The following is a 141010-nucleotide window of genomic DNA, read 5'->3' as shown; positions in this document are numbered from 1 at the left end:
ACGTCACTAACTGATCCCAGAAACAAACTCTGACATTACACACACTGAGAAACTTAGAATCCTCCTCAATGCAGCTCCTCATGCGCCCTCCATCCACTGGCAGAAGAAGGCCACCCAGTATGGAACCCCTGCTCTGTCCAGTATGGATCCTGGGCTAGGAGTCTGACTGTGGACAGGCAGGTCCCAGCCCTGGTCTTTCAGTTCTTGGTAGCTTCATTTCCCTGATCCTCAGATTTCTTGCCTGAACACACTGTTAATGACAGCCTCTGCCGTCTACCGTGGTGAGAATTAGTGAGAGTGAAGAGCTTAACTCTCTGACTGCCCCCCAGCAAGCAGGCACCAGCCAGCCCATGCCCTCGTCTCTCCACATGCCCTCCTTCCAACCTTGAGCACTGCCAGGCCGCAGGAGAACCACCTGCCTGTGGGAGGGCACTGCCACCCAGCCTGAACTCATTAGCGCCTGCTGCTGGCATCTGCACCCCACCTCCATTCTCCCACAGGCACCTCTCCCTCAGGAGTCTCACTGCACCAGGTACAACTGCCTCTGGCTTTAGAAGCAAAATCCTTGTGGCCGCAGCGTGGCCATGTCACCTTGTCCTAGCCAATCAGACATCTCCCAGGCAGCTTTTGCAGTCAGATGAGGGACAGAGGGGCCATGGGCAAAGGTATAGTGTTGCTACACTTAGGGTTGCTATTGCTATGATGAAACACCATGACCAAAGCAACTTGGGTTGGAGAGGGTTTATTTGGCTTATATGTCCACACTGTAGTTCATCACTGAAGGAAGTCAGGATGGGAGCCCAAATGGCAGGAACCTGGAGGCAGGAACTGATGCAGAGGCCATGGAAGAGTGCTGCCCCCTGACTTGCTCAGCCTGCTTTGCTACAGAACCCAGGACCACCAGCCCAGGGGTGGCACCACCTAGAATGGACTGGGCCCTCCCCCATCAATCACTGATTAAGAAAATGCCCTACAGGCTTGCCTGCAGCCTGATCTTACAGAGGCATTTTCTCAACTGAGGCTCCCTCCGCCCTGATGACTCTAGCTTGTGTCAAATTGACATAAAACTAGCCAGCACACGTGGTCTCTAATTGACTCTTGAGTGATGGTAGTAATTCTGAGGTAGGGCCTAGTAGGAGATCCTTAGGTCATTGAGTATATGTCCTTGATGGGGGTGTAGGACTTTGGAGTCTCTCACTCCCTGACTATGAGGTGAGTGGTTTTGCCTTCTTATGTGCTCCTGCCAGGAGGTGCCTGCTTCACCAAAGCAAGGGGGCCAACCAGTCACAGACTGAAACCTCTAAAATTATGAGCCAGGACAGACCTTTTCTTGTCCTAAGATGATTCCCTCAGGCATTTGGTATAGTAACAGAAAGCTAACTGATACACACTGAATAGCTCGGCATCAGCTCATGTCAAGGTTTTCCATGAAATAAATTTTGGGGATGCTGTATAGCAGTGTCCTCCACAGTGAAAGCCTTCCATCCTGGAGGGAAATGTCTTCAGACACAGGATGTCGCCAGAATGTGAAACGATGGGATACAGCAGGCTGTTTGAAGGAAAGGGGAAGTGCTCTACCCTGCAGGGGAGCTCTATTTTAAACACCAAATAGACAACTCAGAATAGCTTCAGGAAGTCCCTGAGGCTGACCAGATTCACTAGGGCCTCCCTCCTCCAGAGTACATACGCAGTGGGGACTGTGAGAGCCAATCTCCGAGGAGCTGAGCTGCCAAGAAGACTCCTACCAGCCAAGCAGGAAGAAGCAGGAACCAGCTGAGCTGACTTGTCAAAGAAGCAAAGACCAACTGAGGCACCTGGAAAGGACACTCCAAGCTGTGGAGCTGCCTGCAGGCTGTGCCGTGTGCTCCAGGTTCCAGCGTTGTGAGCTGTCAGCCATGCTGGGGGGGGGGGCTTGGTGATGCAGCTGTCTTGGGTCATTTCTGTTCCTGTAAGTGACCCCTCACCCATATTCCTGTAAAACTCATTGGCTCACCAAGTTGGACTTTGGTGTTATCCACACTTTGGTCTGTTGTGAGCTCCCTGGGTGAGTAGGGGTGTGTGTGTGTGTGTGTGTGTGTGTGTGTGTGTGTGTGTATGTGTATGTGTGTGTGTGTGTGTAATGTCTCCCTGTAGATGTAACCAACCGTTTTATTAAAAAAAGAAACAGAACCAACGCAAAGAAGAAAGCCAAGAGATCAGAGCTAAGAGCCTTACCCGCCTGCTGCAGCTAGCCTCTTCAGCCAAGAGAGACCCAGTTCCTGTGTGTTTGTCTTTATATAGACTTTCTGTTCTGCCTTCTCATTGGTTGTAAACCCAACCACATGACCACCTCGTCACTGCCTGTTTGTACAGACCTCCAGATTTTCTATGGTTGGTATTGAGATTAAAGGTGTGTGTCTCCAATGCTGGCTGTATCCTTGACCACACAGAGATCTACCTAGCTCTGCCTACCAAGTGCTGGGATTAAAGGTGTGCGCCACGAACGCCCAGCTCTGCTATGGCTTGCTATTAGCTCTGACCCCCAGGCAACTTTATTTATTAACATACAAATAAAATCACATTTCAGTACAAATAAAATATCACCATATTTCCCCAGGAAAAGTCTGTCACGCAATAGAAGCAAATAAATCACTTTCATTTTTAGAGTCTTCCTGAAGTGACTCTGACCAGCTCAAGTGTGGCAGACATGGCTCTGGCAGCCTTGCCCTTCTCCCCCTCTCCCTCTGCCTTGTTAAAAACCGTTAGATGACATCCCTAAAGCTAGCCACCAAGGTCTCTTCCCTTATTTGGCCACTTCCTCCTCCTGAGGCTGACCACCAATGTCCAGCTATTAAAGTATTGTAGTCCAGCAATCAAAAGCCCCCTGTGGCTGCCCTAATTAACCTGTCCAATCAAAATTAAACACCTCATCCTGACACAAGATCCCCCTTTACCTTTCTAAACCGCCATTTTCCTATGGACCACTCTGTCTCCTCTCTATCCAGAGGCGGTCCTTTGTCCCTTGGGACAAATACTCCTGCCCCTTCTCCTTTGTTCCCTTCTCCTTCTCCCTGGTCCTCTGTCTCCTGTCTTTGTCTCTTATCCCTGCTCTTTGTCCCTCTGGGGCAAATACATCTCCTTTGTGCTGAGGACTGGGTCTTGGGGGTCCTGAGCCCATACTTTTCCTTACACTTCTGAGTTTTATATTGTAGGTAAGGGATTGTAATACTGTAATAAAAAACTAATGGACAGATATTGGCTAGTGTTTACTAAGTGCTTACTGTGTGCCAGGAATTTTTGATGTTAAACCTTGTTTCCATACCATGAGAAAAATGAGGATTTTTATGCCCATTTTCTAGCGGAGGAAACTGAACCTTGACCTTGAGCCTGTGAACTGTAGACAATCCAAAGAGATGGCCATTTTAACAGAAGAGAAAAAGCAAGACTCAGAGAGGTAAAGTGACTTAACTTGGGTCACACAGCAAGTAAGTGGCCAGGTAAGATTCTGAGCCATCTTGGAGTCTCTCTTTGAAAGAGATGAATCAGGTGCTGATGAGACGGCTCTGTGGATAAAGGTGACTGCTGCCAGATCTGAAGACCTGAGTTTGATCCCCAGGACCCGCATAGTAGAAGGACAGGCAACTGACTCCTGACAGTTGTCATTTTATCACCAAGTGTACCATGGCATGCATACACACACACACACACACACACACACACACACACACACACACGCACGCACACACACACGCACACACGCACACTCACACACATACATACACACTCATACACACACTCACACATACATACACACTCATACACACACTCTGCACACACACTCACACAACACACACACACACACACACATACACACGATGAACAAAAATGAAACTAAAACAGAAAAGGACCAGCCCAGCCCAGTGTCCTCTAACTCTAAGGGTCCCCACACATCTGTCCTTTTCTGTCCTAAGTCTGTGTTGGAGAGCAGACCAGTGGAGGAAGGGAAATGCCATTTCATTGTTCTACAAATGAGCAGGTAAGGCAGACTTCCTCTCTGGAGCCATCCACAGGCAAATGTCACACCTGTGCTGACCCTATAAACACAGACAAATGCCCTGAGGTCTCAACGGACTGGGTCCTGGCTTTGGCACTCGCCTGCTCTGGCCTCTCTGGTGTCTTTGGAGTCACTGCTTCCTGAGCTCAGGGTTTTACAAACCATACTGGTTTTGGGAAAAGACCTGGGGACTGATGTGAAACTGTCACATGAAGACCCTGAAGAGCCACCACTCCAGTGGCTCCAAAGAGCATCTTAACACCAGTGTAGGGGACTCCTAATTTTTTTCCACTGTTTTTTAAATTTATTTTTCTATTATTAGCTTGATACAGTATAAATTCTTATCCTAATTGTGTGAAATGTTTCACTGATGCTTGCCCAGTGAATGAGTAAAACCAAAACTTATTATAAGCCACAGTCATCCTAGGGTCCCCCCTGCCATATAGCCTCCCTGGTTCTGTGGGTTGCAGTCTGATTGTTCTTTGCTTTATATCTAGTATCCACTTATGAGTGAGTACATACCATGTTTGTCCTTCTGAGTCTGGGTTACCTCACTCAGGATGATATTTTCTAGTTCCATCCATTTGCCTGCAAATTTCATGCTGTCATTGTTTTTCTCTGCTGAGTAGTACTCCATTGTGTATATGTATCACATTTTCTTAATCCATTCTTCAGTTGACGGGCATTGTTTCCAGGTTCTGGCTATTATGAATAATGCTGCTGTGAAAATAGTTGAGCATGTATCTTTGTGGTATGATTGAGCATTCCTTGGGTATCTGCCCAAGAGTGGTATGGCTGGGTCTTGAGGTAGATCGATTCCCAGTTTTCTGAGAAACTGCCATACTGATTTCCACAGTGGTTGTACAAGTTTGCACTCCCACCAACAGTGGAGGAGTGTTCCCTTTGCTCTGCATCCTCTCCAACATAGACTGTCATTAGTGTTTTTGATCATAGCCATTCTGACAGGTGTAAGGTGGTATCTCAGAGTCATTTTGATTTGCATTTCTCTGATGACTAAGGATGTTGAGCATTTCTTTAAATGTCTTTCAGCCATTTTATTAAATAATCACAACATGGAGGCTGAGGGATGGGGATGGCTGAAGCCCTTGCCATGCAAGCGTGTGGACCAAGTTTGGCTCACCAGGACCCACATGAATACTGTGTCTTAGTTAGGGCTTCTACTGCTGAGACAAAACACCATGACCTACAAGCAAGTTGGGGTAAAAAGGGTTTATTCAGCTTACACTTCCATATTACTGTTCATTATTGAAGGAAGTCAGGACAGGAACTCAAACAGTAGGAACCTGGAGGCAGGAGCTGATGCAGAGGCCATGGAGGAGTGCTGCTTACAGGCTTGCTCCTCAGGGCTTGCTCAGCCTACTTCCCTCTAGAATCAAGACCACCACACCAGGGATGGCCCCACCCATATGGGCTGTGCCCTCCCCATGGATCACTAGTTGAGAAAATGCCTTACAGCTGGATCTCATGGAGGCATTTCCTCACCTGAGGCTCCTTCCTCTCTGATGACTCTAGCTTGTGTCAAGTTGACACATAACCAGCCAGTACAGAGTGGGCAAGGTGGTCATCTGCAATCCCAGCCTTCAGAATCCCTGGTATGAGCTGAGTCACAGGGCTCTGGGCTCCGGTGAGAGACTCTGCGTCAGTATATAAAGTGGGGAGAAAAAAAAAGACACCTAGAGTCAACCTCTGGCCTCCCTGTGAAACTGCACATATGTATACACGCACCTGCACACACAGGAACATGCATATACAGAACACACACACACATACACATACACACACACAGACACAGACACACAGACACAGACACACACAGACACACACACACACACACACACACACACAGAAAAAAATAGTCCCAGCCATTCTTGTTGTTGTGGCTGCTGACAAAGCAAGCCCTGGACTAGCAGCGTGGTCACCAGGGTCCCCAGCAGATGGAGGACCTTAGTTTAGACAGGGGACTTCTCAAGGTAAGAAGCTAGAATAGTTCACTCCAGTCTGTCTGTCTGTCTACACCCTGGAGCCCATCCTTGGCTCCCGTTATGAGCACCTGCTCTGCAGGGCCAGTGAGGTGGCTCAGCTTGTAACAGGGCTCCCCACCCACCCTGACCCATCTCTGGGTTCCATCCCTGGAACCCACATGGTGGAGAAAGAGAAACGAGTCCCGCAGTTGTCCTCTGACTTCCACACGTGCACTGTGGCCCCTCAAAAACAAAGAAACACATGTAAAAAACAAAAGTCATTTGCTTTGTGCTAAGAGCCTTCTCAAACCCCAGAGACAGTCTCCCCTTCTCAGCTTTTTGTTTTTAAACAAGTGTGTGGTTCAGGAGCGCTAAGTTACGAAATACAAAGAGACACTTCTTAAAAAGTACAGAGTGAGCCGGGCAGCAGTGGCGCACGCCTTTAATCCCAGCACTCGGGAGGCAGAGACAGGCGGATCTCTGTGAGTTCGAGGCCAGTCTGGGCTACAGAGCGAGATCCAGGACAGGCACCAAAGCTAAACAGAGAAACCCTGTCTCAGAAAAAAAAAAAAAAAAGTACAGAGCAAACATCGAAACACAAAACTTTAACTCCATAATCCCTACCCAGTCATGTCTCTCCCTGGATACAAAGAACACCCTGTATTCTACATGTAACTCACCTGAGAGACAAGGTCCTGGAAACAGGAGGGCTGAACAGGTGGAAGAGACTGGTAGACAGCAGTCTGGAAGTTTCCAAAGCACTTGGACTCTCCCGGTGCGTGAGGAACTTCCTGAAGACGCGTCCTTTGCCGCCCGCCATCTTCACATCTGCTCTCTCTGCCTGTGTGAGCGCTGGCCTCTCCAGCGTTCTGTATGAGAGAGGTGCTTTACACCTGCATGGCCCAGGCTCTGCCCACTGGCCCCAGGTGGCTGTGGGCACTTAAAATGTGGCTACTAATGGGGGAACAGGATCTTTAGTGGCATTCATTTTTAATTAATTTAAATTTATGCATAAATCACTACCTGTGGCTAGTAGCTTGGTGTTAGACAGTAAAGCTGTGTGACTTGGGGGTTTTTAAACCACATGAAAAGAAGGTGCAGACAGATGCCTGACACATCACTCCCAAATGCTTGGGTTTCTGTAGTTAGAAGAAGGGCACTTTGCTGCATTTGCTACTGTTACCACACTCAAGAATTTTATCCCTAAAGATCTTTGCATAACTTAAAAAAAAATCTTTATTTTTATTGTATGAATGTTTTGTCTTCATATATGTCTGTATGCCACATGTGTGCCAGGTTCCTGTGGAGGTCAGAGAGGGCATCAGATCCCCTGGAACAGGAGTTACAGGGGGCTGGCTGTGAACCACTTTGTATGTGCTTGAAATCGAACCCAGGACCTCTGAAAGAGCAGCCAGTGCTCTTAACCACTGAGTCATCTCTCCAGCCACCAATCTTTGCATAATTTACACCTCCAGTGTTGGGAGAAATGTGACAAAGAAAGACTTCCTTATAACATGTCTATCAAGAGAATTTGCAAGCCATGGATCTCACCCATTTAAAGAATATAATTCTTGGGGCTGGTGAGACAGCTTAGTGGTTAAGAATATTTGCTGCTCTCACAGAGGACATCAGTTTGGTTCCCAACACCCATGTTGGGTGGCTCAAAATTACTTACAACTCTGGCTCCAGAGGATATGGTGCCCTCTTCTGTTCTCCACAGGTACTGCATTCAAGTGCAAATACCCACACACAGATACACACACATATACATAATTAAGGATAAAAATAAGTCTTTAAAAAGAGGTGGGGGGGGCATAAAATTCTAGGTCAGGTGTGGTGGCACATGTCTGTAACCTCAGCATTTGTGAGGTGGATTCAGGAGGATCAGGAGTTCAAGGTTGTTCTTGGCTGCGTAGTGAATTCAAGGCCAGCCTGGACTACATGAGACCCTGTCTCAAGAAACCAACCAAACGAACAAAAAGAATAGAGTTCTAAATGCTTTTGTTATTTTTACAGAGTTCTGAAAACAACCCACTCAACTTATAGACATTTTTATCCCCATAAAAAGAAGCCCATGGCACTGGTGGTTGTCTCATTGTTTCCCCCCAGCCCTCTCCTCCTGTCCCCAGCTCACCCCTACCCCAGCAAACATCATGGATCTGCATACTCTAAACAGTTTCATTTGAATGGACTTTTCATGTGGTCCTCAGAGTCACTCCTCCTGTTTTGCAAGGTTTTAAGGTCCATGCTTTTTATAGCATGCATCAGTACTTTTCTTTTTATTTAAACTTGAGGTAATGGCCTAAGAATGTGGTCAAGTTGGCAGAGTCCTTGTCTAGTGTGCACAAAGCCCCAGCTTTCATCCCCAGCAGGGCACAAACCTGGAATGGTGGCAGAGGAGATGGAGGTTCACAGGTTTAAATCCGCCAGGCTAGGTGCCACATTCCTTTCATCCAGGACTTGAGGCAGAGGCAGGCAGATCTACATAGCCACTTCCAGGCCAGCCAGGGCTGCACAGTGAGGAAAAAGAACTCCAAAGTCCTCACAGAGAACTGGAAGCCAGCTGGGGTGTAACTTACATACATTGGTAAATTGTGGTGTGCTGTATGAGAAGCTGGGCTGCTCCTGCCCCGTTTCAGACCTAAGCATGTTTGTCTCTGGGTCCTCCAAGGCTCCTTATTTGGGGCTGTGCTCCCCAGCTCTGTGACAGGGAGGGCAAAACAGTCTGAGAGTGAGAACACTGTGCTGAGAACAGTGAAAGGTGAAAGCCATTCCTGCAGAGGTGAGTATTGATTATCCGTGGTATGAGAGTTCTAGCAGGGGCTGGAGAGATGGCTCAGCGGTTAGGAGCACTGGCTGTTCTTCCAGAGGTCCTGAGTTCAATTCCCAGCAACCACATGGTGGCTCACAACCATCTGTAGTGAGATCTGGTGCCCTCTTCTGGTGTTCACGTATATATGTACAGGTAGAATACTGTATACATAATAAATAAATCTTTTAAAAAAAGAGTTCTAAGCTGGGCGGTGGTGGCGCACGCCTTTAATCCCAGCACTCGGGAGGCAGAGCCAGGCGGATCTCTGTGAGTTCAAGGCCAGCCTGGGCTACCAAGTGAGTTCCAGGAAAGGCACAAAGCTACACAGAGAAACCCTGTCCGAAAAACCAAAAAAAAAAAAAAAAAAAAAAAAAAAGAGTTCTAGCAAAGGGAAAGAGAATTCAGAATCTTCATCATGGATAGAAAGCTCACTTGGGGGCTCCAGTTACTTGCCTCAGTTTCCCCAGTTAGTTTCTGCTGGATGCCTTGAGTTCCGAACTTGATCGTATTTTGTTCACTCCCTCTCCACCTCCTCTCTCTTTTGCTCCTTATTCTTTTACTTTGGCTTGCTGTATACTTAATAACCCACTCATCCAAAGCTGAAATATGGGTGTCATAGATCATCCTCCAGGCTCTTCAGAACCCTGGGCTACATGAGACCCTGTCTGAAATAAAACAACAGACTCCATTTTGGGGGGTAAAACGTACCTAGCATAAAATTTGCCTTTTAAACTGCTTTAGAGTTTACAGCCCAGTGCCTCCAGGACACTTACATTGGTGGGTAACTGTCTTAGGCAATCCCTGCTGCTATAACAAAATACCTTGGACAGGGTAATTTATAAACCATAGAAGTCTTAGACCAGGCACAAAAATCATTTTGGTGTTTGGTGAGGGCCTGTTTCTTGCTGGTGGTATTTTCTCTGTGTCTACAATGGCAAAATGGAGTCAATGTCTCCTTGAGGCCAGTTATAAGGATGCTGTTGCATTTGTCCCTGAACGTTTTCATCTCTCCCAAAGGCTCCCTGTTCCCATTAAACATCATACTCCCCACCTCCCACCCCCACTCTCTGCAACCACGAACCTACTTTCTCTCTTTGGGCCCAAGGTCCTTTCTAGCAACGCATACAAATAAACGTAGTATGGGGGTTTTGTTTTGTTTTGTTTTGTTTTATGTTTGGCTTCCTTCCTTCAGCACAGTTTTCAAGAACTTTCTAGTCAGAAGTTCTGGTGCACATTTGTAATCCCAACATCTGGGAGGCAGAGGCAGGAGAACCAGAAGTTCAAGGTTGTCCTCAGTTACAGAGCAAATCTGAGGCCAGCTTGGGCTACCTGAGACCCTGTCTCAGAACAAATAAACAGAAATGTGTTGTAGTGCATGCTGTACTTTATTCTGAATAGCACACTGTTGTGTGTGTGTGTGTGTGTGTGTGTGTGTGTGTACACATGTGCATGTGTGCGTGCATACCAGCTTCACTGTTTCATGAATTGATGGACATTTGAGCTGTTTCTACCCCTTGGCCACTATGAGCAGTGCTATTCTGAATGCCAGAGGAAAACCTTTTAACCTTTTGTTTTGTCTTGTGTTTGTATTTTCGAAACAGCCTCACTACGTAACCCAGGCTGGCCTTGAACTTGTGATCCTACTGCCTCAAGCTTCTGAATGCTGGGATCACAAGTGTGCACCACCACCATGCCTGGCGGTATGACATTATTGTTTAAACACTCTATGAACTCTTGATTGTCCATCCAGGAGTGACGTCACTGGGTCACATGGGAACCAGATCTTTTATATGCTGAGGAACTGTAGCCCAGCTGTTCCAGGCTCTGGGTTACTCGTCCACAAGCAGCAGGTGGGCTTCCATAATCTGTGACATCAGGTATAGCCATTCCACAGTGGGACTATAACACAGTGGGAACGTACTTCATCCCACCTTGGTCTTCATCTGTATCTCCCAGGGGCTTTTTATTAGCTTTGTTTTGTCTTATTTTGGTCACTGTAACAAATGGTGTTTATGGGCCATTTGTGAGTCTTTGGAGAAATGTTGATTTAGTCTTTTCTTTTTTATTATCATTATGATGTTGTTGTTGTGTTGGGACCAGGAGTCATGTAGCCCGGGTTGCCATCAGACTTCCCATATAGCTAAGGATGACCTTGACCCTCTGGCCTTCCTGCCTCTACTTCCCAAGCACTAGCATTGTAGGAAGTATCACCTCACCCATCTTGAGATTTCTTCACACATTTTGGATGCTAGACCCTTATGGATGTCCTTTGTCATTTTTCCCCTCCATGCTGCTGGACCACATCCCCAGTCCTTAGACTGTGTCAGACATATGCTCTGCAAACCTTTACTCTGTGGGCCTTCTTAATTTCTCGTGTCCTTTGATACATGAGAATTTTTAATGTCAAAGAAATTCCCTTTGTTTTCTCTTTTGTAGTCTGTGCATCTGGAGTCAGACTTAAGAACTTGTTTCTAAATCAGAGTTCATGACCAGCGGGCCTTTGGTTTTCTTCCGAAAACTTTACAGTTTGACATTGTACATTTCGGCCTCTGATCTGATTTCAGTTAATTTTTGCATGTTGTGTTAGTTACACTTTTTGTCACTGTGACAAACTCCTGAGGGAAACGACATAAGGGGAGGATTTACGTCAGTTTCTGAGCTTCCCCTCCACGGCCGGCTGGATTCTTGCTTTAGGAAAGCAGGTGGGAAAGCTTTTAGGAAACCGTGGCCAGGCAGGACTCCAGGGCAGAGGCTGTAGGCATAAAGAGCTTGGTGGTCACCAGAAAGCAGAGACGGGTCACCTGGAACAAGATCTAACTTCTAGACTGGGTGGTAGTGGTGCATGCCTTTAATCCCAGCTTGGGCTACACAGAAAAAAACTGTCTCGAAAATCAAAATCCAAAGAGAGAGAGAGAGAGAGAGAGAGAGAGAGAGAGAGAGAGAGAGAGAGAGAGTCCAACCAGGCCCCACCTCCAAAAGTCCAAAAGTTTCCATTCTCTACACAGCCCTGGCTGTCCTGGATCTCACTATGTAGACTAGGCTGGCCTTGACCTCACAGAGATCTACCTGCCTCTGTCTCTCGAGTGCTGGGATTAAAGGCTTGAGTTACCATGCTTGGCAAAGATTTATTATCTTTATTTTATGTACATGAGAGTTTTGCCTGAATGCATGTTTGTGCACTGCGTGCATGCCTGGTGCCCATGGAGGTCAGAAAAAGGAACTGGATCCCCTGGAACTGGAATTACAGACAGTTGTGAGCCGCTATATAAGTGCTGGGAATTGAACCTGGATCTTCTGCACTTAGCAAGCGTTCTTGACTGCTGAGCTCTCTCTCCAGCCCCAGATTCTGACCCAAACACCTCCCAGTGACTAGATTCCCCGCAGCTGGGGATCAAGCCTTTAACACATCAGGTGTGTGTGTGTGTGTGTGTGTGTGTGTGTGTATGTGTGTGTGCGTGCGTGCGCGTGTGATGTCTAAACAATAGTGCACACGATGTGAGGTAAGGCTTCTACTTCATTCTTTACCTGCTGAGCCATCTCACTAGCCCCAGAAGGAAATCCTAACTGAACTTCTTATCTAACTACAATGGAGGTTTGCAGGAACCAGTTGATGCAAAGCTCTTTTCCAGAGAAGTCTCCAGGCAGGCATTGACCTGAGACACCAGGCCAGTGCAAAAATAAAATTATGTTAAACCTTACCTTCCATCTAGGGAAGCCTTAAATGACCCTTCTCCCACACCTTTGTCCAGGGCAGCCGGAAATTCGGTAGCATTTATGCAGCGGGCTGTCACTAAGTGGCACCCTGGACAGATGCAAATAAACCTGCTCTGCTCCCGTGAATTTGCCTGTGGGCAGTTAATTTGTAGATGGCAACTGCTGGGTTCAAGTCAGAAGAACCATTTACCTCCATAAACCTTCTTCCTCCTCCTGCCCTCTTCTCCCTCCTCCCTCCTGCTTCTCCTCCTTCCAGTCCTCCTCCTGGCCCTCCTCCTGATTCTCCTGCCTCCCCTTCCTGAGCGGTAGCATTATAGATCATGCAGCAGGGGTGGAGCCCAGTGCCTTGTGAACAATGGGTAAGCATTCTATCATCTCTGCTACATCCTCAGGCTCTTCAGAATTTGTTTTTTTAGAGCAACTTTAGGCTCACAGCAAGGGTAAGTGGAAGGGACAGATTTCCCACATACTCCCCACTCCACACACACGAAGCCTTCTCTGTTATGGACCTTCCTAACCAGAGTGACACATCTCTTCCAAAGGACAAATCTCCCAGTGTCCAAAGCGCGCAGAGGGCTCGCTGTCACTGTGGGGTGCACTGTGGGTCTGGATAGGCATCTACCATCATGACGATACATGGAGCCGTTTCTTTGCCCTGTAGTCCTCCACATTCTACTTCCTGTCCAATCACTGCTTCCACCCGCGGCCCCACCAACCACTGCCCTTTCTTACTCTCTATGTAGTTTTTCTTTTTTTTTCCTTGAACGTCACAATTGGAACTCTGCACAAGGTGACATTGGCACATCAACATCTTCCTTGGTAAGAGACAGTAGAGGCTCTTGCTGTGGCATAACGGATCATTGCCCTTCAGCACTGAATAATATTCCACTGTCTGTAGGCAGTACGGCATGGTGACTTGTCGCCCGCTGAAGGACACTGTCACTTGCAGTTCAGACAGCCGTGAACAAAGCTCTGTAGACACCTGTGCAGGCTTTCGTGTGGACTCCTTTTCAGCTCCTTTAGGTCACTCACTGCCAAGGAGGAAGCCTGTTGGGTTGGACCTCAAAAGTATGTTTAGTTTTGTAAGAAATTCCAAGTGGTCTTTATTACACATCCTTGTCAGAGTTTATGTGTGTGTGTGTGTGTGTGTGTGTGTGTGTGTGTGTGTGTGTACATATCATATGTTTGTATGTATGTACATATTCGAGTGTATACATACATGTGGAGGCCAAAGGTCAACTTCAAGTATCTTCGTTACTCTCTATTTTATTAAAAAATAATTTATTTATTTTTATTTTATGTGCATTGGCATTTTGCCTGCATGTACATCTATGTGAGGATGTCAGATTTTGGAGTTATAGACAGTTGTTAGCTGCCATGTGGGTGCTGGGAATTGAACCCGAGTCCTCCAGAAGAGCAGTAGGTGCTCTTAAACACTGAGCCATCTCTCCAGCCCCTCTATTTTATTTTTTGACACAGGGTCTCATTGCTGACTTGGAGCTCTCTGATTGGCTGGAATGGCTAGCCATCAAGCCTGGGATCCTCTTGATTGCTTCCATAGCCCTGGTATTACAGGGCTCACCACCAAGCTTGGTTTTTGTGGGTAGGTGCTGGGGGTCCAGATTCAATCTTCATACTTAGATAGCAAGCCTTTTACTGACTGAACCATCTTCTTGGTCCCCTCTTGTCAACATTTGATGGTGTTTAGATATGAGCCCTTTGATATGAATGTACTGTAATCTCTGTGCTGGAATCTGCCTTTCTCTGAGAAGATGCCATGTGGGGATCAGTTTCCACACACTTACCTGCCATATCTGTGTGACTGTGAGGTCGTTGACCCATTTTTTTAATCATCATTTTATTCTTTTTCTTTCTTTCAGGCATTTCAGATGAATGCCACCATTGCTTGCCTCTCTCTCTCTCTCTCTCTCTCTCTCTCTCTCTCTCTCTCTCTCTCTCTGTGCATGTGAATATACATGTTCACATGTACGTATGTGGAGTACACATGAGTGTGCATGCATGTGGAGGCCACAACCTTGGCTGTCTTCTCTGATTGCTTTCCACTGTATTTACTGAGGTAGGTCTCTTGCTGAACTCATCTTGTTGAATTTGTTAGTCTAGCTAGCCAAATAGCCTCAGGGATCCCTGTCTCTGATATCCAAGTGCTGGGATGACAAGTGTCTTAGTTACTTTTCTATTGCTGTGACAAAACACCTTGATGAAGACAACTCATGAAAGGAAGCATTTAATTTGGGCCTCACAGTTCCAGAGGGTTAGAGTTCATGGCTATTATGGCAAGGAGCATGGCAGCAGGCAGACAGGTGTGGTTCAGGAGCAATAGCTGAGAGCTGACATCTTGATCCATAAGCACAAGGGAGAAAGAGAGACAGACAGAGAGACAGAGAGAAACAGAGACATAGACAGAGTGCTAACTGAGAATGGTGTGGGTGTTTGAAACTTTAAAAGTTTCACCCACCCCCCAGTGACACACCTCCTCCAACAAGGCCACATCTTCTAATCCTTCTCAAACAGTTCCACCAACTGGCCACCAAGTATTCAAATATACAAGCATATGGGGGTCATCCTCATTCAAATCACCTCCCAAGGCTTTCGTTCACGGGTATTGGAGATCTGAATTCCGGTCCTCAGGCTTGCATGAGTAGCTCTTTAGCCATTGAGCCATCTTACTTTAATGAGTGACCATCAATACATCTGCATCCCACAACCCCATGAGATCCAGAACATCCCCATTGCCCCCAAAAGTGCCCCTTCTCAGAGACATTCCATCATCCCAGCATCAGTCTGATGATGACTGTCTTAGGCTTTCTATTGCTGTGAAGAGACACCATGACTATGTCAACTCTTATAAGAAAAACATTTAATTGGGGCTCCCTTACAATTTCAGAGGTTCAGTCCATTATCATCATGGCAGGGAGCATGACAGCATGCAGGCAGACATGGTGCTAGCTACATCTTGATCAGAAGGCAACAGGAAGTGGGCTGTAGCACTGGGTGTGGCTTGGGCATATATGAGCCCTCAAAGCCCACCCCCACAGTGACATGTTTCCTCCAACAAGGCCACACCTCCTAATAGTGCCACTCCCTATGAGCTTATGGGGGCCAATTACATTCAAACTACCACAATGACCATAAAGAACTAATATTTATCTGCAAGTTTGTAATTGCAAAACACAGACTTGCTGCGAGCTGGAGAAATATGAAGTAGGAATTCAGCTGACTGTGGCAAAGCTATTACCTAGAAGAGTCAAGGACTTTTCCAGAGGAAGCCAAGACTCAAGGAGTGTTGTTGATACTGGCTTTTGAATGTATTAGCTATTTCATGCAGCAAATCTCTTGTGTGCTATTGTAGCTTTCCCCGTTTGATTCTTTTTTCCCAAGAACTTCTAACAATGTGGTTGATCATTCATTGGGCACAATTTCCCCTATACATTTGAGGTATTTGGATAACATCCCCCAACTGTGTGCCTTTCTGTAATCATCTCCACTAGCAAGTATCTGGCCAGGGCCATCTTTGGACAAAAGCATTCTATCTGAGATACTTCTCAAACATCCAAGGACAGACTGCAGATAGATAAGCATTCAGACCTCCTGCTAGCCTCCTGAAATAAGGTAAATATCCATACTGAGACACCTGCCAAGGCCAGGCAAGTGTTAGGTACAAAGCTTTGTTCTTGTGCAAATTAAGTTTAAACCCTCCTTTCTCCCACAGCCCAAGTCTGCCTTTAACAATTAACTCAGAACAAAAGGATTCTTACATACTAGGTACATCAAGCTGTGACACAGGCTATCTAGCTAGGAGTTCACTTCCCCCACCCTGCCAGAAAATGGCGAAGCCAAGATAAACTGAGACAGATAAGGCTCCAAAGGAAAAAGAGGCAGTTTTAGTTTACGCATGACTTATAGTGACATAAAATTCCTAATGTTTTACCTAACTGCTTCTAAGAATATAGTCTGAGCACATAAATTCCCTTTTCAGATCCCTTAACTTGATTTTAGCTCTTTGTTGATCTCACCTCCTTTAATCACTCCCCTTTTGGGTTGTAAATGAAGCTGACAATCACTGCTCTTTGTGTGGATCTTATCACCTCTCTTTATGACACTGAAAGCCTGGCATTGCATTGTCAAAGTATTACTGCTTGTAAGTGTGTATATACCGGCACCCCCACAGCACTGGGGGGATTTGACTTAAAGGATGAAGATGGAAAGAACTTAGATAGAAAAAGGAGAGGACAGTAGAAGAAGGGACAGAGAGGAGCTAAGTGTGAGAACAGAAATGAAGCTGTGTAGAGAGATTTTGACTTAGAAGAATAAAGAGGATGGACTCAGTGTACTTAGATTCATTCAGCATCCCTCAGATTAATTAATTCGCCACTGGTAGCATCTCTTCTGGAACTCTGGGAAAAGAGTATAAGGGGCTCAGCCTCTAAAGTCTTTGATACACTCTTTGCCATTTCACGGAGGGGTAAATTGAGGAAGGAGATGGTGGTATTGCAGACACAGATGCAGCCTTCCACCCAACTATTACTATACCGGTAACAGGCTACCTAATTTCTCTGTTCATCACTTTTCTCAGATGAAAGCTAGTTAGAAGAACTTGCCTGAGCCAGCATACATCCTGACATACCTCCAGCCTGTGAACCTCCCACCCACATGTGATCAAGCACATCTGGTACAGATGTTTACTTGTTTAGGGGAATGAAAAACATGTGACTTCTTATCTCCATAAACAATAGCCTCCAGCATTTCATGAACTATCTGTCCTTGAGTAAGGGGCTTGCAGATCAGAGACATTTTTGTTTCATGGATCTCTTAGGCATAGTAATTAAAACTTAAAATGTAACTTTGGTTCTCACAATAACTACTGATATTCTCTCAATTGATATTATTTTACGTGATAAACCAAGCAAAGAAAACACAAATATTTGCACAAACACAGTCTTGACAAAATATGACAGAAACATTTATGTCAATTTTAATTCTCGATTCTGCAACTGGTCATGTGGCCTTAGCTAGTACTTATAACTGCCTTCCTCTGCTACCCATTCTGTATTTCCTCCACCCTCTGCAAGTGCCACAGCAGGTCTTGGCTCCTCTTGTGAAGGAGTGACCCACACCTTCATTCCTGATGGGTCTGTGCCCTTTGTCATCCTGCCTGGATTAGATTGTTGTCATTTCCCATTAACTTTAATCACAGGACATGGTAGCCCCAAGAGACACCCTAAAGGATCTCCTGCACTCCAGACATAGTCCTTCTTACCTCCATTGTGGAGAAGCAATCTAATCTCCCCACGGTAATCTGGATCGATCACTCCTCTTAACACTGTTATTCCTTTCTTGGCCTGAAGTCCCAGCTGACCAGTCTGAACTTCAAGTTCAACAGAATGTTTGTTGTGGCTCCTGGCAGGAGTGCTCCCTCCTCTGGAACCAAAACTTCTAGGCCAGCAGATCTTAAATTCTCAGAAACAAGAAGCAAAAATGTTCCTAGTGGGTCATTAGGGATAATAGTGAGTGGAACTATTCCCTTTTCCACTCCTTAATTCCTGGACCTATGGATCCTGGCTATGGAAGAAACTGTACCACACATTGGACATTGATTCAAAGCATGTACCACCCTCTGGAGAACCCTGCCCCAGCCCTCCAGGCTGCTGACATCTAATTGATATTGTAACTGCGTCTTCAAAAGACCATTCCAGCATTCTATCAGGCCAGGAGCTTCAGTATGGTGAGGAATGTGGTAAGATCAGTTGTGGTTGGTTTTTTCACTCTTTGGGGGCCCATCACCCAGCTCCCAAATAAATACACAGAGACTTTTTCTTCTTTATGAACGCCTAGCCTTAGCTTGGCTTGTTTCTAGCCAGCTTTTCTAACTTTAGTTATCCTGTTCCTCTTTAACTATGTTTTGCCTCTGGGCTTTTTGTCTTTCTTTATTCTATATATCTTTCTTTCCTTCTTACTCTTTGGCTGGCTGTGTGGCTGGCCCCTGGTGTCCTCCTCTCCTCCTTTTCTTGCTCCTTGCTCTCTTCCCTCTCTTCCCTAGATTTCTCCTCCTACTTATTCTCTCTGTCCTCCAGCCCCACCTATCTATCCCTTCTGCCTTGCTATTGGCTATTTAGCTCTTTATTAGACCAATCAGATATTTTAGGCAGGCAAAATAACACAGCTTTACAGAGTTAAACAAATGCAACATGAAAGAATACAACTCATCTTTTCATCATTAAATGCTCCACAGCATAAACAAATCTAACACATCTTAAACTAATATTCCACAGCAGCCAGTGGATTCATGATTATGGGCACACTGTAGCACTTCACTGGCTACGAAGTGAGTTCCTTGGTCAGAAGCAATACTGTGTGGAATACCACATTGGTGGATAAGGCGTTCTGTAAGTCTATGGGTGGTGATTTTGGTAGAATTAGGTGCAGGAAAGACAAATCCATAATCACCATAAATATCTACTCCTGTAAGGACAAAGCATTGTCCTTTCCATGGAGGAAGTGGTCCAATGTAGCCAACCTGCCACCAGGTCACTGACTGGTCATCCCAGGGAATGGTGTCATACTGGGGGTTAAGTTTTGGTTTCTGCTGTTGGCAGATCTGGCACTCAGCAGCAGCTGTAGTCAGGTCAGCTTTGGTGAGTTGAAGTCCATGTTGTTGTGCCCAGGCACAACCCCCATCTCTGCCACCATGGCCACTTTGTTCAAGGGCCCATTGGGCAATGACAGGGATGGCTGGGGAAAGAGGCTGACTGCCCACAGAGTGGGTCATCCTATCTGTTTGATTTCAACTCTTTCTCTGCTGAAGTCACATTGTTTAAAAAAATAATGTACTTATTTTTATTTTATGTGCATTGATGTTTTATTGGCATATATGTCTGTGTGAAGGTGCCTAGAACTGAACTAACAGACAGTTGTGAGCTACTATGTGGGTGCTGGGAATTGAACCCAGGTCCTCTGGAAGAGCAGTCAGTGCTCTTAACCACCGAGTCATCTCTCCAGCAACCCCTGAAGTCATCTTTGATGAGCATTTACATGGGATACAAGTACCTTCACAATCTTTGCCCATTTGGAGAGATCTAGCCACAAACTTCTTCAGATGTCTTTCTTACCAATTTTCCAATTATGCTCCTTCTAAGTCCATGACTATCCAGCCAGTCCATTGGCTACAGGCCATCAATCAGTGAACAATCACACATCTGGCCATTTCTTCTTCCAAACAAAGTATGACCCCACTCCTGATACCAATTTCTGTCTTGGTTAGGGTTACAGTTGCTACGATGAAACACCATGACCAAAGCAACTTGTGGAAGAAAGGGCTTATTTGGCTTACACTTTCACATTACTGTTCATCATTGAAAAAAGTCAGGTCAGGAACTCAAGCAGGGAAAGGAACCAAAGGCAGGAGCTGGTGCAGAAGTCATGGATGAGCGCTGTTTCCTGGTTTGCTCCTTTTGGCTTGTTCAGTTTGTTTTATTGTACCCTAGTACCACCTACCCAGAGGTGACATCACTCACAATGGGCTGGATGCTCCTACATCAACCACTAATTAAGAAAATGCCCTATGCGGGGCGGTGGTGGCGCACGCCTTTAATCCCAGCACTTGGGAGGCAGAGCCAGGCGGATCTCTGTGAGTTCGAGGTCAGCCTGGACTACCAAGTGAGTCCCAGGAAAGGCGCAAAGCTACACAGAGAAACCCTGTCTCGAAAAACAAAAAACAAAAAACAAAAAACAAAAAACAAAAAAAAAAAAAAAGAAAGAAAGAAAATGCCCTATAAGTCAGGCATAGTGGCTCACATCTTTAATCCCAGCAGAGGATTAAATCTCAGGAAGACAGAGGCAGGTGGAACCCCTGTGAGTTTGAGATCAGCATACATAATAAGTTTTAGGACAGCCAGTTCTACATAGAGAGAACCTGTCAGGGAGAGAGAGAGAATGTCCTATTGGCCTACCTACAGTCTTGTCTTATGGAGACATCTTTTATTTTCTTTCTTTTAAAAAAATAATAATTTATTTAGCTTTGTTTTATGTGCATTGGTGTGATGATGTCAGATCCTCCAGAACTGGAGTTACAGATAGTTATGAGCTGTCATGTGGGTGCTGGGAATTGAACTTGGGTCCTCTGGAAGAGCAGTCAATGCTCTTAACCTCTGAGCCATCTCTCCAGCCCCAGAGGCATCTTTTCAGTTGCGGTTTCTTACTCTCAAATGACTTTAGCTGTGTTCAGTCGGCACAGGAGACTTTAGTCCACGGCCGCTTTTCCTGTTGTTTTTAGGTCTGTGGCAAAGCAAAGTCCAGGAGAGAAGGAGAAGGGCTGGGCTCCTAATGCCCCACTGGGTTCTGCCTCCTGAGGTTTCTACCCCCTCAGTGGTGTCACAGGATGGGGACCTTCATTCAACATGTGGACTTAGGGGAATATTCAAAAGTCTGACCTAGAGCAGTGGCATCTCAGATGTGTCCTGAAGGGACAACAGGGCCCTCTAGAGGCAACGGGAAACACTGCAACCATTCTGGTGAGGAACTGGCTGCCTGGACCTGGGGCAGTGATGGAGGTGGAAGAGACGGCAGGATTCCGACCTTTTAAGCAATTTTCAGTAAGATCACCAGGAGATGGGGGTGATCATGGACCTGGGGAGGGTGGGATGAGGAGGATGCCCAGGTGTGGGTCTGATCTATGGATTGAAAGGACTCTGTCCAAGTGGGGGCAGGATTGAAGGGCAGGACGGCAAGCTTTAGAACAGTGGTTTTCAACCTCCCTATTGCTGTGAACTTTTAATACCATTCCTCATGTGGTGACCCCCAACCATAAAATTATTTCGTTGCTACTTCGTAACTGTAATTTTGCTGCTGTAGTGAATTGTAATGTAAGTATCTGATATGCAGGCTATCTGATGTGTTACTATTGTAAAAGAGTCATCTGACAACCCCCGAGGGGTCGAGACTCACAGGTTGAGAAGTACTGCATTGGAGCCTTATTTTGAACTAAGAAGCCGCGTTTCCTCATGGAGAAGGCACATGGTGGCTTACACTGCTCAGAACACCTACACTTCCGGTGAGGGAGGCACAGAGGAGGAAACCCTCCCTTGCCGAAAACCCTGCCCATCTCACATGGAAGACCGAGCCAACAAGACTCAAGTAGAGACACAGCTCCAGAGACCTCAGAAAGGCAGTGCCCTGGGGTATCAATTCCAATCTTGGGGTGACGGAGACAGACGGGTTCCTGGAGCTCATTGGCCAATGAGCCTAGCCTGGGGAGAGTTCTGGGCCAATAGCAGACACTGTCTTAAAAAAACAAAACAAAAAAAATAGATGGCACCTGAAGACACCTTAGGATGTCCTTTGGTATCTACATACATGTGCACACATATGTATGCATGCCACACATAGGCAGGATGGTAACCTGTTTCTCAGGAAACAAAAGTGTCAGAAGGTGAGAGTCCTATACCTATGGTGAGGAATTCATTTCCAGAGTGATCTGAAAGGCAAGTAAATCCTCGGTCTTATAAGAAGGAGACCGAGGTGCAGGCATGGGAGTTGCTCAAGGACACAGTAGGACACGTCGCTGACTCCAGTGTGAGGTTCCAGCTCCACTCCCTTGGGCGACACACAGGACGTGGGAACCCAGAGAAGGAAGTTCCTGAAGTTGTCCTGAAGCTCCTGGGGGGGGGGGGGGTAAGGGATTCCAGAGAGGGTCTTGGTAAAGCTAGATTTCAACTTGGTCCTAAGCATTCAACACCCCCTCCCCCTCCACACACACACACTTGGGGTAAAACTCCCCAGCTAGGGAAACAGCGGCCCCCTCCTGCCTAGACTTGGCAGCCTGCTGAGTGATCAGCCCTGAGGGGTCACAGAAGTCTGAAGAAAGCCTGGGAGAAGTGGCCACAGAGGTGTGTTCTTAAGAACTGTCAGTATTGATGCTGTGAGTCTCATGGGACTTAGTGCTCCCAGGGCAGGGATGGATTACCCATCCTCCCCACAGGGCTCAGAGTCAGGGGAGGGTGAGGTAAGGAGACCCTTCACCCCCATATCCCTGAGTAGGAGACCCTAAAAGCCAGCAGCAGGCACTGGCACGCAGCACACAGGCTACAGCTCTACTCTGTCAGAGGTCTCAGGGTTGGCCTGTCACAGCCCTCTTAGGCTGCCCTCATGTTCATGCCCAAGCCCCACCCCCACCCCACCCCCACCTGGCCATGCAGGGAGCATTCACCTAGCACTCTGAATTTACAAGATTCTGGGAGACACTTTGCAGGGTGCTCACAATCTTGCTGCCCAGCACAAGACCCAAAGGTGTTCTTAATGACCCCAATTCACAAGCCAAGGAGGCTTTTCAGTTTTCAATTTTCTCCCCTTCTACCCGAGTCAATACACCATCAGCCCTCCCTACTATTTGCTAAGGTCCATGGTAGGCAACAGATTGGAGCTAGAATTTACCAATGCATTTTGTATTCATGGAAACCTAAGCTCACGCTTGCCTTCTATTTATAGCAAGTGAGATTGGCTTTCCAGTTCTTATTTAATTCTAAAATAAATCTATTGGTGTTAAAAAAAAAAAAAAAAAAAGCCACCAGAAGCAACATAGCAACCAAGCATCAGTTCAGGCAGTGGGGCGAAGGAAAGCGTGTCAGCCTCAGAGACAGGAAAAACAGCTGTCTAGAATTGGAGAGAAATTTCTGGAAGAGGAAGTGCATTGCCTCCCACCCAGTGTCAAGGGCTGGAATTCACCCTGTTGGAGTCCCTGTCCAGCTTCTTTCCAAAACTCCCGAAGATCAGAGAACTTTCCTTTTGGCCCAGGATCAACTGGCGGAGACCTGGTGGGACGAGGGAGCAATTAACAACGTGGTATTGTTTTCAGGGACTGTTTCCTGCCCGCCCCCTCAAGCCCTGGGAAAAAAGACATACAAACAAATCACCAGGACGCAGTCAACACTGGCAGGTCGAACATTCACAGCTCAGGTTTCATGATGTTGCAAGGGACAGTAGATAAAGTAGACAGGCTCTAGAGAGAGGGAGAGGGAGGATGGGGAGGAGGGGGAGGAGGGGGAGGAGGGGTGAGAAGACAGAACACCGGCTAGGACCAGTTGTTCCAATGTTGGGGACCAGACTCCTGGCTCCAGGGCCCACTCTGGATCTCAGGTGGCCTGTTCTAGGCCATGCCTCTTACCACCCTTGTCCTAGGTAATTCTTAACACAAATATTGTTAAGTCACAAATGCATACCTAATGAGTGTGCCAAAATTCTTATGCCTACGTAAGCTTACGGATTGCAAAATACTAGATAAGACTGCGTGAGTCAACTTTGTTCACACCACTTTTGTTTGGTCTTTTCAGACTCTGGCAATCTTCCTGGTACTCTAGAGATTTTTTAAATTTTTAAATGTGTGTATGTGTGTGTGTTTGTATGTATGTATGTGTGTATGTATGTATATGTGTGTATGTGTATGAGTTTGTATGTATGTGAGTGTGTTTGTATGTGTGTGTATTTATATGTGTGTATATGTATATGTGTGTTTGTATGTATGTATGTATATATATGTGTCTATGTGTGTGTTTATATGTATATGTGTGTGTGTGTGTGTGTGTGTGCCTCAGTGTGAGTGTGGAGATCAGAGGACACTTACAGGTGTCTGTTTTCTCCTTCCATCATGTGGGTCCTGGGTATTGAATACAGGTCCTCAAGCTTGGCAGCAAGTGCACCTGAGCCATCTTGCTGGCCCTGGACACATTTTTTAGAGTGACCATTAGTAGCTAAGGGAGGGTAAGGTGAGAGCAGGATAGGGATGGGACTGGGCAGCCCAGGGATTGCTGCTGTTTCTGCCCAGGATTAAAATGTGGAAATGTGTGGCGAGCCGTGCAGCCTCGTCTCGGATCAGCATGGGACTACCTGTCCAGTGGGTTTCCTCAAGGCAAGGCACCCGTGGAAATGGACTCTTATTTGGCAAGAACCAGTAGTCCACTGGACAGCCTAAGAATTTGAAAAAACAAAACAAAACAAAACAAAAAAAAACAACCAAACAAAACCAAAAAACTCGTGCAGCTTACAGGCTCTTTTCTCTCTCATTATATTGGTGATTCTTTGGGCAGATTTTAGTTTTACTTTGTCAGTCACACATGCAGCAGCTGTAATTTTCCCTGGAAATTCTGTTCCTTTTCAAATATTTTCCCCTAAAACTCAACAGGGGGCTAATGCTTCTCAAATTTCTTATCCGGAATTACTAACTACAACTCCCAATCCTGGGAACTTTTCTGACTCAATAGAGACAGTTAGGTGTTGTAGAATTTTTTTTTTTCTGAGACAGGGTTTCTCTGTGTAGTTTTGTGCCTTTCCTGGAACTCACTTTGTAGACCAGGCTGGCCTCGAACTCACAGAGATCCTCCTGCCTCAGCCTCCCAAGTGCTGGGATTAAAGGTGTATGCCACCATTGCCTGGTATAGAATATTATTTTAAGGTATGTTACTTTTATTTATGTTGCATTTTCATTTAATTCTGTGATACTTTGCCTGTCTAGAACACTTAACGATCTAATAAAGAGCTGAACGGCCAATAGCAAGGCAGGAGAGAGAATAAATAGGAGCGAAATCTGGGAGGAGGGAAAAGAAAAGAGATGGGGGAGTGAATAAGAGGATGCAGAGAAGGAGGAGGACCTCAGGCCCAGCCACCCAGCCACCCAGCCACCCAGCCACCCAGCCACCCAGCCACCCAGCAAGCCACGGAGTAAAGCAATAACAACAACAAAAAGTATAGGGAAAAAACAAAAAAAAAACAAAACAAAAAAAAAAAAAGGAAAAGCCCAGAGGCAAAAGATAGAAGGGATAATTTAAATTAAAAAAAGCTGGCTAGAACTAAGCCAAGCTAAGGCCGGGCATTCAGAATTAAGAACAAGCCTCTGTGTATGATTTATTTGGGAGCTAGGTGGCAGGCCCTCCAAAAGAGTAAAATACCAACAGCAACAGGTACATTGCAGAAAACAACACTTGGAACCTCATTAACCATATCTCACACTTCTGGAAAGGAGAGTAGGGCATGAACATGCAGAATAGGGGAAAGTCTCAGGAACACACATAGTGCCAGCTGTTGAGAGTAAGTTCCCTGGACACCAAGCATAGAATCATTGGTAGGATCTGGTATGCTCCGAGAGGGGAACATACAATGCAAAATGTGGGATGGATAGATCCATCTTTACCATACACAGGAGCTTATATTGGTGGAAGAAGTATGGTACAGTGAGATGGGAAAAGAGTACTTTGTCAAAGTCTGCCTTTTACAGAGAGATTGAGACATGGGACCCTCTTATAGAAAAGGGAACTGTATAAAAATGTATCTTACAGACACAAAAGAATTGTCTGGGTTTGAACATTGTTGTCCTTAAAGCATTGTGTCCATGTCTATTACTTTTTAACTTTGTAACCACGAGTAGCTGCCAGCTCACGTTAAGTGCTGTGTGAGCAGGATGTTTAGTTCAGCCTGCAAAAATGCTGAACTCTGTGTCTAGAATAAGGTTATGCAGGGGGTGGGAAGGTGTACTTGGGGAAGCATAAAGGGGAACAATGGGGACTTTCATGATGATTACAATGTATTCCTTAAATTGTGATGCATTTCTTTTTTTTTTTTTTCCCATTTTTTTCGAGACAGGGTTTCTCTGTGTAGTTTTGGTGCCTGTCCTGGATCTCTCTGTGTAGACCAGGCTGGCCTTGAACTCACAGAGATCTGCCTGGCTCTGCCTCCCAAGTGCTAGGATTAAAGGAATGTGCCATCACCGCCCAGCATGATGCATTTCTTAAAGTAAAAAATAGAAGCCAATAATAAAGCTGTTCATATAACCCTGGTAAGAAAAACCTTGTTTAAGTATAAATAAAGACGGCCTGAGCTATTCAGGGCCACTTGAGTGCCATCCACTTGGTGGTCAGAAGTTTTCCTTGTGCTGACACCCCCTCCCTGCCTCAGAACCTGAACCCTAGCCAAGGCTGGACCTGGCAGAAATGTCTGTCACCTGTCAGGGTCTTTGCAATCAGACTTCCTTCAGGCCAGTGAGTCAGGGACCTCTCCTTCTCCCCATCTCCAGCTGATTGTCAGGCTAGCAATTATTCTAGTTTATGCCACACAAGTCCCCTGCAGTACTACACAGAGGTATGGGAAGATCTGCATACAGAAAATGCTCTTTTACAAGTAGAGAATATGATTAAAGAACAAAGAATGGGCTGAGTGGTGGTGGCACACACCACCACTAGGGAGGCAGAGACAGATGGATCTCTGGGAGTTCGAGGCCAACCTGGTCTACTGAGAGAGTTCCATACAGCCAGGGCTACATAGAGAAACCCTGTCTCGAAAAACAAAACAAACAACAACAGCAACAGAAAGAATAAAGAATAAAAAGACTGGAGAGATGGCTCAGCGGTTAGAACACTGGCTGCTCTTCTAGAAGACTTGGGTTCAGTTCCCAGCTCACAACTGTCCAGTTCCAGGGGATCCGACACTCTCATACAGACGTACATGCAGGCAAACACCAATAAGCATAAAAATAAAAAAAGAGAATGGGGTGGGGAGACTAGAGGGATGGCTCAGTTTAAGAGCACTTGCTGCCCTTGTAGAGAACCTGGGTTCCGTTCCCAGCACCCACATGGCAGCTCACAATTGTCTGTGAACTGTAACTCCAGTTCAAAGGGATCTGTCACCCCCTCCTGACCTCAGCAGGCATTGCATACACATTGCAGGCAAAACATTCATATACATAAAATTAAAACAAATAAAGTCTTTAAAAACTGACTAGGAAACGGGAGCTAAGGGGTATATCTCAGTCGGTAGGAAGCCTTGGGTTCCGGCCCCAGCACTACAGAAGATCAGATATGGTGGTACGTGTCTGTAATCCCAACACTCAAGAGGCAGAAGCAGGAGAATCAGAAGTTCAAGGTCATCCTTGGCTACATAGTGAGTTTGAGAGCAGACTGGAATATGCGAGACCTGATTAAAAGGGTTGAGGGACCAGGATGGTCTGCCATTCACTGTCTTAACACGCACATGTGGCGGCAGGACACATTCTAGACCAGCAGCAAGCAGGGCAAGGCCGCATACCTGTTCAACCTTGTCCTTTGAGAAGTTTCCTATTACCTGAGGCTCCTATAAAGGATGGAGTGAGTGTGTGATTTAATTATGAACTTGACAGAGCAGGTGGCCAAGAAAATTGTCATCGATTCGGAAGACTCTTTGTTGACTGTAAGAGGAGAGGCAAAGCTGCAGCCAGGTCTTAGGGCACCTGCTTGGGCACAGGAGGCACACAGCAAAATGGTAACAGAGACGAGAGACTGGGTTCTCACATCGTAGTCCTTAAGGCCTGTCAATCACCCAGTTGGTCCCTTTCCTTGTGAACACTGGATGGACTGAGTCTGTCGCTCATCCCCTCCCCATTTCACAAGGAAAGAGACAGTGGGTGCAGGAGAATGCTGGTCTGTCTCCAGGGACAAACTGGGGCCCCATGTGTTTCATATGGGAAATCCTCTCAAGCCATGAGAACAAAATCTCTAAACAAAAGAAAATATACTATCCTCCTGGTTAACCAACCCCAGACTCCTTCAAGAACTGCCCTGACTGCATTGACTTTCCTGTTCATGGCAGCCTGCATCTCCCCATGGGGTTGCCATTTTCTTTCCAGCTAAAACCTTCAGTTCTTTCCTCCTCCTCCTCCTCCTCCTCCTCCTCCTCCTCCTCCTCCTCCTCCTCCTCTCCTTTTCCTTCAGTAAGTCAGGTTGTCATATACTCCAAGATGTCCTGGAACTCACTATATAGCTGAGAGTGACTAGGCTAGCCTTGAACTCCTGATAGTCCTGCCTCCTCCTCCTCCTCCTCCCAAATGCTGAGGTTGAGGGGATGCACTGTCACACTTAGCCTCAGCTTTTACTTCCCTAGTCACTTAGACAACTTCTAGTCTGGTGTCAGTGATATGAGGCAACTCACTGTCTCAAAGTCTGGTCTGTAAGCAGCTTTCTGTATCCAACCAAGATTGGTATTTGGGGCTAATGCTTTCCAGAAAGCCCCACTCAGGCTCTACCTTGACATGTTTTAACCAGCCAGGCTCTGAGGCCTGGAGAGTCCTCCTTTGCTTCTGCCCTCAGGATACAGTGCCCAGGCTCTGAAGGTGGTGGCCATGCTATTGTTTCTACCGACCTTTTAGGGCAGGTTAACACCTGCCTGCTCTGTCCTGGCAGAGGTCAGGTGATGCCAGGACAAGGATAGTATTATGGTGTGGACCAACAACCAGAGTGTCCTTAAATGGCTCTGAACATGCTCCTGCGCCTGTGTCTGTGTCTACGGGGTCTCCCTCAGGAGGAATACAGGGGCAAGTGGAATGTGGCTTCTCCCCCAACCCCTAAAGAGAAAGAAATGGTATTGTTTGTGGCTCGTTTGAGGAAGGAATGAGATAGTGAGTTTTGAAATTAGCGTACAAAGTAACTGGTTTCCTTATGGCATTTTCACATGTGCTTAGTTTTTTTCTGTTCCTCCCATCTCTCTCTATACCTGTCTACCCAAAGTAACCCCCTTACACTACAATATCACATATACTCTATTACCTTCCCCACCCCTCTCTCTGAGAGATGATTTTCCGGTCCTATGGACTCCTTTTTAACTACATACACTCACTCACACATAAATGCTCTCTCTCTCTCTCTCTCTCTCTCTCTCTCTTTCTCTCTCTCTCACACACACACACACACACACACACACACACACACACACACACTCACACATTAGCAGCTAGCAGCCAGGTGTGGTGGCACATCCCTTTAATCTCAGAAACCAGGAGGTAGATCTGTTAGTCTGAGGCCAGCCTGGTCTACATAGTGAGTTCCAGGACAGCCAGCACTATCTAGAGAGCCCTTGTCTCAAACAAACAAATGGAAAGAAAAATTAACAACAAAATTACCAGGTGGGATCCGCGGATGAGAACATGTAGCATTTGTCTACCTAACTCTGGGCCACCTCACTGACTTTCAAATCCCATCCATTTTCCTGAAAATGTCATAACTTGATTTTTTTTTCTGTACTACTGCAAAAGATTCCATTGTGTGTATGACCACATTTTTATTATCTGTTCTTCAACTGATGGACATCCAGGCTGATTCCATTTCCTGGTTATTGTACAGCAGCATTGACCATGGATGTGCAAATGTCTCTGTGATGAGATACAGGGTCACTCATTTGAGTGTATTCTCAAGAATGAGACAGCTGGGTCATGACAGTTTCATACTTAGGGTTTTTTTGTTGTTTTTTTTTTAAAGAAAATTCCCCTCTGATTTCCATAGTGTCCACACCAGTTTATCCTTTTACCAGCAGTGAGTAAAGATTCATCTTTCCCCATGTCCCTGTCAGCATTTATGATCATGTTTTCCTGATGTTAGCTATTCAAATCAGGTTTAATTTGCATTTCTCTCATGGCTAAGGATGTCACACACTTTTTAAAAAAATCTCCTGGCCATTTGTGCTCCTTCTTCTGAGACCTTCTAGTTCGTTCATCGACCCACTTACTGACTGGTCAGCTAGCGTTTTTTTTTTTGGTGTTTGATTTTTGCAGCTTTTAGCAAGTGGCTTTTGCTGGTCAAGACCCTTTTTGGTCATATGAAGCACGGTGTGGAGGAATTTGAAGATGTAACTGAAACACTAAAGAAGTTCAATTCAGCCAGCCTGTTCAGGTCCTAGACGCAGGAACCGGAAAGGCGAAGATGGAGCCGGGGTAGAGCTGCCTTAGTTCCCCCTGTGCTCCCATCCCCCATCCCAGCAGTGGACTCTTCTTCCTCAGGTTCCCTGGTCCAGCACACAGGAGAATTTGACCTTTCAACCCTTGTGGACAGTTTCTTAGTTCAGGCTCTGATTGTGAACTTGGTTCGTACAATGTCACTTTGTATCTGGGGACAAGTCCAGCGAGTGGCTGGACCTGGGACAGTTGGCTGTGTGGTAGCCTGACAATGAGGGCACTTCTTCTCCATTAGAGAATGAAACAGGAGGCATCGTTTGTGACCTCAAGAATTTGGATGATCCAATCTAGTCTGGGGCGTCTTGTCCCAGGCTTAGGCCAGTGCCTTCATCTCTGGAGGATGCCAGGTTGGCATTGCCCGGCCCCATCCCAATCCATGGTTGACTGTACAAGGAGTGGCCATGTGACCTAACTGGCTCAATCCAGTTCTCTCTCCTGGGCCCTGTCATGGTGATGCATTGATCGGGTCCCAGGGAGATCCCTGGGGAGGCCTTGTCACGCTACAAAAGCCAAAGAGGGGGAAACACTGCTCTGGTGACGGACCAAATCCTGGCTTGCTGTCTTCCACGGGGCTCGGGATGTCCTGAGCACATCACCAGGAGATCTTTTCGGTTGCCTCTCACTTAACCCTCATTAGTATTGATAGGTACTAAAATACCAGGAGTACCGGCTGCCAATCGAAGCCTATGCCCTGGATTCTTGCAAGGGATGCAGAAGCACAGAGCAACCCACTTGCTCGAAATTGTACAGCCATTGGTGTCTCATTTGAATCCAGATGGTCCTTCAGATGTGAACTGTGGCCTGTCATTGTAGCCTTTCAGTGAGAATGCTAGAAGCTCAGGCCTTCCAGCCCAGCCTGGCTTACTCCAAGCCAGCTGAGAATGGAGGGGTAGCTGAGGAGGGGCTACCCAGTCTCTTTCCCCTGTTTTCCCAGACCATTCCCACTTCCTAGAGATGGAGGGAGAGTCCCTTAATCTCTGGGCTTCAATGATTCATTACTTGGGGCAATACACCCTAAGCCTACAGGTTTCCTTCACTTGGACTACAGAGGCCTCTGGGACCACCTTGGAAGAGAACAAAAAGGACCATGGGCTAGCTGGAGGAGTGTCATTTGAGAACTTGACTTTTTACTCCTTGTGGACATCAAAGTTTGGGGTCATTTACTGACACTACTTGGGTAAGGTGTGTGTGGTGGGGGATGTCTTGTGTCTTTTTTTGGTGGGGGGAGTGTCTCATGTATCCTAGACTGACCTCAAGCTCCGCAGCAGAGGATTATCTCAAATCCCTGATCCTCCTGCCTCTACTTCCTGAGTGCAGAGTTTACAGGCATGTAATATAAGCTCAGTTTATGCAATGGCTAGGGCTCATCCAAAACTTTGTATATGCTAGGGGAGCACTCAACTAGGTAGCCTGTCGTAGACACTGTGAAGAGACACCATAACCAAGGCAACTCTTATAAAGAAAGCTTTTCCAACACGTGGGAGGCAGAGGCAGGAGGATCTTTGTGAGTTTGAGGCCAGCCTGGTCTACTGAGTGAGTTCAAGGACAGCCAATGCTGCACAAAGAGACCCTGTCTTGAAAACAAAACAAAAAAAAGTTGTTTTTGTTTTTGTTTTTGTTTTTTTTATGGAACGCTTCACGAATTTGCGTGTCATCCTTGCGCAGGGGCCATGCTAATCTTCTCTGTATCGTTCCAATTTTAGTATATGTGCTGCCGAAGCGAGCACCAAAAATAAAGGTTTTAATTGGGGGAGTTAGTCCATGATCATCATAGTAGGAAGCAGGCAGGCATGGCACTGGAGCAGTAGCTGGGAGCTTTATATCCTGATCTGCAGGCAGTAGCCAGAGGGAGAGAGAGAGAGAGAAAGAGAGAGAGAGAGAAAGAGAGAGAGAGAGAAAGAGAGAGAGAGAGAGAGGGAGAGAGAGAGAGAGAGAGAGAGAGAACCTGGTATGGGCTTTTGAAACCTCAAAGTCCACCCCCAGTCACACACCTACTTCAACAAGGCCACACCTCCTAATCCTTCCCAAACAGTTCCACCAACTGTGGACCAAGCATTCAAATATATGAACCTTTGGAGGCCAGTCTCACTCAAACCAAAACATAGCTCTTATTTGAGTCTCATGAGTATGTCCTTTCCCTTGGAACTAGGGCACCAAGGTCAGGGGCCTGCTAGGAACTGCTGCTGGCAGACCTTGGCGTGGCCTTCAAGCCTTCATTTCATTATCTCTACAATGGGGAACTTGATGACTACCAAAGGAATAAATGGGATACAGAGTCTGGGCGGAACTCTGCACAAGACTAGGAAATGGTGTGTGCGTCCCACGACCTAATTCTTTTAAAGTTTTTCTTTAGTGTATAAATTAACTTTGGAAAGGTATTGTCAAGGTATTCAGTGGGATACCTGTGTGTGATGGGGTTGCAGGCATTTTAACTTAATCTTTCTTTAAAATAATGGTTTTGTGGGTATCAGTGTTTTGGATGTATAAGTACCATATGTGTGCAGAGGTTAGAAGGGGGGGTCAAATCCCTTGAAACTAGAGTTACTTATGGTTGTGAGACACTGAGTGGGTGCTGGGAACTGAACCTGGATGACCTACAACAAATGCTCTTAATGCTGAGCCCCCTCCCCAGGCCCAACCCAATCTTTCTTTCAGCTTTCTTGCCTGAGCAGGAATGATTCACATATTATCTTAGTTGGGTTTCTTTTTTGTTTTTGTTTTTTTTTTTCAAGACAAGGTTTCTCTGTGTAGTTTTGGAGCCTGTCTTGGATCTTGCTCTGTAGACCAGGCTGGCCATGAACTCTGCCTCCCAAGTGCTGGGATTAAAGGTGTGCACCACCACTGCCCTGTGCTTAGTTGGGTTTTCTATTGTTGTGATTGATAAGACACCATGATCAAAAGCAACTTGGGGAGGGAAGGGTTTATTCCAGACCATGTCCCAATCACAGTACGTCATGAAGGGAAGTCAGGGCAGGAACTCCATGCAGGAACCTAGAAGTAGGAACTGAGGCAGAGGCCGGGCGACAGTGCTGTTTCGCTAACTTGCTTATCATGGCTTGCTCACCGTGCTTTCTCATAGCACCCAGGCCGCCTGCCCAGGGTGGTACCACCCACAGTGAACAGGGTCCTCCCACATCAGTCATCAATCAAGAAAAATGTGTCACACACCGGCCTGCAGGCCAGTCTTACAGAGGCATTTTCTCAATTAAAATTCCAGCTTCCCAGATATGTCTGTAGCTTGTGTCAAGTTAAAAACGAGCCAGCACATAAGTTTAAAAAGATGTTGAAGCTGTGAGATGGCAGCGCACACCTTTAATCCCAGCGCTCAGGAGGCAGAGGCAGGAGGATCTCTGAATTTGAGTCCAGCCTGGTCTACAGAGTGAGTTCCAGGACAGCCAGAGCTGCACAGAGAAACCCTGTCTCAAAAAGCAAAACAAAACCAAACAAAATGTTGGGTTTTACACATATAAAATATAGCTATTACTATTTTAGGTATTTTGAGGCAGGGTCTCATGCTGAGGAAACTAACTATCTGACTCCACTTTGAAGGGAAGAGCCATTATGTGTATTTTATTTTTTATTTTATTTTTTTTTATGGTAACTTGGGATACCTTTAATACCAAATTTCAGAGGACTGGGGGTTCCTTGTTCAGTACTCACCCTCTTCCCAGTTCAGCCCCACTTCCATGTCCCCACCACCCACCCGAGGTGCAGGCCACGACCTTGTCCACTCCATGCGCCTCCATGGCCACCACAATGTTCCAGGTGCCCTCGGACATTACTGTCGTGGGACTGAGGTCGTTGCCAGTGCCCAGCAGCACGATGACAGCATCCTGCCCAGCCACGGCCTTGTCCACATCGGCCGCCTGCCGAACATCTCCCACCACCACGTGGGCTGGCTGGGGCCCCTCCCACGGCAGCCTGCTGGAGTCTCGAACCAGCACGGTCACCTCATAACCTGCTTGCACCGCCTGCGCCAATGTGGTGAGCCCGGTCCTACTGGTGGCACCGAAGATAGCGATCTTCTTGACAGTCATGCTGCAGGGTCCTGGGTCCAAAAGGCTGAGAACTCCAAGGACGTGCGGGAATCCAATGGCTCTATTTTTTTATTTTTTAAAATGTATTTATTTACGTATTTTTTTAATGTGCATTGGTGTTTTGCCTGCATGTATGTCTCTGTGAGGTTGTCAGATCCCCTGGAACTGGAGTTATAGACAGGCTTGAGCTGCCATGTGGGTGCTGGGAATTGAACCTGGGTCCGCTGGAAGAGCAGCCAGTGCTCTTAACTGCTGAGTCATCTCTCCAGCCCCCATTATGTGTATTTTAAAAATAAGTTTTTATTTACTGTAAGAGTTGAGTTGCTCTCTGTTTCCTGGAACCTGGCCTTCCCCAACCCATGCTGTTGATTTGTTTTTTTGTTTTTTGTTTTTGTTTTTTTGTTTGTTTGTTTGTTTTCGAGACAGGGGTTCTCTGTGTAGTTTTGGTGCCTGTCCTGGATCTCACTCTGTAGACCAGGCTGGCATTGAACTCACAGAGATCCGCCTGGCTCCGAGTGCTGGGATTAAAGGCATGTGCCGCCGCCGCTGCCGCCGCCACCACCACCACTGGTGTTGATTTGTTTTTGAGAATACCCTTATCCTCCCTGGCCCTCCTTGGCCCTCCCTGGTCCTTCCTGACCCTCCCTGGCCTTCCTTGGCCCTCCCTAGCCCTTCCTGACCCTCCCTGGTCCTCCGTGGTCCTCCCTGGCCCTTCCTGACCCTCCCTGGCCCTTCTTGGCCCTCCCTGGCCCCTCCTGAGCCTCCCTAACACATGGTGGGTAACCACATGATTTTTTTTAGTTTTGTTTTTTTTATTTTTTGGTTTTTCGAGACAGGGTTTCTCTGTGTAGCTTTGCGCCTTTCCTGGGACTCACTTGGTAGCCCAGGCTGGCCTCGAACTCACAGAGATCCGCCTGGCTCTGCCTCCCGAGTGCTGGGATTAAAGGCGTGCGCCACCACCGCCCGGCTAATTTTTTTGTTTTTTTGGGGTTTTTTTTTTGGTTTTTTTCGAGACAGGGTTTCTCTGTGTAGCTTTGTGCCTTTCCTGGAACTCACTTGGTAGCCCAGGCTGGCCTTGAACTCACAGAGATCCGCCTGGCTCTGCCTCCCGAGTGCTGGGATTAAAGGCGTGCGCCACCACCGCCCGGCTCGGCTAATTTTTTTTAAAGACTTTTTGTGTTTCCTTATTGCCCCATTGTCTCCCTTCTGTAAAACTACTCATGATTTTACTCCTTAAAAGGGGCCCAAGAGATGGATTCGGGGCTGCTCTCTCTGACTGGATTTAGGAGGCAGTTGCTGGCCAGCTCTTGGGTACATCCAATAAAAAAATCAAACTTGCTTTAGATTTGGCTCAAATTGTAGTAGTGGTCTTATTCTTGACATTGGGATTAACGATGTATCTCAGGGTAGCCTTGAACTCATTATGTAGCAGAGGATGACCTTAAACTCCTGACCCTCCTGCCTCCACTCCAAGTACTGGGATTACAGTTTATGCACACCGCAGCTAGTTTATGCAGTGCTGGGGATTGAACCTAGGGCCTTGTGCATGCTGGGTAAGCACTCAGCCTGCAGAGATACATCCCAGCTTCCTGTTGGGATTTATTTTATTTGTTTTTGATACAGGATCTTGTACTGTGGCTAAGACTGGCCTGGAAGTCATGTAGAACAGTCTGGCTTTGGAACTTGTGGCAATTCTCCTGCATCAGCCTTCTGAATGTTGGGATTACAGGCCTGAGCCATCACACACTGCTTAAATATTGTTATTATTTACCTTAAAGCAATTTGCTTTGGCAAACATAGAACCCCGCAGAAAAAAACAGAGTGGAGAACTGTCTACATGCTGAAGTTGCAGTGTGCGGGCATTGGGGAGTTGCCCCCCCAGCACCCGCTTTCTCTTCCCTTCTTGGGGAAGACATGTGGGTAGGATCCCCCGGTCTCCGTGGGTGGGCCTGCATTGGTTTAACATCAGTCACTGTGGTGATGAGTGTAGGAAGCCATGGTGGAGGTCAGGCCACAAGACTCCTAGAGTCCAAAGCTTGTACTTTTGTTTGTTTGTTTTGTAAGGCAATGGGTTTTCTGTCTGTCTGAAATGTATGTATGCACCTGTGTTTTATTGTGTGTATATGCTATGCACTCCTATGTGGGCATGAGTTTGCCGTGGCGCTCTTGAGGTGGTCAGAGGATGATGTCATGGAGTTGGTTCTGTCCTCTTACTTTATGTGGAATTATCATCCGGCATGTGAAGCAAATGCTTTACCTGTTGAGCCTGCCTGCCATTCTCCCTTCCCTTCTTTCTTTTTCTTTTTTTTCTTATTTATTTATTTTTTTTTTCTGAGACAAGGTTTTTCTGTGTAGCCCTGAATTCGCTCTGTAGACCAGGCAGGCCTTAAACTCACAGAGATCCACCTGCCTCTGCCTCCAGTGCTGGGATTAAAGGTGCCAAGTTCTCTCTCTCTCTCTCTCTCTCTCTCTCTCTCTCTCTCTCTCTCTCTCTCTCTCTCTCTCTCATGTGTATGTATGTGTAGTGTTCAAGTATACACATATGCAGCTTTTTGGCTGGGCACACATGTGTACAGGTGTGTGAGCATGTGTTATGGTGCATGCACGGGGAGGCCAGAGGGTGGTCTTGGGTGTCTTCCTCCATCACTCTCAACTCTGTTTCCTGAGTCTCCCCCGAGCCTCCCCTGAGCCTCCCCCAGCCTCACTCCTCATTCTGATTCACTGAGGGTGACTTCCATGTATCCTGGGGACCTCACCTGGTTGAAAACAGAGGGAGAAATGGAAAAAGAGAGAAGCTGGAGCCTGCTAACATTAAGCCACTCCACTAGTAAGAAGACAGACTCTTTAGTTTTTAAACGTATTTGAGAAGTTGAGTTTTCTGTCACATACGACAGAAATCCACTCATGACGACTCCCTGCTAAAGAAACCAGGAGCAGAAACAGGGTGTCACACCCCACTGGTCCCGCCATGTGGACCTTGCAGAGCCTAAGAGGGGGGTGCAAGAAGGTGGACATCGGTTGGGAAGCCAGCATTCCCACACAGCTGGCAGTGACTGCATCTGAATGCATCTGCTGCCCTACAGCCCAGAGATTGTAGGATTCGAATTTGCACCTGCAAAGCTGCCCCTGAGGGGTGGTGGGGACTTCAGGGTTTAGGAGTGAGTGGTCGGCCACTTTTCACTCACTGGGAACTACCTGCACAAAAGAGACGTGCTGTCTTTGAACTGGGCCTGTGTAGACGCGGAGGGAAAGGGGGCCTTGCTAAGAGGAAAGGCCATCACAGCTGTCCAGCCCCAAAGCTGAACTCCCTACCTCATACCACACTTAGAAGCAAACGCTGGGAGGTAGGAGGCTTAACAGATCAAACTGCAAATCTAGGCTCCTCCGAACCATGCCCAGTTAAGCCTTTGTTTGACAAGGAGACCCACTCCTTCCCTTGCTCCCACTGGGATGGGGACTATGGGCCAGAGGCCAGTTCGTGGTGCCCTGCCATGGCTTTGACCTGCCACGCCAGAGGCCATCTGTGATAACAAGGGTTAGGGGGTTCAACAGAGCCGAAGGTCATTTTCTTTTTTTCTCTTTTTTCTTTTGATTTTTAGAGACAGGGTTTCTCTGTATTGTTTTGGTGCCTGTCCTGGATCTCGCTCTATAGACCAGGCTGACCTCGAACTCACAGAGATCCACCTGGCTCTGCCTCCTGGATGCTGGGATTAAAGGCGTGCGCCACTGCCACCTAGCGGTCATTTTCTTTTTAAATAACTTTTTTTTTTTTAAGATTTATTTATTTATTTTGTATACAGCATGTATGACCAGAAGAGGGCGCCAGATCTCATTACAGGTGGTTGTGAGCCACCATGTGGTTGCTGGGAGTTGAACTCAGGACCTCTGGAAGAGCAGTCAGTGCTCTTAACCTCTGAGCCATCTCTCCAGCCCCTTAAATAACCTTTTTAAAGATTTATTCTTCCTCACTCTCTCCCTCCCTGTGTGTGTGTGTGTGTGTGTGTGTGCATGTGTGCACGTGAGTGAGCACTTGAGTGCAGGTGCATGCAGAGGCCAGAAGAGGGCATCAGATCCCCTGGAGCTGGAGTTACAGGCAGCTGTGAGCCACCTGATGTGGGTACTCAGGTTGTCTGTAAGAGTGGTCTCTCCAAGTCCTCAACATCTTTTCTCAGATCTAGTCCCAGATTTTGTTTTGGGCACAGAGATCTGGCAAGATCACTGAGTTGGGTCACTAGTTTATGCAGTCAAGTGGAAGCAAAATAGGTTAGAAACTGGATGCCTAGGGAACATTTAAAACTCTTGCTGCTAGCTCCAGGGAGGTAGCTTGGCAGGTGGAAGCACAGAGAACCAGATGCAGAGCTGTACACCTGTAATCCCAGCACTCTTGTGGCGATGTGGGACGTAGAAATGAAAGAATTACCCGGAAGCTTGTGGACTGGCCAGCCTGGAGTACAGCGTGCTTTGGACAGTAAGAGTGATTCTGCCTCAATAAGATGGAATGGGGGGAACAGACTCCAAAAAGTTGTCCTCTGGCCTCCACAGGTGTGGCATGGTGTATGTGCACACTACACATACACAGACACACACACACACCATTTTAAAAATATGTATTGCTGCAGCTGGGGCCTGGTTCTGTGAACACGTTTAGCATGTGAGTCCCTGTCCAATGCCCAGCACCAGCTATGTGTATGTAAAGCTACCTCCAATCTTGCCGATATAAAATTGCCACACTTAGCAGGAAGTGGGACGCTAAACGCCGTTGCGCTCAACAGAGCCTCTGCATGGTCCATCTCATATGGATCCATGGAAGAAGGGAGATGAACCAACAGACAGACAGGAGGATGGATGATATACAGGGAGACAAGAGGAGGTAAAGAAAATCCCTGAGGGACAGAGATCTTTCTTCCTGCAGTCCCACAACAGCCAAGCTCTCCCCTACTGAGAGGAGATTGCCTTCCTGACTCCACTGAGGTGAAGGCTGGCTGCTGTGCCTGCCAGAGTCTGCCTTGGCCTCTGGAATCCGGCTCCTAGAAGGCTGCCTTGCCCTTTGCTCTTGGCCTGCAGCCTTTTCCGGGGCTGAGAGTAGGAAGTAGCAAGCTCCCTCTCCCAGCTTGGAGCCGGCTCCAAGTCCCTTGAGAACGAGGACAAAATGGGCGCACTGTTTGGTGGACAATGAGGTTTTTCTTACAGGGCGGCTCCTCCAGGCTTTTGTCAGCAGGACTTCCTTGAAGGGCAGTTGGGGTTGGAGGACACCCTGTAGGCCAGGGGCTGAGAGCGGGACTGACATGCTGGGAGGGTACTGGGCCTGGGGAACAGAGTGGCATGTGTAAAGGGGCCCATGATAAAGGAGCAGAGAACCTGGAGGTGAGCAGGAGCAGCGGAGCTGAGATTAGGAAATGCCTGGGGGTGGGTCGGGGGCAGGGGAGGCAGAAACAGAAGGTTAAGCTTGGGATGGGGTGAGGCTTGGGGTTGGTCCTGGGAGGGTGTGCTGCACACTGCACAGAGGCTGAAGAGTAGACACAGGATCCCTGGGTTCAGATTGTCCTTCTTCCTATCTGGGTGGCGGGGGACAGCCTTCTCTTTCCTCCCTTGCAGTCATGTTTAACGCTACAGTCAGCCCTTCTCCAGCACACCCAAATCCGCTCTGGCTTTGTCTATACCCTTATCATCTTCATTCCCACTTTCACCCATGTGTGATATGCATTGCCTTCCTAAGACTGTCTGTCACCTTTGCATTGTTCATGTGTGTCCGCACATCCTGGAGCAGCATGGACCACACACGAGGCGTCTAACACACCTCTGTGGAATGCACAAAGTTGCTTGCCAGTGTAGCTGGGAGTTTTCCTATGTCCAGCCCCGGCCTTGAGGTTCCGAAACCGCTTATAAAACAATCACTCAGAGGCTTATATTAATTGCAAATTCTATGGCCTATTGGCTCAAGCTTATTGCTAGCTAGCTCTTACAACTTAACTCAACCCATGACTATTAATCTATGTATCTCCACGTGTTCCATGGCTTTACCTGTGTCCCATTACATGTTGCTCCTTGGACGGCCGTTTGGCGTCTCGCCCTACTATCCTTTCTCTTTTCATTATCTCTCTTGGATCCCACCCCCCCTCGATCCATTCTGCCCTGCCGTGGGCCAACGCAGCTTTATTTATTAGCCAATGGGAGTAACACATATCCATCTAAGATTCGAACAACATGTCCTAGCTGAGCTGAGTGCTTCCTCCTTTGAAAGGAGAACAGAGCTAGGGATGTAGCTCAGAAGAGCGCTCACCAAACACACACAATGCCCTGGGTTCCATCCCCAGCACTTCATAAACTGAGCATGATGGTCCATGTCTGTAATCTCAGCACTCAGGTGGTAGAGGCAGGAGATTCAGGAGTTTAAGATCATGCTCAGTGGGGTTGGGGATGTAGCTCAGTTGGTAACTTGCCTAGCATACATGAAGCACTGGGTTTAATCCCCAGCACTACATACACCAGATGTGGTGGCACACATCTGCAATCACAGCATGCAGGAAGTGAAGGCTCTGCATATCTAGTCTGAGGCCATCCTGGGGGCAACATGAGAAGGTTAAGCCCCCCTCTTGTTTTTTTTTTTTGGTTTTTTTTTTTTTTTTTTTTTTTTGGTTTTTTTTGAGACAAGGTTTCTCTGTGTAGCCCTAGCTGTGCTGGAACTCACTCTGTAGACCAGGCTGGCCTGGAACTCAGAGATCCTCCTGCCTCTGCTTCCCAAATACTGGGATTAAAGGAGTGTGCCACCAAAGCCTGGCAAGACCTCCCTCTTAAAATAGGGAGAGAATGATGATAAAGAGGCTGTCTCTATGGTTACAAAATGAGTCTTAACTGTGAAGAGAGCTTTATGTCTGGTTGACAGGCACAAAGGAAGTGTCCCTCACATGACAGCTCACAACAGACTTTGCTTTCCCATCTGTGAATTCCCCACACTGTTGGGCTGCTCTGAGAAGCCAGTGGGTCACTTCGTGGAGTCAGCAACCCACAAAGCAGGTTCTCTCATTCTAAATCTCCAAGTTCATTTTCATACTGAGTTGAAAGCAGGGCCCCAGGGGCCTCAGGGAGTCAAAAAGCTGGAGCTTTGGTTAGACCTAGGCCTGAAACAAAACAGTCACACCTATAAACATCTACCAGATTTCACACAATCTTTCCCACCCCTGGAGTGGAGGCCACACTGTCTCTTTCAGCCTCTCTCCCTTGCCCCTGCTTACTGAGGTTCTTAGTCCATGTTTCTGGACTCCTGGCCCTTTCCTGAGACATGGTCTCTCTTTGCAGCTCTTTGGCCTTGGCCTTCTGAGTACTTGGATCACAGGTGTGGGGGCCAACCCCAGTGGTGACTGTGAAACCTGGGCTTTGTTTCAGGCAGGGAGCTCATGGCACGGAGTTAACATAGGCAAACTGAATGAATAGCTCTCAGGCAAGGGAGCTTGGAGGTCAAGTGGTACAGTTTGCCTATTCTTTCAGGTAGGAACCGCACCCTGGAGACCATGTGTGAAACGATGGTGAGAGGTCTATATAAGGAGCTGCTTCTACCAGCTGAGCAGGACTAGCACCTTGGAATCTGGCCTATATTTACAAATTTTCTAGACCAAACAGCTAGAGGGAATCTGGGTCCCAACAGAGATACCTTCTCAGCTCACCAGCCAGGGCAGAGCTGGGCTTGGGCTCTTGATGTGAAGGCCTGCCTTCCTCCTCATTTTCAGGCAGCATCAAAAGTGGTACCCAGAGGCAAGGAAGCAAGGGATGCTGGAAGACACCATCTCAGTTGATGACTTTGTTCTGTGCTGAAGTTGGGACCCAGGGCCTCGTGCACATAACAAGAGCTTGTGGCGCTACATCCTTCAACTGAATTCTTGAGGGATGGAGACCAGTAACAGGGAAAGTGTATGAGGGAGGAAGGTGGCAGGGGCGGACAAGCAGCCACTCCAGTCCCTTAGAGAATGCCTGGGGGTAAACCACGAAGACACAATGGTCTCGGCTGGTCATGAGCCAAGCCAGAAGTGCCCATTCCCCCAACCTTGGGAGATGAGAAGCCAGGGGGTGGTGCTGGGGGCCCATGGTAAAGAGACAGAACACCGCCGACTCCCACTTCAGCTTCTCAGCTCTGCCCATGTTGGGAAGGAAGACCTTCTGTACCTTCGATGTCCCAGGGCACACAGCTGCTGATACTATCTCAAGCCTTTTGTAACCTTGAGCTCTTCCTTGGCACTAGTGAGCAATTGCCAAGAGCTGTGCCCAGCACTGTCCTTAACTCCCAGCTTCTTCCAGACCAGGATGTGAAATGTCCAAAGTGTCATTTATTCATTGTCCCCATGACTTTTGCCATCACGACCTCACTGCCAAATACATAAATAAGGAGTGTTTACCCAATACTTGGACTCGTTTTTTAAAAACATAAACTTATTTCTAAAGGGAAACTTCATAGCACTACTGTAAATAAGCAGCACTAATTATTAAGATACAAGAAGAAATAAAAATAAATCCAGACATTCTTGGTTTTTGGCATCAGGCTCCAGTTCTGGCCCTGAATTTCCCGGTGAGTCACATGCTCTCTCTAAGCCTTGGTTTCCTTTCTGTACAATGGGCTCACTGGGAAATCTCATACAGAAGGCACCTGGGGCCTAAGATGGAACTTGAGGCTAGACTTGGTCAGTGCTAGGGCTTAGGTGCTAAGGAAGATGGAGTGAGGAGAAACTTTGGGATCCCTGCCTTCCAATCTCTGAACATCGGGGATTAGAGGCACAAATTGTTACTGGCAGCCTCAGTAGCTGTAAGAAGATCCTCCCTTTAGGAGGAAATGAGCTCCCAGATACAGGAGGCATTCAAATAGACCTCCAGGAGCTTCAGCAGGAACCGATCAAAGACTTCAGTCTGGCTCTTACGGAAGAGAACTTGGGGAAGGGAGGGGGTGGTCTCCTGGGAATGGGGTGAGGCCTACAAGCACCCAGCGGCTGCCTTTCCTATACCATTGATCTAGAATTTGTTTCCTGTGCATTTTCCAAACACGGTCCCTTATAACTTCTCCATCAACGGGAGGCAAGGGAAGCCAGTGTCTGCCTGTGAGAGAGCACTGGCCAGTCCCCAGAGGCCACCAGAGCAGGCTTGTGGGCCTGGACAGTCTGGCTCCACTGCCTGGGAGGTGGCCTGCCGCGGGCAGGTCCTGGGGCCTCTGGCTGGGACAGAAAGAACATCCTGAAGACAATAGAGAGGGAGGGCCCTGCCCGAGGGGTCTCTTTCTGCTTCCTCCTGCCTTAGCTAAGGGCAAGAAAGAAAGTGGATGGGAAAGGGCTAGGGGTGCAGGGTTCACATGGGGCTCATATAGAGACACACATGGTTACAGACAAAAATGTGTAGGCAGAGACTTAAGGGAAGCCAAGTGAGTCTATAGACTACTAGACAGACGCGCATGGACCGGCACAGCCATCGAGGGACAAAGACTCCTACAAAGAAATCAAGATAAAGACCCCAGAGGCCAGGATCAGCCGCAGGGAGAGGGAGGCAAGGCTGGCCACCCGGTCTGCTGTAACCCTTGGGCCGGCCGAGAGTCGCGTTCCCGGCAGGGGGCGCCCTGGCAACACGGAGGCACCGGCCTGGGGCTCGGGGCGCGGGGCGGGGGCAGGGCGGGCGGGGGCGGGGAGACCCGCGGGCGCACGGGCCGGGCTGCCTTCATAAGCCGGCGGGGGAGGTGGCCGCCAGCGTAAGCTCCCGCCACTGCGCTCCCTAGGGCCGCCGCTCGCGCGCCGGGACGGACCCTCCCCACAAGTGTCTGCAGGTAAGGAACGCATGGTGCGCCCGCGGCTGGCTCGACCCCTACATGCGCGCTCCGCCAGCCCAGCAGTGACTGTCCCAGTCACGGTGGGGACACGTGGAAGGTCAGGTGCCCTGGGGACCCACGACCACTCGATCTTCTCCGATCTCCGCGCGCACTTCTTGGGGCCTGGCTGAATGATGGACGTGGCGCCCGCGGAGCCGCTAACCAGGACCCCATCCTCATGCTAAGCACCTGCTCCCGGTGTCCACGCGGCGCCGTAGCCCACAGCTGCGCTCTTCGTGGTTCCAAGCCACTGTCCCCCTTGGTGTCTAAAATAGTCGGGGAGCATCTGGGAAGCACGTGCTGGGATCCTTGGCGGGAGAGATCGGAGACCGCGTGCTAGTGGCTGTCTAGGACTAGGGGAGCCCAGGAAACGGAAGGAGCCTGAGACCGGCTCTGGGTTGCGAGCAGGTGAGAGTGGGGCTGCTGCCTTGCCCGGTCTGGGTAAGAAAGGGTTAAAGGCACAGTCACAGCGGCAAGACCCAAGGCGGAGGAAAACTTCATCCTCACCCGGCATTGTCCGTGGTGATCCTTTTCAACAGTAATGGGCCTGGGGGAGGGGCACTTGCAAAGGACTCTGGGGTGTGCCTGTGAATCCTTGATTAAAAGAGTTGGAGTGGTGATGCTGGCAATCTGGAGGCTGAGGAGAGCTGGCCAGCCTGGGCTACCTAGGGAGACTGTGTCCCAAATCATACATACATACATACATACATACATACATAATGTAAAAAGAAGGGTGGGTCTCAGGCCTGAAAGAATGTTTGGGCCCCAAGAAGAACTCAAAGGCCCCCCTCAGGCAGGCCCAGATTCTCAGGCTGGGTGAGAATTAGTGAAAATGACAAGTGTTTATTGAATGCCTCCTGTGTGCTAAAACCTGCGCTGACACCTGGCAGACGTCTCACTTACAAATGGGACAAGTGAGCTGTAGACAATGTAGGCAAGTGACTTCAGGATTTGAATCCTGTGGCTGAACTATCCCTATGCTCTCCTGCAGCCCAAGAGGTGGACAGCCCCCTTCAGATCTTCCTGGACTGGACCTGCCTCCCCGCATCCTCCATCCTTTGGTCCTCTCCACCAACTCCTGCCTCTCCAACCCCTGCCCATCTCTCTCTGCCTCCCTGTCCAGTTTCTGAACTGTCCCTGAATTCCCTGGGGAGAACACAACTTCTCAAAGGCCCACTGGTGGAGTGAGACAGGGCTGGGCTGGTCCCCATCCATGTCCCTGATGGTCCCATCTATACCTTAGGACTACAATGAACCAAAATTCCAGGCAGGCCAGAACACTGGGTATCTTCAATCCACCCAAACTTACTAGACACCTGCTTTGTGCTAAGTGCTGTTCTAGGTGCTGACGAAGGCACCGTAAGGACAGTACTCCCCCCTCCCCCCCCTTTCCCGGGAGTGGACATTGGTGTGACAAAATCTTTTCAGGCTTTGAGGATTTGAGTGTCAAAACTGCTATGGTAGAATCAAAATGAGGTAATTCTCAAAGAAAGGAGTAAAAATGTAACTAACAGTGTGTGTCACTGAGAGCAGGCAGCACGTGGTACTGATGAAGATAGGCCATCTAGCTGTGTGATTGGGGCACAGTTCCGGTCTCATTGTAGCTGAGGGGCTATAGTTGATAGGTCCTGAGAACCTACTGGTGGGGAGGACTCTCTGAGTACAGCTTGCAAGGTGTTTAGCAGGTTCACGCGTTAGAAAACAGCGGCTGTCCTCAGCTCCGATCTCAGCAGAAATTGCATCAGAGTCCATGTAGAGAGAGTTATGTCATTGCTCTGTACCCTGCGGTCCCGTCTACCACCTTTGCCCAGGCTCTGCCCACTCCCTGCTGGGCTGTGCCATGAGGGAGCACTCTGCCTTCATTGTTACTCAGACCCACTTCCTCCCTCCTGGGAAGGGAGCCTGGAGCTCCAGGCTGGGCACAGCCCCGGAATCTCCTGCCATCCACCCCTACCTCATTGTGCAGCTCAGTGCCAATCCTTGTCCTGTCTATTCTGCAAAGATAGGAGATGTTATCCTTTCCTGCCTGTGAAGAAACCTCTGGAAGGGACAGTGACTTGCCCTGGGACGTATAGAAGCCACTCGGGCATCCAGGGCTAGGCCCAAAGACCTACAATTTCAAGTCCCATCATCTCCCTGCTATACAGTCTGTGGGCTTCTGGTTTCTGGGGAAGGGAAGATGGGTGGTGGGGTGGGGGTGGAGGAGGCAGAATTTAGGGGTAGAGCATGAAGCTCTCAGCATGAAGTCTATCTGACTGGGCTTATTAACACAAAACCGAGGAGCTGGAGGAGAGCATTGTGGGGAGTGTGAGCAAGCCGGGCTGAGAACTGGTGCTCAGAATTCTCCGCGTTGGCCACAGGAATGCTGACTGAGCTCCCGCCTCATCGTCATTGGCACAGCAGGGCTGGGTTGTGTGGTATGTTTGTTATTTTGGCTTTTCCCCCCTCCTTTTTCTGGAGCTGTTCTACCCTTCAGAATACAGTGGGAGGCAGTAGATTGAAAATTCATTATCTGTGCTGCTGTGTGACCCTGGACAAGCCTCTCTTCTCTTGGACCCTTTGTTTTCTCATCTGTCACGTGGGGGGTTATCATTACAGAGTTGCCGAGGGTCCGCCAGGTCATAAGCAGTTTACGAACTTGAGGCTTCACCTATATGGATTCTTCTGGAGAAGTTTGTGTTCCCTGGGAGGCAGTGTCATAGCCCAAGGGGACAGAGTCTAGAAAACTGGGAAAGGCCTGGCTTGAGTCAGTACCTTGGTTCCAGTTCTCGACACCTGGGACATGAAGCAGATCTCTTTCCCTCTCTGTCAGCTCATAGTGGGTCCCCAGCATCATTATTTGACGCTCCATGTCCGAAGAACACTCCAAAGTGCTCTCTATATTTATCTGCCTTCTCATACCCTGCCTCATACATTTTGTAATTGCTCCCAGAAAAAGCCCATGCTTTAAGTTTTCATGCTTCAAACCCTAGCCTCGCTGTGGCATGAAATCAATTGTTTGCATTTAATTTAACTTCTCAAATGAAGGGGTAAAATTTGAGATGAGAGTAGGGGCTGGGGGAGGAGATGAAGAAGTTGAAGCAGATGTGTTTTTGTTTAACTCTAGGATGGTGGTTAAACTGCCCCCCCATGTTATTACCATGGTCCCTTTCGAATTCCAGTAACCAAGGATCGGGTTTCTCTAAAACTGTGGTGTTCTTTCCTGGCTAGCATGGACTTGCCCTCCCAGTATTATTATTATTATTATTGCTTTATAGTCATCAGAGGCCGCAAAGTGCTGGCTGGAGAGGAGACCTCAGAGATGCCTAGAATTGTAGACTGGCCAGGCCTCCAGACGCTGCTGGCTGTGTACATTGGTATCTTTGAGGCCCAGAAAGGGAAAGAGGTTTGCCCAGAGGCAGACAGCTGCTTAGACTCAGCCTCCTGGCTCTTTGGATTTTCCAAAAGTGACACCCCTCCATGCTCCTCTTGAACTTGGTGTTTTGGTGTGTCACTTCCATTATATATCCTTAATTTGCTTTTGTTTATTCATTTGAAGCGGGGTCTCATATAGCCCAGGCTGGCCTTGAAACTTGCTATGTAGCAGAAGATAGCCTTGAACTTTTCTGATCCTCCTGCCTCCGCCTCCCGTGTTCTGGGATCACAGGTGACTACCTCTAGGCCTGGTTTATGTCCTGGGATGAGAACCAAGGGCTTCATGCATGCTAGACGCGTCCTCAGCCCCAACTTACCTTTGTTTGAAAAGCTGTAATCGCTCAAGGGAGGAAGAAGATGGTGCGGGTGATGGGAGAGATCTTGAGCTCAGGAGAGGTGTTGACCTGTGTGACCTTGGGTAAGTCACCTCCCTTTTCTAGCCTCAGTTTCCCCATCTATAAACCAAGATGTCTGAAGAAAAAGGAGGGTGGGATTTCCTTAAACTTGAGATGGGCCTAACTGAGGTCCCTCACATCTGGCCTACTGTGTGTGGAGGGCCCAGAGCCTGGAGGTTTGGGGGGCTGTGGGCTTGGCTCCTACAGTGAGTTCAAAGCTTCAATTTAGTTGTTGGTGTTGTTAAACCCGGCTGGTTTCGTTTTACATAAAAACACTGGTTTCTGGCTTCTCTTGAAAGATCAGAAGATGTGGCTCTACGGGGCCACGCCCCTGCCTGGCCACGGTGGCGGGAGCTGAGCCACAGCTGCTGCGTCCATTTAACTGCAATTCCTGAGGTGCCCCAGTCCCTTGCACAGCCCACTCACCTCACCAACATTGCCAGGTGCTCCCCGAGTTTGTAGTTCAGGGGCAGAGTTGGGGAGGCCTTAAACAGAGGCTCAGATCATATTTGAATGACTGTGGGCGGCTGGGGCCAGCCTGCAGGGGGCTGGGGCGGGACCTGGGATAGGAGCGCTTGGTCTGCTGCTGTGGCCTGGATGTTTCTCTGAAACACGCTGGCTAGGTGGGGAGCCTTTTCCTGCTTCACTGGAATCTAGGGACTCCAGAAGTTTGGGGGATGGGATGTCATTGCCTACCTGTCAACATTAAGCTAGCTGGGACTGCCCAAGATGTAGCTACTCTCTCAGGCATGAGCAGCATTGGGAGAAGGGACTCACGTGGTATCTGTCACCTCACCTCATCTCATGCCTGTGTCACACACAGGGCCTACAATCTTAACCACGGCTCTCTTCTTCATCCCTTTGCTGGTGCCAAAAAGTCTTTGATGACAGGTGGGTACCAAAATGGCCTTGGTTGGAGTCTCAGAATCACTGTGTGAGCAAGAGAGCATCATGGGAGGCCGTGGTGCCCAGTGGATAAATATGGAGCGTAGCCGGCCATGAGTCTAGGTCCACATGAATAAGCTGTTCTGGGGACACAAAATGAACTGGGGGGACCTCAATTCCTGACAGTGATGTCAGGTCCCTTGCCCCATGCACTTGCAGAGGTTGACATACCCTGTGTAAAATCGTGCTTCGATCCACCCCGACTTCTCGGCACTCACATACACATGCCCCATTCTGCCCTCTTGCTAAAGAGACATAGATGTTTTAGACCTGTGGAAGGGTCTGGAAGGTGTTTTCTTTTTAGTAGGACCAGAGAGACCCTGTTGTGAGCCCCTGGCCCCTCCTGCACCCATGACGCCCGTCTTTTGTTATTCTTCTGGTTTGCTTTTTTGAAACAGAGTTTCACTATGTAGCTCAGGCTGGCCTCAGACTTTTGGCAGTCCTCCTGCCTCAGCCTGTTAAATACTGTAATTACATTACCCTCCCCTGTGCTTGTGTTTGGGCTTAGTCCTCGTCCTCTGGGATCTCTGGGTTGAAGGGTCAAGTTCTGTCCTTCATCTGGCGGTCAGCAGGCATTGGGTCCAGCTGGCGGCAGAGGCCAAGCCCTTCTCTGTCCACCCTACCTCACAGTGACTAACCGACCTCTGCATGGGATTGACTCACATATCTGCTGCTAAGTCAGGACTGTCCCAGTCCCCAACTCCTTCCTTCTAGGCATGCCCATTGCTAAATTGCTGTGCCTGTCTCCTCTGATTGTTAAACCTCCACCGGGCTGGGGGTGTGTCGAGTGGGTAGAATGCTTGTTTATGATTCACAAAGGCCATCACCAGTGCTAAGTAAACTGGGCATGGCGGCATGGCAAGCCCAGCACACAGAAGGTCAGGGTCATCCTTAGCTATATATTAAGTTTGAGGCCAACCTGGATTACACGAATCTGTGAAAAAGAAAAGAAAAGAAAGCTTGCTGCAGGCCTTCAATCCCAGTTACTTAGGAGCTGAGGCAGGAGGATAATAAGTTCAAGGCCTGCCTGGGCAATAGGTGAGTGTGTGCCTCAAAGTGTTGAAACTCAGCACAAAGACAGAGGATAAAGGGCTTGCATAGCATATGTGAGTCCCTGGGTTCAGTCCCCAGGAGCACACGCACTCCTGCCTTCCCTTAGTCCACTGTCCCTAACATTCCTGGTGACATTCATTTGGTCCTATGGCAGCCCCGGATATTGGGGCACACATTTCCCTCACTGGGAAGTGGGAAATAGACAACTCTCCTTGTTGCAATCGACCCATTTGAGTGGCTGTCTTCCCTGAGCCACGAGTGGCATAAGCCATCTTCCTGGAAGGATCAGTTCCTTATGTATGTTGAAATAATAAAGTTTAGTAATTCACGGCAATCATGGTGATCATGGCTATTAAGTGTTCCTCTTTGCAGCTTGTTCAAGCCCTTATCCTTCAGTGCTTATCTTTTGTAGATAATACAATTTGACCCATCCTTATACCTAATAGTAAGGGTTTTTTCTGGGCCAGAAGCTGAGCTAATTACAGTGAATGTCTTTAACTTGCTATTTTGTCCGTCTTACAAAGTACGAACCTTAGAGATAGTAAGTAACTTTCTGAAAGCCACAGAGTTACAAAGTATCTGCACTACCGGTGGTTAGGCCGGAGGTTAGGTCTCACGCCTGGTCAGAAGAGGTTTGATGTTTGGATGCAAGTCCCCAGGAAACTTCATTGTACACACTATTTTCAGTTGAACCGTCTGTCTAGGATTTGCAAAACAGGGTTGTGGTCCCCAAAGGGAGGGGACCTAGCACCACCACCGAGACTTCTAATTCAGCAGCATCTGCTCTCCCAGACAAATGAATCTCAGCCTGGCCACACCCCTTCCTGGTCCAGAAGGCCAGTGCCGTCCTAGCAGGAGTCATCCCTAGCACCGGGAGGGAACAGATTTTAATCCCAGCTGAGTAGCCTTGTTTTTGTCCTCTTCTCCACAATCTAGTATCTTTCCTGAAACCCATCTTTCATGCAAATGAAACAGGGCCTTAGGACTCTCCTAGTTCCTTGGTGACACAAAGCTGACATGCATGCTGCCACTCCCCTGTCCTGCACCTGTGTCACACATCATTAATCAACCCTGCTCTCTTTCCTGCTGAAATTCCTTCCACTACAGTATGCTACTCCACGACAGCCACAAGTCACTAATGAGAACTGGCACACAGGAAGAAGGACAACCCAGAACTGGATTAAATGTAGCAATGTGGTGGACCAGGAGTAGCGGGAAACAGGCTGGTCCAGGAGGCACTCGGTTCAGTGAGTGCAGGAAGGACTCTGAGACGGCCTGTGCCAGAACTGGCTTCTGGCGTGGTGTAAGACCTTTCACGGGGCCACAGCAGGTCCCCACATTTAGCCTCAAGAAGAATTCTGGTTTGTGGGTCTGGCTGCTGCCCTGGCTTAAGTAAGAGGGGCAAGGAAGGGGCTGTTTGAGGCTTTCCTGGAAAGAACCGAAGGTTCCCTCACCCTCCCTCCCTAATAACTGCAACAGTGGTAACAATAATAGTAACAGAAGGAACACCTACTAAATGTCTTATCCACTCACCCCTCTGTTAGCCTTATTTATATGCATCCGGGCCGTTCGTTAATTACTAGAACAGCCCAGCCAAAACTTGGCTCAAGGGAAGTATGTTGTTTGAGTCTTCAGCTTGCTTTCCAGTCAATCATAGGGCAGCCAGCCTCCATGTTAGCACTTCCTGGATCACCAGTGTCACTTAGGAGGTGACATTCCTTTGCAAGCGGGAGTGGATGTGCTAATCATGTGTTCCATCAGGAAGCCACAGCTCAAAACTGGCCCTTCCCTAGACTCAAAAGGGGACCTCTGCAAATAGGAAACTGAAGCACAGAGGGGGAGAAGAGGGGGCCCTGCTTGTTCTTTGGGCCTGGAGTGGGGTGGGTGTTCAGGAGTGTGGCTTTAACTTGAGTGGGGTTGGGCCTGCCCTGTTGCCTGTATGTGCGCATCCCAGGTTTATTTCAATCCATTGCATAGCATGGATTTGACACTTTAACTCCCGCAGCCTCCGTATCCAGGCTCTCGCTGTACTTCAACTTTTAAAGCCATTTCTTCCTTTTTTGTTTTTGAAACAAAGTCTCACTATGAATCTCTGGCTTACCTGGAACTCTCTGTAGACAGGCTGGCCTTGAACTCACAGAGATCCACCTGCCTCTGCCTCCTGAGTGCTGGCATTAAAGGTGTGCCACCATACTGGGCATTAAAGCCATTTCTTATTCATGAGCTCCGAGGATCCTTACAGGTATGTCCAGTCTGCAGCCCTGAGGACGGCTAAAAGTGGGGCTCCAAATTACGGATTTTTTTGTGATTAAAAAAAGTAACTGAGCCGGGCGGTGGTGGCGCACGCCTTTAATCCCAGCACTCGGGAGGCAGAGCCAGGCGGATCTCTGTGAGTTTGAGGCCATCCTGGGCTACCAAGTGAGTTCCAGGAAAGGCGCAAAGCTACACAGAGAAACCCTGTCTCGAAAAACCAAAAAAAAAAAAAAAAAAAAAAAAGTAACTGAAGTACACCTTTGATCCCAGCACTCGGGAGGCAGAGCCAGGTGTATCTCTGTGAGTTCAAGGCCAGCCTGGTCTACAAAGTGAGTTCAAGGATCGCCAGAGCTGTAACACAGAGAAACCCTGTCTTGGGGGCGTGGGGGGAGTAACTGTTGTGTGGCTCTTGAGTGTAAATTTTATAGATGACAACATCTTGTCACAATGTCAAAAGGTTGGTCATACCTGAAAGTAATGTCTTCATTTAGCAAGAGGGGAAACTGAGGCTCAGAGAGGCAAGGCATCTTGCTCAAGGTCAGATTGATGGCAAAAGCTACCCTCAAAATTTAAGTGATGAGCCCACCCTCCCCTAAGTATGTCTCTAGCTCTTTGGGCTCTGCCCTTCCCTGCCCAGCCTCCCTGCAGGGCGCTCTCCTGGCCTGTGGTCCCTCTGATAGGACCACCTGATGGGCTGTCTTCCAGACCTTGGTCAGAGCCTGGTACCTGGCCTGGAGTGTGAGCTCCAGGAGGGCAGAGCCCCACAAAAAACATCCATAGGGTTCAGGGCTCCTGCACTTCCAAGGAGTGCACCTGCCAGGCTTCCCATAGCCCGCCAGCTCTCTGATCTAAGGACATGTGAAGGCTTATGTTTACCACCTGAGCTACTCCTGGCCTCACCCTGGCCACCTTCCCTCACCCCATTGTGGTTTTCCTAGCTCTGTCCATTGGAGCGTAGAGACAGGAAGATAGAGAGTTCAAGCATGCCTGAGAGACAAAGCAAGATCCTGGTTTGACAAACCAAAAATAAATAAATAACAATCCCAGGGGTCATTTCCCGAATCCACCTATACCTGCTCCCTGGTGCATGGTAGGCACATCATACAAGCTTGTTAGATGAATAAATATTTGAAGAATAAAATCCCACAAAGATTAATTAAAAAAACAAAAACAAACAGTGACCTTGTGTGACTTCTGGGTCTCAGTATCCATGTGTTGAATAACTAACTCCACCAGAGGTCTGTATACTGATGGATATATCAGTGTATGTTGATCTAAAATACGGTCTGTCCTGAGCCCAGCTTTGTTCCAAGCCCATCGCAGATCTTTATTCATTTACTTCTTGCATCCAAGGCTCAGGGAGATTGAGCACATATTCTCCAGGTCAGACGATTGCCGTCCAGTGCAAAGGTTTGACTGTCCCCAAAGCTTCATGTGCTCTAAGGAGCATAAGATAGGAGCGCCCCGCACCCCCAGCTTTCAGTTCCCCAACCCAGAGCCCTGCCCCAGATTCAAGAGTTCAACTATATAAGAGCATGAAGGTGTGAGGAGAGCATGTCTGCTGCCCAGACCGTGAAACCTCCAAGAAAACACCCACCCGGCCCACCGTGGAGCACATGGTGGGTCTTGTGACCATCATGAGATGTGCAGGCTGCCGCCTGTGCCCTGGGTAGAAGCTGGGAGAAGGAGACCCACCTGCAAACCAGAGTGCCTTCAGCAGAGAAAGGACGGAGGCCCCGCCCGCCCGCCAGCCCGCACTCTGATGTGTGGTAGGTGCAGTAACGCAGCTCCCTCTCATTGCCTCTTGGGTCGGGGGAGGGAGGGACTTCTGCTGCTGTTACTGTTTCTGGTCACACGTGGGGACTTGGCCAACAAGTGGTGAGTGACTAGTAGGTCTGGGTGTGCACTCCAGCTGTGAGGCTGTGGCTTTTGCCTGGAGGATTCTGGACGTTTCCTGCTGGCTTCCTGGCACCTCACTGGGCTGGCCCCAGGCAGTCAGGTCCATGTAAGAGCAGAGTCGGGGCTCTGTGTAATACATGGGGAAGAAATGGTATGGTATCCTCACTTCCTGGAGGCCTTTCCCTTATTTTCCTGGAGGTTGGGTCCAGAGAGATTGTCAGGGAAGGTAACTGACCAGTCGCCTCACCCCATCTGGGGCAAACCCAACATGTCAGCTCCTGGATCCTCTGGCGCCGCCCAGAGCTGGCGGTGTGCAGATTGCCCTGTGTGTCTCTAAGCTGGGGAAGGAAGGTCTCCAGTTTCAGGGTGGGTGGGGAGCCATGTGATGTGTGTCACACAGAAACAGGAACCCTGAAGTGCCCAGGCCTACAGAGCTGGCTAATGGTGGTGCTGAGATTTGAACTCAGAGCCTGGACTCTTTGCGCCCTGGTTTCTGGTTTGGTTTGTACCAGTCTGGGCTTGACTTTGGGGAGTGAAGCTATGTCTCCCTTGGGAATATTTGGTGCAGAGTTTCCATCTTGCTTCTCCTTAATCTGCTTATTAATGTTGTGACTCCCGAGACCTGCCATTTACTAAAGCTCCACACAGTGTGGCCTGCTAAGAGGCTTCTTACCCCCTTCCTTCCTCATTAGCTTCAAATGTCTCCAAGCAGTAGGTTCCGGAATCCTTTCCTCAAAGGTGAAGTTTCAGAGAGGAAAGGAAGGGATATGTCCCAGGTCACGCAGCTCTCGAAAAGGTTAATCCAAAGTTGAACACCAGCAGCCTGGCTCCAGATTCTGGGCTGGTCCACTCAGTCACTGGAGAAATCTCTGTGGGCTGGATGCCTCAATGCTTGAACCTATGGCTTCTTTCTGGAGCTAGAGTTAGGGGGGGACAGGAGTTGAGCAAGCAGCAGGATTAGTGTACGGAACACCCCGGGGAATCACTGACCTGTCCCCTGTGTCTCCAGGTCAAGGGGAGGCCACTGCTAGCTCGGGAGTCTGGGTGGTGGGACTGGCCCAGCCTTCAGCCAGGACTCTGGCCTTGGGCCTGATTTCGCAGAGTTTCTGTCTCCTGCTTCCAGAGTCTTCCTGGGCCGGAGGAGTCTCCCCGCAGTGACTCATGCAAGAGTTTTGCTCTCCAGTTTCCTCCTCTGCCATGGGCTCCCAGGCTGTGCCAGGCCGGCTGCCCTGCTTCCCTGTGGTGGGGGAAGTGCACCCTTTCCCCCTGGGCAGCTACCCCGGCAGAATAACCAAGTGCTTCCCCATGGCTCTTGGCCAGGCAGGGCTCACAGTGCAGACCTCTGCCAGCCTCCGTGTCCTGTGGCACATTCCAGCTGCCCGGGGCAGACTCCAGAGAAAATGCCCATTCCAGTGGCTGTGGAGGCCTAGGCCCAGATGCCACCAGGGAGAGAGGCAGCCCTGCTAGGTAGATCTTTGTCCCTCTTTGCCTGGAGTGGCTCCAGGTGGGGGAAGAAAGGCACCCTTGTCCCAAGAAATTCCTGCTGGAGTGGCATTTCAAGGGTCCCTTAGCGGGTGCCAGACTTTTGGTACCTGTGAACGCAGAGGAGGGAGAAAAGAGCCAGGAAGAGGAAAAAGAGAAGGATGTAAGAGGACCCCCATTTAGCCATTCAACAAACCTTTATTTCTGTATATTACTTTATTTATTTTTATTTATTTGTTTGTTTTTATTTTAGGCACATTGGTGTTTTGCCTGCATGTATGTCTGTGTAAGGGTGTTGGGTCCCCTGGAACTGGAGTTCCAGACGGGTGTGAGCTGCCATGTGGGTGCTGGAAATTGAACCCAGGTCCTCTGGAAGAGCAGTCAGTGCTCTTAACCACTGAGCCATCTCTCTAGCCCCTACTAATTTACTTTTGAATTTGATTGTATTATTTTGTGTGTATGAGTGTCTTGTCTGGTTTAGGAGCCACAGCAGTGCCTGGCCCCTGCCTGAGCTCCATCACCTGGGAAAGGACAGAGCAAAAAGTTAACAAAATTTGCCGGGCAGTGGTGGAGCATGCCTTTAATCCCAGCACACGGGAGGCAGAGCCAGGCGGATCTCTGTGAGTTCGAGGCCAGTCTGGTCTTCAGAGTGAGTTCCAGGACAGGCACCAAAACTACACAGAGAATCCTTGTCTCGAAAAACAAAACAAAAAAACAAAACAAAACAAAAAAAGTTAACAAAATTTATTTCCAATAGGAACAGGTATGACAAGGAGCAGGTTTATGAAGGATTGAAGGTGGGGACTCAGGAGGTGGTGGCCTTTAAGCTGGAGGGTGAGAGAGAGGGGTCAAAGACCTGTATAAAGAGTGTCCTAGGAGCTCAAGGGCAAACCCTAAACCATAAGAAGAGAATAAACCAGGCATAGTGGCACATGCCTATAATTCCAGCTTTGGGAGGTGGAAGCCAGAAGGTCAGAAGTTCAAGGTCATCCTCAACTACGTAGTGAGTTCCAGGCCAATCTGGGTTACATGAGACCCTGTCTCAAAAACATCTCAGAAATAAAACAAACCAAAAGAAAGGGAGAAAAAAAATAAAAAATAAAACTTAGGATGAGAGAAATTGGTACAGAGGTCAGAGGGTTGGAGTTAGGGGTGATGTCAGGAAGATGGGTAGGACCTGGGCCATGTGGCCTTTGACCCAGATGGATGGTGAATGAACAGGACCTGGCAGGAGAATGCAGAGGTGAGTGGCCTGTTTGTCGGTGGCCCCTTCACAACAGAACAGCTTTGGTGGTTCACTGCCGCTGCCCCCTTCAGGTACAGATGGGACTGCAACGCCCAGGGACAGAAATAATCTTCCCAAGGTCACAGGTGGAGGGATGGTACTAAATCTAGGCTTCCTCACCCCTACCTGTCTTTTTCCACGTTGCTTCTCTAGAAACGACTGCTTACTAAGCATTTACAGGCAGTCCTGTCCTTGCCTTGTTCAACAGGTGGATGGCGGGGCTCTTCTAAACATAGGGGATTTAGTGACCTGACCTGGGTTCTGGGTGATAGATCTACTGAGCCTCAGAAACCATGAGAACAAAGTGGTTATTAATTCCTAAGATTGCTTGGGCCTCTCTGAGCCTGGATGAGGAACAGGTGTTTCTTCTGTCTGCCTGGCATGGTGCGGATCTTGCTGGGAGTCCTGCTCACTGTTTTTTATGGACCGGAGATCTGTCCCTGGGTTAATGGCCAACCTGACTGTCTCTAAACTGGAACCTTGTTTAGTTACTTATGTCAACAAATTCAGAACCCCCGTGTCTTAGTCAGGGTTCCTACTGCTGTGATGAAACACCATGACCAAAGCAACCCCAGGAGGAAAGGCTTTATTTGGCTTACACTTCCATATCACTGTTCATCATCGACGGAAGTCAGGAAAGGAACTCAAAGCAGGAACCTGGAGGCAGAGACTGATGCAGAGGTCATGGAGGGGGTGCTACTTACTGGCTTGCTCACCATGGCTTGTTCAGACTGCTTTCTTATAGAACCCAGGACCACCAGGCCAGGGGTAGCACCACCCACAACGGGCTGGGCGCTCCCCCATCAATCACTAATTAAGAAAATGCCCTGCAGGTTTGTCTACAGCCTGATCTTATGGAGGCATTTTTTCAGTGGAGGCTCCCTTCTCTCTGATGACTCTAGCTTGTGTCAAGTTGACATAAAACCAGCCAGGACAGCTGACTCCTTGTCAACTTGACACACAAAACACATCATTGTTAAGCCACAGCCTTTTCTTGCTTGTTCATCCCCAAAATTACACATTAATAAAGACATCACAGTATAAAACAGTTTACAAACTGCCTTCACATGCTGGGATTAAAAGCGTGTACCATCATGCTCAGCCTATCGATCTTTGTTGTTATTTATGAGTATTAATATTATACATATATAAACACCATATATGTGGCTTATCATCCCTCATTTATTTTTATAGGTATGTGTGGTGTGTGTATACTCGCTAGTGTGAGTGTGTGCATGCCTGTGGGTATGTGCACATGGGTGGGTGTACATGCATGTTGTGGTCAGGTTGGTCTCGGGTGTCTTCCTGTATTGCTCTCCACATCTTTGCAGAAGGTCTTTCCCTGAACCTCTAGCTCATAGACTGGCTGGCCAGTGAGCTGCAGGAATTTTCCTGTCTCTGTATCCTCCCTGCTGGGATCACAGGCATGCACTACTGCTTTCTGTGGTTGTTAGATGGTTGGTTTTCCAGAAGATTCTGGGGGCCTGAGCTCATATCCTCATACTGTGCAGCAGGCACCTTACTGATTGAGATTTCTCCCATAATCCTTTGGGGTTAGTATTTACAGTCACGTGTATATGTCGTATACATTTGCAAAGTATGCATTTAACTCTGTGAAAGAGCATCACACTGTATGTAAATTCCAACTGTTTTCTATCAGTCTTCTGTTGCTGAGGCTCAGCTATATTTTTGCATGTATCTGTGACTCACTTCTTCACTGCTGTATAATACCTCCCATGAATTCCACAATATTTCTTTCTTATCTCGTGCTAAGGATGAAATCCACAATCTCCAGCTTGCAAACACTCCGCCCCTAAGCTACACTCCCAGCCTCCATTCATGTTTGCTGGCTTTGGTTCTCAGCCTTTTGCTGATATGGAAAGAGCACTTAGAAATCCTGATGAACACGGGCCCGGGGAGATGGCTCGGGCAGTAAAGTGCTTGTCACTCAAGTATGAGGATCTGAGTTCAATTCCTGAAGCCTGTGTAGAAAGTGGTGCTTGGTGATACGGACTTGTGGTCCCAGTATCGAGAAGCTGGAGACAGGCTGATCCTGGGGCTTACTGCCCTGCCTAGTCAGTCATCCCAGGTTCTAGTGAGAGACCCTGTCTCAAAAGAGAAAGGTTGAGAGGCGTGAGAAGGCTCACTAGAAAGGCATTTGCTACCAAGCCTGAAGACATGTGTTCAATCCCTGGGACTTGTCCTCTGACCTCCACGTACTGCCATGGGATACATGTGCCTCTACACACACACACACACACACACACACACACACACACACACGCACGCGAACATGTGTACATACAATCACAGGTGTACAAATAGTGGTTGTACTAGGTGTCTTGAACTCCATATGCAAGACCTTAAGATTTAGATCTTTGAGCTGGGCGGTGGTGGCGCATGCCTTTAATCTTAGCACTTGAGAGGCAGAGGCAGGTGGATCTCTGTGAGTTCAAGGCCAGCCTGGTCTACAAAATGAATTCCAGGACAGCCAGGGCTATTACACCAAGAAAAGGTTCTGATCTTCCTGCCTTCTGCTCCCAAGTCCCTCCCCTGGGACCACAGGGGACACTACCACCCCTAATTGATGTGCTGGGATGGATCCCAGAGCTCTGTACATGCTAGGTAAGCACTCTAGCAACTGAGTCACACCCCCAACTCTACTGGGAGCTTTTTAAAAGAATCTTAATTTGTGTTTGGAGTGCATTAAATGCTTTTGCAATGATTTTGAGATGCTTGAGATGATTACAGCCTTTCCTGTTTAATCTGTTAATGTCATTCATCATATAAAAGACTTTCCCATGAAGCCTCTCAACTTGAGCTCCCAGGACTGACCTGGCTGCGGACCTGGCTGGTTGCTGAGTGTGTATTCGGCTTGTGCCGGTGACATATTGTCTAGAATCTTCCACCCCTCTGGGTTTGAGGTTGTGGTGACCGTGGTCATCATACTAGATGGTGGTTTTTAACTCTCCTTCTGCAAAAGTTCAAGTAAAATCAAGAACATTTGTTTCTTGAAATTTGGTAGCATTTAACGGTGAGGTCATCTTTGCCTGGCATTTTCTTTGGGAAAGATTTTTTCACTGTGGTCTCAGTTTCTTTATTTAGGTTCTTTACATCTGCTCACCTCAGCTTTGGTAAGCTCTAGTTTAAGGAATGTATGAATTTAATTTACACTTTAACGTTAATTTATATAAAGGTCTAGCATTTTCTAGTAGTTCTCTTGACTGTAATAGGTGTCTCTTTCTCTCTTCCTTGCACATGCTAAGTGTGAACTCTGCCACTCTGTGTTTCTGAGATGCATTCCCACCTGTTGGGTCAGAAGCCCCTTCCTCTGTTGTGAGGTTGGTCCAGATGGCAATAACCCATCATTGTTGACTCATTCATTTGCTGTTGGGTGTTTCGATCTTCCGCTCTGGGCTGTTACAAATAAGCCTCCTTTGAATGCTCTTGTGGGAATCTTCATGCAGATAGACTTTCATTTCTTTGAGCTAATACTTAGGGTAGAATTGTTGGTCATATGATACACATATGTCAGCTTCATAAGGATGTGTAAAACCTTCGCAGAACCCATGTCAAGTTGGATGCAGTAGCGCTCATCTGTAACTCTAGCACTCCTACAGGGAGGTGTGAGGGCAGCTCCTTGGCAGCTAGCCTGGCATACGCAGTGGCAATGGGACACTGTCCCAAACAAGGTGGAGGGTGAAGACCAACAGCTGAGGCTGTCACTGCCCTCCACACGTGTTCTGTGCATATGTGCACTTCATACACATGAGCGCTCATGGCGTGTGCATGTGTGCACACACGCGGGCTCACACACATACAGGGCTAGCCATAGTGGTACACATGTGTAATCCCAACAGTCAGGAGACACAGGCAAGAATATCTTCTACAAGTTTAAGGCCCACCTAGTCTACAGAGAGACTTCCAAACCAGCCAGGGCTACATAGGGAAACCAAGTCTAAAAAAAGCTATAGTTCTGTTATATGCTCCTGTGGCTAATATGCAACAATTCTAAGTTTTTCTATATTCTTATAATGATTAGTTTTGCTTGTCTATTTATTCTATTTTACATTATTTATTTTATTTTTTTAAAACAAGGGTCTCGGTATGGAGACCAGGTAGACCAGGCTGGCCTCGAACTCACAGAGATCTTCCTGCCTCTGTCTCCGGGGTGCTGGGACCACATCCAGTCTTATTTACTTACTGATTGCCTGAGATAGAGTCTCCTATAGAGAAGGCTAGCCTCAAGCTCTGTGTAGCTGAGGCTCGTCTTGAACTCCTGATTCTCTGACCTCCACTTTTGAGTGCTGGGATCTCAGGCCTGTGCTGTCTGCTCCCCTGGTCTTTCTGATTTGGTTTGGGGCTTTCCCATTGGTGTGAGTGAGTCTAGTGTTGTCAAGGCCCTCCAGACCTCCTGGTTCTTGGTGCTTTCTTCTTGGGGCGCCTGTATTCCTGAGGGGTTGTGCATTTTATTATCTGCCACGGGGAGTGCATTTTGACTAGTTAGCGGTCCCCTTCAGACACAGCTGATGTCAACATTTAATCCCATTATGCATTTTGTCTATTGCTTTCTTAAGTATCTTTAATAGTTTTCAGCTACATTTCATTTAGTATGCGTGTGTGCACACGTGAGCCGCAGCCCCTGCGTGGAGATCAGAGGACAACTTTGGGGAGTTAGGTGGTCCTGTGCTTCCCTCACGTGGGGTCCCAGGATCGAATCCTGTCGTCAGGTTTGGTGGGGAGTGTCTGCTACCTGCTGAGTCATCGCACCCGCCCTCTAAAATATCTTTTAAAGGAAGGGCATTTAAAAATTTTAATCAAGTCCATTGACAATTTGTTTTTCCCTTAGGAAGTCACAAAAATAGCCTTTTATGATTTTCTCTAGAGACTTAATGATTCTTTTACAGTTCCGTGGATGAGCCGCTTCCCAGGAATCAAGCTGCTTTCACCTGCTGAACCAGCTCACTGGCCCTGGTTTTGCTCCACCCCCACCCAGAAGTCAGTGGTGTCCTTTGGGGGTACCCTGGCTCCTGCCTGGACCTCTTTAAATTTGTCCTCTCTTAGGTTATTTCAGTGAGTTGCTTGTGCAGACTATTCCTTCCAGGGTTTGCTTGTTTGGTTGGTTAGTTGGTTTGTTCAGTTTTTTAGCATTTTCGGGTTCTTGTTTTGTGTTGCTAAGACCTCCCCTCCCCCACTTCCCTTCCCAATTCCCAGTGCTTATTTGGAGGCCTCTGTCCCCAAGCAGCTGATTCTGGTGCTGTCTCTGATGGTTATGTGTCTGTCTTTCAAAGTCACTGTGCTCTGTGAGTACGGGCTCTTTAGCTGGGGGAGCATTATTTGTGGTTCACCTGGTTTGTGGGTACTGTGTTTTGGGGTGAGGGAGTAGACTTAACTCCTGTCTTCACCCCAAGAAGAGGACAGACCACGCTAGAGACCTGGACCACAGGCTGGCTTGGTGTTAGGGGGTGGCCTGGTCAGTTCCCTCTACAGGCAGGCCTGAGCCTCACCTTTTCTCCCCAGGGAGGAGTCTGGAGGGAGAGGGCCGTCCACTCAGGTCAAAGTACGCCCTGGCCCAGTAGAGCATGTGTGGGGTGATTGTGTCTGTGGGTCCCCTTCTCCTTCCTGTGACCCCGCATGTCTTTAATGCTGTCTAGGCTGCCCGTTCCTAACTAAGGGTGCCGGCTGTGGTGGTCCAAGGATGGTATCTTGGTGCACAAGGAGAGCAGAGAACTCAATCTGGCTTTCAAATGGCCTTTTTCCCACTCTGGGCACATGCAAGCCCAGCTCCGTCTCCTGGGAGCTTCCGTTTCCCCAGTCGCCTGGGCTCAGTCACATTTGCTCCACAGTTATCTGGGGTCAACTTCAGAGTGATGCAGGAGCAATGTCTGTTACTTGTTTTTTGTTTGTTAATTGCATTAAAAAAAAAAAAAAACCCACAGAGTCTGATGTGGCCCAATCTGGTATTACTCTATAGCCAAGGATGACCTAGAACTTGTGATTCTCCTGAGTGCTGAGGTTAGAGGCACGCACCACTATGCTCTGTTCATGTGGCGCTGAGGATCCAGCTCAGAGTCTGTTCTGTGCTAGGCAAGCACTCTACCAACTGAACTATAGCCCCAGTCCCCTTCTGTTCATTTTTGATCGAGGTGTGCAGGCCTCGGCCTGCCCCACCACACCCAGAGCACAGTGACCTGAGCTCCAAAGCAGAGTCACAAGCTAGTCACAGACACACTGGAGTCACCAGCCCTGGACTCTAGCTCAGTCTAGAAGAGACGGGCCTGAGCCTTTATATTTAATTAATTTTTGCAGTGCCAGGTGAACCCAGGGCCAGTGCTCCACCACTGAGCTGCGCCTCTGGTCCGTAGCTTTTAAATATTAAAAACATTACAAACAAAACAACAACAGAAAAGAAAAACGTGAGCAAATGAAACCAGAATGAGAGCCGAGTACAGCGGTTCACATCTGTACTCTCAGCACTTGGGAGGCCAAGGCAGGAGAATTAAGAGTTCAAGACCAGCCGGGTGATGGTGGTGCACGCCTTTAATCCCAGCACTCAGGAGGTAGAGGCAGGTGGATCTCTGAGTTTGAGGTCAGCCTGGTCTACAAAGTGAGTTCCAGAATAGCCAGAGCCACACAAAGAAACCCTGTCTCAAAAAAACAAAAATTAAAAAAAAAAAACCCAAAGAGTTCAAAACCATACAGGCGATCTCTGTGAGTTCGAGGCCAGCCCTATAGAAAGACCCCCATCTCAATAGATAGATAGATAGATAGATAGATAGATAGATAGATAGATAGATAGATAGATAATAGAAACAAAAGAGTTTAAGGCTAGGCCACCTCAAAAAAACAAGAAACAAACACACAGTTCCCAAACCCAAACACACACACACACACACACACACACACACACACGCACACGCACACGCACACACGCACGCGCACGCACGCACGCACACGCACACACACACAGAGGCAGACTCCTCACTTGCCCCTCCCCAGCTGTGGCACACACTGGATCACTCACAATTCCTCCAGAATTTCATGGCCTCTGGGCCTTTGCACCTGCTGCCTCCTGTTCTCTCAGTCTTTTCTTATGACTCCTTTATCACTCTGATGACAGGGACCCTGGGGCTTGACCAAGTGCAGGATGGGTGGGTACAGCATGGGGCTTGATCATCAACAGGATGGGTGGGTACAGCATGGGGCTTGACCATCAGCGGGATGGGTGGGTACGGCATGGGGCTTGACCATCCGAAGGACCATCAGCGGGATGGGTGGGTACAGCATGAGGCTTGACCATCAACAGGATGAGTGGGTACAGCTTGGGCCTTGACCATCAGCGGGATGGGTGGGTACAGCATGGGGCTTGACACCAGGTCTACTGCCTCCAAGACCAAGATCCTCTTTCACCCACACCCAGGGCTGGGAAGACCAAATGAGCTCTGTCAAATGAGCCCAGATAGGGAAGCTCCACCCCAGATGTGTGCTCCAGTTGTATGCCCTGGGTGTGTGCATATGGCTTTGATAGGCTTCACACAAATGTGCTTTCAGTGATGGGCCAGGAGTTAATGGAGGAGACAGGACAAGAGGGGGCTGGCGGTTTAGGGCTCACATGGGCTGGGATAGAACCTAAGGGGCTTTGAGGCCACAGAGTGAGACAGAATGAGGCCCCGGGAAAGGAGGCCCAGCTTGGGCTAGAAGGATGGGCTAGGCCCGGAGGGAGTTCCAGGGGCCAGCTACACCACAGTCAAGGCCCGCTCCGCTGGCTGGCTGCGTGTACTCTGCATTGCCTGGGCTTGTGGTTTTGCCTCTGGGCTTCAGTTTCTGTAGCTGCAGGTGTGAGTGCAGGCAGCCCCAGTGAGTGTGGTGCTGTGTGCTGGCTGGGGTGTGGGAGGCTGTGATAGACTCCAGCCTGGAGCCGCCTTTTCCTCCCCCAGATGGATGCACTTTCTCAGCTGTGTGGCACTGCTGTCGAGCCTGGGAGATGGGTTCTAGCGAGCCCTCCCTCCCTCGCTCCCTGTCTCTTCCTGCCTCCCTAACCTGCCTTCCCCTCAGCAGGGTTCATTTCCTCCTCTGTTGCCTTACCACTGGTTTTGACCTATTTTGTTGGCCCCTGGTAGGCAGTAGCTGCTCAAGAAACAGCAGCCCAGGGGCCATTGTTTGAGCACCACGGGAGCTCCTGGGACACAGGAGTTCTGAAGTCCACATTAGCTGGGCCCCAGGGGTGGAGGGCAGACTCATGAGAGAGGGCTGTCGTCTGGGATGACAGAGGCTCCCAGAAAATCATTGCTGATGTCCCTGAGCACTGGGACAAGCAAGTCCCAGGACACTGTGTGTTTCTGTTCCTTTTGACTTTTTAAACTGCTTTGAGGGCAGTTAGGCAGAACAACAGCCTCAGAGGAACTGTGGCCCAGCCCTGCTCCTGCTACCCGGTGGCCAGGGGCAAAGGCCCTAGGCTTGGGGCCAGGCACATCTGGTTCGCAGCTGGTTCTGCCTCTCTTCAGCTCAGGGACCTTGGGCTAGTCCTATCACCCCTGTGTGCCTGTAACCTCCCCTGAGATGGGTGTTACACAGCTCTGTACCAGCGACTTCCTGGGGACTGACTGACCCTAGACCGAAAGGCCCAGGGTTGCAGAGCGGACACCTTCAGCCCTGGCACAGGGCCTGGTACCCAGTGTTAAATGGAACCCATAACAGCCTGTGGGAAGGTGTGTGTCTGTAGCTGTGCTGGGCAGTCCTGCCCAGGAATCCCCTCTAATTCTCCACACACACACACCCCACACACACATCCCTCCCTCCCTCCCTTCCTTTCTCTTGTGACAGGGTCTCACTATATAGCCCTGACTGGCCTAGAACTTGCTTTGTAGCTCAGGCTAGCCTTGAACTTGAGCAATCCCTCTTGCCTTTGCCTCCAGAGTACTGGGATCACAGACATGCAGCACCACACACAGCCGCGGATTCCACACGTGGGTGGCTCCCACTCCTGTACCGTTCACTAGCAGTGTGTCCAACCACCTTTAGCGTGTATGTCCCGTCTCTTCCCTTTGGTGGGAATAACCAGCTGAGCGTGAATGACCAGATGTGATTGTTTATAGTGTGGGGAGCTGAGGAAAGCCCTCTGACTGGAGTTCTGAGGGCAGAATCTGGGCTCCAAGCAACAGAAAAGCCAAAGCAAACAATAGGAGAATGAACTGGTTCCCATTCAGAGGTGAGCCTCAGGCATGCCTGCATCCAAGGCCTGGACACCATCATCCAACTCCTGGGTTTCTCTGTAGGTTTCTTTTTTGTTGTTGTTGGGTTTTTGTTGTTGTTGTTTGTTTTTTGTTTTTTTTTTTTTGAGACAGGGTTTCTCTGCGTAGTTTTGGTGCCTGTCCTGGATCTTGCTCTGTAGACCAGGCTGGCCTCGAACTTACAGAGATCTGCCTGGCTCTGCCTCCCAAGTGCTGGGATTGAAGGTGTGCGCCACCACCCGGCATCTCTGTACGTTTCTAACCCACCTTCTAGGTGTTCTCCTTGACAGTGCCTTGCCATTCAGGTGGAGAAGGTCCCAACATCGGCCAGTCACCCCGCCCACCACAGCTGAAGGGAGTGGGCTTCCCCCATTAGGAAGGGAAATGGATTCAGAATAGCCAGATACGACAAGCAGGTGTCACCATGTCACCACGGTGGCAGCAGAGAACATTGAAGAAGTCCTGTCTCATAAGCTGACATTGGAAGCTTCGTGGAGCGGTCATCCCTGGGGTAGGGATAGAAGGCTAGCCTAGGATAGTCCCCTAGGATAGTCACTGTCTCTGCAGAATGGTGACCAGGGAGGGAGACAGGTCACATTCAACGCGAGGAGCTAGATGAGAGCCTGAGTGGCCTGAGATGAGCGTGGCTTTCTGCCAGGCCCCCAGCCCAGGCTGAGCCAGGAGACTCTGCTGACGTACGATCCCATGTCACAGACCCAGTCCATGTGGAGGCGGTCCTGTTAGATGCTGGGGTGCCAAAGCATTGCGAGAGGGGTCTTCCAGGCCTGGTTGGCTCCCAGCTCTCCCACATCTTGCCATCTCATGAGTCATGAGTTTTCTCTACTGTTGGGCCTGAGAGTTCTGCCCACACTGGGTCCTAGGGAGACCGCCTAGAAAGCTTCCAGCACACAGTAGGTGCCCTGTGAAGACTTTCTCTTCTTCCTGTGGATTGCTGGGTGACCTTGACCGACTTACTTCACGTCTCTGCCCTGGGAGCAAAGACAGTCTCCACCAATCAGAACTGCGCTGGTTTACTTGTGATCACTATCACGACAGGTGATGGATGTTCCTCTCACTGTTCCTCGTCCTGTTGAATTCCCGTTCCTACAAGCACAGTGGCGAGAGCGAGCAGTCCGTGTGATCACTGCCCACCCCCACCCCTGCCAGTGGTTTAATTTTTGAGTCAGGAGCTCAGGGAGCCCGGGCTGGCTCTGAACTCGCTCTTCCTGCTCCCACCTTCCAAGTGCTGGGGTGACGGGCCTGAGGCACCACACCTGCCTTGATTAGCTCACCACAAGCCTACGTTCCTGCCCGCCCCCCTTGCCCCCTCTGCTGAGAGCCTCTAACACCCCAGTTGCTGGAAGCCTGACAGCTGGTCACAGGCTCGATCGGAATGTGGAGAGGATGCTGGGGGGCGGGGGCAGCTGTCAACCGCCAGCATCTGCGCATCCCCTGCGTGTGCCACCAGTGTCAGGCCCACCCAGCACGTTACAAGTTCAAGGCCAGTTTCCACACAGTCCGGAGCCTCCTCAGCCTCCTCAGCCTCCTCCCAGGGTTGTCTGGGGCACCAACCAGGTCCTCCCAGAGGAAACGCAGCCAGGACAGAGCTGGGGGTGGGGAGGGTGTCTGAGAGTGGGAGCACTTGGTTCCCGTCGTTCTAGGAGGATGAACTGAAGCTGGGGTTTGTGTCAGAGGTGTGGTGTACCCAGGAACACATCCTGCCCAAGTCCTGCAGGATTTCCACAGCCCAGCTGGCCATGGAGCTGGGCCCAGATTGTCCTAGGAGTGACTCTAGGTCTTTCTCAACGTGTGACCTCAGGCAGGTAACCGCATCTCTCTCTGGGGTAAGGGGAACCCCTCCCCTCAGGAGTCCAAGACAAGCATGCCAAACTGAGATTTGGGAAGAACGTATTGTATTCAGAGTTCTGAGTCACTCGGTGTCATCCAGTCCCTATTGCATGTGTATTGGGCAGAGCAAATAGTGGCTCATTTCCAGCCGGGCAGGGTGCTGTTGTAGGAATTTACACTTGGGCCCCAAGAGGCCTCCCCAAAGCAGAAAAACACCCACATGGAAGGCTGAATTCTGATGTGGTCACTTGCTGTTTGACTATGGGAAAGCTACTTAACCTCTCTGTGCTCTTGTTTTCCCATCTGTATAATGGGAAAAGCTGTAGGGTTTATCTTGCTGGTTATTGTGGATTAAATGAGTACATAGAGATAAAGTAGTCCCGGCTAGCCTGGAACTCATTATGTAGACCAGGATAGCTTTGAACTCAGAGAGATCTACCTGCCTGTCTCCAAGTTCTGGGATGAAAGACATGCACCATCACACTCTGCTTCTCTCTCTCTCTCTCTCTGTGCTAGCCTAGGTTTCACAGCCAGACCCTGTAAGTCCGGGGCAGGATGATGAAGGAGTGTTCTCTAATGCTACATTTGACATATTTTCCTCTGGCGATGTGCTTAACCTAAGTTTCAGAACCCCAGAGTCTGCACCATGTCTTACAGACAGCCTTTTGACCTCTAGTAATCTCCTCCAATGGGAAGAAGACTCATCAATGTGCTGTGTGACTCTGGAAGGTCATGGACCGTCTCTGTGCCTTTCAGTTTTTTATGTTAGTGGAAGAATGGGACTGCCACATCGGTGGTAGTGGAGGGATTCCCTCCGCGAGGGTTGGGTACTGCATGGGAGGGAGCAGGGCCTGAAACGCACCTCAGGGATGCATGGCTCCTGCATCCCTTCAACCTCTTCCCTGCTCAACGTCCAGGCTCAGGGCAGAATGTGTCCTCTGCGTGGGAGGGAGGAAGCCTGTGTACCTATGAAGTGGTACCCTGGACCTTCCACCCCACCCCCACCCCTGGCCCGCCTGTCTCTCTTCCCACAGCAGCTCTTTGCTGCAGCCCACAGGGCGGTCTGGTATCCCAGGGAAGGGAGCCTTAGATGGCTCCAGAAACCCTGCCCTGGGCCTTCTGATTCCAGCTCCGGCAGCCACGCCCTCACTTATGAAATAGGGCTGGGTGACAGGGGTGAGTGAAGTCACAAGCCAGGTCTTGCTTTGACTCCATTGGGGCCACTCCAGGCTGCTCTGTTGTCAGACACCTGCTGTCTGCTTGGCCACTGTCCCTGACTGAAATTCTGAACATCCTGCCTCTTAGCCGCCCATCCTCCTGGCTGTTCCTCTCACCTAGCCACGCTGCCAGGCTTCCTGGCAACCTTCTCTCCAAGACTACCCTTAATAGTCTGTCGCCTCTAAGGGGACAGAGCCTCACACTGCCTGGAGGTTGTCTCTTCCCAGTGTGTATGAGACAGGCCAGGGGACAGGGACCTGTGGCCTCCTCAGTCCAGATGCTGAGCTTTGCTTTGAGCGCTATAGAGCAAGGAAGACCGTTCCAGCCTCAGGTGAGCAGGCATGTGGGCAGGCTGTGTGTGTGTGTGTGTGTGTGTGTGTGTGTGTGTGTGTGCGTGTGCTCACACGCACATGTGTCCATCCAGCTCTCCTGTCTCCCCCATTCTCTCTGCCTACTGCCCTGCATTCCATAGCTGCTACTGCCTCACAACCCCTCACATCTGCCTGTCCCGAGTCCAGGGTGAGCCTTTGCCACAGTAAAATGGTCAGAACCTTCAGGGCAGCCCAGAGGAGTCACTCTCAGACCTTACTCCACAAGGGAGTTGCCCGGTGCAGGGGTGAGACTTCTCACCTCAGCGTGCCCAGCTTAAGGGGCAGAGACAAGGTTCACCCCTGCAGCCTGACCCAGTGTTTCCCCTGCTGCCAGGCTGCCTCTTCCAACACCCGCTGCCGGCTGGCCTGGCAGGCCTTCCCCGCCTCCTGGCTGGTGCACCGACCTCTCCAGCCACAGACTGCCCAAGGGCAGAGAAGCTCATGCTGTGTTAGGAGGTGATGCCCGGCTGGGCCTGGGGTGAGGGCAGCTGGCAGGCAGAGCTGAGGGGGAAATGGAAAGGGGACAAGAGGAGTCCTTGGGTGGACTTCAGAGAACTTTCCAGATCAGGAAGGGCAGCTCAGCTGTGCTGAGGCTGGGGGTGTTCCCGGAGGGCTGGTTTTCCCTCTGAGGAACTCAATGCCCTCCCTCGATCTTGTCCTCCTATGTGTCTGTTTCCTGCTATGCGTCAGCTGCTGGAGACCTGAAACTTGCTCTGTCCTCCAGCATCTGGCTTACCCCCATCTCGGGAAATTCCTCCTGGATCTGACCACAGTCCACTCTCTCCAGCGCATGTCCCTTCCTGAGCCCTTCACAGCAGCCCTAAATAACTTCCATCTGGGAATGAATAACGTCCCAGGCAGCAGGGATTATCAGAGACACCTGGTTTGGTAGAGAGACTGGTCCCAGGTCCCCTCTGAGGCCCTGCAGCTAAAGCCAGCCTTCAGCAGGGTCTCTTTGCCCAGTGGCTTCTGTAAGCCCCTGTCCCCACTACACCTTCCCCAGCCTCGGCAGCAGGGAACACTCTGAATCCCAGCCCACAGGGATCTATCAGCTACACTTCTGTTCTTCCTGGGGCCCAGAAGGTGGCTAGCTGGGGAACATGGAGTCACGAGCCTCCTGAATGCTGGGACTACAGGTGTATCCACCCCTCCAGAAAACCATCTTCCCAATGTCCCTTTAATCCTGTTCACTGAATGCTCACAGCCCCCAACAGGACAGGCAGATGCAGAATGAGGGCTCTTGTGACTTTTAAATTTTCATCGTGTTTTTAATTTGTGTATTTTGTGTGTGCACAAACACGTGTGGGGGGCACTGAGAGACTCGGAGCCTCCATTTCTCAATCTGTGAGGTGGGCCCATCATTGCCATGCTGATAGTACAGGATGCCATGAGAGGCTAGCTGGGGGGCAGGCAATCCCTCAGTGGACTTTAGCTCCGCCTCCAGCCCATGTGGATTCTCAGGTAACTGCCAGCTTTGGGCCTGGAAGGCCTGGTGCTGTTCTGGTTCTGAGGCTGGAAGATTTGGTTCAGATTCGATCCCTACCATTGTACCTGTTTCCTCATCTGGAAATGGCTCAGATGGGGTTAGACACACAATAAGTACTTTATTCTGGCTTGTGAATGGGGTAAATGTGGGCAACAGCTGCTGTGAGGTCCCCATCAGGGTTTCCTTCCTTTCTGAGCTTTATTGATTATTTTCCAAATTTTGGAGACAGGGTGTGTGTGTGTGTGTGTGTGTGTGTGCGCGCGCGCACATTAGTGTTTTGCCATGGGTTTCGGGTCCCCTAGAACTGGAGTTATGGACAGTTGTGAGCTGCCATGTGGGTGCTGGGAATTCCTCTGGAAGAGCAGCCAGTGCTCTTGACCTCTGAGTGGTCTCTCCAGCCCCAGGAGACAGGGTCTTGTGTCAGACTGCTTCATATGAGGATGTCTTAGCTTCTTCGGCTGTTGCTGTGATGAAATATCCCCACAAAAGCAACTTCAGAGAGGAAGGGTTTCGTTTCAGCTCACAGCTCAAGGCACAGTCCTTCGTGGTGGGGTGGTGGGGAAGTCACGTGGTGGGGAAGTCACGGCGGGAGGAGCCCAAAGCAGCTGGTGGCATCGAACCCACAGACAGGAAGTAGGTGAACACATACCGCTGCTGGGTTCTTCTCCACCTTACCCAGACCAGGACTCTAGCCTGGGAATGTGTCACCAGATCTTTGAAATCCGATTCAATCATAATAACCCCCCATGGGCACACTCCAAGGCCAGTCTTCTAGAGGATTCTAAAGTCTTGACATTAACACTGGCCATCACAGTAGCTGAGGATGACCTTGAACTCCTGGCCCTTCTGCACCACCTCCCAATTACTGGAATGACAGGCAAGCGCCATCACGCCTGGTTTATGTTGGGATGTGGATGGAGCCCGGGGCTTTCTCTGTGCTAGGCAAGCACTTGACCCTGTGGGCCAGACCCCTGCCCCTTCTTAGCTTTTATCTCATAAAGGGCCTGGCACATAGTAGGTACTTTGTTTACACTGGCTGCTCAGTCATCTCTCCAGAACTAGAATAGAGTTGGGTATACAGCAGGCGCTCGGCAAATGTTCTGGAGTGAGGAGTGAATGGACAAAGTTGAGTGAACAGCCATTAGGCAGCCCTCCCCACAACCTCTCCCAGGACTGGAGTGGGGGAGGGGAACTTTGTGGGTTCCATCTCATCCTTCCTGCCTAATCCCAGGAGATTAACTCAGGGGTAAGGCTAGGTCACCGGCTGCTGACCCCAGGCTTCAGAGCCAGCAGGTTTGTGTGACAACCACATCTAAGGGCTCTCTTCACTCCAAGATGGCGCTCCTGTCACCCACCTTGGACACGGTGGTCACGGCGGTTGGCAGCCTCCTCCTGTTCATGCTGGCCCTGGGCCTGCTGTGCTTCTTCACCTGTCGCCTGGCCAGGCCACTCAGGTAGGGGACCCTAACTCCTGCCCCTGCCAAGTGCTCTGTCCCAAGTGACTGTTCGTATGAAAAAAAAAAAAAGATAGACACTCGTCTCTCCTCTCCCTGGTGGGGAAACTGAGGCCAGAAGAGGACGAAGCCCCGGAGAAGGCGATGGCAGAGTCAGCCTGCGTGTGTATGTGGCTATCAGCTGATTGGAGGGGCCTTAGCTCAGTTTTGTGAACTGTGATGTGAGGGCAGAAATACTGCGGCTGGGGGCCATGCGAGCTCACAGGTGGACACGACAGTACCTGGTAATGGACGTCTTTAGTCTTTCAGATTGTCCTGGCTCTATTGATACCAGCTGGAGCCTGGCGTTCTGCCGAACTCTGGAGCCGCTGCCTCAGAATGCCATTGTCAGGGCCCAGGCGCAGCCAGCTCAGCCTTCCTTCTGGCCTGCCAAGTAGCTGCTTCCTCACCCAAAGAGCCATTGCGCTCTTGTCCTAAAGAATCCGATCACGTAGCTGGAAGCCTGGCAGAGAGACCAGGCTAGGCAGTAGGAGGGAACTGTGGACCAGCGTCCACTCCAACAATGGGTGGTGGGCAGCCGGGACTCCCCCAGACCGGGCCCAGCAAAGTCCGTGACGCACCCTGAGCTGCCTGGGGTGAGGGAGGGGAGGAGTGTGAGCCGAGGTGGGGGGCTGAAGGATTTTCTAGGTCTCCAGGTGCTCAGTGCCACACGGTCATCTTAATGCAGGGCCCTGGGGCCAGAGTTCTGTGTCCCAGGCTGACCGTGGGCCTCAGGCTCAGTGTGCAAAGACCTTCACTGTTTGGGCCTGCAGTCTCCAGAGCTTCCCCCTGGAGGGAAGGGACTCGGGACCCTCAGGCTAACCATGCGGGCTGCCGGAGCCCTTTTAGCGGGCCCCCTCCGTTCTTTAGACACTGGATGCGGAGGGAGTGGAATGCGTTCTGTTTCTCAGGCCACAAGTACATCACAGCCGTAGATGTGGCGTCATGTTACCGACACATTTTCCTTGTTATGGACAAGAGCTCGCTGGGTCAAAAGCCAGTGTTAACAGGGAATTTGCCATGGTTCTCCATAATGGTTTCTTTAAAGTTTTGGCATAAGGCTTTCATCATTTTACCAAGTTAAAGACATTTTTGGGGGGCCCACTTAGAGTGGAGTTCAGGGGTCAGAGCAGTTTGCCTCGCACGTGGGAGGCCTGGGATTCTATCTAGAAGCAAGGGAGGGAGAAAGGGAGGAAAAAGAAGGAGGGAAGAAGAAGAAAATCCCACAGTTCTTTTCAGCCTGGCTTTCTGAGGCTCCTGTCACATTATTTCGATGCCTTGTCCCTCTCACAGACATCAAGTCTCATCAAGATTGTGACAGCGCGAGACGCCCTTGATCCCCAAATTTATGCCTCTAGCCAAGAGCTGCCAGGCTTATCTCCAACTGTCTGTTCTTCCCAATGACACCTCAAACCCATCTCGTCAAATTCAAGTCCCTGAATTGTCCCCCGAAATCCACTCCGCCCCACACTTCCAAATGCCACCTCAATGCTGAAGGATGAGTTCTTTCACCCGAAGATCAGAAACAAGGACAAAATGTTTATTTTCACCCTTCCTGCTCTTCCTCACACTAGACCCGTACAAAAAGCAAGGGGACAGAGTGGGAAAAGTCACGTGACTAGGAAGGAGAAAGCAAAACTTTTTTTACTTATAAAATTATTACATTTTATTTACTTTGTGTGTGAGAGAGAGTGTGTACGTGTGTGTGTGTGTGTGTGTGTGTGTGTGTGTGTGTGTGTGTGTGCACGGAGTTCAGAGGAAGCTTCCATCCTATGGGTCCCCGGGATCGAACTTAGGTAGTCAGGCTTTCCAACAGAACCATCTTGCTGGCCCTTAAGCTCTTGGTAAATTACATGCTTGCCACATAGAAAATGCCAAGGAATCCCCACATGTACTCACAAAAGCTTAGAACTTAAGTGAGTTCAGCATATAAGGTCAAAATGTAAAACAACAAGGTATTTCTTTATAGTAGCACTAAAGAAACAAATATGCAATACAGCAACTCCCCCATGAGAGAAATGCGTAGATATAAATGTAACAAAGCCTGTCTAAATTCTATATGCTGATCAATCAAGTACCAGAGGGATGGAGAGAGGTACTGTGTTCATGACGAAAAAAATCTATACGGCACTCTCCCCACACTGATCAATGGCTTTCTTTATATGTATTAAAATTTTATTTTTATGTGTATGAGTGCTTCGTCTGCATGTATGTCTGTGTGTCACGTGTGTGTCTGGTGCCCTCGGAGTTCAGAAGAGGGCATCAGAGTCCCTGAAACTGGAGTTACAGATGGTTGTAAGCCACCCTGTGAGTGCCGGGAATCAAACTCTTTCCAAGAGCTGCCAGTGCTCTCAACCAGAGAGCCGTGTCTCCAGCACCTATATGAATTTAAACTTATTTATATGGGTTGTGTGTGAGAGACAGCGTGTGTGCTCATGTGCCATGGTGCATGCGTGAAACCAGAGGACAACTTGCAGGAGTCAGCTTACTCCTTCCACCGTGTGGGTTCCGGGACTTGAACTCAGGTCATCAGGCTTGGCAGCAAGCGCCTTTATCTGTTGAGCCGCCTCACCGGCTGAATCGATTTGTTTCGTACAGTGCTGGAAAGTGGTGATAGAGGACAAATTGGGACTGCCGGGTTTAGCCATGGGGATTGCTTGATGACAGACAGCACAGGCTTGGGTGACAAGGCAGGTCTCCACCCTAATCATGGCAGCGTGGAAGGAGTCTATTCTTGGGTCAGACCTCAGCCTTTGCTTTACACTTGAGGAAATGGAGGGGTTGGGGTTGCCGTAGTAATCTTGCTGCTATTTCTGGATTCAGAAGCCCTATGGTCAATGTTCAGCTCCCCATGGGCTTGTTTGTAAGCACAGGCTAACCATGTCTCCTCTCAAAGTCTTGGTCTGGTCATCTGTCATGGGAGACAAGTAAAGTTACCTCTTTGCTCACTGCAGAAGTTGGTCATGGGAACCCGATTGGAAATCCCATACCGGGCCGCCATCTCACATTGACTGTGTTCCCAAAGGACGGCTCCAGCCTTAGAGATTGTAACACACTTGTAGAGAAGTCCCCATGCCATAAAGTAAGAGACCGCTCGATTTTCAAACCAAGCCCAAGGGCAGGCCTGCACCTCATCAGTAAGCAGACAGCACCTGAACCTCAGAAGTTCCCATGGGTCCCCTTCCGGCTCCACACCTACGCCCTTGTACTGTCTTTTTTTTTTTTTTTTTTTGGTTTTTCGAGACAGGGTTTCTCTGTGTAGCTTTGCACCTTTCCTGGGACTCACTTGGTAGCCCAGGCTGGCCTCGAACTCACAGAGATCCGCCTGGCTCTGCCTCCCGAGTGCTGGGATTAAAGGCGTGCGCCATCACCGCCCGGCGCCCTTGTACTGTCTTATGCCACCCTATCTAGCGGAATAAGTACCCAAAACAAAGGGGTGCTGTAGCCTGTGTGGTTCTGCTATTGATGCTGGTGTGTGCTTAGGTTCTGGCTTTCCTGGCTCGGCCTCACATGGTTAGGGGCATGTGTGTTGCTGGATGGCACTGTCAACCATGAGTTTTCAACTCCTCTGTGTGGTGGGCTGGACACACGTAACAAGGCTGGCATAAAATAAAAGGGGTCCCATGGCAGCTGTATGGTGCTCAGCTGTGTTGGGTGATGCCAGGTGCCCAAAGTTGCATCCATTGACACTCTTCCGGTAGTGAGTGGCCACCCCAGTCCTTCCTAGGAGCACAGATAATCGAGGTAAAGCCTTAGGGCAGCAGCTCTCAACCTGTGGATTGCAACCCCTTTGGAATCACTCTTGAAAATTCTTAAGGACCAGCCTTAATAATCTCCTTCCCAGGGGCCCAGAAGAGAAGCTGCAAATGGCGTGAATTATTTTCGGGAAAAGAATCTATGTACACCAAGCTCTTTGTCCATCTACTTTATTCCTCTGGGATAAAATTCTGTCTACACAGCTTCAGTTCTGCTCTCATGCCGAGCTCCTTTCTTGCCTGACTTCTCTCTACATTTATCTGCTGTCCCCTCTAAGTTCTATCTTAATTCTCTCATCTTAGTTCTGCCCCATCTAGGTTCTCATCCATCTAGTTCTTTCCCATCTCAGCTCCTCTCCCATCTCCTTCTTTCTCATCTTGTTCTTCCCCATCTGGCTCTTCCTCATCTTCCATCTCGTTCCTCTAGTCCTCTCTTCTAGTCCTTCAACCTAGTTCTTCCCATCTCAGCTCATTCCCCTCCAGTTCTTACCCATCTGGTTCTTCCATTCTCTTTTCTCTTCTCTGTCTAGTCCTTCCAAGTCTCTGAGGCTTACAGTTATATACCCATGCAATAGCAATGCTCTGATTAAAGCAAGGTCACCAGACTTGAATTCCCCCAGGGTCACATGGAGGGGCAATAAGATCCACATAAAAGAGCAGTAATTGGCAGCCACCATGTGCAACCCAAAGGGAAGTGACTAATGGGGAATAGAATCAACTGAGGGCTAAATTCTGTTAATAGCTGAGCAAGGGGATTTTATGTGCTCAACTATTCTCTTAGAAGTGGTTAGTTAAAGTGTTAGTGGAGTCTCCAGGTGGTGGTGGTGGTGGTGGTGGCGGCGGCGGCGGCGGCGGCGGCGGCGGCGGCGGCGGCGGCGGCGGCGCACGCCTTTAATCCCAGCACTCGGGAGGCAAAGCCAGGCGGATCTCTGTGAGTTCGAGGCCAGCCTGGTCTACAAAGTGAGTTCCAGGAAAGGCGCAAAACTACACCGAGAAACCCTGTCTCGAAAAACAAACAAACAAAAAAAAAGTGTTAGGAGTCTACCAGTGATGAGTGAAAATAAAACTGCCTTATTTTCCCTTGGCCCCTTATCTGCCCAAGCTGTCTTGGTTACTGCTTTCTGGCAGGGTGGGGGAGTGTACTCGGTGGCTGGGCAGCCTGAGTCAGCTTGATGGACCTGTAAGTAGAAACCTTTTAGTTCTGAGTTAATAGTTAAAGGGAGATCTAAAACTAGAAATAAGACTTTGGAAAAGAGAAAGCTAAGCTTAATTAGCACATCTGCCAGGCCTTCTCAAACAGGTAGTCTGGGTGCTTAAGTCTGTTCTTAGAGATACTGTCCATCCGGGGATGGTCCTGGCCGGATGCTGCTAATGATGATGACAGAAAGGCCTGAAATTAGGGATCCTGGCTGCGTTACTGCAGAGAAAGTTATCTAAATATTCCTTAGAGGGGAAATTGTGCCCAATGAATGATGGCAAAGCTACAATAGCACATGAGAAATTCATAGTAGGAAATGGCTAATAATCAAAAGTCAGTATCACCAAGACTCCTTGAGTCTCAGCTTGACCTGGAAGGCCCTTGGCTTCTTCTAGGTATTAACTTGCCATAATCAGCTGAAATCCTACTTCATATATTGCGGCTTGCAATAGATAGTATATCAGATATTTACATTATGATTCATAACAGTAGCCGGATTACAGTTATGAAGTAGCAATGAAATAATTTTATGGGGTTGGGGGTCACCACAACATGAACTGTATTAAGGGTCGCAGTATTAGGAGGGTTGAGAACCACTGGAGGCTGCCAGTGTAGTGGCTGGGATGGACCAGGAAAGAATTATTTTGAAAACAGAGATATGCATGCTAACAGTTGAGGCTTCGTGAAGTTGGGGGAAATGTGTTGGACTTCATCCTGAAAGAGGTGACTTCAGATTTAAACAGCTGTGAATAATATTATAACGCATTAATATTTTTTATGTCTACATAATGGCCTTTCTCTTTTTTTTTCTTTTTTTGGTTTTTTGAGACAGGGTTTCTCTGTGTAGCTTTGCGCCTTTCCTGGAACTCGCTTTGGAGACCAGGCTGGCCTCGAACTCACAGAAATCCACCTGGCTCTGCCTCCCGAGTGCTGGGATTAAAGGCGTGCGCCACCACTGCCCAGCTATAATGGCCTTTCTAATTTTAGGATTTACTATTAAATTATTTGGCACCTATTTTTTATGTTTATTTATTTATTATGTATATAGTGTTCTGTCTGCACATCAGAAGAGGGCACCAGATCCTATTATAGATGATTGTGAGTCACCATGCGGTTGCTGGGAATCAAACTTAGGACCTCTGCAAGAGCAGTCAGTGCTCTTAGCCTCTGAGCCAACTCTCCATTCCTTTATTTGGCATTTAAAGTAGAATTAAAACAATTATTTTTAAATTTAGCGATCACCTGAATTGACCTCAGAGATAAGTGCAGTTGGACACTAGATAGAGGGTGTTTCCTCCAGATCTCTACCTTCTTCTACCCGCCCTTCCTACACCAGAGCCTTCTTCTGGTAGATTGGTGGCTTACCTGTCCCAACACCTTTCTCACCAAAGAATTTTGGTCATTTCCGTTTCCCACCACAGATAAGATAATCACATCTGAGCTTGGGCTGATATGGTAACATTATTTCCCAACAAAGCTCTTGGTATTTAAAATCGCACTGTAGCATCCTTAACCAGACAGACATTCTGTAGCTAGCTGCCTGTGATCACAACAACGTGACCACGGTTAAAAAAAACGTGCTTAAGCCATTTGTACACACTCATTTTAGGCAGCTTGGAAAAAAAAAATTAAGAGGAAATAATTCCTAGTCTTGCCACCAGAGCAAACTACCAATTAATGTTTGCTGTCTTTCTTCTAGTCCTTTAAAAAATATTTTTAGCTGGGTGTGATAGCACCCACCTTTAATCCCAGGCAGAGGCAGGCTGATTTCTGTGAGTTCAAGGCCAGCCTTGTCTACCAAGCAAGTTGCAGGACAGCCAAGACCGTTACACAAAGAAACCCTATTGAAAAACAAAAACAAAACAACAACAAGGAAGGAAGGAAGGAAGGAAGGAAGGAAGGAAGGAAGGAAAGAAAAGAAAAAATATTTTAAAAAGTTTTAGGTGAGCTGAGGGTGTCGCTCAGCTGTAGGAAGCCTGAAGCCCAGAGTTTGGTCCCCAGCACGGGGGTGGGGGAGTGGGGGGTGGGGTGGAGGTGGAGAGCAGATGTATTCTTCAAATGTATTGTTGTTGTGTGTGTGAGTTCAGGAGTGCCATGATGCATGTGGGAGGTCAGAGGACAATGTGGGACTCAGAGTCTGTTCCCTCCTTCCACCCTGTGGGTTCCGTTCAGGGACTGCACCACAGAGTCAGGCTTGAGGCCAGTGTCTTTACCTTCTGAGCCACCTCCCAAATACCAGGGGACCTTTCAAAGTTGTTTGTCTTCTTCCACTGTAGCTTCCGGACATCAAACTCATGTCCCCGGCCTTGTTTGGCTTTACCTGCTGAGCCAGCTCCCCAGCTCCAAGGCAGACTATCTCAACAGATACCCAGCGCAGAAGGTGTGCCCGGGGCCAAGGAGCCTGTGGGAAGCTGCTTAGTATATTAGTCATGGGGAAATGCAAGCTCAGACCAAAGAACCTGAATTCTAACTGAGCGGCAAACAATTGTCCAGCTTGCACGAGGCGCTGAGTTTGATCCCCAGCATTGACCCAAAAAAGGAAAAAGGAAATAATTGGGGGAAATGCAGAGAAGATCATAAAAAAAAATCAAAGTCAGCTGCTGAGGCATGCCCATGTAATCCCAGCACTTGATAGGCTTAGGCAGGAGGATCAGGAGTTCAAGGTCATCCTCAGTCAGTCTGAGCTACATAGATACTTCTGCTTTTATACCTCTTACCAAAAATGGATACTTCCTTGAGAATGTGGCAAATATTTGTGTCCTAGGGACAAATACCCTTGGGAGGAAACTGTTCTCTTCCTGCTGTGTGAGACACATAAAGGCCGTGGACTCAGGTGTAGGCTTTACTTCTTGAGGTGTGGTCCACGAGCCTGAGAGCTTCCAGAATAACAGACTCTGGGCTGGGCCTAAGACTGCCTTGACTGGCAACCCCAACACTGGCCTCTATCAAAAGTATGGCATGAAAAGCCTGCCCTTGGGGCAGGCTAGCAGCCAGGAAGTGGGATGGTATTTATTTGCAATACAGATGCATTTATGCTTGCCCAACTATCCTTTTGATTCTGTTCCCAGAGCGGTAGCCCAGTGCCGGGCTTTTGGTGTTCAACGAGTTCTTGCTGAGTGAATCAAGGAACAAAGGCCAGGATGAAGAAAAGGCTCCATGGTTGCACCCACTTACCTTTTTTCTTCTTTTCTAACTTCTAGAATCGGAACGTCAATTAACGGCTGACACCGCCAGGCCACCTCTTCCCACCTACCCGTCTGGGCTCCAGAGAGGAACAGGTCTCGGGGTACATCATGATCTCACCATTCTTAGTACTGGCCATCGGCACCTGCCTTACCAACTCTTTTGTGCCAGGTAGGACTGCGGGACTCAGGTGGAAGGAGCCAGGTAGGCAGGGCGGGATGAGACTGTGGTCGGAGTTTGAGGTCATAGACTCATCCCAAGTATTGAGGAGATGGGAGCCAGGCGCTCAAAGCAAGACCCCTCAGCTTGCTTTTGAACTCCCTTCAGTGGGAAGGTGTGTGTGTGTGTGTGTGTGTGTGTGTGCGCGCGCGCACGCGAGCAGAGACCAGAAAAGTGCACCAGATCCCCTGGATCTGAAGTTAAAGGCAGTTGTAAACCACCCCACACAGATGCTGGGAACCCAGCTCTGGTCCTCTGAACATGCAGTGTATCTTCCTAACTGCTGGTCCTTGTTTCTATGGAAATTTCTTTGTTTTACCCATGGAAGCATTTCTATGATGTGGTATTGTGTTTAGCCCTTTCCACACCGCAGGTGATCCACTAATTCTAGATAAGTTCTTTTTTTTTTTTTTTTTTTTTGTTTTGTTTTTTTTGGTTTTTCGAGACAGGGTTTCTCTGTGTAGCTTTATGCCTTTCCTGGATCTCGCTCTATAGACCAGGCTGGCCTCAAACTCACAGAGATCCGCCTGGCTCTGCCTCCCAGGTGCTGGGATTAAAGGCGTGCGCCACCACCGCCCGGCTCTAGATGAGTTCTTGTACCAATGTTTTGTGCTCTCAATTCAAATCTCTGGCTGTCTCTCCCATCCCATCTCTTGCTCCACCTGAGTCACATCAGCTTCAGCTGACCCTGTGTCTGCCCTGGCACCCCCAGAGTTCTACAGTCACCCCTGTCCACTCCTCTGATCTTTGATCTTCCCTTGAAGTCCTTCCGGGGATTTCCACCACTCTCCTTTCCATTCTTGAGTTTAAGGACTGGGTTTAGTTGATTCTCTTTCTCGGTATTTCTTTTTTCTTCTCCATGAATATCTGTGTTCCGTGTGCATGCAGTGACCATGGAGGCCAGGAGAGGGCCTTGGATTCCCTGGGACTGGAGTTACAGACAATTGTGAGCCACCTTGTGGGTGCTGGAAATCAAACTGAGGCCCTCTAGAAGAGCAGCCAGTGCCGCTAACCACTGAGCCACCTCTCCAGCTCTTCACCTTATTTCTGAGATGAGGTCTCTGACTGAACCTGGAGCTCACCTTTTTAACTAAACTGGCTGGCCAGCAAGCCCTGGAATCCATCTGCCTTGGTTCCCCAACACTGGGATTACAGATGTGTGTTGGGGATCTGAACTCGGGTCCTCCTGCTTTCAGAGCAAGAACTTTAGCCCTGAGCTCATCTTTACTGGCATTTCTGCAGCTAGAGTCAGCAAGGAGAGCCCTCCTTGGCTCCATCCATCATGTGGCTGAAAGTCCTGCCTTGCTCTCTGTGAGCCTCAGTTTCTCCATCTGTCTGGTGGAGATAATGCCGCTCCTCTTTGGAGCCATTAAGGGTTTGCATGGACTGACTTGGTATCCAACAAAAAGTGAGTTCGCAGAGAATGCTGGTTTCTTCTCTTAGGAACTCCCTTGTTTCAGCAGCGGAGATGGGGCTGCAGAGTGTTTGCTCCAACAGTGGTGGGGCTCCCAGACCAACATGTTCTCTGGGGGCCAGTGAGGCCCATCCATGAGCACCCTTGGGAATCCAGGTTCCCCTGGTCAGGGTCCCTGCTTCTCAGCACACACAAGCCACCTGGATGTGAGAGATGAGCCAGAGATAGAAAAGGAAGAGATAAGCAAAACCAACCAAACAAAAAAACCCGGATGGGTCTGGGGAGATGGCTCAGTGGTTAAGAACACCGGCTGCTCTTCCAGAGGACCCAGGTTTGACTCCCAGCATCTACATGGCAGCTCATAACCATCTATAAATCCAGTCCCAGGAGACCCAATAGCCCCTCTGGACTCTGTGAACACCAGGCACCTATGTGGTACCCAGACATACATACATGCAGGAAAAGTACCCATATACATTTTTTAAAGCAACAGGTGGAAAAGATCTGCTAATATTCAACAATTTAATTTTCATTTCTCTTTCTAACCATTTAAAATAAATTTTAGTTACAGTTTATTTATTTGTGTGTGTGTGTGTGTGTGTGCATGTGCGTGCATGCACACGCCTTCATATGGGGAGATCAGAGGACAACCTGTATGAGTCAGTTCCCTGCTTCTACTTTATGGGTCCCAGACATAAAACTCAGATCAGCTGGCCTGGCAGCAGGTGTCTTTGCCCACTGAGCCTTCTCGCCAGCCCTGTTATAGCCATTCTCTAAGGAGAATGTCGTGTTGTTACACTGTCTGCTTTTATAATTAATTATAACTAACAGTAAAGAGCATAAATCTTAGCTGTCCAGAATGATGGGTTTTCATATATATATATATATATATATATATATATATATATATATATATATATATATATATATATATATATATATATATATATGTTTGTGGAGGCACTGTCCAAATTAGGGGGACATTCCCAGGCATAAGACGGAGACTAGCTTCTCAGTGCCCCTCCCAACAACTCCTTTCTGGTGCCAAGCATCATTCTGTATGTTCTGGACCCCATATAAGTGGATTCATGCAGTGGGTACTAATTAGTACCTTAGGACATAATGTCACATCCTGGGCATCGGTCCCTGCCATTTGTCCCCTGAAACAAAGGTCTCCTGGTATTCAGTCATCCAAACTGTTATTGCTTAATACTGCCAGATCTTTGGCAAGGAGGTTGGTTTGGTATTGACTCAGCCCTTCCTAGAAGCAAGCCCTGGAGTCCTCTTTGGATTCCCAATCTAGCGGAGACCAGTTAGAATGGTGGCAGGACCAGTATTGAGAAAGATCACGGACATGGGGCAGACTGGCGTCTGTCAGGCCCAGTGTCTGCCTGACTGCTGGGGGTAATGGGCATGTGGTCAGAAAGGGCTGAAGTTCTTCAACCCCCAAGTGACACTCAGTGGCTGCAGAGACTCTGTGACCAAGGACGTTCTGGTGTGTGTGAGGAAGAGACTGGAATCATCCAGGTTTGCAGAACTAGTGATCTAAACCATTGTCCTAGGGGCTGGGGAGATGAGGGCTCAGCTGATAAGGATCTAAGTTTGGTCCCCAGCTGCCATGTGAAAAGCTAGATGTGGGGGCATATGCTTATAATCCAGGACTGGGGGAGTGGGGACTGGAGGGTTCCTGGGGCTTGCTGTCCAGCACAGCCAAATCAGCTCCAGGGCCCAGTGAGAGACCCTATCTCAAAAAAACAAGGGGGGGGGGCGCTATCTGTTATATATAATCTTATGCCCTCCATCACTAGCTCCCCATTCCATTCACCCTGGTCAAAAACTAGAGCAAAGAACTTACCCAATGGCCAGAGCTGGACAGCAAGACCCAGGCCTCCAGATTCCACTGGGGGTCTCCACTGTGAGGTGTGAAACTGGGGGTCCCAGCAGACACTTCTAAAACAGAAGGGCTTAGGGACGAAGACAGTGTTTGGGGTGCAGGACATATGAGAGGAAATCATGGAGAAGGCTGGAGGCTGGGAGGCCCAAGGCGTGAGGTAGAGTGTAGTCCCCCCATCCCTGGGTTGTCCGTAGTGGCCATTGCTTGGTGAGCTGAATGTCCTCAGGTCTTCCCCAGCAGCTCATTTTTGCTCTCTTCCCTTCCTGCTGAGAGGAAGTGATGCCCCTCCTACGAGGTCACTGAGAAGGGACAGAAGATGTGTGTATTCCGAGCTCTTGGCACACAGGCTGAGATCCACACAGGTACCAGGACAGAGTAGCTTCACGTTGTCCTGAGAGGCAAGTGTGGGCCTGATCAGGCTGGACCATGTGACCGTAGCTCCAGCCCACAGACGTACACTGTGATCCTGAACTGGACCCTTCACCTCTGCTGGCCTCTGCCTCACCCTGGCCAAAGTGGGAGGTCTCTGGAGGAGGCATCTATACAGGGCCTTCAACCTTGGACTTCTAGTTCTGTGGCTGGGGCCAGTGGGGCCAGGGAAAGCCAGAAAAGAAGCCTTGTAGACAGTGGAGACCCTTCACCACTTCCAGAGATGGGACCCTAGGGGTCTCCTAGGAATACAGGATTGGAAAAGGGTGAAAGAGCATCTTCAGACCCTCTGTGAAGCAGGTCTGTCAATTCCACATTTAATGCAATCCTCAAACAGACCCCGAGTAGCCAGGCGATGGTGGCACACACCTTTAATCCGAGCATGAGGGAGGCAGAGGCAGGTGGATCTCTGTGAGTTAGAGGACAGCCTGGACTACACAGAGAAACCCTGTTTCAACAACAACAACAACAAAAAAAAAAAAAAAAAGAAAGAAAGAAAGGAAGAAAGAAAGGAAGAAAGAAAAGGCCTGAACAAAGGTACAGAATACCCATTTGACAGGTGGAGAAACGGAGGCTCAGGGAAGTGATTTGCCCAGACTACCACAGCTATGGGTTGGTTACTACAGGAGATAGAAACGGAGAGGGGAGAAGAAAGAGGAGACACTCTAGCTCTTATTAACTCTGACTAAGGTGCTGGCCCAGGGAGAGAGTGGGAGTTGGAGAGTGAGGTGTGTGTGTGTGGGGGCGGGGGGTGGGTAGAGCCTCAGCCAGTCCCTCCCCAGCTACCCCAACAGGAGTGCTTTGTCTGTACAAGTGACACATTCTACCCAGGGCGACGCTTGCTTTCCAGCTCCGCTCTCAGGGTTCTCGCAGGATGCCCCAATCCCGCTGAACCCGCTGTAATGAACAAGCCAGGTAGAGTTTATCATTGATGGCTGATTACCTCTAGGAACCTGGGCAGCGGTTTGTTCCTGTAAAGAGGTTAAAGATTACCCCGCTGGCTGCTGGCTGTGGCTGCACCTCCTCCCTGCTGGGTGAAGGGCAAGTGTGGGTTTCGCAGGGAAATCTAACTCTGCCAAACTTGTTCGTGCTAGGTGTCTTTGGGAGAGTCACTTGGTGTCTCTGACCTTTGGTTTCTTCATTTTGAGATGTGTGAAGATGCCGGTGTCCCCAGGCTTCTTTACGGGGTTTGCCTGGAACCTGTTCACAAACCTCCACTGCCTCCTCCATGTTAAGATCATCTCGTCCCCCAGCAATGAGCTACTGGGGTGTCTGTAAAATTGGGAAGGGATAGCCAATTCCCCACATAACCAAATAACCACCTCTCTCTGCAGAGAAAGAGAAAGACCCCAATTACTGGCGACAGCAAGCTCAGGAGACCTTGAAAAATGCCCTGAAACTCCAGAAGCTCAATACCAATGTGGCCAAGAATGTCATCATGTTCCTTGGAGATGGTGAGGCTGGGAATGGTGGGACTGGAAATGGTGGGACTGGGGAAACTGAGGCTGGGAATGGTGGGGCTGGGAATGGTGGGACTGGGAATGGTGGGACTGGGGAAACTGAGGCTGGGAATGGTGGGGCTGGGAATGGTGGGACTGGGAATGGTGGGACTGGGGAAACTGAGGCTGGGAATGGTGGGGCTGGGGAAACTGAGGCTGGGAACGGTGGGACTGGAAATAGTGAGTCTGGGAATGGTGGGGCTGGGGAAACTGAGGCTGGGAATGGTGGGGCTGGGAATGGTGGGACTGGGAATGGTGGGTCTGGAGAAACTGAGGCTGGGAATGGTGGGGCTGGGAACGGTGGGACTGGGAATGGTGGGACTGGGGAAACTGAGGCTGGGAATGGTGGGGCTGGGGAAACTGAGGCTGGGAACGGTGGGATTGGGGAAACTGAGGCTGGGAATGGTGGGGCTGGGGAAACTGAGGCTGGGAATGGTGGGGCTGGGGAAACTGAGGCTGGGAATGGTGGGACTGGGAATGGTGGGACTGGGGAAACTGAGGCTGGGAATGGTGGGGCTGGGAATGGTGGGACTAGGAATGGTGGGTCTGGAGAAACTGAGGCTGGGAATGGTGGGGCTGGGAACGGTGGGACTGGGAATGGTGGGACTGGGGAAACTGAGGCTGGGAATGGTGGGGCTGGGGAAACTGAGGCTGGGAACGGTGGGATTGGGGAAACTGAGGCTGGGAATGGTGGGGCTGGGGAAACTAAGGCTGGGAATGGTGGGGCTGGGAACGGTGGGACTGGGAATGGTGGGACTGGGGAAACTGAGGCTGGGAATGGTGGGGCTGGGGAAACTGAGGCTGGGAACTGTGGGATTGGGGAAACTGAGGCTGGGAATGGTGGGGCTGGGGAAACTGAGGCTGGGAATGGTGGGGCTGGGGAAACTGAGGCTGGGAATGGTGGGGCTGGGAATGGTGGGACTGGGGAAACTGAGGCTGGGAATGGTGGGGCTGGGAATGGTGGGACTGGGAATGGTGGGACTGGGGAAACTGAGGCTGGGAATGGTGGGGCTGGGAATGGTGGGACTGGGAATGGTAGGACTGGGGAAACTGAGGCTGGGAATGGTGGGACTGGGAATGGTGGGACTGGGAAAACTGAGGCTGGGAATGGTGGGACTGGAAATAGTGAGGCTGGGAATGGTGGGACTGGGGAAACTGAGGCTGGGAATGGTGGGGCTGGGAATGGTGGGGCTGGGGAAACTGAGGCTGGGAATGGTGGGACTGGGAATGGTGGGGCTGGGAATGGTGGGGCTGGGGAAACTGAGGCTGGGAAAGGTGGGACTGGGAATGGTGGGGCTGAGGACAGTTACCCTGGGAATGTTGCGGCTGGGGGCATTGGGGTTGGGAGTGTTGAGGCTGGGGCATTGGAGCCTGAGACAATGGGTAGCTAGAAAGGATGATTCCTGGTAGCAAATGAAAGGGCCATGTGGAGGAGAGCTCTGAGAGATAGATTTAGGAGAAAGGACCAAGCTGTGGTCCCTGAGAGTACTGTATGAAAGGACAGAGATACCATCCCATGACATTTACAGAGCCACGCCCTTCTGTCGGCTGCCCCTGCCCTGACTGTCTTAGCACTGAACTAGAGATCTCTGGATGCCTGGGAAAATTGATTTTGGAGGGCCTGAGAGTCTGAGCTGTCTGTCTCCACACAGGGATGGGCGTCTCCACAGTGACGGCCGCCCGCATCCTTAAGGGCCAGCTTCACCACAACACGGGGGAGGAAACACGGCTGGAGATGGACAAGTTCCCGTTTGTGGCCCTCTCCAAGGTGAGCCCTGGCCCAGGTCCACTCTCCACCCAGTGGACCGGGAAGCCATCAGACCCTCCCGGGTCGAGTGGTCCCACTGTGGAACCAGGACAGGAGCAACCACACCCAAGGCTTTTGAGGCAAATTTTAGCGCATTGATCTAGATCCTGTTGGTGTGTAACATGCCCAGGAGACAATACGTGCAGTCTAGCTTGAATCTTTCCTACGCTGCCGGTGTCCGTGTGACCGACACCTGGCTGTTGCAACGGAACGTAGACCTGCTGTCCCCCGAGCTGCGTCCTGTCCTTGTCTCTTCCTCCACTGACAGCAGTCACTGTCCTGACCCCTACACCTTTGGTTGTACCTGCTCTTGTGTTTTTGTAAACAAAGTCAGCCTAGCTCACACCTCCCAGGTTAGATTGCCAGTGTGAGTCATTCAGTACCCTGCATGGCGGGGGGGGGGGGGGGGGGCAGCTGTGGTTATTGGGGGGAAGGTATATAATATAGCAAGCACCTCCCAGCCAGGCTTCTTCTAGGGGAAGAGTGGGGGCTGTAGTTTCTGGACCTCTGGGGAGCTCTCAGGCTCATGGGGGCCAAGAAGGTAGGCCTATAGGATCTCCCTGGGAAGTCTGGACATAGTGGCGACCATTTGCAGGGGCAGCAGAGAAGCCACATTGGTCTCTCAGACCCACCGTCCCCTCCCGGCATCTCCTCCCCTCAGGGACGTTTTTCCCTCTCCCTCTGCCCAACCCACCTGCTCCCCACCTTTTGGTTCCACAGACCCTGACTCAGAGGGGAACCTTGAGTTCTGCCGAGGCATGGGAAGCAGGCAGCTCGGTCAGGTGACCTTCTGCTTCCGGGGGACCTCAATGAGCAGCAGCATCCCTCTCATGTTCCCTTGATGGAAATGGAGGTGGGGTGTCCACGGAGGGTGCCCGTCCCCTGACTCTCCCTCCCACCCGCAGACATACAACACCAACGCTCAGGTCCCCGACAGCGCGGGCACTGCCACGGCCTACTTGTGTGGTGTGAAGGCCAATGAGGGCACTGTGGGAGTGAGTGCAGCCACTGAGCGTACACGGTGCAACACCACTCAGGGGAACGAGGTCACCTCCATCCTGCGCTGGGCCAAGGATGCTGGTGAGCTATCACAGGCAGAGCTCCTGTGACTGTCTGGGTCTTAGCCTCCCCATCCGCGCATGGGAGGGTGGAAGCAGGCTCTCCAGAGCCTCTGGCTCCCCTGTGCAGAGGAGCCAGGGGAGCCCCTCCTGAGCTGAGGGGTCTGCGCGCTTCACTACAGAGTGGGCACGACAATGAAGCCCCCTAGTTCTGAGTGAAGGGCAAAGCACCAAGTCAGGGCCAGCCTGCAGCAGTTCAGAGTGACTGCTCCTTCCTTCTGCCCCAGGGACTTGGAAGGCAGGGTGACAGAGCCCTTCTCTCTCCATCTGAGGCCCCTTTGGGGCTGCCTAGGGCTTCCTTTAGTCATGGGCTTCACAAGTCACGGATGCAGGAGAGGACCTCAGCCCACCTCAGGTACAGGGAAGGGTGTTCAGCTGCATCTGCCTTCATGCAAACTAGGGAAACTGAGGCCCAGGCAACCAGAGGAACTGATGGGAGGCAGTCTGTGGCAGGGAGAGGGGGATAGAAGTCCGAAGGGACTTCCTTATCTACAAGGTGTGCTAACCTCTCCTGTCCCGCACCTCAGGGAAGTCTGTGGGCATCGTGACCACCACACGGGTAAATCATGCCACCCCCAGTGCAGCCTACGCACACTCGGCTGATCGGGACTGGTACTCAGATAATGAGATGCCGCCAGAAGCTCTGAGCCAGGGCTGCAAGGACATCGCGTATCAGCTAATGCACAACATCAGGGACATTGATGTAAGTGGGAGCGCCAGGCATGGACGGGGTGACAGGGTGGGGGACAGTGAGGTGCTAGGAGCAGGGGGCCGGTGGGGCTTAGGCCCAGGATGGCCTGGGAAAGGCCTGGGTTCTCCACACACCTGGGAGAGCTCCCAAACCATTAGGGGATTTGTGGTTGGGTCAGGCACCCACTGTAAGGTTTCTCTGCGGTGGAGCTGTGAGGCAAACCATCATGTGGCTGCCACACCCTGAGAACAGAGTGCCCGGGGATTATTCCGTGAGTTAGGGCCTGATGCTGCACCCCATCCCCAGTACTCACTGCCACCTACCTCCCTGGTATCCACTGACGTCTCCCACATACACTCAGTATACACTGATACACACACACACACACACACACACACAGAGTATATGCATGGACACACAGTGTGCTCTTGGGAATGGCCTGCCCTCCGTATTCACACTTGCACAGAGCGGCACATGCCTGCACACAGAGCTGACATGCCTGGGAAAGGTCCAGAGCATGCCATGCCTCTCCCACCCTTTCTCTGCTCTTCGCTAGCTTCTATGACCTTGTGCCGTTACTCAGCCTCTCTGAGCTTCCCCTTGTACAACCCTTCTGCCAACTGGACCTGCTACAGCAGCTCACTGCAAGAACTAAATGAGTCAATCCCAGCTGAGTTTGGCGCAGAGCCTGCCCTGTGAGTGCTCAAGCGACAGCCCTTACATGTAGGCCACCTGTCCTTGACGCACACACCTCAACACCCAAACACGTTCTTACATGCAGGCCTCAGCTCTTGGGGAGAACTTCTGAATTGTTCTTTTTCTACTACAAGGGTTGACCATGACTTAGGCCCGTTGAGCCTGAAATATGGATCCACTGAGGCTCAGAGAAAGACCTCAGGTCCAGGGGCCGTCTCTCCCTGCCCTCCTCAATCACACACACACACACACACACACACACACACACACACACACACACGCGCGCGCTCTCTTTTCCAAGTAGCCGGTAAAGTGCTGCCTTCAGGACCAGTGGTCCTGTTGACTCCTCCTAGGAAAGAGCCACCTGGGACATAGTCACCCGTCTGGCTTTATCTCCACCTTCCAGGCAGCCCTTCCCCTCCCTTGTCCTCCCATGTCCCACCTGCCGGCTCCCAGGGCTCCCAGGCTGTGCTGCAGGAGGCCAGGATGAGGTCATGTGTGAGAACACTGGTCCCAGGGCTAATTACAGTAACTCTTTAGCCAGCTTGGCCAGGGAGAGGCACTGTGGGACAAGATGCTTCGGACGGAGGCAGTGAGGGAGCTGGGGTCTCCTAGAGCCGTGAGGGCATGAGCTAAGGAGTGGGAAAGGAAACCCTTAAGGCCCCCTCTGTCCCATTGCCCTTCTGTCACCACTACTCCAAAAGCCTCCCAGACCGTTCATGAAACGAAAATCGCGGTGTCCACTCTGAAAACAAATATCTTGAGCTTTCAAGAGAGAGGGGAAGACACAAACCTAAACCCCGAAGGCAAACAGCGAGCCTGTTATTTGGGAGCTTAATGAGCCCGTGTGAAGTCTCCGTTGGGCTGGGAACCAAGCGCTCCCGGCAGGAAGATTGGGGGCTTCAGTTCCACTCTGAGAATGTCAAGGGGTCAGGTTCTGTGGGAACAGAAGGCGCCAGCGACCTGGAGTCCTTTTCTCCCCATCCCAGTCTGCACTATCCAAGTTCCTCGCCGCATGGTGAGGACAAGACCTGGCCTGCTTAGGAATGAATCTGTGCATCTTCACTGTCCTCTTCTGTAGGGACATCTTCCATTGTGGGATCCCCCAGTGACCCTGGATGACTGCCTTTCTTCTCTGGACAGCCATTCCCATTTTATAGACTAGGAAACTGAGGCCCTGCAAAGTAAAAAAACAAAAACAAAAAACAGGCCTTTGGTTAACAAGCAGTAGAGTCAGCTCTTTACTTCAGTGTCCTTGGCCTTCCTGGGTCCCCATGGCTGTCCCTGGGGTACTTTCCCCACTGCCCGTTCAGACACCCATCACTCTCCTTACCCCGCAGAACCCTGGGAAATAGAATCAAAGGTAGAGAGAGAACTTTGCCCCATCTGGGGACAGTGGATCTCAGGTATCAGGCAGGGGCAGCAACTTGGGCTGTTGCCCACGGTGACAGGAGGACACGGTATGGTGGTCACCATGGGCTGTGGCTGTTATGTTCTTGGCCGCTGCTTTAAAAATAGTTAGGACTTCAAACATGGATTCCCTAGGCAAACAAACAACCCCGCGTCCGTCTGCCCTCACATGCCAGCCACAGTGGATAAAATTAGCCTGGCGGTGATTACACAGACGTGAGGCCAGCCCGTGTTTGCCCAGGCAGTGGGCTGGTTCCCAGCTGGGCTGCCCCGAGACCTCCCTGGCCGAAGCCACTCACTGTGGGAGAAGAGACTCCTGGGGGCCCCTTCCTTGACTCGCGTGTACAGCAGAGCCAAAAGGGGCTTGTGGGAGAGAAACACTGGGTTCTGGGTTTGAATCTTATCTGTGTTGTGCACCACTGTGTGGCTGAAGAGCAAGAAATCTCATCTCTGTGCTCGTGTCTAGTCGAGAAAATGTTGGCCGCTTCCCTTGCAGCTTGGGTAGGAGGTTGAGTGAGTTACTCTGTCTTAGTGGCTCAGGATCTGGCACACAGTAAATGGTCTTTCCTCCACAGGGGGTATTAGCCAGGTGGGGTAAGCATTCAGGAACACTAATATTCCACCTAGAAGCCCCAAACCACAGTTCTGCTAGATCAGTGATTTCATCTCTCCAATGTGAACAAGCAGAGGCTGAGAGAACACTGGCCCAGGACCTACCTGCTGGGCAAGCATCCACACCTCCACCCCGACTCTGGTAGTTACTTTCCAGGTTGGGACCCCTGGGGCTTCTGGACAATTTAGAACCCTGGGTGTAATGGCTGTGTGTCCCTCAGGTGATCATGGGGGGCGGCCGGAAGTACATGTACCCGAAGAACAGAACTGATGTGGAATATGAACTGGATGAGAAGGCCAGGGGCACAAGGCTGGACGGCCTGGACCTCATCAGCATTTGGAAGAGCTTCAAACCCAGACACAAGGTAGCCGACGATTGCAGACGGGGTCAGCTGTGGGACCTTGGGCCACGGGACCCCCACCCATGTCTCAAATGTCCTCTTCCAGTGAGGGTCCTGTTCATTCTATCCCTTACAGACCCGTGACTGACACTCCTGCTCCCTGCAGGGAGGGCACCAAGGGGGATGGTGACAGGGTCAGGGAGTCACCTGGATGGACCCCAGGCAGGCTGGGCACCTACAGGGGCACACAAACACAGGGAGTGTTGTGTGCCTGGATGGCAGGAAGTTGGGATCTACAGGCACGCAGAGAGGATACCACAGAAGCCTTGAGCAAGTGAGAGACATGGGGGAGGCAGTGGAGGGCAGACAGATCACAGGAGAACGCAGCTGAACAGAAGTTGCCGGCTAAAGAGGGAGGTGTAAAGTCCTCAGAGCACATCCCTTGGGCTGGGGCATGGGTGGGCTGGGAGGCTGGAGCAAGGTCAGGCCAGGCCCTGGTTCCTCCCAGCGGCCTCTGGCCCTTTAAACCTGCAACTGTGGGCCAGCGGGGCAGCTGGATCTGGAAATGACTGTGGTCAGGGCTGAAGACAGTGGGGAGCAGCCTGGCGGCCACTCTGATGTCACTCCAGGGTTGAGTTTCTTAGGGTTCCAGGGCGGTCCCTGGGGAGGCTTGATGGGATGAGGCTGAGCTAAGAGTATGGTTGGGGCAGAGCTGGGGACAGCCCCATGCATGGGTACAGGGTGTGGGAGTGAGCGACTTTGTCCTCTTTCCCCTCTTGGGCTGGCTTGGACAGGCAAACCAAAAGAAACACAACACCTCCCCACACCCACACCCACCCCACCCCCGCTTCTTGCCTCAGTTTCCATGATCAGGGCCAGCAAGCCATCCTTCTTGCCCCAGGACTCTGTATAGACTCTTGGCATGGGGAGGGACCCATACTATGACTCTGAGCCCTGCCCGATAGGGTCCCTGTTCTGGGCATCAATAGTATGGCCTAGAAGTGGTTCTCAATACCCTGATATATGTGTGCCTCAGCATCCTCATCTGTAAAATGGGCACAGCTTGAGAGACTGCTGTGGGGATTGCCTGACACAGCAGGACACTGGGGACCTGAGCCTGATTCTTGTGTCCCTTCTCCCATTCCTTCTCCCTGCTCCCAGAGAGCAACCTGGAATATTGGAAAAACAAAACAGAAACAAAAATCTGCTGCTAAGGCCGTTGCCCAAAGAAGGCAAGGGGCTCTCTTGAGGACACAGCAAATTCTTCACAGTGCTGGGACCACACGCCTGGGCCCTGGATAACCCAGGGAGAGTCTCACCCTGTGTTCCTGCGCTCTGGACTCCCAAGGCACAGCAGGTGGACTTCACTCCTGCTTGGCTCTCCAGGGACCCCCAAACACCACTCATTCCTTTCTGTAGGCATTCAAGGTCTCTGTGGTCTCATTTTTACCCTGTGACACCCTTGTGGGAAAAGCAGTTCCCTGATCTCAGGTGGATCAGTTTCTACTTTGCCTTCAGGACCCCCCCCCAAAAGGTGTCACCTCCACCAGGAAGCCCTCCTTGATCCAACCCCCAGGATCCTCATCTACCCGGGTTGTACATGATAATCCCTATATATCTGTCGTTTCTTGAGTACAGAGGAGGTAGGTGCTCAGGGCAGGATGTTAAATGATGCAGGGAAACTGAACCACCCTGACTTTGAGGCCAGCCGGGGTTGTCCCCAGATTTCCCAACCTGCACTGACACAGCCCTTCCCACCCCCCAGCACTCCCACTATGTCTGGAACCGCACCGAGCTGCTGGCCCTTGACCCCTCCATGGTGGACTACCTCTTAGGTAAGTAGAGAAGGTGGGGATCCCATGGCTGTAAGAGGCAGCCCCCCACCCCCATGCAGGGCCTTTCCAGAGGGAGGAAAAGAGGTGTTAAGCTACTCAGGGAGATGAGCCCCAGTTGGCAAAAAAAACCAAGATCAGAGAGGGGGCGTACATGGCACAGTCAGGGCAGAAACAGCCAGGCAGCCTCTGCCTGTCATCAGGGTGACCCCTGTCCCCCAGAGAGTGGGCACTCCAGAGGCCCTATTGGCACAGAGGCCAGCTTGCCAGCAGGAGGGCCACAGGGCCTGAGCTGCAGGAGGCTAGTGGCTCACACCACCTTGGAGATTAGCTCCTGCTCCCAAGATGCTCCAGGAGGCGTGGCACTGGGCTCCCAGTCGCTGTTGTTCAGCCGTGGCGTGGTGACTGGGTGGCTCTCATATGGGAGTAGCCCAGGGCCAGTGAGCAGAGCAGACAATGACCCCTAAGTTTCTGCCGCTTCACCGCACAGGCCGCTGTGCCCTCAGACCTCACCTGTAAATGTGCACACGCTTATGTTGCCCCTCTGAGCCCCGTCCAGAGTCCACTGCCTCAGAGATAGGGTGCTGTGTCCTCTTGGGTTTGAGTCGCAGACCTGCCCTTTCAGCTGCTGAAGACAGCAAGTTGTTGGGCCACTCAGAACCTTTGTCTCCTCCTCCTCCTCTGAGAGGTGGACCCTAGACACCCCCCCCGCATACCCTGTGCCCCTGGTCAGGTGAGCTGTAAACCCCGTGGCCCCCGTGAGGTGGGCTGTGTGGATAATGAAAAGTCTTGCTGGGCGGTGGTGGTGCACGCCTTTAATCCCGGCACTTGGGAGGCAGAGGCAGGCGGATCTCTGTGAGTTCGAGACCAGCCTGGGCTACAGAGTGAGTTCCAGGAAAGGTGCAAAGCTACCCAGAGAAACCCTGTCTTGAAAAACCAAACAAAAAACAAAAACAAAAAAAAAAAAACAAAAAAACAAAAAAAACTTCTTGAGTTCTGTTTTGGATCCACAGAGTCTCCCAGGTAAGATTCCCTCCCCCCTACATTTGCCCCAAGTTGAACGTAAGGGTTTTGTATCACTTTGTATCCTCTGTGACACCCCAGGTTCCTTGGGGTCCTCCCTGTAGGTTCAGGACTCCTGGCACCCACATTCTTGCCAATGCCCACAGGTCTCTTTGAACCCGGGGACATGCAGTATGAGTTGAATAGAAACAACCTGACCGACCCTTCGCTCTCCGAGATGGTGGAGGTGGCCCTCAGGATCCTGACAAAGAATCCAAAAGGCTTCTTCCTGCTAGTGGAAGGTAGGGCCCGATGAAGACTAACCTTTCAGAAACATGGCTTGGGTTAGGCGGTGGGATGGTACAGTTTTCAAAGAGAACGGCCAGTTTAGGGGTAAAGAGAGAACTCCCTCCTAGGGAAGGATGTGGTAGGAGCTCCCAGCAAAGACTGGGAGTTCAGAGGATGGGAAAACTGCCTTTCCGCCAGCCCAATCTGAGAGGGCTTCCTGGCAGAGGAGGTAGCCGTCTTCCTTTGAGCCGTCTTTCTCTGGACCTGCTCTGGAGGGCCATCCAGCCTCGAAGCATCACCCACGCAAAAACAGTTCCACCTGCGCTGTGGCTGTCAGAGGCCAGGGAGGTAGATGATGGTGGGGTGCTTGTCCTTATGCCACCACAGCCATGGGGCCTTCACTAAGCATGTGTGTAAAATAAGGCCAAAAATTGTCCCCTGTCCTAGAGCGGTGACTCGGCTCCGTTGTGCTCGGAAGTGTAAAGCAAGGACTAAGTGTTGGGGCAGATGATTCAGTCAGTGAAGTGCCTGCCACTCAAGCATGGGGACCCGAGTTCAGATCACAAAACATCGGGAGAAGTCAGGCATGGTGATGAGCGCCTGGGCGGCACTGGACGGGTGGAGATGGGTGGGTCCCCGAGGCTCAGTGGCCAGCCAGCCTAGCTGAATTCATAACCTTCAGGTTCACTGAGAGACCTTGTCTTGAAAAAATGGAGGTGGAGGGGCTGGAGAGATGGCTCAGCAGTTAAGAGCAAATACTGCTCTTGCAGAAGACCCAAGTTCAGTTCCCAGCACCTACATCAGGCCGCTCGCAACCACTTGTATCTCCAGCTTTAGGGGATCCGACACCCTCTCCTGGCCTTCGTAGGCACCCCCTACACACACACACACACACACACACACACACACACAGAGAGAGAGAGAGAGAGAGAGAGAGAGAGAGAGAGAGAGGTGGATAGTTGGGGGAAAATATCTTGAGGCTGGAGAGATGGTTCAGCAGTTAAGAGTGCTTGCTACTCTCCCAGCAAGTTTGGTTCCCACCACCCACATCAGGCAGCTCACAGCTAACTGCCTATAACTCCAGTTCTTGAGGAGCTGATGCCCTTCTGGTCTCCATGGACACTGCATATATGTGCATAACTGTGTGTGTGTGTGTGTGTGTGTGTGTGTGTGTGTGTGTGTGCACATGATTAAAGTTAAAAATAAAAGCTGGGTGTGGTGGCACACACCTTTAATCCCGGCACTCAGAAGGCAGAGGCAGGTAGATCCCTGAGTTTCAGGCCAGCCTGGTCTACATAGTAAGTTCAAGGCCAGTCTGGTTTATATAACAAGTTCCAGGACAACCAGGGCTACACAGTGAGACCCTGTCTCAAAAAACCAGTAAATAAATAAAGTACTTTAAAAATAAATAAAGGAGAGAGTGATTGAGAAAGGACACGTAGCATCCATCTCCAGTGTCTGCACACACCCAGAACTAACAAGCACATAAGCCCTGGGGGGTAGACAGTGAGTTAGGCACAGTGAGTTAGGCTTCAGTGTTTCCATTGCTATCATTGTAATTACACAGGAGTCAAAGCAACAATGGGAAGTAACAAAGTTTCCAGAATCTTCCAGAATTTCAACAGCCCTTGCCCTCTGTGGTCCCTTGCATGGCCCTGCTGAGATATTCATGTACTCACCCCCACGCAGACATGTGGGTATGTCTGCGCGCATGCACACACACACACATACACACACACACACACACACACACACACACACACACATCCCCAATATACACATGCTTGCTCGGGCCCCTCCATCTTCCAGAGACCAGTGGCCACCACCCCAGCTAGGCTACCTTCTTGCCAAGCCCTGGGGTTCCCACCAGTGCAGCGGTCTGGCCCCTAAACAGGCCTCCGATCTGAGGAAGCGCCAGGAATCAGTGGTGGTGAACACGGGTCCCCCGGGAGTGGTCCTCTTTGTGAGCAAGGCCAGGCCAGCCTGCCAGGCCAGCTGCTCCCAAAACCACAACAAAGAGAAGGCCAGCCTGCCTGCCCTGCCAACCAGCCAGGCCAGCAGAGAGGGTGAGGTCAGTGGGGAGGGAGCTCCGCCTGGAGCCCCAGCTCAGGACCCTCTGAACTGGAAGTGACCACTAGGTGGCGTCCCATGGGCAGATAAAGAAAAGCAGTTGCTAAGGGCCTGCTTATATATACTCCACGGGGCTAATATTATGGGATTCAACCTTCCATTGGTCTTTCTGGAAGGCCACCATGACACTTCCCAGACACCTGGGGGCTTGTGCCACCGTGAAGTCCATCCAGAAGTCCCCATGCTTTCTGCTTATGTGTTCATGAGGGAAACATAACTACGGGCTTTGGAATGAGTCAGACCTGAGCTCTTCCTATCCAGTACCCCTATGGGAATGCCCCCCCTCCCAGGCTTCCTTGGTTGCTCTATCTACACACAGGGCTGAATCACCATGCCCAGGGTTGCTGTGAAATCTTTGTCATGCCCAGCACACAGTAGGGACTTAAGCACACAGTAGGGACTTGTGCATGCTCCCCTTCCCTTCCCTTGCCTTTGCTGAGCTGGGAGCCGAGGGATAGGGGAAAGATCCAAGCTCTGACCCTGCAGTTCTCCCTTGACTCGGTGACTCTGCCTTCTCCACATGAGCCTGTGCGCCACATTCTCCTCGCCTGCCCTCTGAAAGCCACTCGACTATGTGCGATGCCCGAGGTGGACCTGGGGAGTCCCTGATGAAGGTCATTGTCATTCCCTATCAAGGAGATGTTAAAATGATGACAGTGTCCTGGGGCCTGTGGAGGCATGGCTCCCTCCCCTGTCACCTCATGGGAGGCCTTTGTCGTGATGTCCCTAGGAGGCAGGATTGACCATGGACACCACGAGGGCAAGGCCAAGCAGGCGTTGCATGAGGCAGTGGAGATGGACCAGGCCATTGGAAAGGCGGGTGCTATGACTTCCCAGAAAGACACCTTGACCGTGGTTACAGCAGATCATTCCCATGTTTTCACTTTCGGTGGATACACCCCCCGGGGCAACTCCATCTTTGGTGAGTGGGTCACTACCTGGCGGTGGGCAAGCCAGCAAGGTGCCTGGGATCCCGTGCGAACTGAGGGAGAAAAATGAGATACTGGTGACGGGCGGGAGAATACAAGTGAGCTGAGAACTGGGTGATGGGTGGGCGAGTAGACTGGCAGCACAGAGGATGGAAGAGAGGGGGCAGATGCATGGGGAGAGGAGAAATGATTGGAGGTGAAAGGCATTGGCATTTGGAAGGTGGCTTCATGGAGGTAGTTTAGGCTCCTGAAGGATCACAAGGAATACCAAGCCACAGATCCCGAAGGGCTTGGTTAGGGAGCTTCTGACCAGACTTCCAGTTGTGACCTTGGGCCCCCTTCCCTGCGCAGGTCTGGCTCCCATGTTGAGTGACACGGACAAGAAGCCCTTCACAGCCATCCTCTATGGCAATGGGCCTGGCTACAAGGTGGTGGATGGTGAACGAGAGAACGTCTCCATGGTGGATTATGGTGAGACCACCAAGGCCAGAGCTGGGAGGGGAAAGGGTATCCCTCCAGCATGGGCTGATGTGGTCCTGGAGAAGCCCAAATTTGAGTCAGAGCCTCAGTTTGGGTTCTCCCCAGGACTTTAGCAACTTGGACACATGATTTCACCTTTCTCGGCTTTAATTTCTCCTGTGAAAGGCTTTTGCCTTCTGGGAACTTTACCCCGGAAGACAAAATGGGTCTGATGAGCCTAGCCTAGTGCCTGGGCTGTGTAGGTACCGTATGTGTTTTACTGGATGGATACTCTGTAGGGGCCAGAGAGTGTGGTCTTCTGGGTCAGGCAGGCTTGAGTTTGAACCTACTTGTCTCTGATGAATTACTCACCCCCACCCTCTCCTGTCGCCACCACCCTGGGCCCTGGCTTCCTCTTCTGTGAAAAGGCCCTTCAAGCCAGTCTGAGGATGAAGGAAAAGGGGGTGCTTCTCTCACAGCATTGAGGCAGGGACTCAAAAGATATTTCTGGCCTACAGCTCACAACAACTACCAGGCCCAGTCTGCTGTCCCCCTGCGCCATGAGACCCACGGTGGGGAAGATGTGGCAGTCTTTGCCAAGGGCCCCATGGCACACCTGCTTCACGGCGTCCATGAGCAGAACTACATCCCCCACGTGATGGCATATGCTTCCTGCATTGGGGCCAACGTCGACCACTGTGCCTCGGCCCGCTCCACAAGCAGCCCTGCTCTGGGGCCCCTGCTGCTCCCACTGACATTGCTCCCCCTAAGCACTCTGTTCTGAGTGAGGGCCCAGGTCCCACAAGCCCACGGTGGATAGCCAGCTCCCCTACCTATGTGGCCCACCGCCTGGCAGCCCACACTCAAGGGAGAGGCCCAGGCAGCCTCCAGCAGGAACAGAAGTTTGCTGCCTGTCTTCCGTCCGGAATCCTTCATGGGCTGGAAGATTCCAGGCTCTGTCTGTACTTCCTCCTCACTAGCCTTTGGCCAGCAGGGCAGGTCTCTCTTGGGCAGGCAGGGCACAGACTGCACAAATTCCCAAAGCACCTTATTTTTCTACCAAATATATTCTCCAGACCCTGCAACCTCCATGGAACATTCCAGATCTGACCTTCCCTCCCCTCATCCCTTCCTTCTGGAACACTGGGCCCCATAGTCATGGCCAGTCCCCAAGCCCAGCCCTTCCTGGAGGGGAGACCAGGTCTGCTCAGGATGAGACTCCCAGGAAGCCACCTCCGGGGTTGGCTGTCTCCCCAGGGTGGCCGCCGGACAGGACGCACACTCCCCACCCAGCTCCAGAGACACACGCCAGCCCTTCATTGAAGCGGTTCTCCTGTTTGGAACAGCAAAAAAAGAAAAAAAAATTAATTTCTCTTTTTGGTGTTGGTTTAAAGGGAACACAAGACATTTAAATAAAAACGACCCAAATATTTCTGAGACCAGAGCTGAGTCTTTGTGGTCAGTGGGAAAGAGACCAAAATAGGCCCATCACTCAGGAAAGAACGGGACTTGGGTTCCAGGGTAAGCGCATGGGGAGCAGGGAAGTCAGGGCTCCTGCCAGCCAAGGGGCTTCACGCTTCGACATGATGGCGTGAATCTCTGACTTTGTGTCTCAGTGCCCTGCTGTATGGCAATGGGAGACAGCCCCCTTGTGGGTCACTGTGAGTTGAAAAAGAAGAGTCTTTTGTCTCTAAACTCACAGCAAGAAAGGCTTCAGTGACCTGGGGCACCTTCACAGCATGATACTCACAAAATACATTGCATAAGCCTGGTGCCATGTAGCTCACCGCCTTCAGCAAATCCTGAGCGCGTGCCAGGCACGGTACAATAATTGCATGGCGGTGGCCAGTGAGAAGGCTTAGTCCGTTAAGCCACTTGCCGCACAAGCATAACAACTCAAGTGTGATCCCCAGAACCCATGGAAGGTAGGAGGAGAAAGCTGGCCCCACAAAGTTGTCTTCCGACGTCCCACACATGTGCTGTGTGGCACACTCTCACATATGCAGTCCTCGAGGATCGTGGTGAATGGGGTGAACATGTGTTCTCCCTTGCACAGCCTCTAGCACCCTAGCAACTGATCTTCCCATGCCCACTTCTCATGGGAATGCTCCAGACATTGGGGTACATAGAGTCCCCCAAGTTTGCTCCTCTTGCCTCAAGTCGCTTTGCTCATGAGAGTGAACACTGGCCCCAGCCTGTAGCCAGAAACCCGGGCCTGGTGTTGTGTATAGTCATTCAGCTTCCTCTTTGAGGAAACTCTTCCCATCACCCACGTTTATGAATGAGGACACCCACAGAGTGGGAGACCATATGATTGTCAAGGTCCCCCACGTTGTGGACAGGGATTTGAATCCAGATTTGCTCGATGCCAACGTTCCTACACTTAATGACATCTTTTATTTGTTTATAATACATTTCCAAATTCCTGCCCACCCAGTCCCAGCCAATGCCAATGACTCACAATCCACACCAGTTAAACAGAAACCAAGACTGAATATCTGGAGTGGACATCCTTCAGGTCTGAAAGGACACTGAGCAAATTTTTCTCCGAGCTCCCTAGCAGTCAAAGCCAAAAGAGAAAGCACAGCCAAGCTGATGCTGGGATGAGAGATTAAATTGTACGCAGTCTCTCCGGGCCAGAGACCCCTGCCTCATCTTGAACTGTGTATCACAGTGAATTGAGGTGTTAGCCCAGTACCTTCGAAGTCTTTGCTGAGTCCCTGGACTATCATTTAAGCGGTTCCTTATATTCGCATGGAAGCAGTCCGTTTTGACACATTTCCCAGTACTACCTGCAGTCCATCAATGTTAACAGCTAAGAACACGATCACCACAGGGACTGGAGACAGGGCGTGTGAACTGTGGCTTTGCATCTCAGGCTGAATTGGGCATGAGTTATTAAACTGAAGAAGGGTAGACAGAAAAAGAACAAGGAATTGTGTGACTTGGCAGCAAGGTGCAAGAGGCACACTTCAGAGTCGCGCCCAGGGTGTGGAGGAGATGGGATGTTTATTCTCTAGCTCCCCTCACTGGCTAAGGGCTGGACCAGAGAAAGATCACATTGAGTTCCCAGCTTGCTTCTTGAAGGGCTGAAACCCCAGACCAGTTATAGGAGTCAGGATCTTAGAGAGCACAGACGTATCTGCTGAGCCTTGGGATGTGTGAAAGGGGGTAAGCATGGCTGAATCAGAACCATGGGGGCCTGTGGACTGGGGCAAGGCCTTGCAGCCCCCAACACCCCTGCCTAGCATGCTGTGGGCACCGAAGACCCCACTGGGAACATGCAGTTCTTCCTCTGTGAGAGGTTGTCAAAGTTGTCCGGGTGCTCACGCCCCAGAGGGCTGGGTCCTTCACACACATTATAGGACCGCTCACTGTCACCCTGGCTGTTGATCATGTGGATTATGCATCCCAATCTGAGGGGTCTAGGCATGGACCCAGCTCTGTCCCCAGCAACCACAGCCATCACAATTGGCATCCAGTGGCTCACAAGTCCCTTTGTCCTCAGGTTTCTCAGGCAAGAAGGGCAAAGATGGGCAGGCAGGTTCTCTTCATAACACAGTGTGAGTCTATTTCCATATCAACGGGTGAGTACCCTGGCTAAGAGGTTTAGACCCAGACCCTTCCCACCAGAAGCCACCTACCTCTACCTGCAGCACCAGTGTCCTTTCTATCTGGCCAGTACCTCGGTAGAAGAGCCAGCACCCTGCTTTGGGACCTGAGCATTCTTACCTTCCACTTGGAGTACATTGGTAGAAACTGGTCACGTGTCCACCCAAGTGCAAAGGATGCTGGGAAATGTAGTTTGGGTTGGGCAGCTGCCCTTTACCTGCGCAGAAGAGGCGTCATGGGCAGCAGGGCTTCGGGTGCCGTTCTGAGAAGCCTGCAGGTTGCCAATAAAGACCCTGAGGAGACACAGAAGGTCTAGGACCTGGAAAACGAGCACCATTGCTGTAACATCCTCCCAGCAGCCAGTTTTGAGGAAATTTCTATGATGCTGGAGGTTGGGCAGCCACACTAAGACTGCTACACCAGATCAGGCAGGGAAGTCTGGGGCTGTGGGAAAAAGGTGGGAAAGGGCCCAGACACTGCCCTCAGCAATCTGGCTCCTGGTTATTGCGGAGGAGTTTAGGCCTGTCCCTGAGTGGTATCATCCCTCCAAATGCCCTGAAATCAAGATTTGGAGGCAGCAAGAGACCTACTGTGTGACACACACCATACTTAGTGCCCCAGACATGGAAGTGAGTTGCCACCTAGAGGAAAGACAAGCTTGGCACATCTGTCCCACCATCATCCTGTCTGGTTGACAGTATCACCCTCGCTTACAGATGGGAAAGCTGAGGTTCAAAGGGCATGATAGCCCGCTCCAGGCCCAATCAGCGGTAGATGGAAGGTTCCACCCCCTCCTGTATTTCTAAGGTGTTAATCTATCCAAGGACAAGTGCTCCAGCCCCCACAAGCCACAGGACTGTGGGTTCCCTGGGGAGAATTGGAGGAGAGGCCCGGACAGCTAAGTTTGTCATTACCCCCTGGGCTGAACTAAAGACCTCCCACTGAGGTGCTCCCCGGGACGCGGGGGGGGGGCAGTGATTAAACACTTAGGGGAGGATTCGGTTCCCAGTTTCGACAGGGCTTCGTCTGCCTCCTTCGTGGCACTAGTGACCCCCAGGTGTAGTGGCCATGAAAGCGGACAGCAGAGAAAGGACAGAACAGACTAGGGATGCTGGCTGGACCACCTCCGTTCTGCCTGTGAGGACACAGACACAGGCTCCTCACACAGTAGGCTATCCGCACAGTAGGCACAGAAATGCTCTCACAAGCAGTCCCGACTCCAGCAATTTCCATGACGTTCCCTGGGTCTCAGGCACCGTCCCTAAGTGCTCCTTGACATGCATGGGCTCATTTATTTTTTACCACCCACCCTTGGAGGGCTAGGGCTATCATCCCATTTTACAGATGAATCAACAGGATCAGTAAGAAAGATGGTAAGCTCCAGGAAAGCTTAGCATCAGCGAGGAGTGGAGCCAGGGATCCAAACCTACCAGCTCAGAGCACAGGCTTCTTAAAAAAAAAAATTTATCTGATTTATTATTATTGCACATGTTCATGATACATGTCTGTGAACGTGAGTACAGGTGTGTGTGTCACAGTGCATGCGTGGAGGTCAAAAGACTTTCAGGAGTTGCGTCTCTTCCACCAAGGGTTCCAGGTAGCGGTCTCAGGTCAGAGGGCAGGTGGAACTCCAGGGCTGGCGCCACTTTACAGATAAGAAACTAATTCTGAGTGCTGCCATATAGCTGGTAATCAGGGAAGACCTGTCTGAGAAAGTGACACGAACAGGGACCCAGTTCGGAAGATGGTGGCATCTGTAGACAGCTGACGGACAGATCGCTGGAAGCAGGGACAAAGCCAGGCAAGAAGGAACTGATGTGTCCGAGGGGTAAAGAGAGGACACCAGAGGAAGGGCAGTGGGGTAGGTGGGCGAGAGCAAGCCCGGGACTATGGTTATGTGGCAGCCTGTGTGTTATGGTAGCAGAGGGGAAGCCACCTTGGGGCCCAAAGAGTGGAGGGCCGTGGCCTGCACCTTAGCTCTGTAAAGGTGGCCTTAGCTGCTGTCAGAGGAGCCTGGACAGCAGTGGAAGCTGCTATGTGGCCTGTGGGCCTTTGTCCTCAGGGCTGGAGGTGGTGGTGGCATGGAGTGGTGGCTGGTGGCTGGATCACAGACATGTTGGGGAGCTGAAGCCAGAAGCGCTGTCTGGCGGATGGCATGTGAAGAGGAGGAGAAACAGCAGAATCAGGGGCTCCCCCTTCTAAGTTTTTGGCCCAGGGCCTGAGTGGATGAAGGTGTCATTTACAGAGGACCAGATTTGGAGAGAATAAGTAGAGTTGGGTTTGGATCACAGTGAGATGGTGGCACACACTGGACTTTGGGGTGGAGAGGCTGAGTGAGCAGTCAGGGGAGCCTGAGGCACAGGGAGAGCCCCAGTTGCCCACAGACAGGGTCACAGGGATATGCAGAATTCTAGGCACACAGAGGAAGTGATTTGCCCAAGGTTACAGGGAGCCGATGGCCAGGGTGTTCCTTCTACCCCGGGGCCACCCATCTCTGGGAGGGTGAGGAGAGACGTAGATGAAGAAATGGGGTGCGCTTTGTTACCAGACTCAAGTAGGGCAAGGAGAAGCCCCTGAGAATGAACTCCGACAGATCCCTCCAGCCTGGGCCACTGCCCAACTGGAAGAGCCTTTTCTGAGCTGTTCCCTAACTGTGGTACGGATGGAAAAGGCCAGGTCTTGAAGAGGTGGGACTGGAGTCAGGTTGTCACAGGCCATCAGTTCTATGGTGGGCTTCTGCCTGGGCCAACTCAGGAGCTGGGTGGAAACCACCCAAGTGTGATGATCCTAATGTCTTCCTGGACTTAGGATCTGGGGCTTGAAGTCTTCTCGGAGCATCCCTGAGCGCCACTTGCCTGACGCCTGCCTCTGCCCCATGTCCAGCCCACCCCCAGACCTCGGGACCCCTCCAGGTCCCCTTCAGCTTGGCTCTGGTCACGGCTCCTTCCCTGAGGCCAGGACTGAGGCCTCCCTGGCTGCTGCCCAGACCACCCAGCGCCAGGCCCTGGCGGAGCCCATCAGGGCCTGGCCAGCCGTGGTCTGGCTCCGCCTCAGGGGCTGTGGCCTGGGAACCACTGGCTGTCTCCTTGGGGAAGCGGCTGGGTCTCCAGAACAAACACAGAACCGCAGGCTTCTCTCCTGCCCACCGAAGAGGGAACTGCTTCTGGCTCTTAGCCCCACCCCACTCTCCAGGCCGGGCTCCCACGTCTGTGGGGGATGGGCTGGGGAACAGAGTGGTGAACACAACCCTGAACTGGGGGGAGGGGGTGCAGGAGGCCTACTAGCAAGCAGAGGGCAGATGGGTCTTTGTGACCAGAGGAAGGGGCAGATGGCTGAGACATCTGTGAATGAGGAAGGCTGGATGGGAATGCAGGTGACCCGGGATGCCCTGGGAGACCCCAGGAAGGAGGCTTGGACGGCTCGGGTAAAGCACTTCTAAGCCTCAAGCCAAGAACAAAGCTTCGGGATCAGACAAGGCTGGTTTCAAACCCAGACTCGGCCACATCCAAGCTAAAGTTCCCGTAGCCCTGTGTCACAGAGTAAAGGACAGATGACATAGTCCCCTGGACAGAGCATGGCACAGAGTGGACCCTCCAGGGACATCGGCCACAGCCCCACCATGGCTCCTGGGGGGTCCTGGGCCGGGTGTGGGGGAGCAGGCCAGGACAACCTCACTGATTCACACCAGCTGGGGGATGGGTTCCATCTGACTCCACTAGAAGCCGCAATTAGAGCCCAATTTAAAGAAATGCTGGGCTGGTTCTTCCCTGGACAGATATGATTATAGGCTCAGAGCTAAAGTGTTACTAACAGGATGACACAGAGGTCCCGGCCAGGCCACAGGGGTATCAGCCCAGCCCCCTTCCTATACTCTGGGGAAACAGAGGCCTCCGGTGTAGGAGGAGACAGGCTCCAGCCACCCCCCGCCCCCGCAGGGGAAAAGGGTGATGCCCTTTACCCCCTCCGACTCCTACTTTCTCTGAAGGATTTACTGTAGCATTTGGATGATGGGGAGGGGCAACTGCAGCCCCCAAGGAAGTGGGTATCTCAAAGTCAGTGACGGCCATAAAACCAGTTGGCTTCCCCATGCCCACCTCTCAGGGACCTAGACCTGATCATCAAAACGAACAGTAGCAGCAGTTCCCTTCTGAAATGCCCACCGGATGCCCACTGGACACCTGCAAGCCTCATCATCCTCACAGACCTTGGGAGAGAGCTGCTAGTGCGGGCCCCATTCTAGGGAAGGGAACACTGAGGTTCTGAGCCTCCAGTGACTTGTCCACAGTCAGGCTTGGAGCCAGGAGCAGAATGAGGCATGGCACAGCATAGGTGTCCCTCACAGAGTTGGACAAATTGCTCTGAGACCCTTCAGCAGAAGACCTGGGCAGGGGACTCAAGGGGTGAGTCATCTGAGTGAATAGAAATGGCGAGCAAGCCAGCAAGGGTGGAAGTGTGGTGGAGGACAGATTGAGTGGGTGGATGGATGAGCTGTTGAAAAGATGAGCTGATAAGCAGGAGCTGGGTGCATGGGTCAATGGTTGGGTAGAGGGACAGAGGGATGGGCAGATGAGTAAATGGATGGGTGAATGTGTGGGTAGATGTATGGGTGGATGAGTGGATGAGTGGGTAGGTGGGTGGGTGGATGGATAGGTAGGTGGATGGATAGATATATAAATGAATAGATAGGCAGGTAGGTATATATAAATGAATGGATGGATGTGTGGGTAGATAGATGGGTCGGTGGGTAAATAGATGGATAGATGTAGATGAGTGGGTGAGTGGTTAGGTGGATGAATGGTGGGTAGAGGGCTAGATATGCAGATAGATAGGTGTATCGGTGGACAGACAGACAGGTGGATGCTTGGATGGATGATGGATAAGTAGATGGGTGAATGTATAGGTAGGTGGAAGGCTGGGTGTGTAGATAGATAGGTGTGTAGGTGGATAGACACATGGATGGATGGATGGATGGATGGATGGATGGATGGATGGATGGATGGATGGATGGATAGGTGGGTGGGTGGGTGGGTGGGTGGGTGGGTGAATGGATAAGTGGGTGGAGGGATGGATTGTAGGTAGATAGGTGAGTATGTTGATAGATAGGTAGATGAGTGGGTGGGTGGGTGGATATATGGGGAGATGTGTGGGTAGAGGAATGGACAGTTGATGGATAGATGGGTGGGTGGATGTTTGTAGATGAATAGATGGGTGAATAGATAAATGAGTGGCTAGGTGGGTGGATAAGCTATTTAATGGGCTCTGTCTTGAGAGGGATAAGAGGGACACAGACCTTCCCCCAGTTGCTCCCTCCAGGGAGACCCCTGAGATGAATGGACTATGGAATCATGGTTGAAACCTCATCCCCCAGGGTCAAGGATTTCCAATGTACTGGGTCTTAGGCGTCCCATGGCTCAGATGCCCCCTAGAGAGCATAGCATAGTACCTCAGGTCTGGTCCTCCACTTCAGAAGGCAGAGTTCCCTGCTTCAGGCCTGTCTCCTGCACCATTGACAGCAGCTGAGCCCCAATACTGGCCTGGGACAGAGTGGGCTAGGGAAAGAGGAGCCCTCAACCCTTTCCTCTTTCCATACTGCTGCCTTTGGAGAGCCTGGGGATGGAGCCAGTGCACCAGGCATTGGCTCCCGGAAACTTAGGAGCAGGGTGCTAGAGCCCCCTTCTGGCCATGTGCCCCACACCCTACAGGGATGGGTTGTGAGTAGTCTTATTCACTCAACACTTAGAGAGGTCCCACTGTGTGCCTGCTCCTGGGGCTCAGCAGCGTACATACAACCCTCTCTTCTGCTGCCACGTGACGTGACTGTGCTTAGATGGCCTGTGCCCTTCACCATGTCTCCCAAAGACTCTCCCCATTTGAAAATGGAGCCCCGCCCCCTGCCAGGCAGGACCTGTGCCTCTACCCTCAAACCAGTCTGTAGAACTGGCTGTCCCTGAGAGGCGGCCCCTCACTCCTAGGGCCACCAGGACGAGACTGCCAGATAAAACACAGGGCGCCTAGTTCACTGTGAATGTCAGGTAAACAGGAATCATTTTTTTCTTTTTTGCTATAAGTATGTCCCAAATATTGTATGAGGTATACTTAAGCTAAAAATGAGTCTGTGTTTACCTGACATTCAAATTTAACTGGGTACCGCATGTTTCTGTTTGCTGCCTGCCAACCCTTGCCCTGAAGCTCATTCCCCCAGCTGGCACCTGGCCTGGCCAGATGGTCCAGGTCGTGCCTGGACTTGGCCTCTGCATGCCGGACCTAGCTCTTGTCAGCTCTAGGACTCCCGCCCTCGATTCCAGGTGGACACCCACCTCCACCAGCCTGCACAGAGCAGGCTGTGGACTGTCCGGCATGCTGTATCTGGTCTCCTGGGAAATAGGCCTGGAGAGGGGTGGAGTCCCAGCTGCAGAGGCTAGACTAGAAGGTCAGAGACAGAGGGGACACCGTGACAGAGGCGCATGAGACCCAGAAGCAGAAGACAGGGGTGGGGACGGTCCAGAGACCAAGACAGAATGCTAAAGATGCTAAGTGGCCGTGGGGGAGGGTCTGCACTGTGGCAGAGCAGAGCCTGGGTCTCTGAAGCCCAAGCATTAGGCCTGGGCTCACAGGCCTTAGGAAGCGTCGTGGGGTGTTCAGTAGGAGCCCCTCCCAGGGGCACACACAGGAACATTCACAGCTTCCCAGAAGGGCCCATGGGGCAGCCAGAGTGGCTTTTAAAATTAGCCTCACTAACCAGATCTGGTTATTTCAGGAGGCCTCATCTCAGGCTGTCGCCTCAATAGGGCAGGCTCAGGGAAGGAGAAAGAGGGGGGGATCTCTATATTCCAGGGTCCCTGGCTAAGTACCCCCTGCAGCCTGAGAAGCAGGGAACAGCCTGGTCCTGGTCCCCTGGTACTAAATCAGGTTGGCCTGCAGCCACCTCTTCGGCAACATTGTCCTGGAGTTGCTGTGGGGGTGGGGTTGGGGGGTGGTATGTGAAGACCCTCATTTTGGGCATGGATTCTGCATCAGGCTTCATGCATGGCTCTTTAGAGGTATGACAGTGTCCCTGACCATAAGTCGGTTTGTCCTATGTCAAGGTGACACTTGCCCTCGGGGAGCTGGGGATGCCAGGGTTGTGAGGTACCCCCCTGTCTCCTGGGGAAGTGCTGCTGTTTCCAGCACCAGGGTTATTTCTAACAGAGCCTGCTGCTTCCCGGAGCTGGTGCCCCCCGCCCTAACCCTAATTCCAGCCTCGGGTTGGTGTCCTGGCTTGCCCTCCCCACCTCAGAACCCAGGGCAGCACAGAACTGGCGTGGGGACAAGAGAAACAGTACTGTCCACTTTGATCCCAGAGGCCAGATGCATCCTCGGCCTCCCTGAGCCCCACCTTGGAGCTTGAGAGTAACGGCTTGGGCCATGCGCTGAGGCCTGGAACCTTCTTCCTGCGGCCAGGCTGGTGCAAACAGGCAGGGGGTGGGGGGGAGGAGCTGGCCAGGGCTTGCTCTCCTGGCTGTTCACCTGTTTTTATTCCAGGGCCCTGCTGCTCCAGCTCAGCTCTGGGATAGATCAGAGAAGTAGATACACAGTTGAGCAAAGCCCCATGAAGGGATGCTCAGCTCAAAAGCCTGTGGTGCTGAGCTTAGAAGCATTCCCAAAGGCTCTCAACTACACTCCTGTGTGGAGCCAGCCCCTGGGACACCTCTGGACACAGAGTGGTTTGCACCGCCTGAAGGCTTAGCAATAAAGATGTCCACGGTTACCTTCGTTCGGAGGCTCCATCAACTCTGCCTCCAGCCCCCACACACAACTGTCTGAGCCCTGTGGCCCCAGCTGTACCGAGACCATCGTGGTGAGGCCTCATTCACCGAGTCTCATACCAGGGACCACAGAAGAGGGAGTGGAGGGCCAGAGAGCCAAGATTACCAGGAGAGTGAACTCAGAGTCCGTGCCCAGGAAGCTCTATGCTGGATGTCATGGCTGTAGACCTTAGGCTGGGGCAGAATGCACTGTAGAGCTGAGCTGGTGGGAGATGGGGTGACCTAGGAGGGGGAACCACTGAGCCAGGGCAGCTTGGAGCCAAACCCTGATGGTCAAGGCTGGAATCTGGGTATGAGTCATGGTCCCTGGGTGGCCTGAGGCAGCTGAGGATCATGGAAGGAAAGGCATGGTACATCTCAGAGAGCCTCATAGTGTCTCAGGATACCTCAGCATCCTCCTGGGAAGGTGGGAGTGAGATATGGGTACCAAGCGTCTAGAGAAGCTAAGCATGGCTGCTGCCTCTGAGCTCAATTAGATAGCTACCACCCTCAAGTCCCGTGTCCCACCCATGAATCTCCTGTGGCTCTGTCCCTGAAGAAACCCATCCTCCATGGCTCCTCCAGCCAGCCAGGCCCACTCAGACTCCATCAGCAGTCACCACAGCTCTAGGTGTCTCTCTGCTATCTGCATGATGGCCCTGGGCTTGGCATTCAAGACCATATGGTCTCTGGCCTTCACCCTAGCCTATCTCATCCCCTCTAGGACGGTCCTGACTTTGGACCCCTCCCAATGTGAGGTCCCTCTCCCAGAGACCTCTTCCTCCTCCGCCCTTCTGCTCACCCCAGCACACTTCATTCTTTAGCCTGTGGCACTACACCGTGAGCGCCTGAGGCGACTTTGACCTCTCCTCTGTCCCCGCTGGCGATCCTTTGGTGCCCCCTGGTGGTCACACAAAGGAAACCCTTGGGATTTGCGGGACATGAGCAAGGAAAGGAGATAATTGTTAGTTGAGCACCTACTGTGTGCTGGCCACTGTCTGGTAACTGTGTACACCAGCTCACTAGATACTCACAGATCTAGTCCCTAGGAGGTCACAGGCTCGCCCTCCTCCTTTAAGAGGAGACCGACTTCCTTACCACCAAGCTAAGGAGAGACAGTACCAGGGCTGACTCCAGAGCTACACTTTTCCTCCACGGGGAAGGGCACAAGGTGGGGGGAAGAGTGGGGCCATGGAGAGGAGGCCTCAGCTGGTGTTCACAGACCCTGCAGCCTCCTGGCCTTGAAGGTGCCCCCAGACTCAGCAGCACTGGAGGGGACCAGCTCCTTCCCTCCACCTTGGGTCCTCTGGGCATTTATCTGTCTAGTTAGGGTTTACACAAAGCCAGGCTCAACTCTCAGTACAATAGCGATAAATAGAATTTATTTTGTACAACCCTTACTGACATACATACAGCCACAGGGCTTCCAAAGTGAGTGTTGGGGCTGGAAGTCTCGACTTGGGCATGGCTCCTAAGAGTGAACAGGTACACACAAGGACATGGCTCACAGCAGCTATGCCTGGCAGCCCCCTCCACAGCCGTGGTGGGCAGGGGGATGGCCTGGACTCCAGACCAGCTGAGACCCCTCAGCCCAGAATGCCCAGGAGCCTGGGGTGGCAGGGTTAAGCTGGGTGCCAGAGGAGGAGCCAGGGAGGCCCCTCTTCCCAACAGGGGATAGTCGGCCATCGTGTGGAGGCAGTGAAAGGATGTTGGCAGGTCTGTGGTAAAGCTGGGGACTCAGGTAGGGTGACAGGTACAACAGCCCCAGCCCCTTAGCCCCACCTGGGGCCTCAGAGAGCAGTCAGTGTGAGAGGAGGTCCCCAGGAGGACAATGGCCCCCTTCTGGGGCAGGTGCATGGACTCAGTCTTCAGTGACCTCTGAAATAATCTTGTCCACGTGCAGCAGAGACGCCCAGGGAAGGGGAGTGCCTTGCCCAAGGTCCCACAGCAGAAGCCCCCAGGACTCCCTGCTCAGTGCTCACTCTGTACACCTTGCACCTGCTGCTTCTACAGTGGAGTGTGTGCACACACTGCTCCTTCTCCTCCTACTCTGTTCCCCGTGACTCCAGAGGGGAACCCAGGGGACAGAGGCCCAGGTGGGGGCAAGCCAGGGCCACAGTCCCCGCCCACACCCAGAGCCCCACCCCGGGGTGGGGAGGGTGATGCCAGCAGCATCCACCCCCAGCTCTGGATGGCTCCGCCCTGCGGAGACAGCCCAGATGGGTGGGCCAGGGGGGTTGGAGGCAGGGGTACCAGGGGCTGGAGTGGCTGTGGGGCCGAGGGCCAGCTGCCTGGATGTGGCGCAGCAGCTTCTCCTTGTGCTTCTGAGGCCTCATCTGCAGGGAAAGGGAGATAAACTCAGAGGAAGAGGAGGACAGCTTGGGAGGGCCAGGCATGGGCTCCTTCCATCCCATGGGCATCCCCAGCCTTCCCCACGGTCCATGATCGCCCAGTTCCTTTTGGCTCCATAAAGCTCCCAAACAACTCATAGGCAGAGGTGAGATGGCACTCTGAGCCCCACTGTACATATAGGGAAACTGAGGCCACGAGGCACCAAGACCAGCCCAGGTCCCCAGCCACCAAGGACATTCCCCTCCTTCACCCCATAGGATCAGGTAAGTACTGACTGACCTGCTCAGTCCTGCCTTCTGATGAGGTGGCAGCTAGCAGCCCTGTGGGGACAGATGCAGCCAGAGGGGGGGGCAGGAGACACAGGGAACTAGAAGTCACTGGATGAGCCCAAGTCCTCCTGGCCTAGAGGAGCATCCAGCCATCGGGGTCTCCCTGGATCCCTGTCCCCAGCCAGCTCTACCCTCTTCCAGGAGGGGTCCCTCATACCATCTGGGGTGTGTGCTGCTCAGATGCTTCCAGTTGGATCTTGATCTCGGGACACGCAGGGTCCCCCGACTTGCCGGCGTCTGGGTGGGGTGACCGCGTGAGGCCTGGGAAAGGGGGCAGGAGGGAGCCACCTCACTGGCCAAGAGGAGGCACCAAGGAGACGCAGGCATGGATGGGTGGTTGGTATTGGGGTTCCCCAACCCTGCCAAGGTCCTCCCTTAGGTAACCTCACTCTTAACTCACCTCCCAGCTACCCTTTATTGTCCTGTGAGACCTGTCCACCTACCCTGGACCACTGCCCCACCTAAGAGGCTGCCCCACCCCATCCCCATGCTCTGGAGTGTGGACCAGCCCCTGCCGTCTGTGCCTGGCCTGCGCCCACCCAGCACAGTGCTCCTCGTACCTGGGGAGCTGCCCCCGCTCGTAGAGCTCACACTGTCGTCCAACCATGTGCTGTAGAGGAAGGAGTCCCGCTTATGGGGAGTTCCTGAGGACGACACGCTCTCCTGGGGAGGGGGGGGAGGTCAGCCCCGCCCACAGCCCCCACCCACCCCCATCCCTTGTTCACTCAACACACATCTGCATATGTTCTCCTGGTCCGGGTCTCGGGGAGAGAAGAGACCCAGTCCCTGACCTCAGGGAGCTTGAAGTCTCAGAGGCCAACAGGCTGTGAAGAACCCTGTAACTCCACTCTAGAAGGCCAGCGGGCAGGACCTGTGTCTGCCAGGGTACAGGCCAGGCCAGTAGCAGGTACCCACTGGAAGTATGTTAGATGAAAACCAGCCAAGGCCCTGAAGGGGAGGCCCAGGCCACAGGGAGGGAGAGTGTGAGTTGGCCTGGCCAAGGGGGAAGGAGAAGGGTAGGAAAATGACAATGTTGGGTCCAAAGGCCTGAGGGTGGGGTCAGCTTGTGACACTAAGGGACTGCAGAGGAGCTCACAGTGTCTCATGAAGAGATGAGACAGGGTGTGAGGAACGCCTGGGTCCTCAAGGGTCTCTGTGGACAGCACCGGGGAGCCGTGGAAGGCTGAGATTTGTCTGCATCTCCTATGAGCTGGGACATCCCCCTCAACACTTCAGCCACAGCCAGGCTTATCCCTCTGCCCAAAGCACCTCGAGAGGCCTGAGGGGCCCCATCCCACCCCTGTGGGGGCCCTAACCGCTCGGGCATCTCACCAGGCCTGTGTCGTCTCCGTCTACACCTTCTGTCTCCTCCACCACACTGGCGAAGCTGCTGGCACTGGATGAGGATCTGGAAAAGCCTTGCAGGACTTCGGCTCTCTGAGCAGCTGTCTCCACTCTGGCACACAGGGCCGTCAGCAGGCAGCCACAGGCGCTGCACCCCACTCCCTTGGTTCCCCGCCCTCCCCAAAGCCCAGCCTGGGGCCAGCCCAGCAGCCTATGGCTACTGTTACAGCTCCTCCGAGCCTCCATGGACTCCCAAGCGAAGCTGTTCCTGTCGCATGGATCTGGATGGGCCCCGCCATGCTCAACGCCCTCTTGTGGCTCCTCACTGCCCCAGGGAAAGTCTGATCGCTTTGGCTTGGTGCTCAACAACTGGGACACTAAATGGCTCAGTCTAGTAAACCATTCATTGGTCCCCTGAGATAGTCTGTTATTATGGGACCCATCTCACAGACATGGAAGCCCAAGCAGGGCGGCACTCAGCCTCAGGTCACTCAGCTCAAGGTAGAACAGGGCCTTTGTGTCTCCTGGCCAAAGTCTCGCCTATCCAAAAAATCCCACAATGCAATTTTGTCCCTGTCACACTTTTCTGTCTCTGTTCAGCAAGTCTGACTCTCCAACTCATGGTGAGTCCCCTTGCCCTCCACCCCACACCCTACTCCAGCAGGGACCAGCCCAGCAGAGCAGCAGCCTCCTCAGGCCTCTGGTCCTGCCAACTTACCAGCCTCTCTCAACAGCATGTTTAAAAACATGGCTCTCTTCATGGGCTTTTATCCCATTTAAGGTAAAACTCAAAGCTCTCACAGAGCCTCCAAAGCTATGAGCAGGCCTCCACCCACCCCTCTGACCTTGTTCCCACCACCACCCCATGGGCCCAGTCCCCCAGTCTGCTCCAACTGCCTGTGGCCTTTCTATCCATCAGGCATGCCTCAGGGCCTTTGCACTTGCGGGGTCCCTCCCAGAACCATATCTCTACCAGGTCCACCAGGGCAGGTTCCTCTCTCAGCTCTGTCTAAAGACCTACTAAGGACACCCCATTCCTCCTTGCACCCCCGCTGTCTCCCCCTGCTCTCTGTGCAGATGTGGTTTGTTAGTTCTATTCTCCAGGCCTGCAGCTCTGTGGCCCCATGTACACACAGCGTGCAGCTGTGTTCCAGAGTACAGAGGGGGTACAGCATGCACAAGGCACTCAATGGGACGTCAGAGAACAGACAGAATGGGAGGCTTTCTCCCTAAGCCCAGGGTATCCGAAGCCCTACCTGTTCTTGGTCGTGGGCATCTCCGGGGAGCTCTGAGTGGAAGAGTTCTCTGACTTGGGCTCCTGTGAGACGTGCCCGCTGTCTGGGGTCTTCTGGCCAGCTGGAGGGCTCTCCCTGCGGGGCACATGGGGGCAGCAGGGGGACTCAGCACCGAGCCTGGCAGTGGGGTAGAATGAGGCCCAGGCCGTGAGGAGTGGTCATGGGCATGGTGTAGCCTCAGATGGGTTTTTTGGCTAGCTGGCCCTTCCTCTGGATGTGATGGTCTCCTAAAGGACGCCCAGGCAGGACATGGTTACCCCAGGGCTTGAGCCCAGGATTTATAGTCTGAGTTCAGGTGGTATGAGACTGTTGGCTACTACATCGTGTTCCAACAGGGAACCTGCACCACAGCCCCAGGTTGCTGCCTGTTTTCCTATCTCGCTTGCTCTTTGCCTTGATGAGTCTCGGAGAAGTCAGTGGCGTGTCCAAGGCTACACAGCTGAAATAGGGTGAGGACCTCTTGTCTGCTTTCTGGGCTTAGCCTTGCCCACAGGCATTCACAGATGCCGCCAGCCCCTCTCTCTGCTCCGCCCTTGCTGGCTGTAGGAACTGGCAAGCTGTTTCTTGATCTGAAAGGTGCTGGCCCCAGGGAACCAGTGGAACTACTGAGTGTCAGGTGGAGCATTTCCTCCTAGGTGATAGCTCTCACTGGAGGGTATGTGGCAGAGGGCAGGCATGGGGGGGGGGGGGGGGCGGGCGCAGCAGGCTGGGTGCCCCTATGAGTCAGGGTGGAAGATGTGCTGGCGGCCCCTGCAGGTCAAGGCGGGAGGCGTGCTGGATGCCCTGGCCGGTCAGGCTCCCACTCACCCACCTCTTCTCCTGCACCTCCTGGATGTTCTCAATGCCAATGGCACTGCTGCGGCGGGAGCCGAATGGACCAGACTTCTTCCTTGTGGGGCTCTTCCCAGGGACAATCAGGGACTGTGGGGAGAGACTCTGACTCAGTGCCTACCTGCCTTGGAACACTAGTGGCCCCCACCTCCCCCTGGGGCCCTGCCACCGCGCCCTGAAGCCAACAGGTGATGAGCAAGAAAGGAGAGAAAATGTGCTTTCCGGAGGGCTGCCTGATAGACGGGCAGACCCAGAGAGGGCCAGTGCTGCTCCGGAGAACACACAGCATGGCTGTGCTGGACCTTAGTCCGAGAAGGGCAGGGGCAGCCACTAGGGTCAGAAGGAAGGACAAATCCTCAGACGGCCCCGCCTTTTGCCCCTGGGCCTCATGGGAGCTGCAGCCTAAAAGTAGTGAGAAAGCAGTGGCAACCCCAGCCCCTACCAGGGCATTTGCCCCCTCAGACTTCAGGCTGTCCCCCAAATGGGGACATCCCCTTTACACACGCTATGGCGGGATGCCCGGCATCAGAAGCATGGGAGGTAGGAAGTGGGCCCTGAGGAGGCATGAAGGGAGGGACAGGACCTGCAGGCAGCTCAGGGTGTGGAGGGGACACAGGGAAGGATGGAGATGGTGCTTCATGCAGAACCGGCAATATTGGGAGACGTGCAGCTGGGCAGAGGGTCTTTGAGCGCCAGATCCCAGCAAGGACCCAGTCAGGGTTCTAGGGGCCAGGCCGGGACTAGAGTCTCCTAGTGAGGGCCTGGGGACTCTGACCAGGTCCCAGTATCACCGGAGCTGTGGCACTCTGCCCTGCACGCCCTTGTCCTGGGAAGGGGGGCAACGTCCCCAATATGGCCTCCGTCCTGAGAGCGAGCAGAGAGCAGCGCGTGCAGGTGCAGGCGGCTCCGGAGCCGCGGCCCCGGACGGGATGACAACCTCTTCCACAGCTCCTATGCCTAAGGCGCTGCCCCGGCGTCCGAATCTACTCGCGCTTTTCCCGGGAATAAGCAATGACTGGCATGGGACAGAGAGGTACAGAGTGGCGGGAGAGAGAACACGAGGGAAGGAGGGAGAGAGAGAAACAAAGAGGCAGTGGGAGGTGGGTACCGCAAGAGCACACCACGTGGGCAGAGAGAAACCGAGGGGTAGGGAGGACCGTGGGGCACGGTGGGGCGGAGGAGAGACAGGAAGAGTGGGAGGGGGTGCAAGTGGACAGGGTAAGAGGAGGAATGACGGATGGTGAAGGGAGAGGAGGAGGAGGGAACAGGGGGAGTAAGAAGAGGAAGCCACGTGAAGAGAGGGAGATTGTGCAAAAACAAAAACAGAAATGGGTCTGGTTACTGCATGGCGGGTGCTGCTGGCCTGGCCCTAACCCGGGGCCCCTCCACAGCCACCCACAGGAGGCCAGGCCACTCCACGGGCAGGAAGGGAGGGGCTGAGAACCTGGGTTGGGGAGAAGTTGGGCCAGCTCCTAGATGACAATGGACTTGGCGACCACTGAACAGCAAAGACCTCACCTTGCTCCCCTGGCCAGACCAGACCACACGAGAGATGGGACGCGGAGGGGAGACTCCTGCCACATGACACAGCCTCACAGCACGAATCACAGGGCTTGGCGGCATGCAGCAGACAATAGAGAAGGGTGGGAGGCTGGGTAGGTGGACAGACGGATGGATGATGGATAAGTGGACAGATGAGTAGATGGATGGATGGATGGATGGATGGATGGATGGATGGATGGATAAGTGGGTGGATAGATGGATGAGTGGATGGATGTGTAAGTGGGTGGGTGGATGGCTGGATGGATGGAGGATGTGTAAGTGGGTGGATGGATGGATGGATGGATGGATGGATGTGTAAGTGGATGGATGGATGGATGGATGGATGGATGGATGGATGGATGTGTAAGTGGGTGGATGGATGGATGGATGGATGGATGGATGGATGTGTAAGTGGGTGGGTGGATGGATGGATGGATGGATGGGTGGATGGATGGATGGATGGATGGATGGATGGATGGATGGATGTGTAAGTGGGTGGGTGGATGGATGGGTAGGTGGGTGGATGGATGAATGGATGGATGGATGGATGGATGGATGGATGGATGTGTAAGTGGGTGGATGGATGGCTGGATGGGTGGATGGATGGATAGATGGATGGATGGATGGATAGATGGATGGATGGATGGATGGATGTGTAAGTGGGTGGGTGGATGGATGGATGGATGGATGGAGGATGTGTAAGTGGATGGATGGATGGATGGATGTGTAAGTGGGTGGATGGAATGTACAGATGGACAGGTAGGTAAACAGATGGGTAGATGGATTGTACGATGGGTAGATGAATGGACAGATGCATAGGTGGGTGGCTGGGTAGATGGAAGTGTGGGTGAGTTAGTGGGTGGAGGTATGAGAGGGCAAGTAGGGGTGGAGGGGCAGAGCAATGGGAGCAGTGTCTGAGGTGGCCACTAGATGGCGCAAGCAACTAAGTCATAATTTAGGTTTGTAGAATTCACTGAGTGTGGGGAGCAGATGTCCGTAGAGCCTGGCAGACATTTAGTAATCATAGTGAAAGAGTTCACTCAAGAGAAGCCCACACAGAAGCCCAGTTCCAGACACACAAAAGGCAGTCACAGGCATTGAGGCCCCAGCTGCTGCAGACACAGAATGCCACACAAGCAATGTCCACACAGCAACACACGTCCTGACAGACAGCAGATGTCCCCTGATAATCAGGGCTTAGCACACATCATTTATTCACACAGCAGCCCAAGTCCTGATACACAGTAGATGCTCACACAACAGCCTAGGGTTGGGGCACACAGTAGGTGCTTACAAAGTGGATGCCCACACAGCAGCCCATTTTCAGACACACAGTAGGTGCTCACACAGCAGCCCAGGGTGGGGCACATAGTAGGTGCTCACAAGAACTCAGGGCTGGGACCACAGTAGGTGCTCACAAAGTGCATTTTCCACACAGCAGCCCAGGTCCTGACACACAGTGATGCCTGACATAACAGAGGTGCTTCCAGAAACCTAAGGCTTGACAGTAAATGCCCACACAGCAGCCCAGTTCCCAGCACACAAATGACAGCAGGTGTTCAGTTAGGACTGGGACACAGAGGCTGCAAAGTCACACCCAAATAAACAAAGGGCCAGGAGGAGAAGGCCAAGGGGGTGGGGAACAGTATCCCAGTATCCTGATTGGGGCACTTGACCATGAAGAGCAGTGTCTATACCAAGTCCAGTGCCCAGCATGGGCACACGAACAACAGGGCAGTGGGAAGAGGCAAGGCCAGGCCTCAGGAGGCAGGGAGAACCAAGGGCCCAGGGGCAGGGGGCGGGGGGGGGCAGAGGAAGTTGGGGGACACTCACTATTCCAGCTGCCTTGGCCAGGTCAGGGTTGTTGGGGGTGAAGCTCCCACTGTGGCTAGTAGACACGGTGTTGGGTTTCTTGTTGCTCAGTCCCATGGCATCCATGGACTGGCTCCGGCTCCGGATGACCCTCTGCAGGGGTAGGGGTGGGTGTAAAGGAGGTATTGGCTTCCTGGGGGCCTCTTACTTTCGAGAAACCTCGGGAATACAGGCATCTGGTCTCTCCCCACCAATGGCACCCTCTGGGTGACCCTAGGAAGCCCTGCCTCTTTGTGATGTATCAGTTTCCCTCTGTGCCACACAAGAGGCAGGTATGCAGAGGGCTTTGGATATCTCACCAGCACACGGTCTCGTGGACGTCACGACAGGCAATACAGAGCAGGTACCTGGCTGACTAGGCTCATCAGGAGCCCTGTGGGGCCCTCTTAGGGTCCTTTCGCCTTCTTTCTGTCCATTTCCAGACCATGCTAGATCAAATGCTTCCTCGGGAGCCAGACAGTGTATACAGACTCTGCCATACAAGCCTCCCTACAAGGTGGGACTGTCTAATGTCCACTTTACCCAGGAGAAGACCTAGGCAGAGGGGAGCCTGGGGCCCATAGGGATAAATCCTATGCCCTTCCCCGTAGATTCTGTGCCTTGGAGGCATCCTTTGACCGAATTCAGGGCCACTGCTTGGCACCAGTCAGATGAGAACCCCCTAGATTCTGCTCAAAGAAAACACTAGACCTATGTTCGGTCCATGGGTCCCTGACTCTGGTGGGATGGCCAGGGCTCTCTAGGCCAATTTGCCGGTGTCCTTTGTGGGCCACTGGACTAATCCTCCTATATGAATCCACAGTTCCCACTGTAGATGAGCCTGAGTAAGTGAGGCCACCTCCCACTGGTGGCCTAGGAAAAGCAAACACTGCTTCGTGCCCTGAGGCTGGGTGGGTCCAGGCCCCATCCAAAGGGAGGCAGAAGTCCCCCTCCACTGCCCAGCTCTAGTTTGCCCTTGCTCTGGTAGATGGGGCAGGAGTTGACATCCACATTGTGCTAACCTAACTGCTTAGCAAATAATTAAAAAACATTGTATGGTGAGTTGTCATGACCCCCATTTCCCTACTCAGCAGATAAACTGAGGTTTGGAGGATGCCCACACTGGTAAGCGGCAAAACAGATATAAACACAGGGACTTGGTGCTCTTGGCTAAACCACAAAGTATCAGAGGAGGTCACATGGCGAGGTCCCTATGCCTCCTGAGCCTGTTTCTTTTTTTTTTTTTTTTTTTTTTCTCGAGGCAGGGTTTCTCTGTGTAGCTTTGCGCCTTTCCTGGAACTCACTTGGTAGTCCAGGCTGGCCTCGAACTCACAGAGATCCGCCTGGCTCTGCCTCCCGAGTGCTGGGATTAAAGGCGTGCGCCACCACCGCCCGGCCCTGAGCCTGTTTCTTATAGACACGACAGACCTCCTCCTCTCTTTTCTGCCCTCAGACCTGACAGCCACAGCCCATGGCAACAGCAGCTCCTGGCTGCCATCTAGAGGACTCCAACCTTTGGTGGTGCTCCCAGGTGGACCCGCTCCTGAGCCCCGACAGCCATTAACTCCACCCCAAAACGAGAGCCCCACTTTATACTCTTCTCGAAACACAGAGCACATCTCCAAATCTCAAAGCACCTGAAAGTGCAGGTCCACCATCTCTGTCCTCCATCCTAGCCACACTTCCGAGCAGAGATACGAGCCCTCAGCCAGACAAGCCCACCTCTAGCCACACCTCCCTCACATGACCATAAGCCCCACCTCAGACCCTCCCCAGGCCCCTGCACACAAGAGCTGCCTCTAGCTCTCATGCCCCCCTCCTCCTCCACATGCCCGCCCAAGCCCAGCCTGCCAGCGTGGAGCCCGGGGCCTTCACCTTGAAAGACTCAAAGAAGCCGACCCCACCACTGCCATTCTCCAGCTTATCATCATCGCCGCCCAGGCCCATCATAGACTGGCTGTGGATATGGAGTTCCTCATAGAGTGTCTCCAGAAGGGCAGCTCGCGTCCGTTCCTGTGGGTCGGCCATGAGAGACCCCAGAGATCAACCCCCGGCCTGGCAATTCCAATCCCGGCCTCACCTGCCCTAGGCGAGGCCCTGGCAATCCCCAATCCTCGCTCCTCCTGCGTGGCATCTGCCCCCTCCACCCCACGCTGGACACTGCCCTCTGCTGCCTCTCACTTGACCTGTAGCTCTGTCCTCCCCCATCAGCCCCCCAAAGCCAAGGTCTGAACATGCCTTTCCCCTCCAGGGAGGGTGTCCATCCCTCCAGTCCACGTTACCTCCAGTTTGGCAAACTTCTCTGCTTTATAGCAAGCGTACTCAGCGTTGATCAACTTCGTCAGCAGAAATTCCTGGAACTCAGGCCCCTGGGAGCCCCCAGAGTGGAGGAGACGAAAGGGGGGGTCAGATGAACACTACAGGCAGAAGCTGAGCTGGGTGAGTCCAGCTAGAGCTCCCGAGCTGTGCCATACTGTGGTCTGAAGTGACCACCTTCACTCCCAGAGGGCTCCTCCTTGGGCTCAGCTCTCTAGCTAGGCACCTGCAAGGGACCCCCAACTTGGGAGGGCCCAGCAGAACATGCAGGGGGAGGGAGGGACCAAACCAAGGTTTGCCATGTAGCTACTGAGGGGTCGACAGGGACATGTGTGCACACACACACATCCCCAAAAAACACATTTTAGAGCACAGTCTTCAGAGAGAGGAGAACTGAAAGACCACAGTCATCTAGGAAAAATGTCCAACAGCCCTGTGGTTCACTCTGTGGCCTTGTAGAGTAAGTCACAGCATTTATCAAGATGAAGAGGGGCAGCACAGCTGAAGGGTGAGGGGAACCTAGATCCCCAGTACAGAGAGGGGCTTCGGGTCCTTCTCAGGCAAGACTGTGGCCCCCGCTGTCCCCTCCCACTTTAGTCCTGCTCTGGTGATGAGGAGCCGGGCTGCCCTCCTACCTTCCTGAACACAGCAGGATCCGGGAGGGGGGGCCCAAAGAAGGGTACATCGTCTCTCGCAGTGACGGAGACCTGGAAAGAGAGGAAGCTGCTTCTGTGGGGTCCAGGGCCCACCCTGCTCACAGCATCTAGAAACCCCTAAATTAGTTCCTGTCCCATGGGGTTCAGGAGGCTCTGGGGCTGCTCTGGGCGGGGACCTTTTAAACCAGAATTTCGGCTCCTCCAGCCACTGCCCTGAGTCTGCAGGGTGGGGCTGCTGGGGAGACCTCATGAGGACGTGAAGGCTGAGGAGGTGGGATAAGACCAGACCAGAATGGGAGGTAAGTGGCCCCTCTAAGGAGGGGCCCTCCTTCCTCACAGCCCATGAGCCCTGGGCGGCCCCAGTTTCACCTACCTTGTAGAGGGGGCCATCGGGGCCGCCCCCCTCTGCCTGCACCACCACGTAGGCATGCAGAAAGTTGGATGCAATCATGTCCGGCACAAAGGGCGTGTTCTCGTCCTGGAAGACCACAGCGACGATGTCGTTCCCAATATGCCGTTTCCGCTGCAACTGAGCACAGGGCCACAGGCCTTCAGAGCCTGGCCATGCAGGGTGTGGGACAGGGGTGCCCTGAGGGTGTGGGGGATGGAGGGGGGATGGAGCAAGCAGAGAGCATATCTAGGGATGTGTGCTTCCTGTCTTAAAATTATTCCCGTTTCCTTGGATACCTCTGACAGATGAGAAAATGGAAGCTGAGAGAAAGTGATTCCAAGGTCTCCCGACGCCCTTGGGGACTTGAACCTAGGTCTCAAACCCAAGTCCCACCTCAGCCCTTCCCCTATCTCAATCCTATCTCAACACCCCCAAACATGGTCCATCACTGAACAAAGACATTAGTGTTGCTAAAACAGAAAGCCAAGGAAAAAAGCCAGCAAGAATATACATCTTCATCATTATTACCCTCTCAGCACCCTGGGCTGGGGGGTAGAGTCAAGCAGATGGCCTGATGGGAATGCTGAGAGAAGGTAAACTGAATTTGGATGTCAGGTCTAAGAACATGCCTGAACTCCCTATTTTTCTTCGTGGGACTCCTCACTTCCTTCTGTGGGCAACTTGGCAACCTGTCGTCATTTTATCTTAAGAGCACTTCCTAACTCCTGGCTCTGCTAGGTCTCGGGTCCCCCCAGGACCCCACCACGCATGCCCCTTGTTCCTCCCCAAAACACAAGTTCCCCCAGGCAGGGCTCCTGCTGTGCATAATCTACCCTGTTCACATTCTCTCTCCTCTAAGTTTCTACCTCGTAGATGCCATTATCACCACTGCTCCACAGAGGCAGACGCCAGGGCTTTCCCACCTCCCCTGTTCCACCTACAGCCCGCCCTGGGGAGAACGGGTCATTTCCGTATCTGTATCACGGAGCCAGCATTGAGGCTGGCATAACGAATGATGAGCAGACAAGTGGATGGGGGTCACAGGTATGGGTGCCCGACTACCTGCTGGGCGTCCCCTTCTGTGTAGGGCAGCTTGGTGGACACGTGAAACATGATCTCCTTGTTGCGGAAGTTGCAGTACACGGACTCGGTCCCAGTCTGCCCGTGAGTCACGTCCAGGCCTCCTCGGAACCTGTCCCCAGGGCCCCCAGGCCACGGCTCAGTCTCCAGCTCCAGTCAGGCCTCCAGGGGGCCAGGATGGGGCTCCCTCCCTGCTCAGGAACATGGTCATATCTGCTCTATCCATCTGACCCTGGGACTTACCCCTTGAAGTCCTGCAATTTGACTTTCTGGCCCAGAAACTCTAGGAACTCCACAAAGGCAGGACTTTCCTCATTGGTGCTGAAGAGTTCCTCTTCGGATGTCTGGGGACCACACGGGGGCAAAGTCACAAAGCTGCAGCTCCTGAGTGGCCCTCCCTCAGCCCCATTTTCTCCCAAAGTGGCCATGGGCAGTCCCCAAGCTCCTGGGAAACTGAACGCTCTGGCAGGTGACCATTGAGGGCGAGGTGGGGTGGGTCACAGGGCCAGGCCAGGGGAGGGGGTGGGCAAACACACCTGCCCCAGTTTCTGATAAATGACTCCAAACTTGAAGTTATTGCTGATAACATGTTCATCAAAGGTGACGATGAGCCTGGAGGCCTATGGAGAGCAAGGCGAAGTGTTCCCTGGGAGCATCACTGTGCTCCCCCCGCCCCCATGCCATCCTCAAAACAAGGTCAGAGGGAGACTCCATCATTCCCCTGCTGCTTGCTTTCAGAAACCTTCAACATTTTGCCTCCAGTCAGCACAGGCCTGGGACCTGGCTCTGATTCTGTTGGATTTCTAAGTTCTACCATGAACTTATTATGGCCAAGGCCATCCCAAACCACTCTGCAATGCCCAGCTCACTCCCTGACACTTTGGCAAACTTCCTCATGCTCCTAAACACCCCAAGTCCAACCAGCTTGCCTTGGGGCCTTGAGCAGGTGGGTCCCTCCTCACTCTGAGCCTGTTTCTCCCACTGAAACCAAGTTGTGGGACTTGATTTCTGAGATCCCTTCCTTCACCTTTCAGGACTACAGCCTGATGAAAAAGTTCATCCAGGACCCCCCAGGACATTTCAAGGCCCTATCTATCCTTCAGAAGACAGAAGCCACTGATTTATTCCATCATTGTCACAGCCACAGGAGCCAGCAGCATGGGGACTGTAAGGACATCTGTTAGGGACGCACTTACGGGGCCGTCAGTGCTATTCTGTCCCTTCATATCTCCTAGAAGGCAAGGCCCATGGGAAAGAAATCTAGAGCACAGAGCATCCTAGGAAGCTCTCCAGGCAGCACTGAGGTAGTCTAGGCATGAACAAGGCTCCAGGCAGGCCCCCTATCAGCTGTGCATCCATAAGTAAACATACAACCCTCCTGTGTTTTCTACTGCACACTGTGGGCAAGGTAAGGTTGTCAGGGGCGAATAAGAGGCCCTGGGGGAGATGCTTAGCCACCAAGGGTACCAAGAGGTGCTCACTCCTCCCGCTGCCACCCACCCTGGTGAACAAGTCAGGGTAGGTACCTTGGGGTAGAGCACAGGGTAAAATCGATCCACATTGACATCTTCACATACCAGCTGCAAAAGACGACAGGGGGGTGTGAGCTGGGGTCAAGGAGAAAGGGAGAGGCTGCCTGCGCCTTGGTAAGCAAGTCTAGGGAAGACAGCCACAGAAAGGAGGGGAGATGGGCCGGTCTGAAGCAACAGAGGCTAGTGACAGACTGGGGACCCTCACTGCTGGGGCTGAGAGAACTGGGGCCACCTGGGATCTGTGGGTGCTGTAAAGAGGGTTAGAAGCACACGTGCAGGTCCCCAGGACAACACAGGGCAGCATGCACACTGGGTGGGGTCAGGTAAGAGGCTGTCCATAGAAGCAGCTGCCCTATGCAGGCCCCGGGATCCCGGAAGTGCCAGACCCAGGGTGCTCATGGCCTCACCTTTGCCATCTGGACCACATTGGGGAACTCGGTGAGACAGGAGATGGGGATGACATCATGGTAGGTCCGACACTTGGTCCTGGGGAGAAAGCTAGCGGGTGAGAGACCCAACGGTGGGAAGACCTCAGGAGGACCAAAGGGGACAGCAGGGCACCAAGCCTGGCTAAGGCACTACCTTGCTGGGTGACCTCAGGCAAATTCTTGCTCCTCTCTGGGCCTCCATCAGGAGGGCAGGTACGGGGAACTGTGCACTTGAATTCTGGACCTCAGTCCTCTCTACTGTCTTGGGGTTCCCCCTTTGACTGCCTTACCTAAGCAGTAGCCTCAGATGCTCTTGATCCCCGATGACGTCGTACTTGAGTGAGAAGACCAGGTGGCCAAGAGCAGTGTCCAAAGAATAGTAATTGAAGTGCTCCTGTGGTGGGAGGGGCAGAGGAAGTGAGGGAGCTGAGCATTTGGCTTCTGGAAGCAAGACAGCCACCTCTGTCCCGGCTGATGTCCATCACCAAGCAGCAGATGCCGTGGGCAAGAGCGGACTCTGCATCAGATGGATCCGCCCCTTAGCAGCTGGGCAGTCTGAGGAGCACACCTGCTTCTCCATGCCTCCCTTTCCTATTCTATTAGATGGGAGGGAGGCCACCTGGACGGGGCAGGGGAGTGAGGCAAAGGGCCTGGCACCATGGTAAGAATGCCTGCTGGAACTTTGTCTCTGGCTCCTTATTAAAGTCAGAGCCACATGCATATCTGTGTGTCTGTGTGTGTATGTATGCATATGTACGTATACCCCAGTCCCTAAGTACCCAGCTATCGCTCAATAAGAAAAGCCAACTAGCCAGGGTGGTGGCACATGCCTTAATCCCAGCACTGGGGAGGCAGAGGCAGGGGGATCACTGTGAGTTCAAGACCAGCCTGGTCTACAGAGCGAGATCCAGGACAGCCAAGGCTATACAAAGAAACCCTATCTCAAAAAACCAAAAAAGAAAGGAAGCCGGGCGGTGGTGGCGCACGCCTTTAATCCCAGCACTCGGGAGGCAGAGCCAGGCGGATCTCTGTGAGTTCGAGGCCAGCCTGGGCTACCAAGTGAGTTCCAGGAAAGGCGCAAAGCTACACAGAGAAACCCTGTCTCGAAAAACCAAAAAAAAAAAAAAAAAAAAAAAAAGAAAGGAAGAGAGAGAGAAGAAAGAAAGAAAGAAGAAAGGAAGAAAGAAAGAAAGAAAGAAAGAAAGAAAAAGGAAAGCAAAGCAAAGCAAAGCAAAGCAAAGAAAAGAAAAGAAAAGAAAAGCCAACTAGATAGGCGTGGTAGTGAACACTTGGCATTCCAGCCTAGGAAGGCTGAGACAGGCGATCCGGAGTTCAAGGCCAGCCTGAGCTACACAGTGAGGCCGCCTCAAGAAAGAAGAATGCTAGGATGGGGCTGGATGGCTCAGTAGTTAAGAGCATGGACTGCTCTTGTAGAGAGGACCTGAGTTCTGTTCCCAGAAGCCATGTCAGGTGGCTCACACCTGCCTGTGACTCTAGGGTCAGGGGATCCAGTGCCCTCTTCTGACCTCCACAGAACGGAGGGAGTGGGGAGGGAGGGAGGTTTAGGGGCCACTAGCATGTGCCAGGCACTAGAAGGAAAAGAAGCCGAACAGCTGATTGCCCAACCTGTGGCTCAGTGGCCCCTGAAGCCAAGGCCCGTGAGAAACAGGAAGTGACGCATCCTAACTAACCAGGCAGGTTCCTGCTCTCCTCACCTAGAGAAGAGGGGACGCCTATGACAGGAACTGCACCCCTTCTATGGGAACCCAGGCCTTCAGGGGAACCTTCTGGGGGGAAATTCCTAAGCCCAGAAGTGAGGTACTGCAGCCCCAGCCTGGCCTGGGCTCCCCCTGCTGGCTTGGGCCTGGGAGTGGAACTGTTCAGCCACACCCACCCTGAGAATCATTCTGGAAATGAATCTTGTTTAAACATGAACATTGCATTTGGAGGCAGGGTGGAGAGAGAGGCAGGGCTAGGGGGTGTGCCCTCAAATTTGCAGCTCCCCTGAACTAGGTCCAATGAATGGACCTAGACCAGAGCCCCCCTGAACCCCAGCCTAGGCACAGGGTTGAAGAAAACCCCAAAATGCCTGACACTGTCCACAGACGAGTGACAGGTACTTGGCCAGGAAGTCCAGGGGCTGGGAGTTCCCCACAAGGCCAGAGAAGCCCTAGAGACACAGTGGAAGGTGGGATCATGGTCTCAGGAAATCAGTTCCTAAGGCCACCCTGACTGCCTCTTACCAACATGTGGTCCTGTGCTAGACACGGCCTCTTCCCTAGCCACCCCACCACCTCCCCTCTGTCCTGCTGACCTGACCCTGGTCACCACAGCCCCCACCTGTACCTTAGTATCTGCTGTGTGGAAGACACACACACACACACACACACACACACACACACACACACACACGCGCGCGCGCACGCGCGCGCGCGCTCAGCACTGGGACTCCTTTAGTAAACTTTAGAGTGCCAACTACGTGCCAGGCTCACAGTCCCTGACTCCTAGACACAGCTGAGAGTACTGGACAGTGGGCACCTGGAATGAAGGTCTCCCTCCCTCCAGCCCAGGCCCAGCCAGGGGGTAGACTCAAGTGCTATGCTCTGGGTCTGTCCCCAGGCAAAGGCTGGCTGGATTAGTCACCACACAGTGAATGGCCCCGCCCCACCCCCAACCAGACAGCACCAGGATTTCCTAGAAGCAGCCTGGTGCTCTGGGGCCACACTGAGGCCACATATTTTCCTAATCCTGCAAGGGTACCCCTTCTTCCATTCCGTGCGCGCGTGCACATACACACACACACACACACACACACACACACACACACACACACACATCTAGACCAAGTCACCTCACCTGAGTTTCTGCTTCCTCTTCCGCAAGAACGGGAGAGTCTTGCTCTCACAGAGGGAGCAGACAGGTGTGGTGGCAGCTACCATCAACCACATGTTTATTATATGCTTCGCATGCACTTGTCTTACCCCATTTTTACAGATAAGGAAGCAGTTAAATAAAGAAGATCAAATAAAACACCCAAGATAACACAACCAAATCAATAGAAGGAAGAAAGAAAGAGAAGGTAAGAGCCCTGAGGCCCCAGAGCACCCAGCACAATTCTCCTATTTTCATGGCACACTGATAGCACCTGGTGTGGTATCTAGGGCCCCAGCACAGGGGTTCTCAGCTCCCACCCAGTAGCTTCTTTCGTTTCATTTCTGTTGAGACAAGATCTTGCTCTGTGGCCAGGGTAGGCCTTGAACTTCTGGTAATCCTCCTGCCTCAGATTCCCAAGTGCTGGTGATTACAGGCATATAATCGCCATACCCAGTGCACACCTGATAACTATGGAGAGTTGTCACCTTGTTCAGTAACTACTCAGCAGAGTGTCACTGTGGGTCAGTCACTGTGGGTCAGTCTACGGAGCAGTTACTGGGCAGAGTCCTTGGCTCTGAGGCTGTGGTGACACCAGTCCAAGTCAAACTATGACACTCCTGTGTCTTCCCAGACCCTCGCCCTGGCTGCTGAGGGCCAAGTCTGATTCAATTTTGTTTTTCATATCTAGTGCTCAGTGCAAGACCAGGTATACAACTGGTGCTCAGAGACCAGGTACACAGCTGGTGCTCATAATTTGCTCATGCTGAAAAGCACTTGCTTGGTTTGAGATGCCACTCAAAACCCCCTACTGGCATCTCCTCATTAAGGCTTCCCAGCAACCACATGAGACGGATGTCACAATTGCCATTTTTGCAGATGGGGAAACTGAGGCACACAGTAGGTAACCTAGCTAAGGCACAAACCATGATGGGGTCTCTTCTCACAACCATGCCCGTGTGCCTTTTGCAACATTTGTCGAGTGAATGAATTAATCCACATGATGCTCCCGGAGACTCAGAATTCTGGTATACTGACCCAGCTTCAGCCTAACGCCACTTCCAGTGGGGTCCCGCCTCCCACTCTAGCCAGCCACTCACCTTGCCCAGAAAGTGCTTCCGGTAGATGCGTGCTGTGGGGTTGCACTCCAGCTTGATCTTGGTGGTGGGAGACTGCAGTGACTCTGTCTCAGGGATGCTGGTGATTTCGTGGTTGGTGCCTTCAATCCAGTAGCCCCCAAACTGGGGCAGCAGGATGAGGGGGAAGGGCCCTTCTCGCCCCAGAACCTAGAGGGGGACTCGGCTGAGAGCTACTCCACATGGCACCCACTAAGGGCCCCAGGGCAACCCCCAACTCAGCCCCAGGACTACCAGGTACTATGGGACAGTCCAGGGCTATGAAACCCAAGGCTCTCACCCACCCCCTGGGGAACCTGCTTGGCTCCTTACCTCTCAGCACTATGCAAAAGATGGGGAGAGGGTGAAAGAGAGTGTGGCCCAGGGCCATGGGCTGAAACACGTGGCCGAGAGGCCTCGGATTCAAATAACCTCACAACTGTCAGGACTGGAAAGTGAGTCTCCACGGGACAGGCCTGCATGAGGGCCTCCCAGGGTCATGGTAAGGGTGGGTGTGGGGCTGAGGCTGGTACCTCATGGACACTTGGGTAGGGAATGTAGTCCTCCTCCGTCTGCAAAACACAAACAAGCCAAGGACCAGCTGAGGTGGGGCTTCACCCTTTACACGTGCGCGCGCGCACACGCGCACACACACACACACACACACACACACACACACGCGCGCACACGCGCGCACACACACGCACGCTCGCACACACACACACACACACGCGCGCGCGCACACACACGCACACACACACACGCACACACGCGCGCGCGCACACACACACACACACACACACACACACACACAAGCCTGTTCAGAGGCTCCCTGAGTCTGATATCTTCCAAAGCTTTCTGCCAGGGACAAGGGAGGTTCTCTGCCTCCCCTGAGGAAAGCCGGGACAGACAGAGACAACACTCCAAGCAGGACCTTAGAAGTGACATTCCTACCAAGCACCTGGTGGCATTGGTCTAAGGACAGCTCTGAGACCCCAGCCCCGAGTGGAGCTTCAGGCTTACAGCTCTGCACATGCCTGCAGCCCTGGAACCTTCCCCTGGGTCCAGCCACATCCTCTAGGGGAGTCTCGAATCAATGGAGGTACATGCCTGTCTGCGGACCTGGGCTGAGTGGGGCGGGGGCTCCCAGGCCAATAAGGAAACACAACCAAGGCCTCAGCTTTGGAATGAGGTGGCCTGGAGGGGCAGGTGCCTTTGGTGGTGCAGGAGGGCAGCAAGGGCTGGCTTGAAAGCTCTTGCCAGGGTCGGGGCAAAGGCTCTACAGGCTGCTGAATTCCCAGGGCCAGGTGCCCTGCTCACCAATACTGACACACAGTGGCAACTGGGACACTCTTCCTGGACCCTACCCAGCCCAGTAGGGTGAATGGCCCAGAGTCTGGTCCACCTACTTTGAGAGGCGGTGGGAAGGAGCATCGCTGTTCATCCATCCTGCTTCCCTGCAAGAGAAGGTATACTGTTACCCTTCTGCCATGCCTGCCACCGGGAGCCCTCCCTGGGCTGAAGAGAAAGCCCTGAGAGAGATGCCCATGTATGTAGGGGCACTTGCAGAATGGGGTGTTGGCCGGATCATTCCTCAAGCCTCTGGCATCCCTGCGGTGATGAGCTGAGGGAGGTACAGCAGCAAGAGGAGCTGGGTGCTCTGTGCAGGAACGCACGTGCTGCTGGGAGTGGGGGCAGGGAAGTGTACGCAGGCATGTGGGGTGTGTGTGTGTGTGTGTGTGTGCGCGTGTGTGTGTTGTTTGTAGGGAGGGGCTAGTGCATGCATCAGGAGATCCTCGGAGGGGAAGGAGATGGAGGGGGAGGAGGAAGAGAGGGAAGAGGAAGAGGCAAAGAAACTGGAGGGATGGGAGGCAAGCCAGAGATGTGAAGGAGGCTCCTGAGCTTTCTTCAAGCTACCTCTCACCCTACCCCGTTACCCTTTGCCCCCGTCCAGACACTCACCCACGCCACAGACAGAGCAGAGCTGGGAGGTGGAGGGTGAGCAGGGGTGAAGCAAGGGGCAGGGCTGCACCCCAGGCTGCCTGGCTCACTAATGCCTCCCCCACCTGCATCTGCGCATCTATCCCCTCCTCCATCCTACATGGGGTCACTGCACAGGAGCCTCCCAGGACTCTGATGAGCTAGGTTGGTATGTACATGTGGGGATGACTTGCTGGGGACCCAGGAAGGGATGGGAGCTGGGACCCTGGATGAGTTCACAGAGAGGAGGCAGGCAGGGGATTGCCACCTTTAGCCCAGCCAGCCCTGAGGCTCCCTGGCCCATCCTTACCTGCATCTTTTCAATCATCTCAAACAGATCTGTGTTCTGGAACAGAGATGGGAGAGTGAGGTCAATCCTGAGGGAAGCCCAGCTGATGCTACCAAGCCTGGAACAGGCTCCAGCCACCCCAGCTTGCCTGGTCCTCTCATCAGGTGCCAGAGGGAGTGACCAGGACTTTGTGGGAGGGACTCTGTAAGGCTAACACCCCCAGAGTTTGGCTAGTTGGGTCACCTAGTGAGGGGAGCCCAGAACTTAGGTCCTGGGTCTCCAGCAGACGCCCTACTCAGTCTGCTTTCCTGAAGGAGGAGGAAGTTACTTTAGGAGAAGAGACATCTTCCCCTCTGCCAATACAAAGATATCATTCCCAGGATTGGCATATGGACCCCTGAGAGCCCCCAGGACTCAGCCCTAGTGCCAAGACCCACCAGGCACCAGGCATGGAGGGAGGGTCTGTGGTTCACCAGCACTCAGAAGAGCCAGTTTACCAATGCCCGGGCCAGACAGTCCTCAACACAAGCAGTGTGCTGGGGACACTTTGGGGAGAGAGGTTAGCCTGCCATCGATCCTTCACCTGTGCATGAGCCCACATGCACCCCACATGCACAAGCCAGCCTGTCCAAGGCGAATCAGGACACACAGAGGGTTAATGCAGCGTCTGGCAGCTGCTTGGCAGCATGGGCCTCTTCAATGCCAACTCCCTTCTGAGTCTTCCTGGAAGGCAGCATCCCTACCGGATGGAGACTGGCAGATTGGGGGCCAGGCCTGGGAAGCCCCCAGAGTCTCCAGGGCAGCCTTCCCCCCAACCCTTCCAAGGTTCAACTCGAGCAGTTCCTGCTGCCCAGGTGGAGCCATCTGAGCTCACACACATGTGCTAAGGTTGTGTACCAGGAAACACACACTCTGTCTGTGGGACACCCACAGGCCTGCACACCATGATTTGAGCAGTTTCACTGCACCAGACATACCTTTTGTGTATCAAGAAACACACACACAGGGGTCCATATGGCACCTATACAGAGTAATTCTTAAAGACATAGCTTAACATACATATACACATGTTGTTGTCCTGAGTTACACACAACACACTCTCAGGTCCATGTACCTGAGATCCACACATATGCAAACCCACACCTGTGCAGCCTGCACCCCAGTCAACTGCACATGCAAACACAGTCATTCTCCTGGCTGAGACCAGGAGACACACTGGCATGGGCAAGGACAGCTAGGTGCTCAGGGAAACAGACACAGAATCCCAGGCATCTTTGCCAGGATCGAGGCATGCTGCACAAGAGACCCAAGACAGCATCCGACACCGCAGACAAGAGTTCTGAGAAAAGGAAGAGGAATCAGGCAACTGCCAGGGTTGTTAGGCTCCACGGGGTCCTGAGTACAGCCACCCAACACCACACATGCACATCGAGAAGGTCACGGAACCTAAGCCCTCGTGTGCACGGTCTGAAGCCTGCCTACAGAGCAAGACCCAGCCTGTAAAGTCCACTCAGGAGCCCCTGAGCCATGATCACCTATGGCCACACCCAACACCTCTGAGTTTGGAAGAACAGATCCCACTGGCACTTTGGCAGACAGCACAGACATACACCTAAAGTCCCGGAAGACAAACACACTTGTCAACTCGACTGTTTGACAACGCTGCCTCCATCTGTTCGGGGCAGCCAGACAGCCTCTGACCCTACCCCTTCTAAAGACACCCAGCAATGGGCTGAGGAGGGGAGGGGGCCCACTGAAGGTGACCAAACATCCAGGCACAATGAAACATCACACACTGCTGCACCGGAATCACAACTACATAAACACTGACACATGGTACTGTCACCCAGAGTGTACACACACAGCAACAAGTAACACCCACAGTTACAGTCCCACAGGCAGCAGCAGACGCCCTGACACATGGCAAAGGAAGGCTAGAGCGGTGTGGCCAGAAGCCGGGACATCCCACCTGGGGAAAAGCCACCACAAAGTCACCCTGTGACATCTGTACCCCATCCGTGTAGGAAAGGCAGCAGGTAGTCCCAGCAGCAGTCACTTACACACACCCAATGCCACTGCAGCCCAACGGCCAGTATCCTCACGTCTGTCCCACGGGCAGCTGTGGAAAACTGCCCATGGGACTAGGGTGCTCCATGTGGTCCGGGTGTCAGTCCAAAAGTGCACACATCCACCGTGATGGGGCTCTGGCACAGCTTGCCGGACTCGGGGTAGTTGGGCTGAGTGGTGGCCCTAGGGTCCCCCGTCGGCCAGGCCGCCCCTGCCAACGTCCTCACCTGCCAGCCGGCCACAGCCGGCAACGAGCCCCTCCGCGGACGGCCCTGGGGTGCTGGGGGCCGCGGCTGCGCCATCCCGAGCCCCAGACCCGGCGGCTCTGCAAGCCGGCCCGGCCCCGGGCCCCGTAGCCGGAGCTCCGAGCTCCCGTCCCGCCGCCGCTCTGCCTTCTCCGGACTCGCCCCACGGCCGGGCCCGAGGGGGCGGGGCGCCAGGTGCGGGAGGCGCGGGCGGGGGCGGGACATCTAGGCCACGCCCCCGGCGGCCTGGGACACTGCGCCTGCGCGCAGGAAGCCTTAGGCACGTCTATTAGCAGCTGTGCCTTCCCAGGCTGGAGACCCTGCCTGCCTCTGGGCTTCAAGGACAGGGTTCTTGGGACATCTGTGCCCAGGGAATGCAAAAGTCCTGGAGACGGTGATTTTCTTGAGCACTTCCTTAGCTGGACCCTTCTGCGTGTCTCACCGTCTTGCCATAGCCAAGGAGGTACTTGGCTATCTTTATTAGACAGACAAGAAAACCATATTCCAAGAGGTGCAATAGCTTATCCGAGATCACACCACTAGGAAAACCCTGGAAGAGCGTGGAGCTGCCTCCTCCTCACCTCTTCTCCACCTCAGCACCCTGCCCAACCCTAGGGGAAAGCCTGAAGTGGAGAGAAAGGCACATGTGAACTTTAGGACTGGTATTCTATAGTTTAGGTTCCTTAGGGTCTAGCTCTGGCCTTGCTACAACTTCAGAGTGTATAAGGGAGTCTCTGGCACCTCCGTTGACCCAATTCGCCATCTGAAGTACAGGGCCTCTGAAGTCCTCCCATCTGACACTGCTGTCCTTGTGTCTTGGGCTGGTGCAGCCACTGTGCAGTGCGGACAGGCCCCCAGCCATAGCACCCACTCTCCAGACAGAGGCTGCAGGGGTAGGGCTGTCCTCCAGCTTGGGGGGCCAGACCTCTTGCAACTTCCCAGAAGCACTGCCCACTACCCTCTGTCCCCAGGGCCGGGGAGCCTCTGCGAGGAAGGAAGGCAGCACTTTCCTTTCCCTCCCAGACCTGGCCCCAGGTCAGGCTCGGGCCCAGAGAGCCAGCGGGAACGCCAGAGATGTGCATTCCAGACACCAAGTAGCTTTGGCTTTAATAATTAACAGCAGCAAATATTGATTTACGCAACCACTTCCAGACCTGCACACTTCCGGGCACCCATCACAATGCAGCCAGAGGAACATCCTTTCCCACACTGGCCCTGGGGGAGGCCAAGCCTGCTCATATCACCAGCGATATGTAGGCCAGGTAGAGTGGATGCTGTGCATGCTTCCAGTGTGTACGTGTGCAACTCCAAGGCTAGTTGTGACTGTATGTGACATACTGCGTTTCTGTAGAATAGAAGTGTGGGGGTGGATTGGAAGGGATGGGTAGGGGCGTTTACTGTCCATCTCCTTCATATGTTCATGTGCAAGTCTGAATATGCTATAGATATGTGCTGTGTCTGTCTGTCTGTCTGTGGCCAGGCCCCCAGTGTCTAGGTATAGGACTTGTGCACTTGTATGTAGATTCTATAGTCCCTGAGTCTTGCAGAGGGCAGCTAGAGTCTATTCAAGTGTGGCTCACCAAAGAGAAGAGAATTCCCCTGCCCAGCCCTGAGAACGCAGGCAGACTGATTATTCCCAACACTTCATAGGCATCGCCCAGTGGCGAGCTGGCAAGGTTGATAGAAAAGACATTGTCCACTCTATGTTATAGGCGGAACTTGCCCTTGTGCACAGGGAGGTCATGTGCCCCTCAGACTGGTTCCAGTATCATGATAAATATGTACCAATAATAGGTGCAGAGTAAAACTGGAGGATATTGCAGGCCTGGTTCTAGGAGCCAGTAGCCTGCTGGAAACCCCAGAGGAATCACTCAGTGTCTGGGAGCTGATGTCCAGCCCTCGAAAGGGACAACTGTTCACAGAATGGGTCCTAATTTGGAGGAGCAGTGGACTGTGGGAACGGAGTGGTCTGAAACTGAGGTGTGTTAGCACAATTGGAAAGTGGTAGCCAGCTGGGTGGAGACCAGGAGGCTGAAGGGTCATCCATGGTAATCAGAAGGACCCACCTTGGGCTGTCTGAGGTGCAAGGCTCCAAGGATGTGCTACACCCACCTCCCTTCCTAGATGAAAAGACCAAAGCCCAGAGAGGACAAGTAACAGTCCAGAGCCCGGGAAGACCTCACTCACAAACCCAGCTGCTTGAGCAAGTGGCTGCCATCAAGTCTCTGTTTCCTTTCTTTCTTTCTTTCTTTCTTTTTTTTTTTTTTTTTTTTTAGCTGAGGATCGAACCCAGTGCCTTGTGCTTGCTAGGCAAACGCTCTACCACTGAGCTAAATCCCCAACCCCTAGAGTCTTTTTTTTTTGTTTTTTTTTGTTTTTTGTTTTTGTTTTTGTTTTTCGAGACAGGGTTTCTCTGTGTAGCTTTGCGCCTTTCCTGGGACTCACTTGGTAGCCCAGGCTGGCCTCGAACTCACAGAGATCCACCTGCCTCTGCCTCCCGAGTGCTGGGATTAAAGGCGTGCGCCACCACCGCCTGGCAAGTCTCTGTTTCCTGAGGACGCTTTTGGCCCTGCCTGGGAAGGCAGGAGAAGATCCCAGGAGGCCTGTATGTGACTTAAAGCACGCTGCTTGGGGTTTCCATGGAGATAGCAGTCCTACACATAGATAACACTCCTTGGTCCTTTGTCCTCTTGGCCTAGGAAAGGCGTCAATCCTTATTCTAGAGCTCTGGAGGATGTTCCTCGCAGAGCCTTCCTGGCTGTGCAACCCTGGGGAAGATTACTTCACATCTCTGAGCATTCAGGTCCCAGTTGAGAGCAGTTTTCCTGCCTGAGGTCAATGAAAGGGCAAAGGGCAAGGTGGCTGTAGGCAGGCTTTAGTCACTGCAGAACACCCTGCCTCAGTACTGGAGAGTCCATGAGCCACATACTGGCCAAAAAGCATCAGCTGGTCCTGGCCCCACAGCATCCAGCCTGCATCCCTTTATGCGAATAACAATATCACTGAGCTTGGATTTGGATGGCCGTGGCAGCAGTGGAGTGGACAGAGCTGAGAGACAGAGGACGCTATAGGCAAGACACTAAGTACTATGCAGCACTGACCAAATCCCCTGAAACACCAGCTGCCCCTGGCCCCTGACACTGTGCAGACGCCATTCAGTCACTCATCTCCTGGCCAGGGCATGGCTTCTGGGGGTAGGGGCTGTGTCCTGGCCTGCCAGGAATCTTTAAGTTTGGTACTAAGCGGGTACCAGGCAAACCTTGGTTGTTGATGAGAGCAACAAAAGAGTCTTCACCACAGGGCTCAGAGCCAGAGACAGCCCAGGCTGCGGGAGAGATGCCTTTTATCCAACCCTGATGCGTGTGGTCTGCGACTATTGCACATCTGGCCCATAGTGGGGGCAGCTGTGGCCATGATGATAACGGAGAGAAGGCAAAGGAGCTGCTGCTTAACAGTTTATCCCTACGTCCCACTGCTAACACTTCTGTAGACACTGGTTCAACCTCTGAGACCACACAAGCCACCCAATGGTCAGGAATGGCGTCCTTTTGGGGACTTAGCCCCGGTGGCATCGACCGAATATTTGACATCTTCCCAATAGCCACGTTTAGGCATCTCCCAGCCCTGGCATGGCGGGGTACAGACCAGGGCCATAGGTTGGGGTCACTGACCTTAGGATAAGGTGAGGCAGGGTGGGAGGGAACCGAGTCCCCTAGTAGCAGGTCTAGTGCCTGAGGGAAGCACTGCTTCTGTCCATCACTCTTCCTGGAAGAGAAAAAGGAGTCCGAGGTCAGAGAGAGCCTCGGGTTGGGAGATTCGGGACCTCCGGGAAGAAGAGTCCTCTGAGAACTGGGGCAGGAGGCGGGGAGGGCTCTGAGCTCTCCAGGAGGAAGGGCAGGGGGAGCCCTCCCTGAGCAGGGCTGACAAGCGGGCTCCTCTTCCCAGAGGTCAGAGGAGTGGACCCCCAAGTTCTCCACCAGTTCTCCAGCCCATTCTAAAGATGGAAACTGAGTCAGCACAGGAAATGTTGCTGCAGAAGCAGGAGCTGTTAGGTTCTCCAGCTCTCTGGGTCCCTCCCCGAGTCTTTAGTGGGCAGCAGCCTTAGGACTGCTGTTACTAATGCCAGTAAGTGCCACACAGTGGGCCCACTGTGGCCAGACTTGTGTGAGCCACTCCCCAGGCCTTATAGACACAACTCCTCACTTCCACTTTAGGACATGGACTACGATGTACACAGAGGTCACATAGTCAGCCCACAACAGGCCACTGTTTATGACCCATCTGACGCTAAGCCTAGATGAAGTTACACCCACAACCCTTGAAGGACAGGGGATAGGTCTAAAGAGTGAAGTCAGCACCTGTCTCCCACACAATCCTGCTGAGTCCACCTCCCAGGTCAAGGGGAAGACGTGCCCAGTGGTTCCCGGATCCAGGGAACCTATGGCTTGGTGAAGCAGGGCCTGGCTTCTATCGCTGCCCGAGGCCAACCTGACATGGCTGCGCCCCAGCCCCAGTTCCATCAAGGCAGGCTAGTCCCAAGAGGGTGAGTCACCTTCCAGAGGAGCTTCAGTGGCCTGTGGCAGGCTTGAGTCAGGCAGAGACAGGCAGACACACCCAGGAGAGGCAGGACCCATAGGATCCTGGCCCAGAAGACGACCCTGGCAAGTTCTAAGCCTCTTGGCCTCTCCCTGGGTCAGAGGAACCAGCCTCAGCCCCACTTAGCACAGGGGCCCCTACCCCCCAGGGCTGTCAACTTCTTCCAAGGTCTGTGTCCCGGATTGCTTGACTCAAAGGACAGACCGGGTGGCAGCAGCCTCTTGAGGCCATAGCATCAGCGTGGGCATGATGGCAGACAACAACTGGCTAGTGTGGCTTGAATCCAGGACACAGCAGTCCCTCTGGGCCTCTGTCTCCGAAACAGTTCAGCACCATGACTGGGCAGTCCCAGGTAGTCCCACAACGAACTCTCTCCCAAGTAGGGCCCCACTGAGTAGTTGCTGGCTGGCTGACTGAAGGTGGGAAGCAGGAAGAAGCCATGGAAGGTTGGTGAGTGAGGGAATGTGCTCAACACAACTTCTGTTGTCACAGTGTGTGCTGACAGTGGGGAGCGGGAGGGGGAGATGGGGTGGAAGGTTAGACAGAGGCCCATACAGTGTTCAAGTAGATTCTGTGGAGACCCACTCTGCCCTTATTGTACTGGAGTTTAGGGTTACTTATTCTATCCCTCTCTCTCTCTCCCCCCACCCCATAAGTGTGTGTGTGTGTGTGTGTGTGTGTGTGTGTGTGTGTGTGTGCGTGTGTATAGGTGTGCATGTATCTGGAAGCTAGAGGTCAATGTCACGTGTCTTCCTCAATTGATCTCCATCTTGGTTTTTTGAGGCAAGGGCGCTCACTGAACCTGGAGCTCACTGATTGGCTAGTGAGCTAATGAGGTCAGTGAGACCCAGGCATCCTCCTATTTCTGTCTCCTCAGAGCTGGGGTTAAAAATGTGTGCCATTGTGCCAGCTTTTTACCTGGGCGCTGGGGATCTGAACTCAGGTCCTGATACTTGCAATGTAAGCACTTTACCTTCGGAGCCAGCTCTCAGGCCCCCTGCTGACCCCCATATTTTACAGACAAAGGACAGCCGGACTTCAAAGCTCACAGCCTTGAC

General features: G+C 51.7%; 3 protein-coding genes and 1 non-coding gene across 19 annotated transcripts; 1 reads left to right on the top strand and 3 right to left on the bottom strand.

The window, feature by feature from the left end:
• Positions 1 to 23260: 23260 nt before the first annotated feature.
• On the bottom strand, positions 23261 to 34363 carry LOC131904910 (flavin reductase (NADPH)-like). The gene is made up of 2 exons (XM_059255902.1): positions 34000 to 34363; positions 23261 to 23364 (listed from the first exon to the last, which is right to left on the bottom strand). The coding sequence occupies exons 1-2, from the start codon at positions 34331 to 34333 to the stop codon at positions 23261 to 23263; spliced, it is 438 nt and encodes a 145-aa protein (XP_059111885.1). The 5' UTR covers positions 34334 to 34363.
• On the bottom strand, positions 31917 to 32023 carry LOC131905486 (U6 spliceosomal RNA). Its single transcript, XR_009377987.1, has one exon. It is a non-coding gene; the product is annotated as a U6 spliceosomal RNA (small nuclear RNA).
• A 9664-nt stretch (positions 34364 to 44027) lies between the features above and the next one.
• On the top strand, positions 44028 to 100885 carry Alpl (alkaline phosphatase, biomineralization associated). Of its 2 annotated transcripts, none has more exons than XM_059256213.1 (12): positions 44028 to 44126; positions 80694 to 80847; positions 85967 to 86086; positions 87784 to 87899; positions 88844 to 89018; positions 89584 to 89759; positions 92687 to 92830; positions 94572 to 94641; positions 95808 to 95942; positions 98789 to 98980; positions 99339 to 99458; positions 99965 to 100885. In XM_059256213.1, exons 2-12 carry the CDS (start codon positions 80787 to 80789, stop codon positions 100228 to 100230), a joined length of 1575 nt encoding a protein of 524 aa, XP_059112196.1. In that variant the 5' UTR covers positions 44028 to 44126; positions 80694 to 80786; the 3' UTR covers positions 100231 to 100885. The 2 variants fall into 2 exon arrangements, with proteins under 2 accessions (XP_059112196.1, XP_059112197.1); XM_059256214.1 differs by lacking the exon at positions 44028 to 44126 and adding an exon at positions 69211 to 69521.
• A 12003-nt stretch (positions 100886 to 112888) lies between these two features.
• On the bottom strand, positions 112889 to 139104 carry Rap1gap (RAP1 GTPase activating protein). Of its 15 annotated transcripts, none has more exons than XR_009377700.1 (24): positions 139028 to 139103; positions 133066 to 133101; positions 132185 to 132232; positions 131309 to 131347; positions 130761 to 130946; positions 127080 to 127183; positions 126769 to 126847; positions 126356 to 126409; positions 125366 to 125449; positions 125073 to 125173; positions 124812 to 124941; positions 123732 to 123887; positions 123338 to 123409; positions 122669 to 122755; positions 122262 to 122399; positions 120369 to 120500; positions 117931 to 118008; positions 116974 to 117083; positions 116124 to 116237; positions 114856 to 114979; positions 114084 to 114186; positions 113681 to 113815; positions 113474 to 113514; positions 112889 to 113178 (listed from the first exon to the last, which is right to left on the bottom strand). XR_009377700.1 is itself a non-coding variant. In XM_059255230.1 (24 exons), the coding sequence occupies exons 2-23, from the start codon at positions 133081 to 133083 to the stop codon at positions 113478 to 113480; spliced, it is 2076 nt and encodes a 691-aa protein (XP_059111213.1). In that variant the 5' UTR covers positions 133084 to 133101; positions 139028 to 139104; the 3' UTR covers positions 112889 to 113178; positions 113474 to 113477. The 15 variants fall into 15 exon arrangements, 9 of the variants coding, with proteins under 9 accessions (XP_059111213.1, XP_059111214.1, XP_059111209.1 ...); XR_009377696.1 differs by lacking the exon at positions 139028 to 139103 and adding an exon at positions 135339 to 135537; XR_009377699.1 differs by lacking the exon at positions 139028 to 139103 and adding an exon at positions 135339 to 135537 and having other exon boundaries at positions 113681 to 113784; positions 114084 to 114133.
• Between the last annotated feature and the right edge of the window lie 1906 nt (positions 139105 to 141010).

The sequence above is a fragment of the Peromyscus eremicus genome, chromosome 2 (genome assembly GCF_949786415.1).
Source record: "Peromyscus eremicus chromosome 2, PerEre_H2_v1, whole genome shotgun sequence".
NCBI lineage: Eukaryota > Metazoa > Chordata > Mammalia > Rodentia > Cricetidae > Peromyscus > Peromyscus eremicus.
The sequence above is the reverse complement of the archived record's forward strand: the minus strand, read 5'-3'. Positions and strand labels throughout refer to the sequence as shown.

What these genes read in the sequence shown, in the direction of transcription:
- LOC131904910 (XM_059255902.1), bottom strand. Translation starts at nt 34,333, where the DNA reads ATGACTGTCAAGAAGATCGCTATCTTCGGTGCCACCAGTAGGACCGGG. An exon ending in GGTCGTGGCCTGCACCTCGG is followed by an intron (nt 23,365 to 33,999) that starts GTGGGTGGTGGG and finishes TCGTCCCACCAG; the next exon opens with GTCTCCGCCAGTTGATCCTG.
- Alpl (XM_059256213.1), top strand. Translation starts at nt 80,787, where the DNA reads ATGATCTCACCATTCTTAGTACTGGCCATCGGCACCTGCCTTACCAAC. An exon ending in TACCAACTCTTTTGTGCCAG is followed by an intron (nt 80,848 to 85,966) that starts GTAGGACTGCGG and finishes CTCTCTCTGCAG; the next exon opens with AGAAAGAGAAAGACCCCAAT. An exon ending in CGTTTGTGGCCCTCTCCAAG is followed by an intron (nt 87,900 to 88,843) that starts GTGAGCCCTGGC and finishes TCCCACCCGCAG; the next exon opens with ACATACAACACCAACGCTCA.
- Rap1gap (XM_059255225.1), bottom strand. Translation starts at nt 135,413, where the DNA reads ATGGCGCAGCCGCGGCCCCCAGCACCCCAGGGCCGTCCGCGGAGGGGC. An exon ending in AGATGATTGAAAAGATGCAG is followed by an intron (nt 132,233 to 133,065) that starts GTAAGGATGGGC and finishes CTTCTCTTGCAG; the next exon opens with GGAAGCAGGATGGATGAACA. An exon ending in CCGATGGCCCCCTCTACAAG is followed by an intron (nt 123,410 to 123,731) that starts GTAGGTGAAACT and finishes CTCTCTTTCCAG; the next exon opens with GTCTCCGTCACTGCGAGAGA.